At 37.8% G+C, this 144179-nt stretch overlaps 1 protein-coding gene across 6 annotated transcripts; it reads left to right on the top strand.

Annotated features, from left to right (window-relative positions):
• The first annotated feature begins 63076 nt into the window (after positions 1 to 63076).
• Positions 63077 to 140310, top strand: PPP2R5C (protein phosphatase 2 regulatory subunit B'gamma). Of its 6 annotated transcripts, XM_040066165.2 has the most exons (17): positions 63077 to 63284; positions 63625 to 63812; positions 65969 to 66034; positions 81266 to 81425; positions 113142 to 113341; positions 118510 to 118620; positions 119240 to 119332; positions 119431 to 119561; positions 122148 to 122207; positions 124121 to 124229; positions 126389 to 126442; positions 127920 to 128090; positions 128646 to 128773; positions 130311 to 130412; positions 132185 to 132257; positions 134566 to 134682; positions 137616 to 140310. In XM_040066165.2, exons 1-17 carry the CDS (start codon positions 63236 to 63238, stop codon positions 137745 to 137747), a joined length of 1944 nt encoding a protein of 647 aa, XP_039922099.2. In that variant the 5' UTR covers positions 63077 to 63235; the 3' UTR covers positions 137748 to 140310. The 6 variants fall into 6 exon arrangements, with proteins under 6 accessions (XP_039922099.2, XP_039922100.1, XP_039922105.1 ...); XM_040066166.1 differs by lacking the exons at positions 63077 to 63284; positions 63625 to 63812 and adding an exon at positions 64302 to 64403; XM_040066171.1 differs by lacking the exons at positions 63077 to 63284; positions 63625 to 63812 and adding an exon at positions 64502 to 64552.
• The last annotated feature ends 3869 nt before the right edge of the window (positions 140311 to 144179 follow it).

Below are 144179 nucleotides of genomic sequence, written 5' to 3'. Positions count from 1 at the left end.
TCAGAGAGAGATCTGAGTGGCAATTACATGTTCTGTCAATAATTAATTGAATTATGTCCTCATCATAATTGCATACAGTCCTTTAGCCAGGAGGAGAAAGGAAAGAAGGAAGTTGTGGTGTGGTCAGAGGGGGATCTCAGGACACGGTTCCAGTCATTAAAAATGTGATGTAACATTGCAATCTGGTGTATTCTGAGACACAAATGAAACCAACTACTAAAATATTATTTGCTTTACGGCAGGGAGACAGAAAAAGCACTTGCCTTCATTAGTTGTTTTCATTACTACTTTCTGCTGTGGATTTAAATGTACTTTGCCATGCCAAGACCAAAGGTCTTGTTCATTTGAACTGTGACCTATAGGTCGTAGACATTCTATTGTTCACCACATACTATCTGACTACATTGGATGTTTCTGATGTTTGGAATAAAAATTTAAATTGGTCCAGAAATTAAAATTAGACCATCAAAGTATCATATACTCAATACAAATGTAGAAATGACACATTCAAATAATCTTGCAAACAAATTCTTACTCTGACACTTATTTTTCTGTACTTCTTCAAGTCATAAGGGAGATCATCATATCATTATTAATTTATTATTTACTAAGAGCTGTTAGAGCACTCTTTTGGTACACAAATGCTAGAAAACAAAGAGCTCAATTCAGTTCTCACACAAGTTTTGCACTGGTGTAACTTCAATGACACGGGTGTAGTCACTTCAGAACCACCTGGGTGTAATTATGATCAAAATCTGGGCTATTGCACTTCCTTTGCTTTTCTAATGGTTCAAATCCTTTATTTTTCTACAGCATGCTGTGGAAGACAGACAGCTGTTTGCATACAGAGCTCAAAAATCGTTCTCAAGTTCCTCCTCACTGCCAGTGCCAGAGTCCTATATCCTGCCACAATTTAGGCGTGTCAGCACATTTCCTTACCCTTCTGCGTCCTCCCTACAACATGAGAGTTGTAAACGCCATTGATACATGTTTCCTTCCACTTGCTCAGGCACATCCTCCTGGTATCTTGAGTTTTAGATCAGGTAGCTTTTCATTCTAATTGCTTTTAAGATCCAGATGCCAAAAGGGAATTTGACACCTGCTTCCCTCTTTGCAAATTTCTCTTTTCAGACAAATGTTTGATGATGCCTCTTGAAAAGGGGTTCATTTATGACCTCCACTTAATTGACTAACTCGTATTTCTCATCTTCTTGGCCTTCCACCTGCTTCTTCAGAGATTTTGGAAGTGGTTTACAGTGGTAGATGTACTAACACTCAATGGCCAAAAACAACTAGACTTGCAAACAATATTCAGTATTTTCTGGGTGAAAAATGCAATACAGGACAAGGTTAAAATCCTTCAGCCAGTACGTTTTGCATGAGAATCCTTCTCAGGGTTTGTGCCCTTGGAAGTAAGGCTCCCTCAGTCTGGTCCATGAAATTCCTGTGCCAATCAAACTTAGATCAGGTCTGTATGTTGTTTCATCTCTCTTTGGCAAATTAATAGCTCCATCCTGACTTTGCTCATGGAAGCATTTGCTTCCATTTCCTTTCAAGCGATAAATATCCTCCCTCTTAAAAGGACCTTTAGAACATGGCCATATGGGGTAAGGTAGCTCAACCTCCTACACAACCCCCCAGTGCCCAGAATTACCCCAACAAGGAGGTTGTCCCTGAAAGTCTGATAAAAGTATCCAAGAGCTTCATTTCTTACTGGAGTCTTCAAGAATGAACTGACACATCATTCCCAGCAGAATGGTATTCCATTATCCATTATAAAGCAATGGGAACTATGGAAAATTATAAACAGATTTGTATTTTACTGAAACCCCGAGCAATGAGGGTAAGAACCATAACAAAGCTTTCATTCTTTTATGCCCATCTTCTCTTCTCACCGTCTTAGGTTTATAAAGCAACTAGTGCTTCAGTAGTCTGCATTTGACTCGATTTCCACATTCCTTTCCAAGTCACCCCAGGCTGGATTTTTAGGGTCATATTTCTATTTTTCTTGTGTCATGTTTTTCTTGCCCGAAAAGTCAGTCAGGATATGCATTCAGAATCACAGCATATTCTGAGCTGGAAGGGACCCACAAGGATTATCAAGTTCAGCTTTTATATGAATGGCCCATTTGGGGATGAAACCCACAACCCTGACATTATTAGTACCACACTCTCACTCTAACCAACTGAGCTAATCCCTTGCAGTAGACAAAATTTCAGTATAGTTATTTAATCACTATAGGTTGTCAGGCATAATTTCTCAAACTATGTACCACCTTACAGGAATTAAAAGAGGTGTCACTGCATAGAACCTCACTTCAAGTATCATAAATTTTTTAAATTTTGTGTTGAAACATCTTGCAAAACTTTCTCTGAGTTCATATAACTTTGCAAGCATAATTATGCCAAATATATCTTTAATGCTAAAGGCTTGATAGTGAGAATAATTCCTAAGAACAAAAAAATAATTTCATAACATCTGGATAATTTTTTTCATATAAATTTATTAAAAATGCATTTTATTAAGTTATAAATAAATTTTTAATGTATATGTTATGACTTTTAAGTATTGTTTTAATGGAAGAGGCCCTTAAAAAAACCTATGGCACTGAGCTGAAGAAATTCTGGAAGTTGTACAACTCCATGCAAGAAAAAAATATTAATTATTTGAACATTTTCTATTTGTGATGAAGGACAATCAGGAAAGAAAAGGGTGCAAGGCTGCTGTCAAGCAGATTTGCAGCACATGGACATAGAGAACATATTGTGCCACTAACATACAATGCATACAATTGCAGAGATCAAAATTAGCCCAAAGTGTATTTAGAACATTGGAAAGGGAGAGGCAGGGAGTTGTGTATTTTACAGAATAAAATAGTTATTTCAAGAAGTGATAAATATACTTTTTTATTGTTATTACCAAGTTAATTTCTAGGTCTTCTCACTCAGAAGTGGAACACATCCATTGCATGTGTGTTGGTGAATAATGAAGAGTTTAGGGGAAATGGAACAGATTAGATGAAACTCAGTTGTCTTGTTCCCTTTATTTCATTTAATCATGGGAGTTTTTTCCTTTTAATTTTCCTTTTTTACTTTTAACTTCCCTCTAGAATGCATACCACAGGAATGATTATGCTGGGCTCTAGTTTCTTTGGTGTTCATGCAAATCTGTGTGCATTTGTCAGTGTTCAGTTGACCGAAGTATCTTTGATACTAAATATTCTACCATGACATCAATTGTTGTATCTACCTGATTAGAGCAAAAGTATGGTAAGCAAATGCAACAGAAGAATTTGGAACTGTTCCCCAGAACTGACCGTCCAGACCTCTCCTATTCCCATAAGATGTCTTCAGTTGATTCATTCAGCCATAATAAATTCCAGAACTTATCTATTGGGAGGAACAGAATGAAAGTAAAAAGAGCAGGTTGAGGAAGAAATATCATGGATCTTGCATTTCAGGGGGGCTTTTTTACTAATTGAGTAAAAGTCTTTTGCTGCCTTTTCATGATGACAAAGACAGGTTTGGAGGAACTCTATAGGGATTTACCAGCAGAACTGAAACAAATTGGTACCTACCATAGAAGTACGTCTGTTTTCTAAAGCTAGATAGGAAGCTACCCTGAGAGATGTAAATGAGCACTTCCCGCAGACACTGCTGGAAGCTGGAAAGATCTTTTTTCTTTCACCACATATTCTGTATCACTATGAAATCACTTTGGAATCTTCTGGTTTGTTAATAAATCCCAAGCCAAGAAAAGAGACTTGACAAAAAGGAAAATCAGAGTTTATTTTACCTTTCCAGTTAATAACTGTGCCCAGTGACTCACAGTTCATTCCTAGATCTGTTGAGCCCCTCTTGCTCAATGCAGTAAGGATCATGGGCCAGAAGATGGGGAAGAAGCCACTGAGGTCTCTGAGAGGGACCACGGACTGTACTACAAATGCATGAGATAAGGGCCAAACTGCAGGACAATGAGAAGAGGGAAAAGATTATCTATTCCCATGAACAGCACTGACAGCTGACAGACATGCACTTATAAATATTGTCTCTGAAACCTGGTGCTATTTTTGCTACCAGGTGAGCAATCAGGGCAGTCATTGCAATTCCCATGTCATTCGTTTTTAGACCGATGGATGTTTCATCATTGCAAAATGGAATTTGGGTTTTTTTGGAAAAGAAATCAACACTTAAGTCATACTTTTGAGCAAGTCAAAAGACACCCAAGGGCATGATTGCCTTGTATGCTGTTCTTTTTAATAAGGCCAAGGAAAAACATCACTGGATGGGATCATAATCATCTGCTGCTTTAATGCAGACAATCGAAGAAGTCTCCTTACTGATGGCTGTAAATTCATCATTATGGATACCACTCAGAGTCATTTGGCATGATATTTTTTATGCATAGAACAGAAAAGTGCAGTATTAGCTCCTGAGTGATTGGAGGAGTTTTACATCCATTAATGTGCATAACAGAAAATGTTTCCCAGCTCCGACTTATCTCTCCTACACAAACTCAGAAGATGCAGATTGACTTGCTGCTGTTTACTCAAATTTTTGGTGCATTTTTTCATTCTGTCCAAAGTCCTGTTTATTTGAGAACCTACATGCATTGTAGATTTTACTGCTGACTCTGAGATTGTAGCAGTCTGGCTGTGTTCACATTCTGTGAAATTTACTGGATGACAGGCAGTATGAGAGAAAATTAGTTGCACTAACCCCATAATGCATAAACATTTCTCAGTTCACTGCTTTGGGAAATCAAGGAATCAGTAGATCATAAGCCCAAGAAATCTGGAGAAATTTTTCATCAGATTTTTTAGCCACCCAATTGCCAGTTCAACCTGGTTAAAATCCATGAGTCATTCATCCAAAAACTGTAAAATCAGTCCACCAAGAATTCATTATAACATAAAAACATTAAAAGTAAAACAAAAAACCCCTATGCTCATTTTCATAATAGACCATCTTTTTCATTTAAGAGGTTTGATTTATAAATGTAACTAAATTAATTTTTCCAGAAAAAAAAATAAAATTTCATTTTCCATTTTGGCCAACTCAAAAATATACATTTTCCAGTTAATCAAATTAAATAAAATATACATTATTCAAATTCCCTGGTCTGGAGTTTGTGTTCCTGTTCATGAATTGTTCAGGAACTGGTTAAATTAATTTATACAAACACTTCATTAATCAAATTACATGAAGAAATTACAGCCAAGAATGTATCAAATAATTGTTCAGTTAGGATATTTATTTGACTGTGATATAGGACCATCACTTACGTGAATGGTGTCATATTTGCTCCCTTGCTAATTATATGGCTTTTTTTTATTTAAGAGAGGAAATACCAAATATCAAGTAACGACATTTTTAGATGTGAATTATCAGACAAATAATCATTAAATGTTTACAAGATATACAAATTTTCTATCCAGACAGCAGCATTATCTACATTTAAGCCAATGACACATTTTCAAAGCTCTGAACCAACATCTTTTATTTAATAATGTGCACAAACCAGAGTTTATTAGGAGAGACATAGGTTATAAGAATGCTCTTTAAAATAATAAATAAAAAGCCTACTATTTAGCATTTAGGCTTCCAATATAAACAATAGGGAGAACTCAATCCTACCTCAGCTGCCAGATAGTGAGGATACTCAAAGGAGGACATTCTGGTACAAGCCCATCCCACATCCATCGAGCTAAACCTGGAAATTCCATAACCTGGACCATGTCACAGCCTGAGAAATACAGAAACCATTTTCTTGGAACTTTAAGGGAAGAAGTACTGATCAGCACTTGTGGCAAATGGCTGGAGAAAGACTATTCACTTTCCTAGCAAAGCTACTTACTGAGGATATAAAACAGCTGTGTTACAGTATCAAGCAAAATATCAGGTACATGCCATAGCTGTGAGGCTACTATTTAATTCCAGATGACCAACATTCTTCTTTATTTTATTCTGACCAGAAATGCTATTCTGACTTGAGAAAGCTTCCCAACATTTAACCAATTCATTCCCTCATAAAAGTACTTAACTTACCAGAAATTTACACACACTTCAAACAAACCCTTCTCCCCCACCAAGAAGAAAAGAAAAGAAAAGAAAAGAAAAGAAAAGAAAAGAAAAGAAAAGAAAAGAAAAGAAAAGAAAAGAAAAGAAAAGAAAAGAAAAGAAAAGAAAAGAAAAGAAAAGAAAAGAAAAGAAAAGAAAAGAAAAGAAAAGGAAAGGAAAGAAAAGAAAAGTTTTATCTAAAACTTTTAGGTCAGCTCTAGGACAGACTTTTGGACTCACTTGTAATTGCTTTCATTGTCTGTCTGGTCAACATGGTTACTTATCTTCCCCTGCTATGTATATGACCAAGTGTTGTGTAGGCAGGTGTGCTGGCCAACAAAACCTCAAAAAAACATTCCCATCAGTGCAAGCAACAGTTCTCAGTATAAGTAATTGTCTTGTCATGTCTCCCCAGACCCATTCTTTTCCTTTCCTTGTCTCTCACTTGAATTTCCTCAGAAATGTTCTTTCTCCACCAACATAGCCTCATGTTACTTCTCTGCAGCTCTGCTGCCCTCCATTCTAAAATCTGGCATTACAGTGAAACTTCCAAGAATTCCATTCTCTGAAGCATTATGAGTCACACTGTAGTCCTCAGCAATATTTTTAAAGCACCAATGTTTTTTTAATCACTCTTGAGACCCACAGAAGAAAGTAAGGATATTATCTTGCTAACTTACAGTCGTGGTTGTTTTTTCTATTGCCACCCACACTCTCTCATCTTTCTCCAGATACTCTGCTCCAGTCTCTCAATAGTGCAGGCATATGGTATTCAAGCATGCCAGAGTCTGACTTCAAGTTTTAGTCATTTTTTTTTCCTGTAAGAAGGATGGAGGGACATTAAGCCTATGGCCATTTGAGAGCTTTCTTTATGGGAGAGTTTTATTCAGGTTTATACATTAAAATAATTATATGCAATACTGTAAAACTAACAAAGAAACATGAGGTCTAAGCCATAATTCATCTTATCTGTATACCAGCAACCCCATGTGTCTGGTATGTCAGAGGCAGCACAGAAATCACAGGTCAAACAGTGAACATGGGAAGGAGAGAATTTATGCCTGCTTCTGGCAGTGATTTCAAAAAAAAAAACAACATTTTAACAGAGGAGATGTTTATCTTCAGGAGTTGAAATTGTAAATACTATCCCTGATAAGAAAAACATAAATCTTTTTTCTACTGTTAGAAGAACTTTCCATTTTAATTAGAAAAAAGAATCCAAGTTACTAAGGTATAGTAAAGATATCAGTTCATTTTCATTATGTTTCAATGCTTGCTCCTTTTTTTTTTTTTGAGTATGAAGGATGAGGCAGCTTCTATTACGAAAGAGTTATTTGCAGCTGAGGACTGAAGTTCCACAAATGGTTGTTATCTGCTGTGCAGATGCTCATGTGACACACTGAATAAGTATACCTTAAAGCAAGCACATAACACTGGACAATGGGCATTCAGTAAAGAAGATCCCTAAAGACAAGAGTTATCTGAGTTCTGCAGAGATCAGCTTTAGCATGAAGCACTTGAGGATGGCTGGCTGCCCCATGACAGTTTTTAAACAAAGCTGCCAAGAAATAAGAGGGTGAGGAGACCTAGATTCTAAATTACCAGTAGATCATGTGAAGAAAGTACATACTTAGGTCTCAAAAGTTACTGAAAAATGGTCAGTGAGCTTGCCTGTGCAAGAGATGGTTGAGAGAACTGTGAAAATAAACACATCATTGAGAAATGGAGGTAGGATGAGTGAGATTTACTTAAGAAAAGGTGAGAACAGTGTTAAACAAAATAGAAAAGAATCCATATTAAATAGTAGCATTAATGCAGTAAGCCAGGAAGCTACAAGTGATCAAGACTCCTCAAGAATCACAGTTAGATTAAGGATTTTAGATACATTTATTCATGTATTTATTTGTCTACATAAAATAAAACACAATCATACCAAAACTTCTCATTTTATATCCAACTCATACAGGGTTTTCTGTCTCACTGCCTCATACCAAAAGGTATGGAAAAACAATAAACTTTGCTTTTCATTTTGGTAGGATTTTGCTTCTACTCTATGCGTCTTTAAGAAATGTCGACCAATTTTTTTTCTTTAAGAAATGTCGACCAATTTTTTTTATTTGATTGCACCAATGCTAAAATTTGGAGTATGTTTTAATTCCTGGGCTGCTTCCAAAGCAGTGTGGCCAACAGGTCAAGGGAGGTGGTCCTGCTCCTCTACTCTGCCCTCATGACACCCCACCTGGAGTTGTGCATCCAGCTCTGGGGTCCTCAACACAAGAAAGACACGGACCTGTTAGAGTGAGTCCAGAGGAGGACCACAACAATTATTAGAGTGTTGGACCACCTCTCCTACAAAGAAAGGCTGAGAGAGTTGGGGTTGTTCATCCTGGAAAAGAGAAGACTCTAGGAAGAATTCATTGTGGCCTTCCAGTACCAAAAGTGGGCTTATAAAAAAGAGAAAACAACAAAAAGTAACAACTTTTTACACAGACACAGGAATAGTTTTAAACTAAAAGAAGAGAGGTTAGATATAAGGAAGATATGCTTTACCCAGAGGGTAGTGAGACACAGAAACAGGCTGCCCAGAGAAGTTCTGGGTGCCTCGGTCCTGGAAGTGCTCAAGATCTGGTTGCATGACGCTCGGAGCAATGTGGTTTAGTGGAAAGTGGCAGGGGGATTGGAACTTGATGATCTTTAAGGTCCCTTCCAACCCAAACATTTCTATGTTTCTAAGATGCTGTAACTACCAGGCCAAGACATTTAAAAATTGCTTTACTCACTGTGGGTGTTTTTAAGATAAAAAAAGAAAAATTTCTAGGAAATAGGTCAAAATATTAACACATTTATGAATCTAATGTTAAACTTTTAAATCCGTATTTACTGTCCCCCGAGTCAGTATAGTTGCTAATTCTCAGTGACAAATATAACCAAATCTCAGTGAATGAGTATGAGGTACAACTCAGCTAAACATCACACTATCTAAAAAATTCATTATCATTATAGATTCAGGAGCCTATTTAAATACAGGCATCCAGTTTTGGATGTTTGCCGTAAGAGTGTAGCAGCAATGAGCTCAAATATTTGGTAACTGCTGATGTCATTGATGAGCTGCAGAGATTTCAGTTTTCCACAGAAGGTGCTGTTACTAATAGAACACCTCCTAAAGCCACTTCTATTTCTTTATTTTTATTGTTTCTAAGAAAAATAATACCCTCACCATCTCTGAACCCCCATCAGTGTGATTCTGTGCCTTGAGCAGAACAGACACTACGAGCAACCTGTGGTCTGGTCGGCACAGAGCAGGCTTAGCAAGGAGAACGTCATCAGTCAAGGAACAAGAGCTAAAGCTTCCAGGTTACTCCGAATCATTCTCCTGAATGATACTTCATACTACCTCTTACTGGCTTTTCAGGAATAATTAGAAACAGACAGCAGTTACACCATTTCTGTAAGTTTAAAGCAAGCTGAAAATCAGAATTGAGTTGTTTGTTGCTACGTTTTCAACAGCAGATGTCAAGAGCCCAGGAAATTTCCAACTGATTTTACCAACGCTTTATACAGTGCTCCACAGGCAGAAAAGCCAAGTGACACAACAGGGAAATCTAGCACAAAGTATGAAGTATGGAGGCCTGAAAATGAAGATTGTTGTGAAATTTAGAAATGTGATACCGATGTGAATGTGCATGTCTCTAAAACAGCCTCTTCTATTACAGATCTCAGATGTGTATATGCCAGACATAGCTGAATGAGAGCCAAAGCCTAGATTAATTTGCTTTCTATAAAAGTTGCCTACATATGTATCTGAAAATCAAAACACAGAAAATAATATCAGAGAGCTCATAAATACAATAATATTTATTTAGTTGAAGGTTAGTTACTAATTAGTAGAGATGCAGGATCTTCCCTTAAAGGATTATTTGTTTCATTTTGTTTTTCTTGCATAAAATAAACTTCTGCAATTTGGTTTTCATTATAAGCATTCTTTAACGAACTCTCTGGTGCTAATTATTTAGTCAGAAAAAAAAAGTGTTATTTTGTTCACTTTTACCTTCTTTTTCTATGAAAAAAACAAAGAAGCAAATAATACTTGGAGGAATCAAAGGGTAAGCATCCAAACAATTTAGAAGACAAAGACTGCATATTTTAACAAGTCTACCCTAGTATGGCAATATGATGGGAGTTTCAGCTGTGACAGAAATTTTTACTGGAGAAGAATCAATGCAGATCTGCAGATGGAAGTCATGTCTCAAAAATGTATTAGGCTTGTCCAAAGGAGCATGTGGATAAGATGATCTGGTGACTGCAGTGTTGCAATTCTATACTTGGATACTCTGGTGCATGTGTCATGGATTCTCATGGAGCTTTGGGAAAATTTGTGGGCCTTTAAGAGAATGACGCTACCATGGTACAAGAAGAATGGTCCCTTGAGTATTATTAGCTTTTTTCAAGTTAGGAGGGAAAAGAAGGAATGAGCAGCAAGTTGTCAGAAGGGAAGAAGCTGCTCTCAGGGTGTTGCAAGGTCTCAGCTGGAATCTCTGCTGTTCAGCCTGCTCCTGAGTAACCTCCAACACAGTAAATAGAAACTTTATACATTCTGCTGATGATCCAAAATTACCCAGGGCCATCAAAACTAAAGTTGTGTGAGGCAGGGTATAGAAGCACCTCAGAGTCCCAAATGACTTGATGGTAAAGTGACAGATGAAATTAAATGCCGTTTCTAAGTAGGAAAGAAAATGGTGTGTAGACATTTTTACACATAATGCCTGCCTGATATAGCTCTGAACAACAAAGTCTACAGTGATTTTAATGATTTAATTAAACTAACTATTATTTTATATCCATGATTTGGGGTATTCCTGATGGTTCCTTTTAATTTCATTGGTGTCTTTTAGACTACCACAGCATTTTTTATTGTTCCATTTGGAGATTAATTTTCTCTGTCTTTAAGTGCTTCATAAATACAAATGAATTATCTTTATAAACTATTTAACTATCATAGAATGAAAACTGAGGGATTTCGCTTAAAAGAATTACACAAAATGCTAAAATATGTCAGATAATTCTCCACCAGAGAACTCTCATTTCCATTGAACCCTTTCTTAAAAGAAATTAAATTTAATTTATGTATTGGAAAAGTAGAAAAAAACTTTTTAAATGCAGTTATATTTCAATCAGACATTCCTGGAAAAGAAAGGTTCAAATTTTCACATTATAAAAAAATTGTAAGTGTTTAACTAAATATCTTTATTTTAACCAAACAGTACAATTCAAACAACCCAAAGTAGTTTTAAATTTTATCTTTTTTTTTCCCTAGGAGATGTTCAAGATTTTTTCTTTCTTGTTCCCACTTAGGATGACTTTATTTTACAGAGTATAATTTATTTTATTTCTTTTTACAAACAAACAAGTTCATTCACTGACCAAATCAGGATCTGTTTGTCCATTACTTGTCTTGAGTGGGCAACACCACAAAAGCTACCTTTGAGAAATTCTTAATTATCTTCTGTGTAGAAACAATATCTGTCTAAAAGTACCTCTTCATAGATTAACCTTCTTGAGTAGAGTATGTCCTAGTTGATTGTTGTTCTCTGAAACATCTTTCAAGAGGTTTGTGCACTTGTAGTGGATACTGAAAAAAACCCAGAAGTGTCCTGCCCCAGACAAACCTAGGCTGAAACTAAAACTTCTTCTGAAAGATGAGGAAAAATACTGAAACAAAAACCCACTTAATTCTAATAGAGGACTTTGTATTAATCTTAAAATTTTTGGTAGTAAAGTGCTGAACCATGGTCTGAAAAATTGGCTTCACCTGCTCAGTCAATCTGTAATTCTACACACAGCCCAACTAAAGCTCTAGGCATATGAACAGTTTGTATTAACTACCTGCTTTTAGGTTTATTCAGCTGCTGTTCTTTTGCCTTGTAGGCCCTCTGGTATGTATGAAATTAAAATGTCTTAAAATAACTCCATGCACTAAAAAATGCCCAGAGAGGACTGTATAACCTGGAAAAAAGAAGGTTCCAAGTGTAAACAAACACCTGAAGGCATGCACATTTTCAGTTGTGCCCAGTGAACAGGACAAGAGGCAATGGGCATCAAATGAAACCTGGCAGTCTTCATTTGAACATCAGGAAACCCTTTTTCCTGTGAGTGTGACAGAGTGATGGCACAGGTTTCCCAGGGAAGTTGTGGACTCTATCCATGAGCATATTCAAAAGTCACTTGGACATGGACCTGGGCAAGTTTCTCCATTTGGCCCTGCTGGAGAAGGGAGATGGTATCAGATGACCTCCAGAGGTTCCTTTCAACCCCAGCCATTCCGTGATCTATGATTCTGTGAAAAAACTGACAAAAGATTAAAGAGAAAAAATGAAAGAATAAAGGAATAATTAAAACAATCATCTTAAACACGAAAATCAAGGAAAATATGCCAGAGCAACTAGAGCAGCAGAATCTTACTGGTACATTTATTTTAAACAAGTACTTAATAAAACAGCTAGGAAAAAAATATAAACCAGAAGGAGGACATAAGCATCCACAGATCATAGAAGGATTACCTAGATAATTTATGAACCACTGACAATTAAACTGGTATGCCAAGAGGAGCAGGCACTGAGAAATTTAAAAAAAAAAAAAAAAAAAAAAAAAAAAAAAAAAAAAAAAAAAAAGACAAAGATAAATATGGTTAATACCTCTCACAAGGATGTCCAAGGAATTCCAGTACATGCTTTCCAGTATCTCTTCTCCTCCAGAAAAGCAATTGGATACATGCTATTAGGAAAAAAATGTAATGGACCCAATAAGAGACCAAGAACCATAAGCAATAGTAGAAAATTAATAGGATCAAAAGATCACAAGGTAATTCAGGTTGGAAGGTACCCTTGAAATTTATCCAGTCCAGCCTCCAGCTGAAAGAAGGGTCAGCTGTGAGATCTGACCAATTTATTTGTATGCAGTTTGGTCTTGAAAACCTAAAAGGACTGCACAATTTCTCTTAGCAATCTTCTGATTCCTGAGATTCTGATCAGTTCTTGACTGAACAAAGTTTTTTTCCTTAAATCCAACCTGATCTTGTATTTTTTCAACTTCTGCCCATTATTTCTAATCATCCCATCCCACAGCACTGGCTCCATCCTCCAAGACCCCCTGAAAGCCATATCTTCTCCATGTTGAACAAGCCTCAGCTTCTCCTACTGAGGCAAACCCTTCAATCCCTGACTATCTTGGTGGCCCTCTGCTAAACTTGCCCCAGTTTTAAATTTAAACGGCAAATCCTGGGCAAGATGTATGGCACACTCACTTCAGCGATAACCATAATGCATTGATGAATAGTATTTTTGGAACTGTTTGGAATTTTTCATCTAAGACAACTGATAATATATAAAGGACACTATTTGAAAAGATCTCCCTATTCAGGAATGAAGATAAAGTATTCCTTAACTTTTATTGAGGTCAAAGACCCACTTATACAATTACATTTAAGAATCTAGTTGCATTTCTTCACGGGGATAGACCTGAGTACATGTTAAAGTACTTTCCTGAATCTGGGCAAGAGCTGTTATATCTAAAATATAACCTGTAGCTGGACTTTATATCTGATTACAGTGCCTTTCAAAACTTTATCCACAAATGATTCATATTTTTCCAAACCCTTATAGAGCCTTATGAACTGCAAAGTAATTAAAAGACCAAAGCAAAAGGTAATGGAAGAACATATATCAAGTTTGGAAAGAGGTGGTACTAAATGCAACTGAGTTCACTCCCTTAAATATTACTTAAGATTCCCATTAGCTATCCATGGTGACAGATAAACAGCATTTATATTTGTAAATTTTGTTGTGCCATTATAAATGTTAGTGAAAAGAGTGAAGTACATTGCGAAGGAGTCTGAAAATATCAGACTATGAAATCCAATGCTGCTAGCCTTGCTGATACAAAATTCCTATTAAAACAATAAGGTGTGCAGAATTTGGCTTCTGGAAATAGGAAATAAAGGAACAAATCCAAAGCTCACTGAAGTCGAGAGGAGGCATTCTTCTTACCTCAATGAGCTTTGGATATCGCCCAAAATGAGATTCATTCTGGAAAAACGCAAGCTGAAGGAAATAATCATTCAAAAGGTATCTGGGAGAGAGATGTTTGGAAAACCTGGAAATTAAAGAATACCTAGGAGATTTTGTGTAATATATGTTACGTGACAAGAGCTTATGAACACTGTTGCAAGACTGTACCTTTTCTAAAACCTTATTCGTTTGAAAATAAAGAAAGAATAGAAGATAGAAGAAACCCTTCCATCTGGTTAGGCTGCAGAAGTTGCAGGGATATCACATCAGAGTGCAGGCAGGATGTTTTGTATGGAATTTAAAACATGCCAAGCATCAAATAGAAACATCACCAAAGGTAGTTGTCCCATTTAAGAAAACACTGATTTCTCAGCTGTTTTCCCAATCTGCTGGTATCTACAAAGATCAAATGCACACATTGTTTGCATATAGGAATCCATGGTCAGCCTTCAATACGACCTAAGTGTCACATCTGTGATGTGGTTCTCTTCTCATTTTAGTAATGAAGGTCAACAGAGACTTTTAAGATTTCATCTTTGCCATTGTACACAAACATCCTGTGCTAACCCAAGGATGTCCTCCTTTGGTGAAAGGGCATCCACTTTCAATCTCCTATACACCTTGCTGCTGTCACACAAAGAAAGTGTTTCAAGGATGTACATACACCTCAATGAAATGAAGGTCTGACCTGATTGTCAAGATCAAATAGACTCAACATACGTGCTATAAAGTCTCAGGATTCCTACCCTCAACAATTATTTCCTACAATTTCATTGATGAAAAGTGAATTAGGACATGCCATATAACAGAAAATTATAAAGGTAGTTTCCCCCCAGCTGGTCTGCTGAAAGAAGCACCTATTCTATCTCCACTTACTCAGTGAAAGAACTTAAGACTGGTTTGCATAGAGAGTAAAATGGTCATATAGAATGACTAGCAGGCTGACTAATGCACCTACTGAAATTCAGAATGGTTTAATCCATTTTCTCTGTCACTACTGTTGCTATTGAGAAGAGTAAAACTTTATTGAGAAGAGTAAAAAATCACTCAAACCCAAAGTGCAACACAAACCATGTGTGGCTCAACAAATAAAATGCATGTGGCACTGCAATTTACTGCTTCATTGGTCCTCTTGGTTCTGTATAATTTTTCTTGTAAGGCATAGATAAGAAAAGGGTGAAGACAAGCAGAAATTTCTGAATAAATATATTGGAATAAATAATTAAAATATGATTGTGATAATGATGGCAAAGCTCCAGTTTGCTCTAGAATGTTTTTGGGTTCATACACTGTAGATTATGTGCTATTTAGTACCATCGTTTCGGGTTTAATATCCTTCTATTCCTGGATTTTAAAATAAGATTTTTTTTCAATTGTATAGCTGACCCTTCAGAGAAAATGTTGGAAAACGCTTTATTTTGAAATATTCAGCCTTATGCTTCATATATTCTTGGACCACTTCACATTTAAGGCTCATTGGCTTTTGCTAGAAAATTATGCCTCAGCATGACTGCAGTTCTTTCAGTGGGCTCAATCCTGTGAAATCCTAAACACTAATTTTGAACAATTTAAGGTTTTCTCTGAATCTAATCTTTTGTGACATCATAAAGAGTTCGATGAAATGAAATCACAAGGAAAGAATTAATTCTCACAGGCAGGAAGAAAAAGGGGCACATGGATTTTAAAACAGAGATTGTAAAGAAAGTTCTACAATAGAAATGGGAAAAGAGAAATTGTGGATAATGTGATATACAAGAGAACTCTTCTGAGTAAACTGCTTTGGAAAAATCTTTTCATAAATCTTCAGTAGGTTTTTTAGAAAGTAGAGCCCTATGCTCTTACTCTAAACCCTCCCCGATTTTATAACATTGATACTGGAAAAATCAAATCTCTTGCCTGAAAGCTATAGTTTCAATTAACAAGGATGTTAAGCATTTTTTCAGATATATGAAAAGAGTGACAGGATTATAGACCACCAAATTGGTGGTATTTTAAGAATCTGACAGGCTCAGCACCATGTGCCATTCTAGCCTCTCTGTGTATCCTTTGTGGTTAAAACTCTTAAGCACTTTAAATTCTTTTGGTCAGTATTTTTTTTGCTTTTAGGGCAGACAACTAGAAGCATGTTCCAAGTAACTATTCATGGCGTACAGAAAATTATAAGATACTAAAATCACCTCTTTGAAGGTGTTTCCAGGCGTTGTATAGTAAACCAAATATTTTATTTGTACAAAAACAAACAAACAAAAAACAAAAAAACAAACAACAACAACAAAAAAACCCTGTTGTTTTAAATCTAGAATATAATTATCTATGTTCCAAATCAAATGACAGACGGTAACAGCACAAAGATACAACAAAATAATACATGTCAAATCCTAAAGCCTTTACTTGGACAGATCTCCCATCAAGCTTTGGTGACAGCTTTGCCTGATGAAATATGGCTGAGCCAGACCTGAAATAAGCAAAAAATTTAAGAAGCCATATTAGTGGAATAAGTTATGGAACAACAAAAGAAATATTTCTTTTTGTTGTCTGGGAAATAATGAAAATTTAGTGCGTTATTAGTATGAAAGTAGAAGTCCACTAAACCAGCAGTCCTCAGATGTGGTGGTGCAGAACTGTTTTATTAGATTTTTGTAAGAAGTTTATGTTATGGTTCGTTTCACTGTATCCCCAATTCTGTATCCCTTTTGTGTTGTCTGTATATTAAGGTATTTTGTGTCAATCATCCCATACCTCACATGACATGTAACATCCCCTCTGCCCCAACCCCCCTCTCTGGGGCAGCTTGCCTATCACTCCCGGGGTCCCTCCCAGATTGTGAAATCTCCGTGAGAGAGCTTCAGGTGATAGGCAGCCTGGGGGGAATTCCTTTGGCTCTGGATTTTAGTGGTCTGAAGCTTGGGGGTGGGCACACCTTGTTACCCCCTGAAACCCCTGATTTGTGGTCTTTTTTGTATCCTCCCTGGGACCCTCCCCCGCTTATAGGGGGTGGGAGGGAGGAGCAAGCTCTCTCAGCCGCCAGGTTCTCAGGCTGGAAGCTCTCAGCCACTGGGTTCTGCACCTAGAAACTCTCTCAGCCGCGGGGTTCTCAACCTGGAAGCTCCGAGCCGCTCGCCTCGGAGCTTGGAGATCTCTGCTAATAAACATCCTTTAACCTGCTAAGCTGAGAGCCAGCCTTTTCTCTTCTGCTGCTGTTGACTGTCACCTTTGGGTCCAGCTGCCAAGCCGAGAAGCCAAAACGAACTGGAAACTTTGTGTCTGTGTTGACCCGAGCTAGCTGGAGGTCAGCTCCCACCCGGAGCGGGGACGCAACCGGACATAATTGGCGCGCCAACGTGGAGCACACCACGCCGGCAGAAGCAGCTTGGACCACGTGGAGCACGGCTCCACGGTGACAGAGCGTCCAGCGCCCACGCAGGGGCCCTCCCGGAGACGAGGCGGACCCTGCGAACGGACTGGGGCTGATTTAGCCCGAAGAACAGTCTCTGGGCGTCACGCACCCCTGTGAAATTGACTTTTAAACAAGGCAGTTCCAGGGGAAAGAAGGGGAGCTTCGAGCCCCGACCGGAGTCCTTCTTGCAGCAGAATATCCAGACCCACGCATCCCCCAGGCACAGGAACAGGTAAGTATACCCACAAAGGGACATACTTACTGGTTTTAGGGTTCCCCCGAGGGAGGGGGATCTATTGGGGAGGAAAAAATCCTCCAAAAATAGCTGCGCAGCTAAAGGGTTAAACCTCCTGTGACTTAGAGCGAACGGGGTCCGCGGGGGGAGTGCTTTTCATCTGGGTTTGGGTTCAAAAGCAACTTAGTATCGAAAACATGGGCGGAAAGCTCACGATTGCTCAGAAAAGGTTGTATTATAATTATGCGTCAGTAATTAACGACGCCAAATTGAAAATCTCAAAAAGCGAGTTAAGAAGTTTTGTTCGCTGGGTTCATGTGCATTTTCCCCAAGTCTCTCCGGACAGTCTCTGCAGCCCACATTTCTGTGGCACTGTAGAAAAGGAATTAATTAGGTTGATTCAAACTGGGGACAAAAAGGCTACAAAGTATTTTACTGTAGCAATGAAGTTAAATTCGGCAATTCAATTTCAAAAGGGAATGCCGAAAGAGCCCAACGGAGAAACGTGTTCTCCCCCTCCTCCCCCCACCTCTTTTCCCCGGTCCCCATGTCCCCGGGAAAGCGTTCTCGATGGAGCGGCAGGGGTCCCGCCCGCCCGCTCTGCCTTCGGGGCACCCCAGCCTCCACGCCGGTGCTGGCCCGGTGGAGCCAGGAGGGAGATCTCGGGCAGCACTGGCCATGCTGCATGGGAAAACCCTCCCTCCCCGCTTTTAATCGGGTCCAGGTCCGCGTGGTCCTCTCGGGGTTCCCAAGATGGCGGAGACCGCATGGCGGGGGACTCCCCCGCCCCCTCAGCGCCGCCCACCCCTCCCTACCCCGGTGACGTGGTGCCCGCAGCGCGCGGCCCCGCCCCCTTCCCCGCCCCGCCTTACCCCTGTGACGTCGGGTGCCTGCCGCGTGACCCCGCCCACCCCAGCCCCGCGCCGCGCGGCCCCGCCCCCACCCCACGTGGTGCTGGCCCCGACCCGCGGGGCCCCGCCCCCACCCCACGTGGTACCGGCCCCGACCCGCGGGGCCCCGCCCCCACCCCACGTGGTGCTGGCCCCGACCCGCGCGGCCCCGCCCCCACCCCACGTGGTGCCGGTCCCGCGCCGCGCGGCCCCGCCCCCACCCCACGTGGTGCCGGCCCCGCGCCGCGCGGCCCCGCCCCCGCCCCACGTGTACCGGCCCCGACCCGCGCGGCCCCGCCCCCGCCCCACGTGGTGCCGGCCCCGACCCGAGTGGCCCCGCCCCCCGCCCCGCGTGCCGCGGCCGCGCTGCCCCCCCCCCAACCCCCTGTGGCTGCGCGTGCGCACTGCGGCACCCCTTCCCCCCCCGCAGCCGCCGCGCCGCCGCCCGCCCCGGAGCAGCCCGGTCCCGGTCCCGCCCCGCCGGGGCTCGACCCCGCTCCCCCGGGATCCCCCCCGCCCCTCCACACCTCAATGATGTCACCCCCCGGGCAAGCCGCGGCCCTTGCAGGGACTCGGTTGCCAGGCAACCAAGTGCCTCAGGGCACAGGCGTCCCAGCTCCCTCAAACCCGGAAGTGCCCGGGCAGGGAACGGGAGCAGAGACAGCTGCCAGCTCCTGCTCCATTCCCACCCTTGCCCCTGTTACCTTCCGTAATGCCCGCGGTGGTAACAACAGGGCAGAGTATCACCCATTTCCCCGAGCCACCATCAAAGAGATCTGCAAAGCTCACAGGATATATGGCCGTGATGGACCATATTTCAGAGGGCTTCTCAGAGCGGATCTCTCTGCAGAGGAGGTGGTGCCTGCTGATTTAAAGTACCTCTTTTCTTGCTTGCTGAACCCAACAGAGTACATCCTATGGGTCACAGCTTGGAAAAGGCTGCTCCAGGAGGCCTTACCAGGGCTCCTCAACCATGTTAACACCAGGGTTGATGCTCAGGGAAACCCTCTCACTCTCGACCACCTGGCTGGGGAGGGGCAGTGGGCAGAAGCCACTGACCAAGTGGTCATTCCTGTCCAGTGCCTCCACGTAGTGAGAGAGACGGCCCTGACTGCATTCTTCAGCATGCAAACACAAGGTCCTGCGATTTCTTATTCGAAAATCAGGCAGGACCAAAGTGAGTCTTTCACAGATTTTGTGGAAAGGCTGTCCCGAGCTATTGAAGCTCAGGTCAAAAATGAAATGGCTCGGGAACACATTTTATCGGAGATTGCGTTTTCAAATGCAAATAATTTATGTCGTGCTGCAATTTTAAGTTTACCCCTACACCCCAAACCAACCTTACCAGACATGCTTCAAGTATGTCAGATAAAAGTGCCTTTTATAAGCTCCTCTACAGGTCTACGGCCCAAACCTCGTCAAGTTGCAGCCATGGAAACTGAAGATTCCCGAAAAACACTGAACACCGGGAAGAAGCATTCTGCGCAAAGCTCCCAGAAGTGTTTTTTGTGCGGGAATTTGGGGCATTGGGTTTCCAAATGCCCCCTCAAGAAAGAAGTAGAGGACCTCAAAAACAAAAAAGGGGGAGGGGAAGGGGAAAAAGGGAGAGGGTTTAAACCCTCACAAAAAAACTGGTGAAAGAGCGCAGGTCCGCCCTGCGTGAGGAAAAAAATGGGGTGGACCGGGCAGGAGGGGAGGGGAAAGGGAGCCAAGGGAAAAAGAAGGAGAAGCTGCAGTGCCCCATTCAGGGTGGCAGCAAACATAACACACTGGAAATGACTTACACGGACCATGACATGGCACAACCAATTTTGACAACCAATTCTAAATATACCCCCTACAGGTTGCAGCTCACGGAGGGTTTGCACCTGAAAGACGACAACTGGAATTTTGTGTCAGTTGACAACAGTGAGCAGGGTACCTGGCCAAGGGTCAAAGGTAAGCTCATCGTTGTGGGAGACTGCAAACACACCCCAAAAGAGATCGAAATTCTTCCAGGAACACTTGATAACAATCCTGGAAAATTCGTTCTCTGGCTACGCTGCACTCACCCACCAACATTCCTACCTAAGGGGCAGACAGTTGCCCAGATCATACCCACCTGGGAACACCTGGAAGAAGACAACATACCAACAGCTTGTCCTGTGCACAACATCACAGAAGTGAAACCCCAGGTGGGATGTGAGTTACAGGTGGGTGATGAGGCCATTAACATCACAGGCCTGCTCCACACGGACATGGACGTGACTGTAATACCAGCTAAGCACTGGCCGTCACGTTGGGCCTTGGAAAACGTGGCAGGACACGTGAAAGGAATAGGGGGAATGCAATTGGCCAAACAATCAAAGAGTGTGGTGCAAATTAAGGGGCCAAAAGGGCAGTTGGCCAGTTTACGCCCTTTTGTTTTGGATTATAGGGAACCCTTGTTGGGGAGAGACCTGATGGCCCAGTGGGGAGTCACGATTGACATCCCAGACCCCCCACAGGATTTTTGGGCGGCGGTCGCTGAGGAGCGCCCTACCCACAAGCTGAATTGGAAAACAGATGCACCAGTGTGGGTTGAACAGTGGCCGCTTTCAAAACAGAAATTGAAGGCGCTCGAAGAGCTCGTGGAGGAGCAGTTAGCTAAGGGTCACATTGTAGAGACCACCAGCCCTTGGAATTCGCCGGTTTTTGTTATCCGGAAGCCGGGGAAGGACAAGTGGAGACTCCTCCAAGATCTCAGACAAATTAATAACGTGATAAAAGACATGGGCTCTCTTCAACCTGGGATGCCTACCCCGACCATGCTCCCACAAAATTGGAAATTGGCTGTTATAGATATAAAAGATTGTTTCTTCCATATTCCCCTACACCCTGACGATGCACCACGTTTTGCATTCTCGGTTCCCACTGTTAACCGAGAGGCCCCGAGGAAACGCTACCATTGGAGGGTTCTTCCCCAAGGGATGAAGGTGTCACCTATCATCTGCCAGTGGTATGTGGCTTCCTTGCTATCCCCGGTCCGCGTAGCCGCAGAGAAAGCAATCATCCATCATTATATGGATGATGTGCTTGTGTGTGCTCCCACCGATGATGTCTTGTCCCACGCACTTGACCTGACAATTAATGCATTGGTTGTTGCAGGGTTCGAGCTGCAGGAAGACAAGGTTCAAAGGATGCCACCTTGGAAGTACCTGGGGCTGGAAATTGGCAAGCGGACCATTGTGCCGCAAAAATTGGAAATCAAGGCCAAAATTCAGACCCTTGCAGATGTCCATCAGCTGTGTGGGGCATTGAATTGGGTGAGACCCTGGCTGGGCCTCACAACTGAGGACCTAGCCCCTCTTTTCAATTTATTGAAAGGGGGAGAGGAGCTGAGTTCTCCCAGGGAACTAACCCCGGAAGCGAAGGAGGCGCTGGAAAGGGTACAGCATCTCATGTCCACTCGGCAGGCTCACAGGTGTGATCCAGACCTGCCTTTCAAATTTATAATAATGGGGAAATTGCCACACCTCCATGGAGTCATTTTCCAATGGAGAAATAACATCAAAAAGGACCAGGGCAGAGAGGACCCACTTCTAATCATAGAATGGGTCTTTCTCAGCCATCAAAGGTCCAAGAGAATGACACGTCCACAGGAACTGGTGGCTGAACTGATCCGAAAAGCCAGAGTTCGGATCAGGGAATTGGCAGGGTGTGATTTTGAATGCATTCACATTCCAATTGGATTAAGATCGGGCCAGATTACAAAGGCAATGTTAGAACACCTGCTTCAGGAAAATGAAGCACTGCAGTTTGCTCTAGATTCCTTCACTGGGCAAATCTCAATTCATCGGCCAGCCCACAAAATTTTTAATCAGGATGCCAAATTCACACTGAATTTGAAAGATGTTCGGAGCAGGAAGCCTTTAGAGGCCCTGACAGTTTTCACGGACGCGTCCGGAAAGTCCCACAAGTCAGTTATGACTTGGAAGGACCCTCAGACTCAGCAGTGGGAGGCAGATGTTGCCGAGGTGGAGGGATCACCTCAGGTTGCTGAGTTGGCCGCTGTCGTCAGGGCTTTCGAAAGGTTCCCCGAACCCTTCAATTTAGTAACGGACTCCGCTTATGTAGCGGGGGTGGTATCGAGGGCAGATCAGGCAATACTGCAGGAAGTGTCTAACACCGCACTGTTTGAGCTGCTTTCTAAGCTTGTCAAGCTTGTCTCCCACAGGGAGCAGCCATTTTTTGTGATGCATACAAGATCACACACCGATTTGCCAGGGTTTGTAGCTGAGGGGAACAGAAGGGCTGATGCTCTTGCTGCTCCTGCAGCGATGGCCCCATTGCCAAGCATTTTTGAGCAGGCAAAGCTCAGCCATCAGCTTCATCATCAGAACGCGCCTGGCCTTGTTCGCCGGTTTCACATCACCCGGGAACAGGCCAAGGCAATTGTGGCTACGTGTCCCTCATGTAATCAGCATGCACTCCCCACCTTGAGTGCAGGAGTAAACCCCAGAGGTCTGAACAGCTGTGAGCTGTGGCAGACTGACGTGACACATATCCCCCAATTCGGCCGATCTAAATATGTGCACGTGTCTGTGGACACTTTTTCCGGTGCAGTTTTTGCTTCTGCCCACGCAGGGGAGAAGACCTTGGATGCGATTAAACACCTCATCCAGGCTTTCTCCTTTATGGGCATCCCAAAAGAATTAAAAACTGATAATGGCCCAGCGTACCGTTCCAAGGAATTCTGCAGCTTCCTGCAACAATGGGGAGTGGGTCATAAAACTGGCATCCCTCATTCCCCAACAGGCCAAGCTGTAGTGGAGAGGACCCACAGAGAAATCAAAAGGGTCCTTAACCAACAACAACCGGTGTTGAAAACAGAAACACCACAGACCCGATTGGCCAGGGCTCTATTCACTTTGAATTTTTTAAACAGCACATTTGAGTTTTTAAACCCTCCCATTGTTCGTCATTTCGGGGCAAACCCTCAGCTAAACATCAAAGAGAGGCCGCCAGTCATGGTCCGGGACCCTGAGACTGGAAGGACAGAGGGACCTCATGATTTAGTCACGTGGGGCCGTGGGTACGCTTGCGTGTCCACCCCCACGGGGCCGAGATGGTTACCATCAAAATGGGTGAGGCCCTATGTCCCGAAAGTCTCGGGGGAGAAAAAGAAACTGCCACAGGTTACTCAAGCAGCTTTTAGGAGGAAAAGGAGGGAAGATTTTTCCCCAGATGGTTTCGCTTTCCTGAATGACCCCTGCTTGAATGCTGATTGTTTGTTTTAGTTCTTCTAGTCCCGATGGAACCTGTCCAGCACCAATCCCCTGTGCTGAGGAAGTTTCACCTGCTCCTTGGTTGGGGACTGGGGAATTTTGGGCTGGGTGGGTTCAATTTTGAAATCAGTTTTGTTATTTTTGTTTATTATTCTGTTAATTTTAATTGGATTTGGTATCATCAAAAAATATTAAGTAGATTAATTTCTAGCACCACACATGCCCCCTCTGTCAACCATGTTGCTGTATCATCCGTGCCTGGATGGGAGGAAGACGTGGAACTGGAGGAAGACCCAGAAGACAGAAGACACCCAGAGGATGAACCTCAGATGGAGTGGCCCACTCAGCCAGAGTGGCTCACTGAGAGTTACCCGGACTTCGAATATCATCCTCCTCCGTTCCAGCCCTCCTCCTGTCATTAAAACAAAAAAGGGGGAGATGTGGTGGTGCAGAACTGTTTTATTAGATTTTTGTAAGAAGTTTATGTTATGGTTCGTTTCACTGTATCCCCAATTCTGTATCCCTTTTGTGTTGTCTGTATATTAAGGTATTTTGTGTCAATCATCCCATACCTCACATGACATGTAACATCCCCTCTGCCCCAACCCCCCTCTCTGGGGCAGCTTGCCTATCACTCCCGGGGTCCCTCCCAGATTGTGAAATCTCCGTGAGAGAGCTTCAGGTGATAGGCAGCCTGGGGGGAATTCCTTTGGCTCTGGATTTTAGTGGTCTGAAGCTTGGGGGTGGGCACACCTTGTTACCCCCTGAAACCCCTGATTTGTGGTCTTTTTTGTATCCTCCCTGGGACCCTCCCCCGCTTATAGGGGGTGGGAGGGAGGAGCAAGCTCTCTCAGCCGCCAGGTTCTCAGGCTGGAAGCTCTCAGCCACTGGGTTCTGCACCTAGAAACTCTCTCAGCCGCGGGGTTCTCAACCTGGAAGCTCCGAGCCGCTCGCCTCGGAGCTTGGAGATCTCTGCTAATAAACATCCTTTAACCTGCTAAGCTGAGAGCCAGCCTTTTCTCTTCTGCTGCTGTTGACTGTCACCTTTGGGTCCAGCTGCCAAGCCGAGAAGCCAAAACGAACTGGAAACTTTGTGTCTGTGTTGACCCGAGCTAGCTGGAGGTCAGCTCCCACCCGGAGCGGGGACGCAACCGGACACTCAGATACACTTATCCAGATACAACTGAGGACTAAAAAGAAGTTTGAAGAAGCAGATGACTTTCCAGAATATTTGATACCGGCTGGAAGCAATATGCGAACAAATTTTTCAAATCATCAAGCTCTGGCAAAACAAAACTGACTGTAGCTTTGCATAACTTCATTTAAAAACGTCTCTGTCCTTTCATGCTTCTTCTTTTCCAATGAATAAGACAAAACCGTGGACTGGTTCTGTGCAGATGACATAGCTGCGTGTTGGGGTTCATGGTGGGGAAGAGGCCAGAGTTCCTGTGCTGCAGCCAGGGAACACACCTGGAAGCAGGCTCCTTGGAACCCGACCCCCAGGCAAGAGCTGGTGGACATGTAGCCCAGGAGACACTGGGCAGAGCAGCACCCTGGGTGACGGGGAATGAGAGGAGCTGCCAGCCACCTGCAGCTGGTACAGCAGGTCATGCAGCAGGAGACAGATTCTGGCACTGTGCCAGGAAACTCTGTAAGACATACCCTTATCTGTGGGGGTGAGTGGATGCTGGAGCCAAATCTCTGAGTCTCACACTCGGCGCACAAAAACTTAACAGCTCAGATGGATGGGTAAAATCTGTATCAGTGTAGAAACTGCATGGCACGAAAGCTTTACAGTTCTGCAGAGGAATCTGGTTCTGCTCTGTACCATCTGTGCACCGGTTGTGTGGATTGTTTGTTGAGCTTTGTTTGGTGGGGTTTTTGCCTTCAAAAAAGATACATAAGTCAGTAAAAAGAATGCACTTCAGGTCAGTTTAACTCCTGAGCTATTCTTTTTGGACCTCACCACTGCTGATTATAGGTTCAAATTTTGTACAAGAGTTAAAAAGATGGTTCGTGCCTAATTACTGTTTTCTGCAATTTATTTAATTTCAAAGATAACAATTTAATTTCAAACTTTGCTCAAATTAGAGGGGGAAGTGGAAAAAATCTAGAAATACAGAAAAGGTAAGAGTAGAGATCCAATTTTCAATGTTAGATCCTTACAGCTGTCGTTATATTTCTATGTGCATGTAATACACTTATAATCTGTTTGGAACATAATGACCATGTGATAGTAAATATCTGGCAGAGCCAGACCACGAAGTGGATGCTTCCATGAGGTTTGTGCTTATACCAATACTAATCTGATGTTTGTTTTCATGTACTCTTACAATATACACACAAATTAGACTGAATAATTCTTAGCAACAAGGAAATGCAACAAGAAAAAAACAATATAAGCTTATACATACATTAAACATTTATATAACGATGCACATTCTATGTGCATAACAATAAACACATTTCAGTCTATGAGCATGCAGTAAACACATCTCCAATGACAATTTAAAATTATTTTCCACGGGTATTCCAAACATATTGTGGCACTCTTGGGGTGAAATCTGAGGCTATTAAAACAAATAGGAGCCTTGCTTAATCAGATTTTGTAAACTGCAGAAGTCCAGAGGAGGATTCAAGAGAATCCTTGAGGAAATTTAAGATCATACAACATCAAGGTGAAAAAAGACATCACTCCTACCTGCTTCTCCAAAGGCTTCTCTTGACTTACAGAAAACAGCACCTTATTCTCTCAATCAACTGAAAGTAGCAATGGAAGAGATGGACAAAGACTTGCATAAACATTGGTAAATATCTTACAGGAATGTTTTTTAAAATCATTATGTTCTTTTCTGGCTTCTGGGGTTTTGGCAGGAACTCCAGTCTCCCATTTCTGCATGCACAATTTAATGATGGGCTTGATTAAGGGACAGTAATTCCCAAGAGATTTAGCTATTTTACTTATTGACATGAGCATAAGTACAATGCCAAAATCAAGCGGTTACATCCCAAACAAAAAAAAATTCACAGATGCAAAAGCATGATGGATTCTTCATTTTTCAGGTTTCTTGTATTTCTACTCTTTTCCACTGTATGTAATCTATAATGCTTCATAATCAAACAACAACCAATCTGGCCTTGCAAGACCTTTTGCCAAACAAGTAGCAAAAACATCAGGCTACATCTGCCCATGAGGGAATTACATTGAGGTCCAGTTATATTTGTCCCAGTAACTCTGTCTGCCAAGTGAGCCAGTTTCCCTCAAATGAGAATTTAAAGGACGAACACAGAGGTTGGCTCTGGGGTAAACTAAGACAAGACTGCAAAGGCAAATTCTAGACTGTGAACTCTGTTACCGGGTAGTTCAGGAGTCAACCTCAAAGGAAAACAAGGCAGTGGGTTCATAAAAATGAACTTGTTGACCTCCTACACAGGATTGCAAATTTCCAGCGAGGTCAGTAGGATTTTTAGGGATAAATTATATCTCAGGACAGGACTTAATATGCATTCAAAACTGGCTTTTCATAACAGAAAGTCAATATAAAGAAAACATCCTTGACATCCCCTGTGTTTAACTAATGGCACTGAACTTCAGACTAATTGACAATTTTCTTTTTCCTCTCCCTGACAGACTCAAGGAGAAGAACCCTCTCCTATGGCTCTACATTCCAGTTGTAGGAATTTTTCCAGTCAAAAACCCAGTTTCCTGAAGTCTTCTCTCTTGCAGGAGAAAGTGGAGAAGACCCACAGCCTGCAACTCTACCATATATTCCTTTGCTGGAATAAGGAATGTTTTTAGATCAACAATTTAAGAAGACAGTGGAGCATCTGTGTACCAACATTAAAGTCTCTTTTCAGCTGTGAGAATTCCATGCTTTCTAAAAGCCTTGCCTTCTCATAGGAAGACAGCCAAAATCTCCCAGACAGGAGTTTGTGGCAGAAATCTACAAGTTTGGATCACTAATTACTGCTTGTGAATATATATCAGTGTACATGAATACATTATTCTCTATGTCTTGATTTCTCTTTCATTATTTCTTTCAGTTTGACTTCAATTTGAATTCCAGTTTATTATGAAATTTTGGATGTTTTCTTTTTCATCCTTTTTCAGTCTTGTGGTTGTTCTCATTCTGGCATTTAGTGACTTTTCCCTTCACTTGCTCCTTCATATTTCTTTAGGTCAACGAACCATTCCTGTGGTACTGGATGGGGATGGGGAAAGTTGCCAGTAAAATTTTTGGTGCACGTGCAATGAAAGCCCTCTCCCCACAAATTCAGGTTTGTAAAAGGTAACTCTAGGTGGAGTTTCTACAAACAGTGGCAGATTCTTTCCAGAGGTAATTGTAAGATCCTAATTTGTCTCAATTGCTCGCACGTATTATATGCTTATATATTTGTCACCTAATATGACAATGTAACAATGTGTATTAGACATATGAATATAAGTGCAAGCATAACATTTTCCAATATTCCAAGTAGCACAATGAATTCTCAAACAGCCTAGTGCTTGCAAATAGCATTTCATGAACAGAACAAAAAGAATCTGTCAACCAACTAAAAAAATCCACATACAATAAAACACAAATATGTTCCAGGTATCTTAACACATTTTTAGAAAAATTTTAGACAATTATATTTCTCACATAAAAATATTTTCATCTAATCTGTCTATATGAAATTCTATATTCCATTTGCTGTACTAGAAACTCAACAATGTGATAATCTTCACGAAGAAAATAGTGAAATGAACTAGATAGAGAAAATACTTGCTTTCTTCTTCATTATTATGACAAACTGCAAAACTCAAATATTGAATCTGAGAATATAAATTATATTGTTGTTAACATAAGTGTGATGCAAAACCCACTGATATATTTGGAAAACAAATGAGTTTTACAACTCACACAGAGAGTCATCAAATTGAGAATTGAATACAACAGAGAAAAAAGCTGGAAAGCAATATAAACTGTGTAAAGGTTAGTGATGGTGCAATGAAACTTTGACTATTGTGTTCCATGCGACTTCAAGAGATGTTTAGCTGAAAGAGAAAGGTGTCAAAGACAAGTAATGAAAATGTGGTTACAGGCACAATATGACCCTATTATAAGAAGAGACTGAAATGAATAAGTGATAATATGACACAGACATCAGATAATTAAATTTTGGCACTAAATGCCAAGAGTAGTTATGTCCACAATATTTTTTCACAGGAATTCTCAGCAAAGAAAAGCATAAAGGAAACTTCATGGTTTTGATCACTACTGTAAATGTAACAAAGGAAGAAAATGGAGGGGCTCAGTCATAACCTTCAACAGCATGCCAAAGTAAACAAGAAGGCGTTTGTTTTTCAGCCAATAAAGATGAAGTGAAAAATGAAAGTGGGAAAGCTCTACATAGAGCTTTTTCTGGTAGAGAAAGACAGGCAGATGTGCATGATGCTTTATTTATGGTTTTAGTAGAATACAAATGGTTGAGAAAAAAAAAAAATGAAGCCCTTTCTAAAAAAAAATATTAAAAATTAGAAAGTATTAGTCCTTCAGATGTCTGCTGAAGATGTTAAGCAAGGTAGAGAAATTTTGCAAAAATGGAAAAATCAGTTGGGAAAATGCACTTTTCTTTATCAATGTTGTTTCCCATAGAAACTAAACTCAACTATGGGGTTAAGCTTCCAATTGCATTATCAAATTATCTAACATACATTTTTTGAGACAAGATTACCAGAGAGCACTGATCGATGATAGATAAGAAAGAGTCAGCAGGACAGAGACACAAACTATTTCTGGAGTTAACACTTTGTACAACAGGATATAAATCAGTAAAGTAATATATTCTGCAATACACTTTTGAACACATTTCATGAGATGATAATTCATATTTCCACAGATGTTTGACAAAAGTAGTCTCGTTTTCCATTTTGGCCATTACACAACTTCCTCAAATCAGTTTCAAAGTTAGCCCTCACTCTGTTTCTGCATATGGATAAATGATCAGTGTTTCCACCAACTCAGGAAGTGTTGACGCACCATACAACTGCATGCAAATTAATCTTGTTTTGAAATCGAAACCAGCAGTAGTTTGATATTGGGAAGATATTTTTTCTAAAATAATTCACAATTTAAGGGTCATTCAGAGGCAGAGATCAACAATCCCCAACCCAATAAGACTGTACTATATTGTATAGCAGGAGAGAGATATTGACTTTTAGATTCAGCCTGATGCTGTTTGGCCATCTCTTTCTCTATTTCCTACTTGCTTTTTCCCCCTAAGTAGATATTTAATGATTTCTTTGATATCCCTTCCTGGTAGAAAGGTAAGAGATGGTTGTTCATTGTTAAAAGTGATAAGGTGCTCATTTTCCATTGTTATAGAAAAAAAGAATGGTTCATTGGTAATTGTCTTATTAAATACTTGATGTACTCTTTGACACTATGACAGATCATTGACTGCAAATACTCCCAGAAATTTTGTCTTCCAGCCAAGGATGAAACTTAAAACCTTATTTTATGTCAAAATTGAAAGGGAGGAAACAGAAAGATGCAAACTGAATAGAGAATTATTGCAATACTGTCTTACATTCTCCACTGTGTTCAGTATCATGTCAATTAAAGCATGCTTATCAAGATACTTTCTTTATTGTTCCACTAAGTATGCCATTATGTCCTATGACATGACCTAAGAAAATATGAAATCCTTAATTATAAGGAAAGCCAAGCTAAAGGAATTATGGGAAGAAAATACTTCAATAAGCAATATTCACTACTAGAGAATCTAGAGAAAGAACCAGAAATTACCACTATCAGAAGTCCTACCTATACAGGAGGAAGCATTTAAAAATAATTTTAAAACATTTTACAGCTACATGTATTTATCTTCCACATACAGAACACAGTGACAAACAAGTGTAATACAAGAAACAAAGCCAATTTTAAGGGAAAAAAAATGTTTGCTATTCAAACCATAGATCTAGTAACAGATGGAAATTGAACCTTTTAGACTGTTCTTACCATAATGACTACTTGGAGAACTTACTGAGTCCAATTATAGCCACAATTAGCACTTTTTAAGGACATCGATGTGTAAAGAACTGAGACAGATCTAACACCAATAAAAAAGTACCCTGCTTTCTGTTATGTTGGTTCATCAGACTCCGCAACTGGAAAAGGATTCATCTTTTTCACCGCTTCCCCAGATTTTCCATGCTCTGGCTTCCAGGGAAGGAATTCATCTTCATGATTTTTAGTGACACCTTCAGTTCTCTAAGAAAAATGCACTACACATTTTTTCCCCTTGGTGCAACCCCAGCACAGTGCCCTCTATCCCATTTCTCCACCAATAACAAAGCACTGGGCAGAGCCAGAGGGTACAAAATAAAGTTTTCCAGTGGTTCTTGTATAATCCCAGTGGGGCCATTGGCAGTCAGCATACCTGGGATAGACCAATCCAGAACACTCCTCTACTGTCAGAGAACTTAAATAGAACTTTCTTCCCTTTCCCTTAGGCAGCTCCACGGTATATCCCACTCTCAGCTCAAGGTCCAGCAATGTCTCTTACGCTATGACAATACAGACATCAATCCTAGCACTGTTTAACTATCACTTTCCAACATATTGTATCTTCCTATAGCTCCTTCTTGTAGAATTTCATGTTATGTCATTTATAGAAATATTTTAGTTAAACATTATCTGGAGAAGAATTAGTAGCCTACAAAGCAGACTGAATGCCTCTTAAAAAGGAACTTCTGACATCAGGAGGTTGTTGATACACAATTATTGTTTATTTAAAGAGCTTCTGAGAAACTGTGAGAAGGCTCATTGCTATTTATCCCAAAGCATGGATGTTAGCCTGCAGTTGGAATGCAAATAGACTAATGTTTCCAATGAAAAAAAACCCTTCTAGCCAAATTTTAATTGAAGCTAGATAGCAATTGAAACGTTTTTTTGCCTGGGGAATATAAGACTCTGAAAACAAAATTGTATCAATGAATTTGGGATTATTTTAATACCAAAAGTCTAAACAATATAAACTATATACAGAAAACTATTTAGAAATTCTTTTGTGAATAAAGAAAAGCCAAAATGTTTTTACAGAAAATCCTGAGGTGGATACTGGTGTGTTTTTCCAATGTGAAAATACTTATCTGTTGGCAATCTGATATCCCTAGCTCTGTCTGCTCATGATTATAGACTAATTCTCAAAATTAATTCTTATGATTTTCATTCCACAGTTTTCAAAGGAGTATCAATGTGTCCTGAAGGCTTTGCTGTCTCTTAGAATTTCACATTACTCATTAAACAATCACCTTTCACCGTATACAGTTTACATCTTGCAGCAAGGTTTATCTTTAATAAATGGTGGTCCAATGAACATTATGGAACAGATTAATTGTTTATCACTACAACTCACAGACTTGTCTAAAAAAGAAGAAATGATGTTATTCTGTAACTCAGAGAAATAAAAATATAAGGCACCCAAGTATGCAATTGTTGTCTATTTTGTTTACAAGACACATATACTAAAATCTCAGAAAAAGCAGTTTGGAATTCTTAATTCTTCTAGGAAAGCTTTGTACAGAAGCTTCCTCTACAATTCATATTTACCTTCACACATACATCTTACTAGATCCTAGCTAAATACTCTGGATGAAGACCATAGCTGTAGTGTTTTATAGATAAGGAGTGCCTGGAAAAATTACTCTTAAAATGTTTGGATCTCTGGGAATATCAAATTAGTTACTTTAAAGTTTTCATGAAACCTGAGATCACGGTGAAATTAAATTCAGTCAATGGCTATGCAGAAAAGTTGTGGAGGTTTGGATGGGGAACTTAGAGCTGTGTCTTAGCACTACCTAGACTAGAGATTCCATTGTATTTAAAAGACAAGAACATCATGAGCCCTGAAGAACTGTTTTCTAAGGGTTAACAGTAATGCTATCATATAGAATATTACCATTATGCACTACTATCCCATCAGTAATTAATTACCTCTGAAAAAGGCAGTTTATTCACTTTGGAATACTGGTTGACTTCCTCTCTCAAGTCCTTTGACTGCTAGACATGCTGAAGCCAGGATGCCTAGCCTCCCACTTATTTCAATAATCTCTTTCAGTAGCCAGAGTGTCCATCCAAAATCTGAGCACAGAATGTAAAAAATAGGGGCATCCCGTATCTATTGCAAGTTCCCTGTCTGGGAGGAAATATAAATCCAAAACCTAAAATGAGTAATGCATGGTGAAGGCTTGCAATCTTCAAAGCCTTTGAAGGCACAGATCATCTAATATCAGTAATTAGTAAAGCATTGTTCCCTTTGCAAGTGAAGACTCCTAGCCAACAGAACTGGTCTAAGAATTCTAAAGACTGTAGAGTGGAGCTTAATTCTGGAAATGGAAAAGAAGGAATGATTAGACAGCAAATTCTCTATGAGTATTGCATTTCCAAAGACAGCCAGTGTTCTGTAACTATATTAATCACCACTGACGAACAGGTAAGACAATAGAATGTGAACCTATGTCTGCCATATCAAGAGCAGGCATGTCACTGCTGAGAGACCATCTGGCCTTCATTAAAAAGAGAGAAGGAAGTATTAGGACAGAAGAACACAGAGAAGAAGCCATTTGAATCTGTATCTAGAAAACAAAGCCAAATAGCTCAGCAGCCAATACTGCAATGGTGTTGAGAAATAAGCAAGCCCACTTAGACTAAGAGGAGAGGAAGTTGATCCACATAAGCCAATTCAAGAAGCAGACAGCCTTGCAGTAAAACACACACTTACCACTGGGTAGTGATATGGAGAATTTAGACTCTCTGGCATGAGCTCTCCTTTTAGTGATCAGAAAGAAGATGAAAATACAAAAACTTTCGTAACCCCTAAGAAGAAAACCTCAAAGTCTAGCTGACTTTTGCACATCTTGAACAATCTTGAACAATCATTTTGCATCTTTTTTGCAAATTTAACAATCAGCAAAGATTGTTTGCATCTTGAACAATCAGCAAAGAGAAAACCCCTGAGAAATATGGCCCTAATTGAGTAAACAAAGGTAATCCCACATGTAGGCTTGGCCATGTGGCTCAACTTTGCATGTTCTGCACAATTTAAATGAGGCTTTGGACTAAATCTTCAGTTCAGGAGAAGCAAATATATTAATTGCAAAAGATCCGCAAATCATTCTCTTTCAACAAGAGAAGATCCTTATGCGAAGACCAACAGCACACCTCTACTTATATCACAAGGACAAAAGTTTGGATCTTGAGTGCCTGTGATGTTTGAAACCCATTGTAGTAGCTAACCTGGACCCATTTCAAGAGCTTGTGGTTTGAGAACAGATACTGTTTAAGACCAGAGGGCATATCTAGCACTTGATTTTTTTTCCCCCAGCAACAACAACCTTTGAAGAAAGAATATAGTCTCTAAAAAGGTTGATCAGGCAGTAAATGGAAACAGCAGTGCTAAATATGCAAGGCATTTGGGGGGCCTGTTTCTTCAAATAAATAGAGATTTGGGGCAGGTGCCAGACTTAGAGGGAGAACAGAAATTTGGGGACTGTTCCTCATCAAAGAGATTATCCAATAATAGGGAAATACCAGAAGAATCCCCTTCCCACAAGGTAAACTGCATGTCTGTTCTTTCTTTAAGCCACAACTAACATACCATGCCTAAAATATGAAGTTGTTCAAAGGATTAACGACACACATTCTTGGTGCACAAAATATCACCCTTAAAACTACAATAGCAATAGCCCTGAAAATGTAAATAGTGTTAGAGTGTTTATCTCTGTACTTGATCACACAAAAAAACACCCCAGAAAACCTTTTATCCTTCAATGTGACCAACCGCACTTTGGTGTCCAAGGTCCTGCTCCTTAAAACAAGGTTAAAGCTGAAAGCTATTAATTTCAACAATGCAGGATCTAATTCTACATGTAACACTAGACGAGAGACTCTATTTTCAGGCAGATCATTAGTCAAAGACCAATTTCTTAAATACAGTACACAAAAATAGTATGTGAACATAGTAAAGGGTTAAGCAGAAACATTTCAAATCAAAACACTTATCAATTCTTTCCACTTTTATCCCTATTCAATCATAACTCCTCAAAAAATAATGAATTACTTAAACAGTTGCAGCTGGTACAGAATGCATTTGGAATACCCATTAATTTCTACAGCTTAAGCAGCAGCATGCATTGGCATAAACAGTCAAAGGATGCCACAAATCTCTTCCTCAAATAAGTGTTTTCTACCTTGAAAAAGAAAAATTAGTAGCCAAATTAGCCAAAGTAGGAAATTAAACAGTTTCAGAGTTAAGAAAGGACTGGAACAAAACATAAACTATGTTAGATATGAACCCCCCTCCCCCCCCCAAAAAAAAAGTTGAATTAACTGAGGTTCTAAACAAACTTAGAAGTTTGATGAGGACTGATTGGCGTTACTACTTCAATTAGTCTAATAGTATAGGGACAGAATAGGGGGAAGCATTACTGGTGACAAAAATTAGTCATGACAGTCAAATCTAAAACTTACTACTAGCATTTGCAGAATTATGCTGTACTGAGCTCAGGAAGTAAAATTCATTAACTACAAAGCCAGTATCTCTGACTTTGGAATTTCCTGAACTGCAAACTGCTGGAGCTGGGGAGAATATTCTGACAAAGTAACAATACATGATTGCCCTGTTTGAATGCTTTTTTTTCCAACAGCATTTTATTTTAGCCTGTGGTGGAGGTACGAAACTGGCCTAGGCTATCCTCTAGTTCAACCTAGGACAATCATTCTCATGTTCTTAAAAGGTGTTGTGGAGGCATAAAATCAATAAAGGCAGTAATATTAAAAATAATACATGAGATGCAATCATATAAAAATATAATCCCTTTATATTATTATAATGATGGGTGATCTAAAGAAGACTCATTCTGGATAATTCTTTGAAAATAACAGTTAAATATGCACCAGGATTCAAAAAGGCACACAATACAAACTACTAGGAAAGAAACAGAAATATTTCTAAAACAACATAAAACTACTCTGTTCCCAACATCTAGAAAGTATGCAGTTTTAACATTCCATCTCAGAAGAAAAGACCCCATAAAACAATAGTTTTAACTTCTACAATACTATAGTGTCTATAAAACTCTAGAAACAATATCAAAGACAAATAAAAGTATGGAACAGCTTCACTTGGCTGCTCAGGGCCTGGATGGGAGCTTTGTTCACTGGGTAATGGATTTCCATCCAGCTGGCAACCAGCACCTGTGCTGCTCCCCATCTTGGGGCCAGTCCTGTTTAATATCTTTATCAATGATCTGATGAGAGGATCAAAGGCACCCTCAGTCAGTTTGTTGATACACCAAGCATGATCTGCTGGAGGGCAGGAGGACTCCGTAGGGATCTGGACAGGCTGGATTGATGGGCCAAAGCCAATGGCATGAGGTAAAATAATGTCAAGTGCCAGATCTTGCCGTTGGGTCATAACAACCCCTGCAGTGCTACAGGCTGGGGACAGAGTGGCTGGAAAATTCCCCAGGAGAAAAGAACCTGGGGGTGCTGGTCAATAGCAGCTGAATTTGAGCTATTGTGAACCCAGGTGTCCAAGAAAGCCAATGGCATATTAACCTGTGTCAGCAATAGCGTGGCCAGCAGGACCACATCAGTGATCGTCCTGCACTCTGCTCTGGTGAGGGACACCTTGAGTGCTGTGTCCACTTCTGGGTCCTGCAATTTAGGAAGGATGTTGAGGTGCTGGAGTGTGTCCAGAGAAAGGCAATGGAGCTGAGGAAGGGCCTGGAGCACAAGTCCTATGAGAAGTGGCTGAGGGATGTGGGGGTGTTTAGCCTGGAGAAGAGGAGGCTCAGGGGAGACCTTATTGCTCTCTACAGGTACCCAAAAGGAGGTTGTAGTGAGGTGCAGGTCACACTCTTCTCCCAAGCAATATGTAATAGGACAAGAGGAAAGGGCTTCAAGTTGTGCCAGGGGATGTTTACATTGGATATTAGGAAAAGTTTCTTTACAAAAAGGATGGTCAAGCATGGGAACAGACTGTCCAGGGAAGTGGTGAAATCATCATTCCTGGAGGTGTACAAAAGCCGTGTAGATGTGGTGCTTAGGGACACGGCTTAGTGGTGGATCTGGCACTGTTATGCTAATGTTTGGACTTGGTGACCTCAGTAGTGTTTTCCAACCCTAATGAGTCTCTGTTTCTATGAAAAGGAAAACAAAACACAGCAAGACGCTTCACTTAAAAAAAAACCCTGAAGATTGAAAGCAAAAAATGGCTAATATTAATGTTGGGATAACTAAAGTCATTAATGCAATTAAAGAGGCTAACGGAGAAGAATAATCTGGTTTTTATTGTTCTGCAAATAATAAGGCTCACCAACAGAATTATCACAATGCAAGTGTGAAGCAATATTAAGCTATATTGACTTTAGTCTCATTTCATGTGACTGATCTGATTTTCTAAATTACATGAAGTAAATGGGGTCAAGAACTTGTATGTAAATATTCATATAAAAATAATGTAAATAGAGCAGATGCTTACAATTATTATTTTATATATATTTAATTTTTATGGAAAGAGCTACCTTAAGTTGAATCAGATTAGCAATTAGAGTTCAGGAAAATGCCAGCTACAAAGTTTCCTGTACAATTTTACACCTTCTTTTGAAAGCACAAATGCATCAGCAATTTTCAGAGGCAGGATACAGGACCAGATGGAATTTTTATATTCAGATGAACATAAAGTACAAGCCTTTAAAGTTCTGATTTTTCACAATTCCTGAATAATTTTCACCTCACAGAGCCACATATTATTCCAGGCAATATATTTATGAGGTCCTGTTTATTGCTCTTTATTGTTGATGTTTCTCAAACCTGCACCCTGTGACTACTTTTAAAATACACTTCTTGCATTGTCCTGCAGCCTAAGCATACCCATATTTTATTTTTTCTTTTAAATTCCAATATGATTTAGGCACACTGAGTAAACAGATTTAATAAGCTGAACTCAATCGTGACTTCTCCACTTACATTTTTTGGCAGAAAATGCCTTTCTGAGTTTCTATTTCAGTAAGATTCACTTAATACATCCAAAGCTGAGTAGGCTTTGATCCACAGTTACAAAGTTAATATATATGGAGAAAGAATAGTGCTGGGAAAATGCTCTCTTGGCAAATAGAAGCTGGAGCAAATTAATCCCACAAATTTCCCACCTTTAATGAGTTCAAGTCTTGCCATCATTAATAATACTGAAATAGTTATTAACATTTAAATAAATATAATGAGAAAAGGTCTTTGGACCTGCCAGCAGGATCGAAAGCTATTGGAACTTTTATCACATGAGCAAGATCAAAACCAAAGCAGCTATACTCCTTTTTTCCCCTTTGCTTTAAGTAACTCCATAGCCCAGGCATCTGACTATCATCTTGACTTAAAGTCCTTGGCTATAACCCAAAGATAGGTTCAAATAAGGTTCTTTGATTCCACACACATGCACATACACACGTTCTTTCAATCCACTCTCCTTGCACGCAGAAGTCAACAGGAGTTAAGGGCAGCGCTTCAAAGTATGCTCAGCACTTTGCAGGATGCGGCCCTTTATCCTTATTTGACCCCTCATTCTTGCTTAGTTCTGATTTTACCAGTTCTACTGATACTGTTCCTCTGCAACAACAAATGCTGTCCAAACCCCACTGATGCCTACTGCTATCTTTCCTTGAAGTCCTATACGGCATCTATCCCCGAGTTACTAAAGGTAGTTTCTATATTCTATATCATTAATTTCAGAAACTAAGTAATTCTGAAAACCAAGACAATAAAATTCTCACTTAAATTTGCAAGATTGGGAAATTCTCTAGTAAATACATAATTTTTCCTGAGATATTGTTCTATTGTAGTCTGTAAGGAGATGTCTATTTATTTTTTAAATTATCAGGACTGAATTCTCAGTGCTTGTGATCATAACATGTGGATTAGAGTTTATCTTGTCATCCAGTTATTCTAAATTTATTCAGACTGTTAATCTGAATAAACTGCAAACTTTCTACCTGTGTCTTTAGGTTCTTATTCAACACAAATGACAGCATTAGATCAATGGGAAAGAGGAATGATATACATCTAGGGCTCGTTCTGACAGTCACTTAAGATGCATGTCTGTGTCCAGGACCTCAGAGACACCATAGCAGAATTCAGTAGTCTGTGCACAACAGTTTTGCAGAAGTAGTGGTGATGAGGGCAATAAAAAGTCATGAGTCTTCTGGACTTTGTTTATGGATCATCAAATGGACTATTAAAATTTTCTACAAATCATCCACTAGTGCCCAATTTTTACATACATGTTTAGATACCAAAACAAAAGTGACTTGAGCTTTTTGGAAGATGGTCAGCAATTTGACTGTTTGAGAGCCTACAAAGCCGTTAAGGAATCACATTTTAGCACCTAAGCTTCCAGATATAAGTCCAAATGTTCTGGACTTTATTCTTAGAAGTCATACTGCTTTTAACTATGTAGACATTTAGCTAATCTAGTCCTTAAAATTTGCATTATTAAAGTAATCGATATATTTCCTCCCATAAGTTTCAAAAAAGCCAGGATGGAAGTTTATCTGATTGGAATCTGAATTGTGGAAACAGTGCAGAAGGATTTTTCATTATTGGCTTTCTAACAAGAACGTTCCTAATTTCAAGAAGCTAGGTAAAAGGAAGAAAAAGTTGTCCTCCATTTGAGAGACACTGATTGTTTAATTTTTTAAAATTTTTTGCTGTTTACATAAGTATAATCACTTTGTGTTTTATTTCCAAGTAAATTAAATCTGAATTGAGTTTTCATCTTTCCACAAGTCCATTAGTAGCTATGGATCAAAAGCAGCTAGCAAGACAGGGAAGAGCACCCCTACTGTAATATTTGACACTCAGGTTAACACATCCCAGCTTCATTAACAGATCTCCTTTCTAGTGTTTAATCATCATACCTCCTTTCCAGGCCTCTTTCTGTCCATCTGCAAGAGATCTAATATCCTTATCAGAGTAATCAGATATTTACTATATTTTTTAAGTATTTACACATTCTTAGATTATTGTCACTAAATAAATTAAAATTGCTGCATACAACTTGCAGACTCCTTATTTATCAAGTCTCATGAAATAGTTTATTAGCAAATAAATTCTCAGTGAGAAAATGAGAACATTGCCCACATATTAATGTATAAATTCAAAGTTTTAAGAACTCCATTAATAGAATCATCTCTTTTTTGGAAAATTTTGCACTAGAAATTGCTTAGCAGCAGTCCCTACTATTGTTATTTGTACTATAACCCATATCTACTGCATTGTTATTACTAATGCATTAATAAATCAGGTTGTATTTTTATATTAGTAAGATACAGCAGATTATGCCTGTATGCTTGTCAGAAAAAGTTATGGAGGGCACACCAAGTCATACATTACAGATGTTGGATGATGTTACAATATAACATTATATCACATTAAAGGCAGTCCAGAAAATGAACTGAAATAAATAGATGGGTTGAAATACCCTGTAGAAACACTACCTTCCCAAAGTCTGTCATATATATGTCAATGATTTTCCATTTTTAAGTACAATTCAAGAGACAGAATTCTACAATCTGTTTTAAAATACTTAAAAGACAGATATGAACGATGCTCACTGAAGAGTTTTGGAGCCACCAATGCCTCTGGAGGGAAATAGTAAAGCTGAATGGTCTAATGGTTGTTTTCAAACAAAATTTATTGTTCTTATCCCATGTAGGAATTGTATTTTAACACATGCCACAGCTCACTCCTTCCAATGAATCAGTGGAAGGAATCCTAAAGAATGCTGACCACTGTCTTCTCAAATTCGATATTGCTGCACTATTGCTGATCTCAAAACAGGCAAATGATTCACCTCGATACAAACGTACTTTTTAATCTATACTATGTAAAACAATTATTGCTATCTGTCCCTAGTTTTGGAGCATTTAAATGTAATCAGTTTCCAAACTAAAGACTATTTTCACACTCAAACACACACACAAAAATTAGGCCAAAACAGTTACAAGAAAATAAAAATATCTCAATCTGGAACACACTCCATAATGTTACATAAGCCATAGGCACACATATCCAGAGTGCGTAAGGATATTAGGTCTCAAGTTTTAATAGTAAATATTCTTTCATTCATTGTTTGCCTCATTCTTGATATCACTCAGTTTTCAGAATCCTTCTTGTGATATGAAATCAATTTTTTTTTTCACTGAAATCAGTAAGGAATTCAAGGAACAAAGAGGAAATTCAGGAAAGAAACCCAACCCTCTGCATTTACCGTTATAACGAACGGACTGAAAAATTAAGAAAAATTTTAAGCAGTCAAATAAATATTAAGGGAAGTTCAAATATGAACATTCAAGAAAAATGAAGTAGTAACATACTCTAAAAAGCACCTGATTCTTTAATTGCAGGTTGTTTGTATGTACTCAAAATTCACAATGACAAAACAAAAAAAAAAGGAATGAAAGGGTAAAGAGAGCACAGTAAGGATGATATCCAGGTGTTTTCTTTCTGCTGATAAAACTGAAAGGAACACACATTCCACTAAACATTTTCTTGGGTAAGCCCGTTATTCTATGACACCTCTGGGGGCCCATTTTGTGATCCATTCAGTATAATCAACTCCTACAGCCCAAACTAGTGACTAGACGACTTTTAAGATCCCTTCCATACCAAACCATTCTATGATTCTATGAACTGAGAAGCAAGCACAAAACATGAACAAAACAATTCCAGGTGGTGGACTGCCTCATGTGGATCATAACTAAGGTGAAAAATTTGACTGCTCTTCTTTCTGTAATGCTGCAAGGGCTGATCTAAAACTGAATTTAGAATCTGAAAGTTCTAAGGTTCTCCCTGCTGGTCCTTTGCCAAAAAATTCAGCCCATTATCATTAGCATATTTTGAATCAACCTTCAATTGGTTTATCATACAATTCTTACAGAGGCAGTGCTCACATACAAATCTGGTTATTTACTGTAATGAAGCTCAGAAATGTAACATTCTGCCCTTGGTCCCCACTCAGGCATCCCCTACTATAAAATATTGTCTATTCAAAATTCTGAAGTTTTCTGTGCAACTTGTGTACACTAGTAAATAACAATAAAATATGCAGTTCCTTTCAGCAACAGGAGTACTCTTCTAAAAATCTCAATTCTTTATTAGAATAATTTGATAAAACTGTTAATGCCAGTGAGAATTCTGGTTGTGAAAGAACAGCCACATCAGGGACTAGTCAGGAATATGGAAAAAGCAGAGTACTGTGACTAATATTGTTAATGCCTCTTTACACAAGATTACAGAGTCACATTCTCAAATCCTGAGGGGAATTTGGCTTAGTAGTTCACTCTCTCTGATACTTTTAAAGAACAGAATGTAAGATGCTAAAAATATTTTTTGGCAAGAAAATTATCTGAGACACTCTTTGCGTAAAATAATTTCACAGTAGGTGGGTCTAGGCACAGGAAACAATTTGGAAGGTAATGAAGAAACTGCAGTTTATTGTGATTAACAGACAAAATAATATCATGGAGTCATATTCTCCATTCCTCAAAAGAAACATGATCAATAACAAACTTTTCGCATGAAGTCTCTCAAAGTATCTACTTAACGTTTTTCCTTTGAGTAGTAAATTACTTTAAAAAGTGGTATTGTAAACAACAGACATGTAATGAAAGAATGGTTAGAAGGTAGAGTCCCATGGGATTTTTTTAACTGTGTGTCGTACAATATATCAGAAGCCATGAGTTTGTTTTATTAGCTAAACAAGCATATAACCCAGCATATAAGTTTAGTATTTTGTTAAATATCTTTAAAAGTACTATTTGACTTACGTTGCTAATTCCTCTATTCATAAGTTTGTGTTCTCAAACTGTAAAGGAGCATGTGGAATTTTTTAATGATTCATTTTTTAAAGATAATATCAATTAAGAATGGGTATCTTGTCATGAAGAGAACAGGAAGTGGCATAATTATTCAGAAAAAAAAGTAAGAATTAATGTTATTTTAGATTATTATATCAGCACTACAACACTATTTGGTTTAGGAAAAATGCTTCTTATTCTTCAAGCACTTAGTCCTCTCACACTCTGTTACCAGCAATTTTTGTAGCACTGTTTCCCAGGAGAGACCTGCTGAAATACAGAAATGGGCACTCCCTGGAAAAGCTGTGTGACTCCTCTGTCTGGTAGCACTTTTGTTACACAATATTTTGACCAAAACATTTAGAACTCTTGCTTAATTTAGAAATTTGGTTTTATTTCATCTCAGTTTCAATTGTTAACTTATTCAAATATAGAAATATGATCTCTCATCACAAACCAATATATTGATTACTTTAGTACTATATTCTTCATTTACCCCTGCACTCAGCAACTTCTCTTTCAGAGAAGGGCACTAAAAAAATACGCACCTAGAAATGGTGCCATTTTCAAGCTGAAGAAACAACTCTTCTCTCACATGCAAAGGTTCTCAGTTTAAAACAGAAGGCATTAAATTTAATGGTAAATGGCTCCCAAAGACAGATAATGAATGATTTTCACAATGGTGAGTACTTATTCTCTTATTCTTACAGCTCAATAAATAGGATAACTAATTTTTTAAGTGGCCATATTCTGGCCTTCTGCTCTACTTGGTAAAAAAATAGTAGTTTTGGTATTTCATACTACTGCAGCATGTAATATTATTTAAAAATGAGAAGGACATAGCTTCCTTTACAACATCCCCAGTCAACTTCTCTTTTCCTCATATAAGACTTAAAATCTCCATCAGTATGAACCTGCCTGGAGCTCAGGTCTCCACTGAATCCCAGGAGGAGCTGTGCCTTTCACAAGCCACATTCTGATTTATACCATATCTAGAGACATTTGTTTGAAAGCCTGCAAAGTGAAAAAATAATGTAGTATTTTTCCTCACAAATCCCACAAAGCTGTACATTGAAAACAATTTAATTTTCAAAAACTATAGCTCACGAATTGATACAAAAAAATGTGCCATCATATAAAGTAAAGTATTCAGTAGTAAAATAGCTTTTTTTGTAAACAGGTTTTTTTGTTGTTGTTGTTGTTGTTTCGTGGTTTTTTTGGGGGGGTGTTTTTGTTTTTTGTTTTGGGGGGTTGGGGGGTTTTTTTGTTTGTTTGTTTGGGGTTTTTTGGGTGTGGTTTTTTTTTTTTTTTTTTTTTTTTTTTTTTTGAGTTCACATTATGGAAAATCACAAGGCTCTTTTACTCTAGAAAGATTAAGCACTTAGTGCAGAACCTGATTGGAAAATGGATTCTGGTCTCTGTAGTTCTATGGTATAAAAACTACTTCACAGCTACACTTGATTGTACTTTAGGCTCTTATGCAGCCTATTCAAATCAAATAAATTCCCAGCACATGCTTATAGGATCTGTCTATTCAATTTATATTAAAAAGTAATTCGTAATACTTTCCAGATATTTCATTTGGGCAGCAATACACATAAGAGCGACCTGATACTTAATAAGTTTTGCATCAGATCTAAATTACAGCAACTGAAATCAATGAAGACAGATTTTTAGATTTGTTGTCATAACTCTGCCACATACAGTAGGTCTGCTTTATCTACCTTGAGATCTCAGGGCCTTTTGTTTAAGACTGATTGCTTCCAGATGTATGGGATAGTGTCAGTGGAGAGAAAGAGGTGTACTTCACACTGCAATTGAAATTGCACTGAAAAATACACTCTGCAAATAACAGTCGAACCCTTCAATGTTTTTATTTATCCCCTCCTCTGTTACACGCTGAATTATTCTTATGTTTTTAGACAAACTCCAGAAAAACAAAGACATTTTGCCTGCACAATCTCATAGACACAGGGCTCTGTGCTGCCCAGCTCAGGGGAAGATAATAACCTTATTCACTGAAGAACACCTGCCCTACAAAATTGAATTCAGTGAAGCCATGAGTACATTGACACATTCACCATATGAAAGATCTAATATTCTAAGCACTGCATACAGTACATCATTACACAATGACAGGGTCTGTTTCACGTGATTATTAGTGGAAACAAAGTATAGCTATGCCAGACTGCAAGTTCACATTCTCCAGATGGTTGGTGTGCAACTGTTAACTGCACGTGACATTGTAGCTCTTCACTGACCTGTGAGAAATACATCTGATGGTTTTATTTCCTGTAATTCTTCACAGATTTCTAACAGAAGTGAACACTGCCATTATTGGACTCTCTTTTTGTGCAAATCAGCAAGCAGCATGAATTTGAAAGGAGCAGATAAAATGAACCACGTTATAGGTCAACAGAGAAGGGTATTATCCATGGAACCTTCCCTGTTCTTCCTGTGTTGTCTGCCCTGTAAGTCATCTCTCCAGAGCTTGCAGTCAAGCCCCATTTGGAAACAGGATATTGGATAAGAAAGTCTGTGTTTATTACAGCGTCCTTCTAGTGTCTATTCTATGCTTTATTGAAACACTGAGAAAACTTTGCACTGGAATCTGAAACAATAAACCATGAGACTTCATAGCCAAATGTAACATTTCCAAATGTTTCAGAAAATTCTTAAATTCCTACATTTGTATTTGAGGTGAGATTCCTGCAATTATGAACACGTGACAACGCAAATTATAATTAAATTATGGTTTTATTATCCTTCTCGTTACATAAACAGCATTTTTTAAAGAAGAAAACTTTAAAGGGGCAAAAAACATACATAGAAAGCAGTAACATTTTAAAAAGTCATCAAGTGTATACAACTTTCAATAACATAATAGCAAATAATTTTGGTTTAGCCAGCAGGAACACTAAATCACATAATAACCCATATAATACTAAAACTTCATTTTCTTATACCCTTAAGTTATTAGTTCTGGATAGACAGAATCAAGAAATACAGAATTCAAGAGAATCAGGCAAATGGAAATAGAAACAGGGGGCAGATTCAGCTGGTGGTACTGACCTATTGAAGAGAATGTGGAACTTAAGTAATTTTTTTTTCCTTTTTCTACATCACAGGCTTATTTTTACACAGCTCAAGAGATAAAGAGCATTATTTTGGTCCCCTATGATGTGAGACCTGTCTTCATATAAACAGATCACAGCCTGTCACAAACTCACAGTTCCCTTTCACAGATCCTCTAAAGCCTTTCCCCCAGGATATCTGGGTATTATTTCTTCCTGACATAACTTTTCATTTCTTTATTTATCTGCAGAATACACCTAGCAGAGGCAGAAATTCTATGACTTCTCTGTATTACACATGGACAATGCTCAACTTTCAGAGAATAACTAGAGGAAAAAAGAGCAAGTCAATCTTCACGGGCAATTCAAACATTGCTAACAAAATCACTGGCTGGTGCTTTCTGTCATTGGCCAATCGGCAATGTAAACTTCTAACTGAATTTTTGAGGACTGGACACATACAGTTAATTCACGAAACACAGTGTTTTGCTCTTACAATATTTTGTCACTAGCAATGTGAACTGGCATTAAACTCACGAGTCAGAAACAAGAGAATCCATAACTCAGCGTAAGCTCCTGAGTAAGACCTTTCAAGGTCTTGTAACTTCTGAACTATTTGCATGGTGTTTTAAAATAACAGCGTTCATTGCACATTTACATCTGACCCTCAGTGGTGCACTACTTATAGTACTCATAGTTCTTATTGACACATTGAAAATAGTTGTTACCTCATTCAAGAGAATTGTTTCTTGACTAATTATTGTTCTATGGCTACAATTATGTTGTCACAAATCTTATGTTTTCATATTGCAGTTTACCACTGCAGTTTATATGTTTATATGACTATAGCAAACACTGCTCAAGAGGATTGTGGAACAAAGGCAACAAGACTATGACTTCTCTCTGTGCACATGAGCTGTCCAAATCAAGTATTTCCTTTGGTCCAAGTACAGACCTCAGAGGGGAAAAAAAAGGCATTGCAAAAATTTTGCAATATAAATTGAATGCTGGAATGCTGGAGAAAAGAATACTGCATTTTTATGTTCTTATTTTTGCTTTTGCTTTTTAAGGACACTTCACATGAAAATGTAGGAAGTATTTACTTTGAATTCTTTGTACAGAACTGGAAAGCAGCTTGGCACAGTAGAAACACTCATGAATTAAAAAATTAATTTATAAAAAACAAATAAGTTATATGAATGATCTCATATATATCAATGCCAGTAGAAGCCCTTTAGTGTCCAGTGTTTATATTTTATGGACCATTAAATGATCACATTTAAAAGGTATAATACCACATCCTAAAACATGTCTACTAAATCTGGGTATGAAGAAGAAAAATGGAAGCATTGTTAAGCCAGGTATGTGGTCCTCTAACTGGACCTGATACACAAGTTAGCTGGCTGTGTGTCAAAAGGTCTTCGAAAGTAAAATCAAAACAGACGAAACATCAGCATGTTCATTCCCATCTGTTCTGCTTCTCACTTGCAGTAATTGCTACACACCAAAAGCTAAAGCTGTGTCTTTAACAGGTTCTTCTCTCTTTCCTACTTTCACTCAGCCTTGGAGCTATGTGGAGCATGCATCAAAAATATCAAAACCACCTTATTCCCAAAAAAGCACAATGAAGCTTTTAGATAAGATTTCTGCAAAAATGTCAGAATACTAAAAAAAAAAAAAAAAAAAAAAAAAAAAAACACCACACAGATGATATAGGATTTTTAACACAGATAAATTTCCAAACTTCCAGAGCAGGAACATTTTTAGAGGATGAGTGAGAAATAATTTAATCTTTTGTACTATCTATACTCATAGAAAGCAAATACACTTTCAGTCTAGACCACCCTTTTTAGTAAGTTTTAAAAACTGGCACATTGAAATCCCAGAGTTTGTTCTCTTACACCACATTTTTCCTTTCCTTATTTCTCCTTAAGCCATATACTGAATTTTTGAAATTTCAAACCGAAAAAACCCCAAGAAAATTAGAATATCTTATGTGCTTGTGGATAACAATATCTAGAGACACTTTCACCATGAGAGTTAGATTTTAGTAGCAGTGTTGAAGAGGAGACTAAAAACCAACTGGGGGGTCAACCATGTTAAACACCACACTTATAAAAAGTAGCAGAATACAATTACATAAGTTCAAAAGTCTGTAAAATCACAAGAAATCATATAAATAAGCATATATATATATATATATTTCTTCTGATGGTGAAATAAAATATATATAGTGGTGCTGATGCTGGTGGCTGGAGCACATATTGTCATTACATTGTATACAGCATTCAGTTAATTGCTCCTGGTTGTGTTATGTAAATCAAAACTCCAAATTTAATAATAATAACGACCACACCTCATCTTTTCAACACACATAAACCATTCCCCACTGCTGTAGCTGGAGCCATGTGTTAACACATTCTGCCACTAGAGGATAGTGTTGCCATATGACTATGCACACACATTCAGTACAATAAGTACATAAAATTACTGAAAAGTTCAAGTTGCTTATTTTCTAAAGCCAGGGGGAAAAAAAATAGTATATTTCAAAACAGGATTTTTTTTTCTCTGACAAACACTGAAGCCTTTTTGTTTTTTTTTATAAAAATTAGAAAGACAAATCATATGGCAGTATTATTTATTAGTTCATTTTTAGTGAATTAAATATGCAATCTTAGTAATCTTTAATATGTTATTTGTTTTCAAGTAAATGAGATTTGAGTCTGAGGACTAGGATCCAGATGAGGCTAAGCTCGGGAATACTCACTTATGGCAATAGCAGGGAATCAGAAACACTTCTCTAATACATTACTTACATTTGCACTTCAGCAAAGCAGAACTAAATCAGCTGCAGATTTCAATTAAAATGTGCAGATCACAGGAGAAAATCCGTGCAAGTTTCAGGAATATGCTGTATTAAATAAAAAGCCATTATGAGTTGCTGCCATCAGGAATAAGAAAGGAAAGGAAGAGATACTGTCTCAGTCATCCACACAGTTCTACCTGACACACTGTATCTGTAAATTTCTCCAAGTTCAAAATAAGAATTCTAATTTCTGTGAGGAAAAAAAAAAATCAAAATAGAACTTCAGTCTGGTGATGATATGGAGAGTATTCTTCCATGAAGAGGGTTAGGATACATTTTACACACTTGTTTTCAGCAGTGGGAATCTACAGAGGAATTCAGGCAACACATTTAGACATGTGATGACCGTATGACATTATTTCACACACTAAACACCACACTCCTCAGAACCAGAGAGCATTTTTTCTTAATGTTTAATAAGTGCTCCCAATTTACATTACTAACATGACAATAACTAAAGTAAGGTGCCTATTTACTGAGGTATTTTGTGTTGCTTTAATTTTAAAAGTCCATAGGGGTAGCAATTTTTAGTATTTAGAGAAGAAAAACAACAGTACATGTGGCTTAGAAAATGCAATCTGTGAGAGATATGAAGAATCTGAGAGTGCAGAACTTTAAATCTCTTTACACATGATAAAGGTAGTTATAAAAAGATGATCATTTATTGCTTTATATATTCACTAGAAGGAGGACTGGAAGAAGCACAGGAAATATTAATTAAATAGTACATCAAAAATAATTAAAATATATATAGTGATAATTCTGCCAAGACTAAGGCTGTAAAACCTTCTTTACCAAAGGTTTTCATTAAATTTAAAGATGTTATATATTATTCAGGAGAAAAAAAACCTGATAAGTGTAATAGGTTATCATGGATTATCTCTTCAGGCCTGTTCCACCTTTCCTACATATTTGTAAATCTTGGATGACCCTAAACTGTTGCGAGACAAAAATGTTAACCATTTGTAAGCTTAGTAAAATCAATACAAACTGGGAAAATGGTATTGCACCTGACAGGTCCACGCATGTTATTAGCCATAGTAATATGACATTTTTAGGGAAAGGGATCTGAACTAGGTATATACAAAAGCTATCAATAATTAAGGAAAACCCATCCCTATTCTTAATGGGGCTCTTTCAGTTGTAAACACAAACTTAGCACACTTGCTCTATGCCCTTGTACAAAAATGACCACATAAGTAATTCTCTCTTCTTTTCTTAGCTATCAGTTCTTCAATAATATTGAGCAATATCCGATCTTGGAAACTCTACTAATAATTTCTGAAAGTTTTTTCACAGCACTGGAACCCATCACTAGAAAAAGTAAATAATAGTTACTGAAAACAAAAGAACCCAAATTCTTCAGCTTTTTCACACCACAACTGAATCATTATTCTTTCAAACAGTTATTTAAATTCAGTTAGGCATATAATTTTATTAGGTCATCTAATTTAAAACTAAGCGAATTTGAGTAGTTTTGAACCCAGCAAACTCCAAAACATTTAACGGGGATTTTTCCTGTGAACCGCTTCATTATGCATTATATTTCTACAGACATAATCACCTCACTGTAGTTGTTTTCATAAACATATTTTACTCCCATTTTAGCAACTGTTTGAGATAATATTTAAGCAATAAAATTCTATGTGTGATCTCTGCATTTTAAAGAAATCCACCAAATCTATTAGATCTTCTATATTGTGAACTGCTTCATTCAGATAAGAGTTTGGGATTTTTGACTATGGCTGCTGAAACTGATTATAAGTTGCAGTTCTCATTTTCTTAAAAATTAATTTCATTTTCCTTGAAACATTTGCAATAGGTATTTAATTGCATACAATGTCAGAACATGTGTCCTGGGCTGCTCAATTAAATCATTGCTATTACTATTAGACAGTGTTATTATATCTGCACTAACAAGGTATTTGGCTGTAGGTGTAGGTGTTCAGGCACATTTAGTTTTGCTTTTAAATGTACATGATTAAGCAAATGTGAGTAGATAACTGCTGGCAAAAGATCTTTACAGAAATGGCCAAGAGTTTCCATAAAAAAGATATCCAAATACATTGTCAACACAGATACTAAACTCTGATCTATGAAGTATTTTAATCAGCATTAGGTGGGTTTTTTGGGCAAGGAGGCCTGAAACTGAATTTCAAGGTCTGGACAATGACCATTCACACATTGCCCAGGGACATCAGTATAAGTATTCCTGAAATTTAATCAGCAAGTCACAGAGATATTAAGAGAATATTTCCTCTCCTATTTCCCCTTTCAAACTCTTGGCTTTTGGGATATGGCTATGAAACATTCTCCAATTGCCAGTGACTGTGGAGGACATATATTTTTAATGTCAGACTTGCAACTGGCTTTTGTAATTCAGACACATTTTGCATAACCTAAATAATAAAAACAAGAATGTTTCATATCCCACCTTAATACCCATTTAATATAAGAGCTATATCTGAGGCTGAGTTTGACTTCAGGAATTGACTCATACCAATGAGTGAACCAAGGCTGGGAACCATACCCTGCTGAATGAGCTAGTTATAGTGGTCAAAGTGGCACAGTAGATGTAGCAATACTGACACCAGCAAAAGTGAGGTGCAATTTGTCCCACTTGAAGAATAACAATAAATTTGACTGCAAGAAAATCCCCATCTAAACCAGTTTAAGATTCATCTGTACCTGTTTATCTACATAATCTCTTTAGAGTTTCTTACAGAAGGATGAATACCAGGAACAGAAAAAGCCTTGATGCTGGTCCTTGCCCTGAAGGTCAAAACCAAAAAGAGCCATGAGAGCAGCAAGGAGACCAGTCTGCAGCAAATCCTTAGAGATGCTGTAATTCATGCTGTCAGTTACTACCAGAAACTGGTTGCCATAGCTATAGCTGCTCTGTCCCTGTGTACTGCAGTAATACAATCTTGAAGCCACAAAGGCATAAAACCTACAGAGATCTGTAGCAGAGGTAAACAGCCAAGCCTTTGGTGGTTTTGGTCAGTCATAATATCTGATATTAAAATTAATTTTAAAAAATAATAGGTTAAAAAGAACTTTTATTTTGCAAATGTCTTGGAACAAGGATGAAACCTGCACACCATTTTGTCCCAGGTACATAATTATTTTCCAAGTGTATACAAACCACCCTTTGTAAGGAAAAAAAAAAAAAAAAAAAAAAAAAAAAAAAAAAAAAAAAAAAAAAAAAAAAAAAAAGATGAATACTTAGAAAAAAGCAACATTTCCAGAGACATTAAAAACTTAACAGCTAACACAGTCTTGTTTTGGCTGCAAGCTTTAATCTGACAACTTTTCAGGTCATACTGTTCAGCAATTTAAAAACTAAACAACTCTTCCAAAGGACAAGACTGTAAATCATGGGTTTGAATGGCTTAAGTTCTAATGCAATAATTGTATTGTGCCTGGTGAAACTGCTAATTAAAAATGTTAAAATACTGTTCAAAACAAACAAAATTCTCTAGATATTTCTGGCTATTTTTCTAGCACTGACTTTAACAGAGCTGCACTAATAATCTATGTCAGCATTCAGCTTAAATCCAAAGCATTGTATTACTTATTCCATAGCATTACGTGATTTATATTATCAAGTACTAGATTAGGGGGTTTTTAGTTATAATAAACTACTATACATGTTACTCTTCTTTTTCACACTCCCTCTTTTGGAAACTATTTTGAAACAGTGATAAAACTTATTAATGTAGTATAGATTCTTATGAACACAGTAAGCAAACTCATACTCGTGGATCAATTCTAATTTCATGTCATATGCTTTAGTTCCTTTTATCCCCTAAAACAGAAAATACAAAAAATCTTGCCATGGCTACTAAGGAGATGCTGGAGCTCAGAAGCTAAATAGTGCTGATATAGCTCATGCTGGAAGAGCTAATAGCAACATAAGAGCTAGAGCACAATCCACAAATACATTATTAATGATGTTTTCTTCTCCAATCAGCAGATGGCCACTGAACAGCTCAAGTGACTGGTAATAGGATACACAGCTTTTCATCTCCAAGTATCTGCGCCAGGTCTGTCTCAAGTGGGTTGTAACTGAAAGGTACTCTTTGACAGGCATTCAACAGCAAAAATGTAAGAGCCAGTCTCAGTCTAGAGACTCTGCTTCTCCTGTGCAACCTGGTTAACAAAGCTGCCATGTTATTTTCAAACTCAGGGTTGAGTAGGCCAGACTTGATTATCCTTTTAGGTCTAAAGGGTCAGCCCACCAAAACAATTTTGAAACCCAGGTGCAAGTGGGACAAGGGACTCAGTAGTCAGTTTCCATTAGTGTCTATCAGGTGTTTTTTCCAATTACTAGATTAACTCTTAAAAATACAAACAAACATGCAAAAAGACAAGAACAGAAAAACAACAGGAGATGAATGGGGAAAAAATAGTGAAATGAGACAGACTATTTCTTTAACAAAGTTTTGCATGAAGGACATGGCGTGTTCTTGTTCTGCATATGCAAGGCACAAAAAAATTTCACATGGATACAAACATGCAGTATGGATGCAAAACATCTGCACTGCCAAAAAAATAATTAGTAAATTGATAAAATCAAGTGATTGTAACTCCCTTCTGCAGGAAGCTTGGCATCTGCTGTTCTCAACTTATCATGTTCAGCGGTCTCCATGAGCTTTGAATTTATTAGAGGGGTTTTTTATGTTTACTGAAACACTGACATTTTCAGGGAATCCAACCGAAATTCAGGGTATTTCAATACAGACTCAAAGGCTGCCTTCATCATCTCTAATCTGATAGAAAAATTAGTCATAATTTAGAAGCCTTCTTCTTGTAAAAAGAAAATTAACATCACAGTATATTTGGAGTAAGCCTAGCAATAGATGTCTCAAACATAATTAATCAGTCAATTTCAAATATAAGGTCAGTATCATATGAAAGGTTTTTTAAGGAGAATATTTTTGAAAATATATCAGGAATGAAAGGGATTTCTATATGCTAAATTGCTGCAGACATCTAGCAGTAGGTGACAGAGTTGTTGAGTCAGAATTCTTAGAAATACAACTTTGATACCTCCTTGATGGATATTATCTTCATCGTTTATCTTTTTTCACATCAGTACAGAACATGATGACAAATGCTTAAGACTGCTCTCTGACAGGACTAAATCCCTTAGGTTAAAGGTGGCTGAACACATGATTTAAATCTCTATCTCTCTATGCATATAAAAAACTACTACAATCATACCTCAATAGAACAATTGAAATTCAGTTTGTATTTAAAGCTACTTGTTATCACTTTTATTAGAATCACAGTCCAGATTGCCTCCTTCCTTATTCTAGGCATGGTAGAGACCAATTGCCATAAGGATAGACCAGAGAGATAAAAGACATGAAAAAGAAACACAGAGATTAACTTGCCACAATCACACTGGAAATCAATGGTGAAATTAAGAATAGAATCCAGATCATTCAAATCCCAGTCTATTGTGCTCACAAAGTATTCCTTCAGGCTTTTTCTAAGACATTTTTATTAGCCATCAGTGTTTACTGGTGGTGATTAATGTTAGACCATAAAAAGACCTTTTAAACACAAAGCATCTGAATGTGCCATCTATCAAAATCCCACTTCCTTCATAACATTTACAGAATAATCAAGTTGACTAGGAGGCTCCAGAACGTTCATGCTGCACCAAAGATATTCAGGGTTCGCTCAAACCTCACGAGCCTCTCGAGCCAGCTGATGCCTTACCATCTTCTGCAGCCAACAACATGCACAGGAATGCAAGGGGCAGCATCAGGTGATGAACTTTATCCTTCAGGCAAAGCAACACTGATCATACACAGGTGAGAAGCCTGGAAAAACACCATCAGTGCTGGAACACTCACGGCAGTGACCAGCAAGCCTTTGCATCCTTTAACTTACGTATACTTCATAAATTTTACTATTCAGTTGCTCAGCTTTTGGTCACTTTCCCCTCATTCTGGTTTCTAGGCCACAACTTATGCATATAGGTAATTTAGCATTTAATTGAATAATAATATATATGAAGCATACTTTTTGGGAAGTCCATAGCAAAACTAGATATTTCTGTGAAAAGGACATTTCCCTACTAGTATTTCAATTACAGTGCTATAATGTTTCAGCCTTGAATTAAAATCTCTGGTTGGTTCCATAATAAAAGTAAAAAAAAAAAAAAAAAAACAAAAAAAACTTTAAAGATTATATATATATAAAAAATATAAATATTATATTTATATGCATATAAAATGCCTTGATATATTTAGCTGAACTAAAATTCAAATCCAAGATGGTGCAGTCAGAAAATAATCTAATTAATGTGGCATGATGAGTAGGATTTTTATATAAATGTATGTAAAGAAACCTTTATTTATATGTCTTACATACCTTATCTTGTTTCTGTACACATTTTATTTACCTTATTACCATTATCCTCTTTACATATATGAAAGAAGCTTTAAATGTAAACTGCCCTGGGAATTATGAACAGGCACTTACCAGTCTGCTTCTTTTCTCTATTAACAGGGATTTTTTGTTTCAATTTATCTTAAAAAGCAAATAACTTTAGTTCAAATGCCTGCTAATTCTTCCTTTGAAAAAATAAAAATGGAGTACATAAGGAAATCTGGGCATGCAGTCTATAAATTAGATAACACAAGATAGGAAAGGACTGCCCAAAAGACTACCTTGGTAGCCCTGGTGAAAGGAAGAGAAGAACAGCTTTCACAATTGGTTTTTGAATCATCTCATTATATGTATATGAAATACTTCCCCGACCAGCCAAGAAACTTATGAACCAAGAGTCTTCAAATAGAGTTGAAAACATGTATGTAAGAATAGCAACGAAAGCAAAAGCAGAGAACAAACAGCATGCTGGAGACAGGAGCTGGCTTGGGAAATTAAACTCTAGGAGAAGAGTTGTGATTAATCAGCTGTGCTGACATTGATACATGCCATTTTCACAGCAAAAAGAACTGTGGACAGCAAAAAATGATCATAAAGTTAAAAAAAACCAACATGAACCTCTGTGAAGGGAATGCACGGAGTATAAAGATTATGTGTCATGGTTCTGTGGAATGCATGCAGACAAAAACTCTGTGTCAACGGCCTTGTTTTATGACTTCTTAGTAGTTGTCTATCCAATACTTCTAATTGACTTCCCGATGTTCAAAATATGTTCTAACATACCTAAGAACTGGTGATAAAATGTAAATACAACTCATATCTATGTAAAAATTCTGAAATAAATACTAACCTAAGATGCAAACAAATTTAATGTTGGGGCAAAGTCTGTACAGGCATACCAGATAGTCACTGCACTGCATGATACAAATACAGATGGAAGAGAAATCTGCAGTTTAGTTGGTCTAACATTTCCTACTGTAAGATTTTGCTTTGAAATGCTTATAAGCTTTGCCAGTGTTTAATTGTTCTGTCTAAATTCTTTCAGAGTATCTGATTTTTTAAAACCTTCAATAAAATTGGATTTACACCTTCTAAAATGTGACTAAGCACAAACATTCTGGTTTGATGAAGTTGATTAATTCTTAATAAATCTTCTGTTGAAAAACTGGATATAGAATTATGAATACCTCAGTACAGACTGACTGGAGCTCCTGGACTGGGTCCAGCTAGAGGGCTACAAAGGTGATTAAGGAACTGGAGCATCTCCTATGAGGAAGGGGAAGAGGTAGCTGGGTCTGTTTAGCCTTGGGAAAAGACAACTGAGAGGGGACTCCATCAATGTCTACAAGTATCTGAAAGGAGGGTGGCGAGGGGATGGAGCCAGGCTCTTCTTGGTGGTGCTGAGCAACAGGACAAGTGGCAATGAGTGGAAACTGATGACCAGCAAGTTCCACCTGAACATGTGGAAAGAATTCTTCGCTGTGCAGTGCCCATGCATTAGAACAGATTGTCCAGAGAAGCTGTGGAGTTTCTCTCACTGGAGATACCCAAGAACCATCTGGTTGCAGCTCGGTGCAATGTGCTTTAGGATGACCCTGCTCGGGTCCCTTTGAACCCAATCCCTTCTATAATTCTGTGACTCAGCCAGTAGAATTTACAGCTGAAATAGAAGCCAAGGCTTCCATTGCAACACATAAGGAGATTTTGAGTGTACCTGGACAATCAGTTTGAATTACTGCCTGTTTTGATCCAAGACCCTCTTCATTAGCATTCACTCTGTGCACATTTGATTATTCCTGGAATACTCTCTGAATCGAAATAGCAAGACTCGCTCTTCCAAACATTCTAGAAGCCATTCAGTGACTAAATAGCTCTAGGAAATGGTTTGAGAACAAAATCTCTCTACGCTTTGTCCAATCCATCATCATCCTTGCAAGCCTTTGCCTGGCATGACCCAGTAACATCTCTCTGATGACTTGGTATAGTAGGAGATAAGTGATGTGCCGCAAGCATTTCTCCTTTTATCTTGGGCAAACAAAAGAGTTTTTTTATTAAAGAACCTTTCAAAATTGTTCAGTTGTCTCATATGCAAAGATAGACTTTAAAGTGCCAAGAGGGAATCGGTCTGGCAGAGGCCTCTAGACTATCACAGCTTTTGAAAACAGGGAACCTTGACTGCAGGAGTTACCCTGACTACCAAAAGTGACCTGGTGAGGCTGCTTCATGCTGAGGGGTTTCGGTGCAGACCCAGGCAACGATACTTAAACCCAAATTTTGTCCTTCCTAAAGTACACAGTAAGCACACTGTCCAGATCCCAGGATGTGAGCGCAGCAGAGGAGCGATGTCTGTGCGATGCATGCAGAGAGGCTGTGGAAGGCCTGCAGAGCTATGTAAGATCCCTGCAGAGCCGGCTCAGTGCAGCGACAGGCAGCCTGCCCTAGGGGGAGCAAGCCAAAAGCTCTGCCGGTGGAAGTTACTCCTCGTATTCTGACAAGGAAGCACGGATTGCTCCTGAAAATCAAAAATCCAGCGTATGCCTCATCTCAGAATACGGACATTTCTGAGCCTATGCAGACACGGACCCTCATGAGTCCACAACTAATGGTACTTGCAGGGTTAAGTCCTGAGTACGCCTTCTCAGCATGTCTTTCAACTCTTCCCACACTGAGATAAAAATACACTGCTACACTAGCTATGACAAATCCTAGAAACAGCAGAAAAAAAGGTATGAAGTGCTGAAGGAGAAAATCTTGTATGGCATCAACAGGAGGTACAATTAATTGGATCTCTTCATTCATTCTATAAATATCAATGTAAATATGATAAAAATGAAAACGTAGGAGTTTTAGCCGCAGTCACCTTTATGTTACTAGTCTCACTCATCTGATATAAAATTAATCTTTCCTTTAATATCGAGTGGGAAGAAGGAATGTTGGTACATGTATGGGAACATTGTACTTAATGCAGCAAAAACCTGGAATGAACAAAGACTGCTATAAATTGCACCAAAGTGCACCATAAAAATACTTAATTTGGACATGAAAAAGAGATGAACTATCAAAAATAAATATGTCCCTTCTACCTCCTAAATGCTGGGCACAGACAAATTTTAAACAGATTGTTATATCATATTTTCAAGTAACTCTTAACTCATTATAAAGACAAAAAACTAGAAATAGTGTAAATGTGAAAGCAGACAACCTAATTTATAAATGTCACAGACAGAGTTGTGCCTCTTTGAGGTGTTTTTCCTGAAAAGATTCAACTCCATGACATACAGCAAAGTCTTGCTTTTAAGATCTTTTTATTTGCTTCTCTGAGGAAGAGGAACATCAAGCGGTTTGTGCAAAGTGTTTTAATGTTACTATTTTTGTAATTCCCATCTCTCTGGAATTTGGGTATTCAGTCACTTCTCATAGGAATTGGTATTCTGGATAAGACAAATGGTTCATCCGGCTTAATAGCTTGTTTTTTACTTTGATCATCATCCGAATTCCCCCATGTAGGTCATTTTAATACTTAACCACTTGTGGTAACTGTGGCCACAAGCAGATAAAAATGTTTTAACCACCATTAGATATTATTAGATATTTTTGTGATATATTATTTGTCCAGAATATTTCTGAATCTCTGTATAGATGCCTGTCATGGTTTAACCCCAGCAGGCAGCTCAGCATCACACAGCCACTCATTTATCCCCAGTGGAATAGGGGTGAGAATCAAAAGGGTAAAAAACGGGAAAGTTCAAAGGTTGAGATAGAGATAATTTAACAACAATTAAAAGGAAACACACAAAGAAGAAAAGAGAAAAAAACAAACAAACAAACAAAAACCAAACCAAACAAAAACACACACACACACACAAAAAAAAAACACAAACCAACCCACACAATTGCTCACCACCAGCCAACAGATATCTAGCCAGTCCCCAAGTAGTGCCAGCCCCAGCCAACCTCCACACACCTCCATCCAGTTTTATTGCATCATACAGTGTGGAATATCCCTTGGGTCAGCTGGGGTTACTGTCCCACTTGTGTCCCCTCCCAATCTGCTGTGCACTCCCAGTTTCCTCATTGGTGGGGCAGTGTGAGAAGGAGAAAAGGTCTTGAGGTTGTGTAATCACTGCTCAGCAATAACAAAAACATCCTTATGTTCTTAACACTGTTTACATCACAAATTCAAAGCACATCTAGCCCCATAGAAGCTACTATGAAGAAATGTAACTCTGTCCCAGTTAAAACCAGAACAATGCCTTAGTAACATTCTGCATGAGTTGTCCCATTCTCATTGTTTATGTTTTTCATGTCCATTTTAAAATTAAGTTGGCCCAAACAGAAATCCATAATCCAGGTGTAAATTAAGATGGGCAATGGCTATTGACAACATCTAATACCAGGCCTGTTTCCAGCCATATGTGACAACATTTCCGTGTGGTCCAGGACCTCTACTTAAATTCTGGCCTGGGCACCCAAACCTGGCCCACTTTGCCGGAGCTGTATTTGTTTCCAGCCACATCTCCTTAGAACATTATTCATTAACTGAACTTCCTAGGTGGACCTCAGGCTTATATTGCAGGTGCACCATTCTCTCTGGCCCTGGTGGCTTGGATGAACCCTACCTCTGTCTGTCCAGCCTTGTCTCCTTGTCTCCATTCTGGTCTTTGGCTCTTTCTCCTGTCACTTTTGAGTGGATTTTTTTGGTGGATGCCTGAATTCTTGCCTTGCCCTGTCTCAGCCTGGTATTATTACCATCCTGACCCCACTGGGTCAATGCCCTGGTAAGAGAGGCTGGGCATTTATCACAGCCATGCTCTGCTCCCAGCTCTTTCTCTCTCCTGAAGCATCTCCTGCTGTTCCCCAATACAAGATGAGCAAGCTGACTTCTGGTTTTGTCAATAAGCCTCTGGGAGCTTACTGAAAAGAGTGTTAACATGAGCTTCACTACTTACCTGAAGGAAAGAGAGTCCTGAATTTTTTTTAGAAAGGGAAAATCTCCTAGCAAACATTTTCTATAATGCAATATTTCAATTGCCTAAATAACTAATAATATTCACTACATTCAAATGATGCCTTTTATATATATATATATATATATAATATATATAAACTTAGAGGCAAGGAAGAGAGTGAAAAGGATTTAGAACAGGCAAAACTCAGAGAAATCTGCATTTCAATGTAATACTTCCACAGTTCTTAAAGCTAAGGTTCGGATAGAATAATTAATCATACATGATTTTTTTTTTTTTCATTTTTTACTTGTCCAAATTTTACAAAAATACAGAGTAATATTACAGCTAGAAGGCATCCAATACGACACTACTACACATACATATGATTAATTATGGTTCTGAACATGCGTCTCTGGTTCTGTGTTAAGTGATGCCAATAATTGCCGTTTGTAAATATGTGGTCACATATAGGGCTTAAATATTGTGTTGTTTACATGCATGAAGATCCAAGTTTGACCTGTTACTAATTACCTCAAAAGAGTCTGACTTTTACACAGCTGTGAATAAATTGTTTTGCAACCTTTACACTACTGCAGATTGTGACAGCAGGGCATCCAACACTAATAGATTTTAAATTAATTGAGGAGAATCAAAGCCTTACAATTTGGATTGAGAGCAGCACAAGAATTATTTGATGTGATTCAGGGTAAGCAGAATGAATCCATGCTTGTAGGGAAAGTTCCTGAAAGATGTTTAAGCTTTTTTGTGAAGTTGAGTATATCGGTTTTGCAGCTTTTTAGGTTAGATTGCATAGAAGCAGAATCTATTGCACGTGCTGATTAAGTAGGTTGCTCTCTCAGATAGTTCTTTCAGAAGTAATCTGCCAGTTCCACTATTCTTGCCAGGAAAGTCACCTTAAGTAGTATTTCGGCCCATGCAAGCACAAGAAAAAAAATCTGTTTCTATTTCAACTCATCTCTTCCAGCCTCTTTACTGCCATTGGTCCTTCAGGTTTCAGTTCTCTATATCTGACACAGCGTGCCAGACAACAAAATCTGCATCAGTCAGTGAAGAGATGTTTTGAGAAACAGCCTGACAGTGTTTGACGATTATGTGTAATGATGACAGTTCACTGGCTGCTAAAACCTTGTCCACAAGAGCTGTGGCATAGTTTCAGCTGAGCCAAATTAACAGCTTCCTAGCAAAAGGTCTCATTGTCTCCTGTCACCACTGCTCAGTTAGTTTTCTGCCATTTTAACAAGCTGAACTGGCACACCACCCAATTAAACAAGAGACAGTGCATGGGAAGCAATAAAGTCATACAACTGGGGATGGAAGTTGTTATCCCTGTCACAGTGACAGTGATCTGTTCAGTAAACTCAGGCCAGAGCATGACTGCCCAACCACTGTAAAGGGATTAAAAAACAAGCAACATAAACAAATGAAAAGCAATCAGACAAGAATATCCAATACAGCTGGAAAGGACTGATTGTGTAAATCTCCTTTCATTGGCACACAGGACACTTGGCCCAGTTTCAAGCTATTAAATATTATCCAGGTGTTTTACCCAATACTTCACATTATTTGGTGACTTAACTTTTGCAAATTTAGTACACTAAACATGCAGATTGGAAACTACACTACATGCATTCATTTTTGACATTTTAATAATAATGATAACCTAATAAGTGTGACTGCGTTCTGGTTTTTGAAAACACCTAGTGTGCATAAAATGTTCAGAAGTTAATGCAAATATTAATATAGTCATATTCACACTCAAATTACATCACCTTATTTACATAGTTATTTCTACTCCATAGCAGAATAATTAGGCCCATAATGCCATACCATTGTAGTAAAAGTAAGATTTCATCACATAAGTCACTTATCTTAGTCTTATGGTTTATGAAGACACTAGAGCATACAGATGGAACTATTTTTCTTGTAAACCTCCTCCACCCACTGATTATTTCATATAATACAGCAGGCCTTGAAAAACACAATTGTTTTCTGTTACTCGTGAATTAGACTCTGCAGCAAAGCAAGGTGAGGGGGAGTCAAGTTTTCACAAGAGTTTCTACATCTGTGGTCACAAAGAAAACCTCATAAATGTTAACTGAGTCAGTGCCAACTTTTGAACCTGTATTCAGTTCAACATATTAATTCAAGGTTTCCCAACTACCTGCAAAATAAGGACAGAAAAATTTTGCTGCTCCTATTCAGAAATACTTGTGTAAGAACAGTACTGACAGAGTTTTTCCACTATTTAGAAAAACTATGAGCACTAGCAGCACAAAAGAGGCCAAGAGCCAATGAGAAACTCATTAAGCTGCTTAAACTGATCTAAATCTAGGCTGCTGAGGTCACATCCCGCCCCCGCCACACATTTCCACCCCCTTCCTTCAGCCAATGCTAGTGTTTACAGAAGCAGGTGGTGGTGTGCCAGTTCAAGGCAAATAAAAAACAAAACCCTGAACAACAAACTCCAAACCAAAACTAAACCAATACATCACTCTGGGAGGACAGTTTTCAACCTGATCAATTCTACAAACAGGTTTAAACTTCACAGCACCAGCATCTGTGCAGGGGAGGGAGAGAGGAGCACAACAGCTGGGAATTAAGTTTAAGCTTCTACAAAACTGTAACCTAACTAAGAAGTCAAAACTCTTGAGTTTATCCTTAGCTATACAAACCCTTTCACACACTAATCAAACTCTGGACTACAGATGGAGGTAGATTTCTTTCCTTTGCTGTCTCTTAATATTTCAAAAATCCATGTTATTCTGTTAGTGAGAAATGTCATTTATTAGTAGCAGCTACTCATTCATGACTGGCTCTTGGCAGAAGCACAATAGTGACAACTGCACCTAATTTCAAAACTCTCAAACCAGAGAAGATAAGAGAAAGGATAAGAGGCAGGCATAATTTGTTTCCTAGCACTTAAGGAACAGGAAAGGAAGAGGACCAAAGTAAGAGGAAGCAGCACAGTCAGTAAATTTCTTGTCAGTGCCTGAAAAAGGGAAAGTTTCTTTGTGTTTTTCGCCACAGCAAAAGCAGTGTTCAAATATAATGGATACAAGCTGATACAAGTATCTAACATTAGATACTGTCCCATCAGACACAAGTGTTTCTTAGAATTGCATATCCCAAAAATGAGAGCATATCTGCTTCCTCATGATGGATTTGATACTCACAGGCTGGGTAAGGAATGAGATCAATTTCACTTTTGTGCTGTATTTATTAAGTTGCAATTTTTCTATCCTTTAGCAGTACAATACAATTAGAATTTAATAAGTGTGTCCAACCTAAATTTAAAATATTTTATGTCTTGATGCTATTATGAATGCTAATGTCTGCTGCATTTTTTCCTTAGCTAACAGTAATTTGTGGCTTAATCTTACCATGGGAGAAATGCAGTTTGTAAATTTTCCAGATGAAGTATTTGCACATTTCTTCTTTTGTCTAAGACTGTCCTAAGTTTTGCATTCTGGTTTTGGGAGATTAAAAAGCGATTTGTTTGGAAAAAAATTATCTCTGGTAGAGGTGGGCGTCATGAAAACATGCACAACTGGACTCAGGCTATTAAAAGCAATCAAGATAATCGTTTCAAAACCAGGGTGCAACTTCTCAAAGCTCACCTTCCTCATCCACATACTGCAAGCTCATGTCGAAGTCCTCAAAATGATGATGGACACACTGGGTTTGTTCGAGAGGGCCAGCGAACTTCAGGTATGCCCTATATTGTTTTATCTCTTTTTTGTTGTTATTCGTTTTTGGTTTTTTGTCCCCCTCAACGTTTCCGCTCCGCGATGACGGCGGTGCCTGTGCCCCTCGCCCAAGAGCGGCTGAGGGGAGCGGGCGCAGGGACCCCTCGCTTCCCACGGGCTGAGAAAGAGCCTGCCAGAGGCTCGGGGCTCTGAGGACACCTCAACCCGCCCCGCTGCCCCGCGGGAACACCCCGAAGCGCGGCCGGAGCCCGGCCGGAGCGGAGGAGGCGCCCGCCGAGCCCCGGAGCCGTCAGGAGAGGAGGGGAAAGCGCCGGGGCCGTCAGGAGAGGAGAGGAGAGCGCCGGAGCCGCCGGGGGCGGGGACAGCGCCAGCCCCGCCCACTCGGCGATGCGCGGCGAACTGCGGCCCACGTGACGCGCGCAGCCAATGGGCGGGCAGGGCCCGCTCCCCGCGGGCGGGGGAGGAAGGGGGGGCGCCGAGGCCGCCGCGGAGCGGGGGAGCGGCAGCGCGGGGCGGGCGCGGCGCGGAGCGAAGCGGGGCCAGCGGGGGCTGCGCCTCCGCGGCCATGCCGAATAAAAACAAGAAGGAGAAAGTGAGTCGTGGCGATCGGGAGAGGTCGAGCCCCGCGGGGAGGCCGTGGGGTGCAGGCCCGGCGGGGAGGAGGGGCCTGGGGTGGGGGGCGGCAGCGGCGAGCGGCGCCCGTTCCCCGGCGCTGGGAGAGCCGCGCGAGGGGCAGCCCCGGTGAGGGGGAGCTCCCTCCCTCACTGCTCTGTGCCGGCCTCCGCCTCCCCCCGTGTGCCGGGGAGGGGGCGGCTCCCGGCGGGGCCTAGTCCGGGGGTGCCGAGGCGGGGTCCTGGTACCGTCTCGCCGGCGGCCGTCGGAGGGAGGGAGTCGGTGGAAGGCGGCCGTGGGTTTGGCGTGCGGGGGAGTGCTGGAGGGAGGGGATGGGAAACGTGTCCTCAGCCCGGGCTGGCTGAGGCGGAGCGGGGAGGGGGGGGGTCTCGCTCGGGGCTGGCCCGGGGGCGTTGTGGAGGGGGAAGGGATTATTTCCACGGCAAGATGGGGGGGTCTGTCCCCACCGATACTTGCCCGGGCCCCGTCCTGGGAAGTTTCGTTGCTGCGTAGCTCTGGCTGTAGTGGGAGTTGCGCTTGGGGGATCTCCTTAAGTATTCGAGTGGCGCTGATCGCCCCTCGGAGTCTTTCGGCTCCTTCTCCTGACAATCGAATGAACCTAGCTTTGGCCTCGCTTTGCCTCAGGCTCCAGGGAGTGATTTGCTGGCGGCTACGAAAGGGGCTTGCAGAAGTAACGATCGCAGAAAACTTGTAAATCCGGCAGGAAGTTAGCTGGATTTCACTTTATTTTGTGTGATAGGCAATTAGCCATGAGTGGAAGTCAGAAACAGTGAAGTGTTCTGTCTGCCTCAGCCAGCTGCTGGCTCTCTTGACGGCTCCTGTTTGGTTTTTAGTTTGTCAACGTAATTTTAAAATTTGCTGTAGGGAGGTTGAGTCTTGTGGTTTGTGGGGATTGTTTGCTTTAACATTTTCCCAATATCCTTCTGCACTTTCGATGTTAAAAACATTGAAACTTTTCCTCACTTTCCTGAGGGTAACAAATCTAAAAAATGGGTGGAGGATTCAAGGTAAATACAATGCTGTGAGGCAGAAAATTGAGTTGTGGGCCTGCCTCTAACACTAGACTTACTAACCCCTAGAACAGACAAAAGAATAAACTGTAAAATGTGTACTATAACTGATGCTAGTTTCAAAGCTAAACTAAATATAAATATTTCTGAACCAAAAAACCAAAGACAGAAAGGTAGTAGAACTAGGTAATTTCTTAGACATTGTTCAAATCACTTGCATTCTTTGTCCCTGCCTGCTTACTTATGTAAAAGCTTATCTTTATAGGTGAATTTTGAGGCATAAATAAAACTCCAAAGTCTTTCAAAGACTTTCTTTTTATCCAAAGATAAAAAATGTTTAAAGTGGCTTTGTGGAGACTGATAGTTCATCTTCCAGTTAAATAGTATAATTTTTATCCTGTTATTTTTATTACTTTTAGCGAGTGTCTAAAAAAAGCCTGATTCCTTGACTTGAAAATCTGTCTAGATCTCCTTTTTAAACAAAAACTGAAGCTGCAAATATTTTTTTTTTAAGGAACCTGCAAAATCAGTCAAGAGTGGAAAAAGTGGCAAAGATGGACAAGATAACCAAGAACACGAGGTAAATATTACTAAGAAGCATGATATTTTTCACACTTAATTCTGGTAACTTCTAAAAAGTGGTTTAAGTTTTTCTTCATTGTAATTTTGACATGACAGGTAGTTTTGAGGGAAAATTATTGTGGGACTACTGCCCTGGTTGGTATTTGTCAAGATATGGGATGATGCTTTTAAGGAAGTCAGTTTTATTTAGAGTAAACAAATATTTGCTTGCTACAGTCTTAAATACTCATCTGTTCCCTTTTTTTGGTTATGAGATGTACATCTGTCTTATTTTGTAGACTTACTGTGAGTTTTTGGGCTTCTTTTCTTGTTGTTTTTTGAATTCCCTGTAATTCCCAGAAGTCTCTTCTCTCAAACTGTCAATGCTGGCCTGTCAGTTAAGTGTCAGTAGCCTGGTTTATTGTCATGAGACCTTTAGGCTTTAAATCAAAGGCTGCCAGCTGTTGTGTTGTGTGGTTCCTTTTTAAAGGTATATGACAAAGTGTGCCATATTTGACAAATTAGTCTGTTGATATTTTTCCTTCTACATTTCTCTTTATTTTGCCCACCAGCAAGGCACAGCAACTTGAAAAGGGACGATTAAATCATTATTCACTCTCTTGCACACATTCATCTGGAAACTCAGAATTGGTAGTTTTGTTTGTTTTGGAAATCCACTGTTTATGTGAATTTCCTGAAATTTCCTTTAAAATCTTCGTAGTAGTTTGAATGTAAAATGGTATACTGAAAATTATGTATTTCAGCCTCTAAACATGTCTTGATACTGAAAGATAATGTTTGAAAACAAAATACTCATCCAGTTTTACTGTTTTCCGTGCTCTGAAATGACAGTTAGGGGTAGGTGGGTTGGACTACTTACTGTATGCAGTTCTCATTTATCTGTTGTGCAGAGCGGTTCATGCTACTGTCATAAATTAAGAAGATAATTAAAACTTGTAAATTATGTGTAAAAGTGTTTTGGTAAATTCTGGTAAGAGTGATTCAGTTTTGATGGGGGGAAGCTAGCTACTAGAAAGGATCTTAGCTACTAGGGGAGCTTGTAGAATGAAGTAGGAAATGTATCAGTGTAGATGTTTATAATGGTGTAAGTAGATGCATTTCATTGTGATGTGTTCTGTCTTTGCAGTATATTGCTATGCTATTAAAAAGTGTCACTTGGCCATAATTTTAATTCCTGTGCAGTTGTAAGGCTCATCATTATCAGCATCTTTGCAGTACATTTGTTGGCTGCTTATTTTCTCAAGCTTCTGAATGACAAGTTGCTGAGACCAAGACTTATTTTCTTATTCCCTCTTGGTACTTTAGGATCAATTCCCCAAGATAATAAGTGAAGAGCTTTGTGTGCTAGCCAAAAATGTATACGTGGGTTTCTTTGTAATTTCTTTCTGTCTTTGCAGATCTAGATTTTTGGGTTATAAAAATATAGACATGTTTGAAATGTGAGAGAGATGAATCTCAATTGAAGAATATGTTTTAGTGTTCATACACTTTTCTTTTGTCCATCCAGGTGGAATTCCCAATGAAAAGTACAGTTCACTTGTGTATAGTACTTGATCATGTGTGAGCAGGGGCACAATGGGAAAGGAACTGGGAATGTGACTGGCACATATAGTGTGGTTCTCATTCCCAGTGGGCATTATTTAGTTTCTGTACAGTTTTGAACACCTCAGTGCCTGACTCATTATCTTAATTAATAGAGTTATTGCACACAAATAGTAATGTAGACTTTGCATTCTAACGTGGCTGGCTATAATCCTGCTGTATGCTAGCTGGTGTTTATATGAGCAGAAAGAAGGCTATCTATTAACATAGCAAAGATTGGTAAATACAGATATATTCAGGAGCACACTGTTAACACATTTCTAGGTTTCCTTTCTCTTCAGAAAAGGTTGTCACGTGTCATTCTTCATATGTTTTAATAGGGCTTTTAAAGGAATCCTCTTCTAGTTGATGAGTAGGTTTGGAAATATGATGGTTCATTTCAGCTTCTTGTTTCTCAAAATGCATTTAATGCATATGCATTTAATGCAAATGAATTTAATGCAAATGGCAGATTGTAAAGACTAGAAACCGCCTGCTATTCGAAGAACAGGGACTACACAAGCAGCAGCATCCCACAAATACTTTATTTATAGACACTTTTATAGCACTTAACTAAATTCATGATGCCTTGAATTTCTATAAATAAAAAAGTACAACAGATCTTAGTATTTACAAAAATGAGCACGTGTTTTTCCTGTCTTACAGTCAGGGAAATGAGGTTTCAGTTGATGGAAGCTGTACAGCAAGTTTAAAGAGGGATTGAAATGATTCCTGGTGTACCAGGTCCAGAATGCCCATGCTAAAAGAGGGTGAAAATCACTTAAGCTAATGTTTCTTGCATTGGCTGTGCATGGTTACTCAATGTAATACTAAAAAAGCCTTGCTACATGTGAAATAACATGGAGCTCCCTTCTGAATTGCTCCGTGGTCAGCTGCTGATGCTTGAGGAGAGATAATCAGAAACAGAGTAGATACATATGTGTGATCTTCCATCCTGGTATACTTTTCTTTAGGCCAGTATGTGGTTTAGAAAGTTGTTTAACTGGAAGTTGTGTAAAAATTGTTTTAAATTAATTATATAATTGACATTTATGTTTTTAATATATATTTTATATTTGGGGTGGTTTTTCTCAAAAAAATCCTGCTTAATGTCCCCTAGATAGGAGGACTCATTACTTTGATTGTCCTTCTCTTGTTTCCATCTACTGTTCTCCTTTTTGTGACAGAGGAACCAGAAATGCACAGTCTGTATGAGGTGAGGGCACCTTGTCCTTCTGTACTCAGTGCCATTACTCCAGTTTCCAGTTGCATGTTGCTCATTTATTGAACACTTAAGAAAAAAGCTAATATGATTAAGTTCTTTTCTAAGCTTATTTTGTAACCTGTTAGTAAGCATTAATAAATTAGACTAAATAGTTGCCAGAGTAGTTGAATCTGTTCCTTTAACTATAACATCTTATTTCATCAGTTAGTCCAGCATATTAATGTCTTCAGGTTGTGAACAAAGACTTAATCCGTTGTGTATTGTTTTTCCTCTGTGTGGGAGTAGTGTCTCTACTCTTGGGGCCTTTGCTTAACAGTTCCCAAAAACTATGCTTGCACCAAAAACTAATACTGAAAATTAAATTGCCTGGGTGTGGTGATTGGCCAGTCCAACACTTGGTACCTTTGGGCATATACCATGTGATCTAATTGACTTTTGAAGAAGTTATTTGCCTGCTGGATAAGCTTTGTTGTAGGAGTTCTGTTTTGTCACAGGGTGTGGAGGTCTCCTTTTGAGCTGAGGCAGTAGTAATTTATAGACAGTATATATATATATATATATATATTTTTTTTTTTTAAGTGATTTGGTAATAGTTAATGACTAATGAAAAACATGACCTTTTTGTATCTCCAGAAAAGCCTAATCTAACACCAAAAATAATTCAAGTGCAATAGTTTAGCAGTGGTTTTCAAATACTACCACGGGGGAAGGAAGTTAAAATTTTAGCCCTATATACTCTTTATTGACATTTTACTGACTTTATTGACTCTTTACTGACTTTTTATGTCTGTGGGAGCGTAGGTGCTAAAACTTGCTCTTTTCACCAGTCACTGGAACCGTCCAGGACAATTAATTCACTACTGTGGTTCACCAGGGAGACAGAAGAGTCAGAAGCAGCTGGTAGCCTTTCATACAAGGCAGTAATCTGGTGTAAAACTCTGGTGACTGGGAGTGATAGCTTCTTCTGTGTCTAGCTGGACTGCACTAAACTGGCATGAAAATTTTAATTTGTATTCATTTTCAAACCAGACACTGAGTAGTCTGTAGAAGGCAAAGACTATTTTTGTTTGAGAAAGTATTGGCCTGGTGACTATCAGCAAATGAAAACAGAAATTACAACTCATTCTTCTGCCATGCAGAAAAGCAAACGGAAGACTAATGTGGTTTTGAGAAGCATGTGTGTGTGTTATTTTGTTTCCATGCGCTGCCCTTGTTGGTTCTTTCTACTTTAAAGGTATTTTGTTGTGGTTTTTTCTTCTTTTTAATATAGGCAAATCAAAATGTAATAGAATGCAAATTGTATTAGCCATTTTTCTTGCTGTGCAAGAAATGGATTTATTGACAGCATGTGTTGCTGACGTTGGACTATAATGACTGCTGAAACCAATTTAAAAAATAATTTAAAATCTTTTAAGTGGTAATCCATGCTTCTATCCTGCCACTGTCTCACAGCCATCAGTTTTTAGTGAGTTTATTACTGTAATGGCTTCCAGTGCAGAAATTTTGTAAGGCTTTGTTTTCAGAAGTTTTTCTTCCATGCTTTTTGAGGTATTTTTAATTTAAAAGTTAATTTTTTAAGCTACTTAGCATAGTGGTAGTACTTTTCAGTAAATGGATTTGCCAAAAAATTACAGAAATCTCTGTTTAATGGGTTATCTTCAGAAGACTTCAGCACAAGAAAGGATTTTCATCCCTCTGAAAGAACCTCCAGAGGTGGCTGTCCACTTTTCCATGATCACCTTTCCTATATTAGCTGACACATGGTGGGGAAAGACTGTCAGTATTCTCACTACTACTTTGAATGATTTCTGATTATATGAGCACATAGGATTGTCACTTCCATTAAAAGTAAGAAATTACCAAAGGAATGGGTAGTAGAAGCAGTGTTGATGCTTTTTGCATGGCTTTTTTAGCTGAGATCATATGTGGAAGTATCCTAACATTTAAAGGAAAGCAAGGAATAGACAGGAGCAATAAATCCAGCATTAATTTGTAGTAACAGGTTTCTGTGAGCAGCAAAAGATATTTAGAAAGTTGAGTGGATATTCTCTATATGTGCTGCTTATTTTTTCTCATGTTTACTGTTTGTGATCTTCATTGTGGTGCTATTTACCCTGAGAAACAAACACACTTAATTTTGAAGATGGTGCATGGGGACTGTTGCACAGTGTCCAGTTTGAGACTAGAATTTTCTACTTCAGGATTTTTTTTAAGTTATAGTTGAAAGTCTTGGCACAAGTAAGTATGATTTTGGTAGTTCATTTAGGCACCACAGCAGAGGAGGTTAAAGTCTGGGGAGGGGAGAAAGTTCAGGGATTGTTTTCTCTTCCTTGTTAACATGTATTAGGACTACTGCTAAATAATTTCTGGAAATGTCTTCTTGTCATAGGTAAGTATTTATTCACTTATGTAAAGCATCCATCATTTAGGTCTTTTCCATTATTGTTGTTCAGTTGTAGAATCACAGAATGGTTTGGGTTGGAAGGGACCTTAAAGACCATCTAGACCAGGTTGCTCACAGCTCTATCCACCCCGGCCTTGAACACTTCCAGGGGTGGAGCATCCACAACTTTTTAGAGAAAACTGTTCCAGTGCCTTACCACTCTCAGAGTAAATAATTTCTTTCTGATATTTAATCTAAACCTACTCTTAGTTTAAAGCCATTGCCCCTTCTCCCTACGTGCCCTTGTAAAAAGTTTCTGCATCTTTCTTGTGGGTGCCCTTCAGGTACTGGAAGGCTGTGATTAGGTCACCCCAAAGCCTTTTCTTCTCCACGTTGAACAAACACAATCCTCTTGGCCTTTTTTCATAGCAGAGGTGCTCCATCCTTCTAATCATCTTTGTGGCCCTCCTCTGGACTTGCTCCAACAGCTCCGTGTCCTTCCTGTGCTGAGGACCACACAGCTGGATCCATTGTTCCTGGGGGGTCTCACCTGAGCAGAGCAGAGGGGCAGAATCCCCTCACTCCCCTGCTGCCCACAGTGCTTTGGATGCAGCCCCGCACACGGGTGGTTTCTGAGCTGCAACTGCACATCTCTGGGTCATGTCCAGCCTCTCATCCACCAGCACCCCCAAAGCTTTCTCAGCAGGGCTGCTCTCTGTTCATCCTCAGCCTTGATACCAGGGTTGCTCTGACCCAGGTGCAGCATCAGCACTTGGTCTTGTTAAACCACGTGAGATTCCCATGGGCTCATTTCCCGAGTTTGTCCAGGCCCCTCTGGATGGCTTCCCACCCTTCAGGTGTGTCAAGCCTCACACCAGCTGGGCAGTCTCTGTAACTCAGTTGCACTGCATTTTGGATACATTGCATTCATCATCTTTGAGGTGTAAGATTGTTCTTTATAAAAGCTGGTGTTCTTAACAAAGAGATACATTTAGCACTGACAGGCATCTTCATCATGTAACAACCCTAGCTGAGCCCTGGCTCTTCTCTTCAGTGAAGAGTGGTGTGCCCCAGCTGGACAGGCAGAGTAGCCAGTGCTTTCATGAGCCAGTCCCGTGCAGTAGTTGATAATGGTGATCTTAAAACTGGTGGTCTTGCATTTGGAAGAAGAGATGTATTATGAAGTAAAATTGAAATTTCAAACAACTTATCCTCTCACATTTGAATCATGGAAGGACTATAAATAGTGTTGGACCCATTATGTACCTTTCTGGGGCTGTTAGTGTGGGATTTTACTCGTAACATTAGCAAAACAGGATTTTAAACCGAAGCTGTGTATGAAGTTGGGATGGATTTTCTCTTGAATCTGTTATGACTGATACAAAATAAAGTCTATGGGCTTTGGAGTGGGTTTGTTTGGTTTCAAATGGGTGTGTCAACTTCTTTAATAGTTCATTTGAAAAGTAAGTTTTGATCATGTCTTGCAGTTCTGATTTTCTTTCCTAGAGAAATTATTTTAATGGACTGATATAACCATTAAAAAATACATGAGAGTGCACACCCTTAGTACTAAATGAGAGGCTATTTGCTGAGTAGAGAGATACCATATGGGTTATTCTTAGAGCATCTATGAAAGTTTTTGTCTTTGACTTCCGTAATTTTCCTATTTCCAATTTTTATTGACATCTTGGCTTCTTGGTTTTGGGAACTTGGAATTTTCTTCTGTGTTCTAAGCAAAGAAAGGCATCTTAATACTGAGTAGTGGAGGAGTTACCTGAATGCCGTTTGTTATGTGACTTTAACATTATGCTTTTAAAATGAATGGTGTTATTAAACTGTACCAAACACTGCTGTATACAAGTATTTTATTACCTAAAATGAGATGCTTCTGAAAACAGGATCTTACATCCTTCTACTTCTTACACAAGGCTGACAACTACTTGTGTAACATACGAGGTGTGAGAACTGTGTGTGGTTTAGTACTTGCTATCCTCTGCTTCCTAATGCTGTTTTTAAGCTCTCTGACTCCTTCCTGAATGGAAGCAGCACAGCAATGAAAGTAAAGGCTGTTCTTATCAAAAGGAGCAAAGTGACTTTAAGAAATGGATACCAGCATTTTGTGAATTGAAAACATCCTTTTCATCCTTTGTTTCAAATTGCTTCTCTTAATTTTTTTCATAAGACTTAAGAGGATGCTAAGATGTGCATTAACATGTGTAATACAGAATTAGTGTAGTTATTTCTTAGAGAATACAAACAGTGAGAAAAAACAGGTAGCTGTTTAATCTACCCCCTTTTTCACTAAAAACGTACCCTGTGTGCATTTTCCCCCCCTCAATTTCATTTGAAGTCAGAATAAATTAGTAATCCTAGAAGTGGGATGCTAGGCTTTGGGGTTTTTTGTGTGTCCTTCCCTACAACAGGCTTAGAGGGCCATTTACAGAAACCAACCAACCAAAAGCTAGGAAAAAAAATCCTGGCCTATTCCTGAATATGCTTCTTAAAACATGACTGCCAAATATTATAATTTGCTACACACTTACAGTGACTTTTATATACTTCCTCATCACTTCTCAATTTAGCAGTCTGGAATACTGACACGTAAGCTTCTCCAGCAACATGTAGAATAAAAGCATGATGAGAGCCAAAGATGAAATGATTCATGTAACAGTTCTGTAGAAGCAGTTAAGGTTATTATTCACAGAATTGTACAATGGTCTGATTAGAAGCGACCCATAAGATGATCTAGTTCCGACCCACCTGCCCTGGGGAGGGACACCTTCCACTAGACCATGTTACTTGTCATGGACTATAACTCTCAAATAGCATTAATACAAATACCAAATTGGTGGGCAGGAGGCAAAGTAGAAAAATATTTCAGTATGAGTGTGTGAAGTGAGAAGCTTCTATGAATAGATCAGGGAGCACAAAAATACAGACCTCAGTGGTAGAGCCACATGTGCAGTTGCCTTAGCTCATCAGTAGCTGTGTATAACTAAAATTTACAGTAGAGTATGGGAGTTGATGCCTAAAGTGAATGAGTTAGTATGTGATTTCCTTCAAATGTGGGAACCTTACATATCTATGTGTGCATATGTGTATGTACATATATATCTCTCTAAAAAGAACAAAGGTAGTTTTTGTTGTTTTGGAGTTTCTTTAAAGTAAAAGGATGCTTCAGGTTCATCAGAGAGAAATTATAAATGAAAATCAAGAACTAAAGTAATTCAATCCAGGCCATCCTTTATCCAGATTCTTCATCCCTGTGCTTATATAAATGTTTTAATATAATACTTAGGACATTATCTGATTTACATCTTATTTAATCAACTAACTGGTGGTTGCAGGTAACAATTTTTTTCCCTAAGGACGTTTCTCGCTTTGAAGTTTTGTGGTAGAAGATATAGTAGGAAACAAGTGTTGCTTTGCTGCTTTTGTGAAGTACCAGGTGCTCGCTGATGGTGTTTCAGCAAACGCAAAACAGTGTGAAGCCACTTGAAGTCTGAGCCTGGGCACCCTCTCATCTTTGCCAGTACTCTGCAACCTTGGGCTGAAGATCTGAGCTCTGACTGAAGGAATGAAATATCAGCCTCTGGGCTAAGCTAGTTATAGCAAAATTAGTTTACAAGAAACAAAAGGAAAACAAGCCTTATGCTACTGATATTTAATTGTGAATGTAAAATTATAATGTATTAATGTCAAGGATGCAGCACACTAAGCTGAAACATGGGGGGCTGGCTTGGTATGTTGCAAGTCCAGTCTATTACACAAAGCTGTGATGATACAATTCTTTAGAAGATAAAATTTGAGTCCTGTGTGTAAGCAGCTAACAGGAAATACAAGCAATGCTTTGTGTTGTGAAAAAGAAACAGCAGCAAGAAAGGCAGAAGAGCTTCAGCAAGTTGTGGATCAGTCTTCTAAAGTGGTTTGTGACTGTAAAGTTTGTTGTGGGCACCCCTTCCCATTGAAGAGGCCCAGATGGCCTTCACTGCTTGTAGGAAACATCCCAGTCACTGATGCAATCCAGCAGACTCCTTGCTGTCTCTGGCAAAACACTGATGGAACTCCATAGTTAGACACTGAGAATAGCCAGCACGAGCACTGCTGTAAGTGCAAAATCGTGGTTGTTAAACGAGTACTACAACATAAGTCTGTGAGTTCTAAAATATACAAACTTGTCATTACTGTCCTGTTGAAAAGTTAATCTTTTTGCTTATTATTATAACAGCATGCATTCTCAAAGGTTTAGGATGCAGCTCCTGCTGTAATAAAAACATAGTAAGTTATGCTGAGATACACTGGATGGGAATCTCCAGCAGTAATCTCAGCTACTGAGAGTGTTTAACAATAATAAGCGTATTTGCTAGAAAAGGCAGCTGCAAAGATCATTCTAGCAGCCAATCCAGGTATCATTCTGGTAAATGATTTTGTTGAGGAAAAACAATAGACATCTAAATTGCTGTCTGTGTGAATCCACCCAGAGCCTTCAGCACTGTGAGCTGCCTCTCCAGAGACTCCTCCCTAAGTTGTCTGCCCAAACTGGCTTGTGGTGGTAAAACTAGTGAACAATAATGGCATAGTAGCAAGAATCTTCAACAAAGAACTTCAGAAACATCTGCTGTCCAAAATGGTACCCTGCAAACATGTTGTTTCCCTGCTGGTTTTAACTGTGTTGTTTATGGATCAGTCTTTCCTTTTATGTATCCAGTGTGTTCCATATCAAGCTCTGTATAGTTTGTACCAATTCTCTGTAGATTGAAAATATTGATGTTAAAAATCATATCTGCTTGCCCCATAATAAACTCTGCCAGTACTTGCATGTACTAGAATTACTGCACGCTGTCTGAAAGCTCTGTCAGCCCTTACCTTTAATACCATTAGTAAAAAGAGTTTGTTCTGGTGTTACCCTCTTGGAAGTCATGTTGAATTGCTGCTATTAACAACACAGAATTGAAATCAGCTGACAAATACTGCTCTCCTGCTAGTGTTGTCTTGAACAACTTGCCTTGGTCCCAGCTGCTGATGTCACATCACCAGCCCACTTCCTGTAGGTATGGTGCGGATATATTTACCAGGTTGATGGCAGCTGGGTCATGTGCCAGATAGGATCTGTCCTTATTCCCACCACCAAACCGGTAAATGAAGATCAGCAAAGGAGGGAGCTTGGTGCTAGTGTTCAAGATTCCTGGAGTGTTCAGAGATTTTTCACACTACTTTGAAGGTACTGCAGAGGGAGAAAAAGCTACGCAGAAGGCTCTTTAACTGCTCTCCACCCATTTTGACTCCTTGATCTTTGATTTCAGTTCTCATCTCAAGAGATTAAATTAAATTCAGCTTCTCAGCCTAATTACATTGATTATGTATTAAGTCTCAACCTGTTAGCCAAATTATTTTGGTTACATACTGGGCCCTCATACAGTTTTGAAAATCAAGTTGTTAATGTTCCTTTCATGTTTTGTGATGATCTGTGTTTAGTTTCAGTAACCTGTATTTCAATTTCATTGTAAGTACGTTTTAGATGTAATCCAAAATGCTTTCATAGCATTCTGAGGCTGCCTTGGCAAGAAACAAGCTCTTCTGGGTGCTGTAGATCAGACCTCTGTTTATCTAAATGAAAAATAAGTCCATGGAGGCTATTTAATATACCAAAAGGAGGAGAGGGAAGGGATTAAGTCTGCATTAAAATAAGCATTCTCCCTCTGTTTCAGATTCAGACTGATGATTCTTTTAAAGTGTTCTGTGCTTTTTGCTCTGTGTAGTTGTATTTCACAGGGAACCTTAATCATGTGTGAATTGGTCCAGGGTTCACCTATCCAGATTTCATAGTCCAGAGTTTTTTCTCAAGGTTTTGCTGCTGCCGTTGTGGAATGGTGTGACCAATGATACAAACTTGAATTTACTGGTGATACCTTTTAGAAGGCAGAAATTTGCATATTAGTCTTAGACTGATCTGTGTAAAGAAACACTATGCAAGGTGCTGCCAGCACCACGTTTCTTTAGGCAGAGGATCTCCATTGCCTTGTGCTTAGGGGATCTGATTTTTGTCACTAGTAAGCCATCCAGTTTTCTAAATCTTTTAATGACAGATGCATCAAGGTGATTTTCCTGTCATTTTCAAATTCTCGCCCTGCTCTTACCAGTTTATTTTAGAAAGCAGTATGCAAGCTTGCTGCATTGTTATGGAGTTGACCCCACTCTAGGCTTGGCTTTTGATTTTGTGGATCAGAAGGCTTTGTGTCCTTTGGTCTAATTCAGTTACTAGGGAGTGTGCTTTGAAATGTAAGGTCAGACAGAGTTCTTCTGGTTGCCCTTGTTTGTCAAGGTAGCTTGAATAGCATTTTTGGGAGACTGTCAGAAGGGGAAGCATAGATTCTTCTGAAAGACTTCTTGATGTCCATGGCATGCAGGGTGGATCCTCCTTCCTGGTCCCACCATGCTCACTCTTATGTCTTAGTTGTCCAAAAGTAAAAGTTGCATTGTGGGATGCTTGATGATGATCGGTTTAATTTAAAAAGAAAATTTGGTTGTAACTGTAGATGTGCTTGCTCTACTCATATCTTTCTTCCCCTGGTTGCAAACTCAGCGTTGTGTTCTTATCTTTACCTGCTTGTGTAATGTGAGAAGAGTGAAAGAAGCAACTTTGCTCAAATGAGTGATGTTAAGAAAAGGAATGTACCACATCCTGCTTGATGCAGGATTCAAGGGATGAAGGGATGCAAGGGCTATCTACCTTGGACTGTTGTGACTGGCAAGAAAGACCTTTCACTCTCTTGAATTAATTTTAAGCTTAGTCATGGGCACTGAGGAACATAAGCTGTATATTTTCAGTTGTTAAAATCAGAATTTAAAAGCTGAACTCACACTTTAGCTGATTATCTTAATGTTCATTGAAGTATGTAAAATTCTATCTTTTCAGAAATAAATTGATCAGAAAACCTGAGGGTTGTCTTTTAATTGTGATTTGAAGAAACATTCTCAAAGTGACATTTTTCAGAGCAGTTTATGCATGTTTTTAGATGTTTATCAGCACTTTTGAAATTGAATGTGTCTGTCCATATAAACATTTGGGTAGGAGGGAACCGTTTGCCAGAACAAGGGCAAGAATAGGCATTGCTTATTCTGGTCACAGGAAGAAAATTTATAAAATGGTGTGTGTAGCTTGATTGTTCTGGTGTCAAATACATTCATTGGTGTAGCAGAATGTCCATCACTTACTCTTGGGAGTTGTGCTGTCTGTGGTAGTTTGGTTTGTTACTGGGAGGAGAAAGCTGAGCTTGGCTCTTCCATCTGAACTCAAAAGCACCGTACTTTCATAGAAAGTGTGTTACCTTGAAATCTTTAGCAGATGAATACACAATTGTTAGTCTGAATTTGTTTGCCTTTTGTTAAGAGATATGGTTAAAACTGCTGAGCTTTGTGGCTTAAGTTGACTTAACTCACTTTCCAGGTGTCCTTCTATCCAATGTCCTGGAGACCAGCTCTTTCATGGTAGCACCATCATGCCAGTTGCAGAGGTCATTGGGTACAGCTGCATGGCACTGAAATAATGGTTTAGAAATCATTATGGTAGCTTTCTGGTGTGTGCTGGCTGACTGGAGCATGACTGAAAAGCAGGGGTGTGATCATGCTTAATGGTAGGAAGGAGGAGGAAATCTGTTAGATAAATGGTCCACTGATTCAGGACTAGAATTACTCTGGAGTCATCACTTCTAGATGGGAAGTTGCCATAGCAGCAAAAAATGCTTTCTTTCAACATTTCTAATCTGAAATGTTACCCATTCTCTTAAATAACCACTTTTGGCTAATTTTAGAATTTTTACGCAATTTAGAATACTTGCTTCCCCGAGGTGTGTGCTGCCTTAGAGTTCTGTAGTGTGTACATGTGTGCAGATACATGACAGCACCTGTTAATTTGAAATAGAGAATTTGTTTGGGAATAGAGGAAACAGGAAAACGGCTTTTCCTGTTCCACATAATGAAAAAATACAGGTGGCAGTGGAAAGTAGCCAGTTCGGAAAAACACCATTAAGCTCAATAACAATATTGAAAGTACAGAATCCTGTGCAGTAATAATGTTTATGATGCATCTTAATTAGCATTTATTGCTTAATACTCAGTAAGTCATTGCTTCCTAATACTTAGACTGTTTTTCTTTTAGTTTAGTCTATTAATAATTTTGTTTGTAATGTTTTTTAAAATTTCAGTTAATGGATAGAAATTACCTTGCAGATCACTCGTATTTCAGCATAAACATTTTAAAACATTTTGTGTCTGAGATTAAAAAATGAAATAGCCTGAAAAATGCAATGTAACAGGTATTACTTGTACATAAATGCTCTCAATTTGTTGATGTATTCCATTTTTACTGGAATAAGTTCTAGAGTGTTTGTGGTAACTGAGACTTACAATATTCACTGTACCGTCTCCCCTTATTTGTTCTATAAGGCTGTACAAGGGGGTTTGCTTTTATAATATTAAATTTACAAAATGGTCCTCTTAAATGTGTTTAATGAAGCCTAAATGCTGTTTTCAGTCATTTTGATATATTAAGTGCTGTGTGTAAAATATAATACAATTGATAAACTATTCTTGAAGCATATATTCTTTGCCAGTCATGCTACTAGAACAAAATTTGAATGAAATTACTGTCTTGGAGACTCAAAAGGTAGATACTTAGGTATGATAACATTTCCATGCACACTGAATATATACACTACAAGACTATGCAAATTGTTGATGTGTAAGCTTTTCTGGGAATACTTTTCAGAACATGAAGAAAATGGGTTTATCTTGTTTTAGCAATATCTCTATGAAAATGCCACTGATGTTATTTCATGCAGGAATTAAGCTGCTTTCATAACTATAAAACTTAACAAAATTCTAATTAAATCAAGTCAAAATGCCAAAGTACCAGTGTTACAACTTGATTTTCATCATAAATCCCATTCCCATCTGATTTTTTCCCCACTGCTGATCTTGTGGGCGCTTTCAGAGAAGAATATGGTCTTTCCTGTAAGGCAGAAGGCATATTTTAAAATGTGTGTGCTTCTAGTTTGCAAATTTGAAAGACTTCTACAGCAAATTAAGGGCCTGCAAAATGAATTACAATCTTGCAGCAAGAGGCCTTTGTCAGCTGTTTCTATATTTTTAGTGTAGATCACTCCTAGATATTTTATCATTCTTGTAATGAATGTCATGAAATTATTCGTATTTTAGAAGTTAACTGTTGCCTCCTTTAGACCTGCTTTTCCTCCTTAAAAAAAAAAGGTGATGAGAAAGGCAGCACCACAAGTTCTGACAGGCTTTTGTTAATGATGCATTTTATTCAGCTTAAGAGAGAGCACTGTCAAGTGTAGTCAGGGAAATAACAGCAAACTGGAAACCTGTAGTGGGAACCATTTCTCTTGATTTATGTTATAAACTTCATACAGAGGTACAGTGACAGTCTAATAAGGATTATTACAGTAAAAGCAACTTGCTTTGAGTAGGCAGTAAACCACTACAAATCTTAATGTATGTTTTAGAAGCTGTTAAAGCTACTACAATAGGAAGACTCACTTCTTTAACTTTATATCAAAGCCTGACTGCCCTGGCCAAGCTTAGGACTCTGGCAGCAAGGCACAGGATGAATAGGCAGTGAAAGGTTCACCTGCTGTAAATAGACAAGTTTCTCTGCTCCCTTTGAAGAGAAACTTGAATACCTAGGAGACCTGAACTTCTCAGGGGGGAAGAGGTGAGAGTAGCTGAGGAAATACATGATTTGAAAATTTCTTTTCAGTTCTCTGAAATAAACTTGAAATAAATGGGCTACTGCACGTACCAAGGTGATCTATTCCCATCTGTGTGAGGGCTTTGGTACAGAAATGAATCCTGAAAAGGTGCGCAGAACAGTAAGTGGCAATGCATTCAGAGGATAACAGATACAATAATTTCATTAAAAACATTAATTTTCAGTTATTTCTGTGACTAAAATGGCTTTTAAGAAGATTTTTATTTCTAAGTTCAGCTGTAATTAACTGCTCTAATTTCTTTTTAAACAGGTGTCAAACAAAAAATCAAATAGCACTCCTCCCCCAGCACAACTATCTAAAATCAAAGTACCAGCACCACAGACTGTAGTGAAGAAGGAAAAGCGTCAGAGTTCTTCAAGGTTTAATGTTAGCAATAACAGGGAGCTTCAAAAACTGCCAGCTTTAAAAGGTATGTCTTTCCAAAGTAAAATTAGTTTTGTGGGGAAATTTGGGACTGAGACTGAGAAGCATGCACAAATGCAAACTGCACATACTTGCACAGGGTGGTTTTTAATTTTGTTTTATCTGCATTTGAGGACTTCCAGTATGTTGCCTTCTTGGTAATCAGGATAGGCAATGTCTGTGTGACAGCATATTCACTCGTCCCGTATAAAAGCGCAATATTTGAGCTCTCTTGACAAAATATTAGGCAGCTGTCCTCAGTGCAGTGTGCTCAAACCTTGCTTTGTTTGTGCTAAAATTTCTCTTGACATTGTTAGAAGACCTGGTCTGTCACTATGTATGGTCTGTTTTCTCTGGGCATGGGTCAGGCAGAGTGGTGCCTTTTTAGTGCACGTGAATTTTTCCTTTGCTGATTTTAAGGCTTTGTTATCTCTTAGATTTATATTTACTTTCATCTCTGACAAAAAGATGATGATAATTGATGCGTTTTCTCTTACTAACCCAGCTTTTATCATCTTTATTTACTCTGAAGGTTTATTTAGAGGGAACAAAAAAACGGCAGTTTTGAAGTGCAATGTGTTGTGCACATCCCCTGCACTGCTTTACAGTGATCATGCTTGGCAGTGAAAGCCTAATAGATCACTGAAATGCTGAGTACTGGTGTAGGCATTGGGAAATTGTTGGGGAAATTATTGGATTCTTTCCTCTACTCATCATTTTCTTAATGTAATATATTAGTGTTTCTTGAAAATAAACTCTGCTTCTCAGCCTATCTGAATTACACTGCATTTCATTCAGATTAAATTCATTTGCAAGATTTTTCACTTCACACAGATACTGTTTTTATGAAGAGTCTGAAATACTGTCCATCGTGTTAGTATAGCAGCCTATATACAAGATGCTGTTTAATATATTTCAAGACTAAACTACAGTTTATTTGTTTAGTTAATTTCGATCTATTTATTAAATTATTTAATAAAGATATTCAGCACCACAGATTATTAATATGTTGTGTCTTTTAAACTGACATAGAAGGTTCATGCACAAGCTGTGACAACCAGGGCATGAGTGACATAAGCAAAAGACACTGAATTAAGGTAATGATTTTTATAAGTTTTATAAGAAGTTATGCCTACAGCCACATTGACTGGCATTGAACCTTTTGTTCAAAGACTGAGCCACAAAGAAAATAATTTGTTTCTTGGTCCTATTTTAAATACAGTAGTTCTGGTAGTGCTTGGGACTGCATCTCAGGGATACCAGAACCGACCATGCAATTAGAAGCAGTGTGGACAAAGAGCTGGACATGGGGAAAATGAGTGCAGGTGGGACAGGGGAGAACTAATCCATCCTACAGTGGTGAAGGTGAAGTTTAAGATCTGTTTCTACCTTGGCTGTGTTGCAGTTTAAACCAGTAGTTCTGTGAAGTGCAGAAGAATGCTTGCTTTTAGTTGGAGTAGAGAGGAGTAAAAAACCAAGAAAATTCTTAAAAACTGTCTGAGGTATTTTCTCCGAGCATTCTAGCACTTTTTGACACAGTGTACCTATTTGTGAAGAAATGATAGAGTATTGTGCATTGTAATTGCCTTCAGTCTGCAATCACTCCCCCCACCCTCAGGTGAAAGGAATGAAAAGATCTTGAGCTTCTCCCTGGTGGGTGGCTGATGCTGTGTGTACATCCCCAGGATGTCAAGGGCCAAAGTTGGTTATGGAGCACTGGTGCAATTGTTGATCTAGCGAGGGGTAGTAATTGCCACCTTTTACTAGTAAAGGTAGTAATAACTTTATTATCGAGCTGTACCCAATCTCATGGATCGTACCAGATGTCTGTGTAATGGCTGTGCTCACTGCATGTGCTTACTCCTGGTGTAACTCCATCCTGCAAGGGTGGCTGAGAATGCTGTTGGCCAGTCATGCTGTTCCTCTAAAAGATACAGAGATTCCTGACTTGATGTTCTTTTAGTGGGTCAAGCAAATCTGAGAAGCTTTCTTTTTGGAGATCTTTAAGTGTGTTGTTTAATGTTCATGTCTGAACAGGAGTTAACTTGGACTGGCAGGCTGTAATTTAAAGGACTGAAATGATTAAGACAGGTTTGACTTCTATGAAGTGCTGGGAAGAACATAGTGTTCCTTCAGGTTAGCTGCACTTAACCAGATTTCAAACTCCTGTTACTCATAACAGGTGGCTATATTTTTATGGCTACAGTACCTGGGGAACCTTTCTTTTGTCTGGAGTAGAGCAAAAGATGTGTAATTTCTTACAAATGTTCTGTGATTACTGTGTGGTGTGAGGCACTTTTTGTGACACTGTATTTTAAACACAAAATATAGAATGGGGTTGTCTCGGCATACTTTAAGGTCCCTAGTAGATATGTGACAGCTTGTAACTGGTGAGGTCTAAATGAGCTGTGGTATTGGTGAGATAACCACCATTATTCTGTGCCAAGGGTCTGGAGATGAGGTCAGCAGATCACTTGAAAATAGTGGGAGGGAAAGGAGGAGCTGTCAAGGTGGCTTTTCATCAAGATTTCTTATTTAAGAAATACTTTTTTGATCTTCAGGCATGCTGCAAACTTTCTCTTGGGTGTTACACAAAGTGCTGATGATAAGCTTCTGGAAATACCAGCATATTTGCCCTGGTGACTGGTATTAGTGTGGTATGATTTATGTTCATTGGAGCAACTTATGATTAATGTTACCCACCCTCAGATTATCCAGGAAATGGAGGAGCAGGATAGCTCAGATAATGCACAAAGAAAATAAAATAGATTATGAATTAAGAGGCTCTAAGAAGAGAGCTGAATGTAGAAAACAGAAGTCTCTCATGTAACTGGTTTGTGGAGCACCAAGATCCCTATATTAGCAAAGCTGCAAGCTAATGAAGCTCCCTGCAGAACAGCTCAGTGCAACCTGATTGAGTTGGGTAGAACAGGTAGCTTGTCTGCCCACAGGTAACCTAGGAGTACCTCTGGAGAAGTGCCTTCAGAACAGTGTCAAACGTCTTGAAAAGATCTTAGCTATTTTCACCAAAAAAAGAAAAATTCCATGCCAACAAACTTGTGCCTTGTTGATTTCTGCTTATCCAGTTCTCTTTGTTAGCTAATGTTGGTAGTACAGATACTTAACTTAGAGAAAATTGATTTTTGCTTTAAGTTGTTTATTGGGAAAAAAATTACTTACTGGACTTAAAGATGTGTTTTATTTTATTGTGGTTTGAAAGCTTGCAGATTAATGCTTTGTTTATATCAAATATAAATGGCAAAGGGTGCTTCAGCCTTCAGAAACTTACCAGTTTCTTCATTTTTGGTTTCCTAAGAAAGCAGTTTGTAATTTAGGATGTGTTAAAATTAGTGTATTAGATATAAAATACTACAATTACATAAACTTTTAATATTGTTAAGAACTTTAAAAATATGTTCTCTAGGAAATAAACAGCATAAGTGTTCAGTATTATTATGTAAATATATTTTAAAAGTAGCATATCCTAGATTGTGCACGTCTGAGCACTGACAGTGAAGGAGTTTGTGTTCTTTGGAGATGCTCACTTCAGCTTTATGCAAGAGGCTTGAATTCATTGTTACATTTTTGGTAATTTTTTCATGGTAAATGAGATTTTTAACAGTGCAAACAGGTGAATGTACTTGTATTTGTACATTATTTTGCATGAATGTGCTGATTTTAGTAAACAGTAAATGTAGTAAACTGTAAAATAGAAATGACTGTACAAAGTGGTGAGATTTTTAAAGATGTGAGCTGAATCTTTACAATATGTAAGAAAATGTCAGGATGAGAGTTTTTAGATGTAATATTAAAACACCTTAACTAGGATAAAATGTTTTATGCAGTGTCAAATACAGTTGTGTCACAAATCTAACTTTAACCTTCAAGTAATACTCATTAAAAGGAATGTTCTCTGTCAGTTCTAGAATAACAAATTTAAAAAAAAAAAGGCAGTACTATTTAATATTCTGAAGTGTTGCAAATTTTCCCAATGAACATATGTTAGTCATACATATGTAAATTTGGTCACGATTCAAAAAATGCACTTTTTTCTAGCATTTTCGTATATACTTTTTTAAAGCTGGGTAAAATCCTTTTACAGCCATATAAAGGCCTCTTGGGATGCAGTGTCGTGATTTTGTTTGTGCGTTTGGGATTGTCTTCTTTTGTTGGTTTTATTTGGGGTTTGGGGATTTCTTTCAGATAAAAATGAACATTGTTAGGTACGATAGAGATTTGACATCAGCTTTTATTTTCAAATACAGTTCTGAATTTATTTTTAAAGTTACTATTTACCTCTTGGAGTTAGGCTTTTGATCTTAAAGATGGGGATACAATATTCTCTACAAAGGTTTTTATGAAAGTAGGAAGAAATGAGCTACATTGACAGCTGAGGACATGTCCTCACTTTTAGTGCTGAGAAGTATAGATTTGGTTATTTAATGTAGAATATCTGCATGTCATAGGATTAAACAGATTCTGGTATTTTGTTGTTGAAAATCTTGCCACACATTTTGATCAGTCCTGGTTTTGATCTTCTGGTGATGTCAGTTTCTGCTTTAGCATGGTTTCAACATTAGAAGTACTATTAGTCATATCTATTTGAAAAACCCAAAAACAACCAAAAAAACCTACCCAATAAAAGTGGGGGGGTGGAAGAGAAATGAACATGACAGGTCATTTTTCTGAGCACATGTCATGCAGAGAGCATGGTTCTTGTTTTTTTTCAAGCAGAGACTTCAGAGCTCTGCCAAATTCTGGCTCTGTTCTGTGTAAAAGAACATCAGGGTGGTGTCTCAACTTGTCTGCCTGTGATACAGGACTCTGATAGGGAGGCAAGCATTAGTAAAGCTTTCCTAATGTTTTTAAGTTGTAAATGGCTGTCTAGGAGATAGCTCTGTTTTCATCATTTGTAAAATATTAAAGTCTAATGAATCAAAATTGCAGAAGAGGTGATTCTAGTTTTGAGTCTGATACCTAAAAAACCAATTGTACCAAATTTTGATTGATAAAACTGTTGAAACCCTGAGAAAGAAGGAAAAAGTGAGAATTGCTCAAGAGGTCAGAAATGTAAAATTATTGTGTTTTTCTTAACTGCAGAGCGCAGATAAGTGAGCAAAACTGATACCAAGTAAATGAGAAAGCAAGTCAAATTTTGTTCTCAGTACTGTAGAAAAAATTCAACCACGTATGTTGATAATTTCTACAAACTCATATTGGAATGCGTTTAAACTTAAGCAGAGTGTGTTACCTGTTCATTTAAAACTAGCATCTGTTTTCATGATACAAAAGAGACTGACTGGATATGTGCAATATAATTGAATTTATGAGAATCATGGCGCTAATGGACTGCTTTGGGGTTTTGAGGAGTATTTTTCATATGAGCGGCTGAAATTGGAGCTCTCAATGTTTAGGATCACTTTCATTTCAGAAATCTCCTCCTGCCACTTGTAATTTATGCAGAGAACAAATATGCCGTACTTTGGCCTTTCCAGTTTAATTGTGCTTCTTATGTGCATGCATGGCAATTAAGGAATTGTGTCCAGCTGCAAGGTGGTAGCATTCCTGTTTAGCTAAAAGTATTTTATGCAAAGTTAGATGGTAGATGAAACAAGATAATGCTGCTATAAAATATAATTTGCTTTAATACATGATTCATTCAAAAGGCAGGACACTGAGGCAAAACAAATTAATTCTCATGTAAAATATGAATGAATGCAGTTTTGTGAAACAGATCATTCTCCTGTTCCTTGTATGTGACCTATAGTGGAGGAACCCAGTATGCTAAATGCTGTTCTTTTGGTCCTGACTGTGTTCGTGCTTTTATAGGGTTTTTTTTGGCAGCCTGCTGTTGTATTTCATTTATTGAAACAAAAAGTCCATAATGGAAAATACTGCAGAAGCTTGTTCTTTCCTATATCAGTATGGTTATGTCGGTGAATATATGTATTGTATTATGTGAAGGAACTGTGGTGGCTCTTTGTCCTGTTACTTTAGCAACTTTGTCCTTGAACTTGGATCTTAAAAGCATTGCCAGTATTGCGTAAACAGACTTTCCTGTACTGATTTTTCTTTTAAATGCTTAAAATAATTATTAAAATATGTGTGGTAAGCACATACATTCCTTAAACCAAAAGATGACAATTGTTTAGTGTTCATACAGGAATATACAATTTATCAGTGGTTATAAAGTAATTAACATTAAAATATTTAGAAATTGTCCAGTCTGAGTTGCGATGCAGCATTTTAAAGATTAAGAAACTTGATAGCTAGTGAATGAAGAACTACAGAAAAAAAGAAAGGGTTGTAGAGGAAAAATACTTTGCTTGAGTGTGTGAATTCTTCTCCTTCAGCTAGTTTTACATGAAATCATAGGCTTGGATTAATGGGTCATTTTTCATTTCAACTGCCCTATCAAACACCTACTCATTAGTCAGCAGCTGAAAGTGTTAGAAGAATGCACTACATCTGTCACTGGCAGCATTTCCTACCAAACTTGTTTCCACTGAAGTTTGGATAGAATCCATAAAAATAGGAATTAAATGTAGTATTGTTTTATTTTCTAGATTCTAACCTGTCTCTTAATTCAATTTTGATCTCTCTTAAAATGCCTTTTATTATGCCCTCATTCACAAAAGGAACATTTTGTTTCATTGCACAGATCCTCATTATAATTAGACCTACACATTTTTGCTGCTGCACTGAACTTCTTTCTTCTTAAGACCTCTACAGATCAAGCACTGAATTTATACACGTAAATATCAATCAGTGGTTGTTGGATAACTAGCCTGGTCTCAAATTTTTACTCTTAAATGTAATTTTTATGCTTTGTTTCTTTAAAGTGTGGTATGTGTGACCTATGTAATAAGACCACAGACAGCAGTGAGTTTGGTGTTATTTTGGTGGATTTTGCACAAGGCTGGATTAAAATAGTGTGCCAGTATTTGGAATGAGCTTCTGCAATCTGCCTTAGGAATTATGTTTTTGTACCAATGCTGTTTCGAAAAGAGATTTCTTTTAAGGTAATGATTTTGTTTTGTACTGCTTTCTGAACTCAACCAGTATCTACTGGTTTTTCTCCCTACCCCCACTCACAAAACTTCTTGAGTATACAAGATGAAGGAAAACTTGGCACTGTTGAACCTGTGTGCTACAGTGACCATGCAAATATTAGGGAATCCAGATAGAGACAGGAAATCCAGTCACAGACAGATGTTTTACCAATTCCTCTTTTAACCAAATTTTGCTGTACTAGAAGGAGTGAATTTTGTAAATTTTTCAATGATGAATTGTCTTTTTCCATGCTTCAGTCTTGGTAATTTTTTAAGGAAGCTGGATGATAGTTCATATCCCTTTATTTATCCAGGTAAGTATATGTTTCTTATCTCTGTATTTCTTCTGATAGCTAGGTATTAACGTGGTGTTTACTGCCTCTTTTTCCTTGAAGAATTTCCTCTTGGCTGTCCTTTGGAATTGAGTCTGAACCTAGTATGAGAAGCCCATATCCTTCCTATTGGTACTGGTTCTCCTCCAGAATGTGTAGTATCTAGTACCTTTCCTTCTCTAAAACAAAGTTATTGTCTTTGAGTAACTCATTGTTCAGGATTGTGATGAGACCCGTGTTTTCTTATAGCCTCACATCATTTATGAGAACAGTAAGTTTTATGTAGGCTATAATTGGAGGCGGGGGGGCGAGTAAACTACATTGCTCCTACCAGAAAAAGCAAGTCATGTTTATTCCTGTCCCTTTTTTGGGTGTCTGTCTGGTGGGCCAGATAATGGAATCAACATGGTTCAAACTCACCCTTTTTCTCATTTAACTGTGCTCAGTTTCCTAATCTGGTTCAGCCATGCAGCTGCACAAACCCTTGTACAGCAATTTCAGACAGCTGGGCACCTGTGCCTCAGAAGAGAGGGGATTGCAGCAGTAGCTCCTATAGGTTTAGCTCAGCTTTGGCTGCCATGGAACACCGTCTAAAGTTAGCAGAAAACTATCCTGACAATAAAGTGTCCTCCTGTTGACTTAGGGGACTACACCAACCCAGCTGTGGGTCTGATGACCACTGAAGCAGATGAGAGTAAAATATTTTGAAATGTAAAGCAGAGAGGAGTGCAGGAAGGGGCCTGAAGCAGCCTGCAACACGGCTGGCTTAGATTGATGAGGAATAGCAATTTCAGCAATTGTGGAATTCTGCCTTTAGTAACCTTAGAGCTCAGACTAAATATCCTCCCTTCCTCTCTCAATGAAAAAAAGGAAATCTCATATAGTCTGAGAGGTAACCAACCCAAGTGTCGTCATGTAAATAGAAGTTTGTGCAATTTTAATTATCTTAGGTTGTTGATTCTGCCACTATCAGTTGGAATAGTAGGTGGTGTAAAATGGGAATTTGCTATATGTGTTTTGGGGGGGTTTAGAAGTGGGGTGAGTGGTTGTTTTTATAATCAATAACCCAAATGGACTGTTTGTTTTTGAAAAAGTGGTACATAGCCTCCAAGTGTAGAGTATCCATCAGCTGTAATGCTGGATCCTAGCTAAATGATCTTTAAGGTCCCTTCCAACCAAAACCATTCTATAATTCTAAAAAGCTACACAGTTATATCCTGAGAACTTTATTGGATTTTTCCTTCATTCCCATCATTGGAAAGTTAGAAGTCCTGAGCAGGGTTCAGAGGAAACCTGTAATAGCTACAGATTCACTAAGTTGTCAATATGGGGTTTTTGTTCACTTAATTCTCAAAATGAATAGCTGAAGTTTATACTGTTTTTCATTTTCTTGCAACAGAAATGTCTTCATAAATTTGTTAAAGTAAGCTTTTCTTCCTCCCATTGATATTCATTAGCTCTGCTCCACTAGTACTAACATTCTTTGCCTTCCATTAGAAAGTCAATTCTTAACTCAATTTTCTTTGCAATTTTTTTCCCAAATAAAGTTGCTCAAAATAATTCAACTTGAGTAAATATTTTCCTTTGGTGGCAAATCAAATATTTTAAGACTGAAACAAAGGGAGGGTATACATACCTCCTGAGCAGAATGTACTCTTAATCTGTACAGTGGTGAGAAGACTGCAGATGTTAACCAGCAAAAGGTCTTATGAACACCAAGGTATTCACCTCCACTAGTGCCCTGTCAGAACTATACCAGAAATACACTGAATTATGGGTGTTTTAACCAGTTTCTCGGTGTTTTTTTAAGTACTGGACTCAGACCTAACTGAGTCCAGCAAAAAAAGAAATTAGAACATTTCTGCAAGAGAAAAATTAATGAATGTGACTGAGTGTTCTGCCAATTGGACATCTAGCTCTGTGAATATCTAATTTACTGTCTCTAATGAAGAATTTTCTAGGGGGCTTGACTCTTAAACCATTACCTAAAATTTGCTAATGAACCTCCAACTATGAAAGTCATGCTTATGTATAAATTAGGAAATGGCACTGTAACTAATGTTCCCTTTTTGCTCTGTTAAATTGTGTCTGTGGCCACAGGGACAGCCTTCCTGGCCATTTAATCTTTGTAAAAAGTTTCAGAGAGACAGTAGCAGCAGCTGACCATTAAAGCAAAGACATGATTAGAGAGGAGTGATAGAGCAGCTGACCTTAAATATATGGTTACCAGATAAACTGGAATTTTAGACCTAATTTTTGCTGCTTCGTGCTGCGGTTCATGACTATAAAATAAACTAATTCTGCTTTGAGATCAAGAAAAAACCCCAGAATTTGCTGTAAGATCCTGCATGTGAAAATACTTTAAAAAATTACCCAAGTTGTTAAGTTTTTTTCTCATCCATCAAAATCTTGTAGAAAACCTTGTTAGAGGTCAGTCTTGGTTTTATTTTTCAATATAGTTTTTTAAAGGCATATCTCTGATAGCTTTAGTTTTACAAGGCTAAAGCTCACACTGAACTTGGTGATTTTAAAGGCCTGTTCCAACCTTGATGATTTTGTGATTCTAAGGGATATCTAGATAAAAAACGTGAAGTTTTTGAGGATGCACCTTCCCTGGTTTTGCCTACATTGTAAGGACAAAGGATTTGAATCTCTTGAGTCTTAGAGAAAAGGTCTAAAAAGTTCATGTGTTTTGTTTTGATGTTGTCAAAAGCAGGATCAACTACATTTATGTCACACATTATGTTTGGTCATTTTTTAAATTACTAGAAACTTTGCAGTCTCTTTTTTTTTTTTTCTTTTTTTTTTTTTTTTTTTTTTCTTCCTCCAGTGTGCTTATTGTGGAGGGATTTAATTTAATTTCTAACCTAATCTTCTTTAAGGTAGGATGCATTTACTGTTTGTAATGAATGTAGAAAAATTAATCCCTTCCACCTCCATAATTATTCTTTAAAGTACTTGGTACTTAATTCTCAGTCAAGTCCCTTCTATTTGAAAACAAACAGACAAACCAACAAACAAACAACCCACACACCACATCAAACAGAGGAGCTTTATTTTTTTTTTTTTTTAACTAAGTAATATTTTGAAGATTTGTTATCTTCGGGCTTTCTCATCAGGTTTACATCCAGGATGTACCACTTCAAATTGGGCCCTGTCAGCAATCATTAAATCCAGTTGATTTCTTTGTGTGTCTTATGGATGATATTCTTCTTTTCTATATCACAGTTAGTCATTTCCCTTCACCAATTGAATAATATTCGGTACAGCTCTATGTTCCCTTTGAAAGTGTGATTGTAGTGTAATGTAATTTTTCTAACTGGGTACACATATGCCCCATAATTTGTTTTTAAATTTTCATCAGCAAATTTCCTAATGGAAAAGTGTCTTCTGATTTCCTCTCCCCCCCCCCCCCCTTTTTTTTTTTTTTTTTTGAGCAGATATAAGTTAGGACAGTGTCATGGGTTAAGTAATCTACATACTATTTTGTACTAGTATGTGACACACAGTATTTGAGGAGGACAGATTTGGAGACAGCACAAGTAACAGTGCCAGTTTCTCAGAACATCACTCCCAGCAGACAAAATGGTCCTGCAAATAATTTGCTCATTGTAAAAATAAATGTGCAAGTCTCATAGGACGAAAAAAAGGCTGCTCACAGTTTTGTTGTAAATACCTTAAATAATCAAACTAACAAGTTCAGAAATCGTTATGCTGTGCTTTTTTTAATTGTACTTCTGAGATTATGCAGCAAAACTGCTTCCATGTGCCTGTATATTGCTTCTTAGTCCTTTTCTTTGCTTTGCAGTAATAGTTTAAAAACTTATTTATAATTTTCTGGTCTTTTTAGAAAGGAAATCCAGTATTTTGCAATATCCAAATTTAGGAACATTAACGTAAACTGAAGGCAGATTAATTTCTAGATTGATAGAAGTATCCAGGTCCATTTCTAGATTAAAAGAAATATGGCATGAAACACGAGGCTTTCATCTGCTGCTTGTCATATATATGTATTTTTATTCATGATGTACATACTAGTAACCAGTGGTGAAAACAGTTCATGGTGTGCTTATGAGGCTTTATATTTCTAAATCACCAATAATAATCCAAGGACCTGTATCTTACTGTGAACTAATTAACCTTTTGTGATGGCCCTTGAAAGCTACAGTTGTAGATGTCGCCTTCAATGCTGTTTTTCCACGGTTAAATGGAGCATTGGTTTGATAATCATGGGAAACCGTACCGAAGGAAAAGCTAAGGAAAGAGGAAAAATAAAAATGCGTGCGCTCTTTCTAGCAGGTGCTACTGAATATTTTCGAGGGGGCGGGGGTACAACAGCAGCAATGAGATCATCCTGGTAATAATAAAAAACCCGAAGCCAAGGCAGCAGAGCCGTCATCTCCGCAGCCGCTCCGCCCCTGCCGCGGGCGGCGCGGGGCCGGGGCCGGGGCGGGCGCGGGGGGAGCCCCGCGCCGGCCGCGCTCATTCGCGGCCTCCTCGGTGTCATTTGAAGTTGCTGCCGTCGGCCAATGGGGCTCCTCCCGCCCGCTGACATCACTCCCCAGCCAGTTCCCTCCAGCTGCAGAGCGCTTCAGTTTCTGTCTTTTTTTAAACTAAAATGGAGGCTGGTTTCTTGCCTTAAGGAATACAGTGCCGTGCCTGCTGGAGCCTAGATGTTGACATGTAACAGAGCTGGCAGCAGGATGGTGGTTGACGCAGCCAATTCCAATGGGCCGTTCCAGCCCGTGGCCCTTTTGCATATTAGAGGTGAGTTATTGTGCGTGCGAGAGTGAATCGCGACCCTCTGACGAGCGAATAAATGGCTATTGTGGAGCTCGGAGAAGGGGAGCAGGAAGTCCTTTGTAGCTCAGTCCCTCTCGGTTTGTTACAGCCGCAGTAAAACCGGCGGAGAGCAAAACCCATCTTCTATTAAATGTGTGTGAGGAAGATTTAAGAATTCGTGGAGGCATTGCATACATAGTTAAAAGCAGGTTTTACAGCTTTCTGCCGTAACTCTCCCATCCCCCTTCCAAGCTGTGCTGATGTCAAAGGATGTGAAGTCACTACCCCAGAAAGGTACTGAGGGGGGGAGGGAAAAGCCAAGTTATCCCTATATCGTTTCTAAAGAATAAGGGCAAGCCTTTGGTGTGCTTCAAAGCCTTTTTTTGTTTGATTGTTCACATAGAGCTCCTATAAAGTGTGCTGCAGCTTGTAAAAGAATTGGAAGTGTCGGAGGGGAAGAGGGGGAGGAGATGTGACACTTACTATGAAAATATCCTTTATGTATTTAGAAGGCATTTCCTAGAAGGGATGCGGTTTGGCTCTAACAAGCAAGCTCTTATGTGCCTACCGTTTTGTGCAGTTCTGAATGTTCAGTTCTTTACCGAATATGTTCTTTGGGGTTTATAGAATTAATGCATTGCAAATTACATTTTGTACGATTTGAGAATACATGTTGATATGACACTTCTGTACAATATTGAGTGTGTATCTCTTGTTCTGTATTTTTTTACTTAGTAAAATTTTGCCTTGTGTTGCGGGGTTTTGGTGTATTTTTTTAGCTGGCTCTTAAGCAACCAGTGCTTTTTTTAAATGCCTTAGGGTGGTTCTGGTTTAAAACTTTATGAAGGCAGAACATGTATTAGCTGGGATGCACACACCTTGAACAATAGTATTTATATGCAAGAAACATAGCTGATACCTTCCTTAATTACCTTTGCTTCTCAGCTTTCACTGGTATAGGCTAGGTGTTAGTACTGGAAAGATTTTTTTTTTTCCCATTAACGCTCCATATACAAAAAAAATTTTGCTTTGGAAGTTTAAACCCCAACTGTTCAGAAGTCTGTTCTTTTAAGTAGGACCATGGGTGTTCAGGTATTTAAGAATCATGGTTTCTCTGTACCTTTGGAAAGAGAATAACCTTCTCTGTCTGAAGTGGCAGTGGATGAATTCTAAAAAATTAATTTTGATCTGTGATTGGGGAGGAAATGCAGTAAAATTCCCTTAATTTCAAATAGGCTCTATGCGTGTTGTCAAGGGAATATAAATGGAACTGCCTGACCTGTGGAGAAGCCTTTGCTTTTCACTCTGTACAAATCATCTTAATTTTCAGTTAGATGCTGCCTTTCGGAAGGGGAAAAGCACCATCTTTTAGAGGTGCAGGTTAGGGAAACAAACCAAGGTTAGAATCAGAATGATTAAATACTGCAATCATTGTCCTTAATCCTTTGTCTCCATATGATAACAAGGTTCTTGTTATTTAACTTCTTATCCTGATGTTACTCCAGTGTAATACATAATTGTGGAAACAATGGATTTTGAGAAACTGTTCCAAAATTTACTTTCCCAAGACTTACATTTTTGGTGCACTGAATAATACAGCAGTAAAGAAGAGGTTAAAGGGTTTTGTGGTTTAAGGCTTTTTTGGGTGGTGAGGTTTTTTCTGTTTGGTTGGTTACAGTTTTTCAGTGGATTATGAGAGTAGACTTTCTTGTAAGCAATTAAAGAATAACTGGGAGGTTGGTTGTTTTTCGTTTTTCAGGTGATAGGAAATAAAATGGTTCTCTGGTACTGTAGCCCAGAAGAGTTTCTTGTCAGTGGGAGAGCAAAGCATCTCTTCCATACATCCATGTGTGCAGAAGTTCCTTTGGTTTTTCACGTGTACCTCATGTCACCAGCTGTGCTGATGCTGCCAGTACTGATGCTTCCAGAATGAAGCCTGTCAAAGCAATACATACGAAATTAATGGCAGTAAAAATTAGCTGGTAATTCTGAAGGCTAATGACACGTTATTACTGTTTGTCCCAATGCATTCTGCTTTTACAGTTGTCCTTTTGTATCATCTGTTGTAATATAGGATTAAATTTCTAGTAGAAGTGTTCGTCTTGGCAACTGTTGGAGCTAAAACTTCAGGGTCAAGGACAGGGGGGTAGGGGCATAAGCTCCTTGGGTGTTTCTCGTAGATATAGTTTGTTGAAATAGAAAAAATATTTCTTAAGCACCACTTCCATAATTTTGTTTTACATTTTTAGATGGTGTAGCTATCATACTTGAACTCAATCTTGCTTCTAAAAAATATGTGAAGCCATGTGGACTACACTGTTAGTACTTTGAAAATAAAAATTGCAATCTTACTTTTAAAATTAATTCCAAACCACTTTGTGTACCTGGATCGTATAAAATATGTAATGTTTGCAGAATAAAAAGGAAATTTTTAGCAAGCAATGATGTCATGCCAGATCAGAACCTTTCTCCTGTGCATCCTGAACTGTAGGGAGCTTTGTTTTCTGGGTTGCTTACAACTTTACCTGTACAACACAATAGGAAAAACAGATGCAAGTGGTTTTTAAAAATTACGTTAATGTCTTGTAAATAGGAAATAAGAATGTCAGAATTGTATTGACTGCCATTGCTGACGCTGGTATCTCCAACATCATCAAAAGAAGGAACAGCAGGTACTCATAGGATAGGAGGTGTCACAGCCGCAAATGTCCCATCCTCCAGCTGTTCATTTGGCTGCTGGCACTCAACTTCATCTTGGCTGTGGTGCAGTCATGTAATCCTGACTCAGACTGCTGTGGAAAGAGCTGTGAGTCTTCTTGGGCTTCCCCTTTGTCTCAGGAGCTGTCTTTAGGCTCAGACCTGTGGCTTTGGTTGTTGCCTCAGCTGGGTTGCAGCTGCATGGTTGTCCTGTCATGTGCCTTGCTGATCTGGGTCCCAGTGTGTTGACTCTCCAGCTTGGTGTCCCTCTTCACTGAGCACTTGTTCAGCAACCACAGGATTGTCAGCTGACCCTGTTCAGTGTCAGTATGGCTGCTCTCCTTTCTTCATTCAGGTACTGTGAGACTATGCCCTTTGTCACAACTGTAGATTGTTGGCAGTTGTTCAAGAGCAGTGTGTAGAAATCAGAAATGCAGGTGACTTTTGACCCATTGTTGGAGAATAACAAGCACCAAAAGAGCTAAATGCAAGTGGTGTGGCCCCAGTGCTGTATGTTATCTGCTTGTGCTAAAAACATTGGCTCAGTGAGAGTGATTGGCCGGCTAGGTTGGTGAGTCTTTGGTCAGCAACGGGCTCTCCTGGGGATCTGAGTTATGCTACTGCTGCATTGATCTTTCTAGATCAGCTAGAAGGTAGCTGCATGTTACACTCTTGAGTTGATTGTCATCATGAACTGAAAACTTAGATGTGTTGGAATGATACAAGGCTTCCAGGAAAATTACAGTTTCAGTTTAAGCAGCTGTTACAGCCAATGGAATAACTGCTGTGGTTTGTGATCTTGGATGGAGACTTGACCTTGTGAAACAAATGTAGCTAAAGGAACTCATCGTGGGATATCTGCAGGGAGAGCTCCTTTAGAATCTTTGTGCATTGACAGGCCACTTGCAATCAAGATGATGTTGAGAGGGTTATTAGGTATTAGGAATTTAGCAAAGAGGAAAGCACATCTGGATGGTGTTTTCAGGATTCATCCCTCCCCATGGAGCGCTTCTGGCAGACAAATGCCCAGGTGATGGAAGTGTGTTCAAGGCCCTGACAGGGTAAGTCGCATAAACAAGGTGAGGCTTGGGAAAAGGAAACATTTTGATTTCCATGTCAGCACTTCAAGCAGAAAAAGTAGCTGTAAAAGCTGCGTGGATTAGGACAAACAGTAAATGTTTGTCACTAGACTTGAGTTACCAGTTCATATTTACTGTTGAGTGGTCAAAACTATAACGATAGTATAGAGTGTAGTAACAGGTAATGGTAATTTATTCTGTGAGCAGAATATGAATACTCAGGGGGGAGCAGACATTTTTCATTAGGAATACAGTTCAGTGTTGATAAGAAAAATCTCTTAATATTGTTTTGTCAGAGGATAGAAGTAGGCCAGATGCCAATGTTTTTATGAACTCAGGACATCTTTTGAACAAAATAAATATAAAACTCTGTTCTGATCTGCAATGGCAGAATTAGTCGAATGTAAAGATTACTTTAATGGCTTAGTTGCTGACTGGCTGGAACTGGTAATGTCTGTTGATGCTTTTCAAAAATTATTTTCAAGATGTTTTGCAAGACATACTGAAAGTTGTGTGGGAAGAAGGGTGAGAACACCCTGATTACTATGTTAACTCAAACTGATGCTTCCTGTAGGCCATGTTTCAAATCTCTCATTGTCCATCCTTCTCCTTTGCCTTACAGAGCAGCAAATGTTTTTTGACATATTTGACTTATCATTGTTTAAGTTACTTTAGATTTTGTGGAAGATGTTTTGGCTTTTTTTCAAAGATGATATGATGTTAACTTTGTCCATTTTTTAGTATGTGTTGCTTGTCCATCTTGAGTGAGGGATCCTCGAAGACAGATCAGATTCCACCTTTACATGATGTTCTTCAGGGCAAAGCATGTCAGTGGTAGTGTTGTTGTGATGTTTAATATCTGAGTATTTAGATAGAAATTTGCATGTTCCTTAAAAATGGTGAAAGATCATTGTTTAGTTGGGCAATTTATATCTTAAAGGACTAAAACCTTGGTACTTTCATTTTAGAAAAAATTCATCATTTGTTTGTCTTGAAAAATAATTGACCTGAAAATACTTCTGTCTAACCAGTTGCTGAAAACTGTTGTTAGGCTGTTGCTTTGCAGGAATTGTGTCTGAGCTAAAAGAAGAATAAAAGATTATCCATTTTGTAATTAAATGGGAAGCAGAGCCCATAGCTCTCAGAAGTAGTACAGACCAAACTCAGTGTGCAGAACAGTAGCTGTTTACCTCATGATCTACAAAGGAGGCTGAAAGAACTGGATTTGTTTGGCCTGAAGGAAGGAAGGTTAAGGGGAGATTTGATCCTCAACTAACTGATGGGAGAGTGTAGAGCACAGAGCCATGCTCTTCTCAGAGATCCACAGTGAGTAAATGAGAAGTAACCAATATGACTTGGCAAACACTGGAGATTGCAATTATATGCAAGGCAAAAATATTTTCACCATAAAAGTGGTTAAAAGCTGGAACAAGGTTCCAGAAGGGGCTGTGAAATCTCTGTAATTGGAGATACTTTGACTGCAGAGCAGCTGGATTTATGTAGTGGGCGATCAGACCAACAGAAATGACTGTCCCTTCTGGTGAAAATTATTCTATGATTCTGTCATTCTTTGGTGCTTGTGGGACCAAAAAATGACTGGCCCTGCTGTAATGTCAAAATAGTACAATATTCATTTAAATGTACAAAGTTTTTTCGAGTTCAAGGATCAATATTCTTACTGTAAACTCTCGTTATGCTTATTAGTAGTACTTCTGTTAACTCACAATTTTTGGTGTTAATGGTGTTTTAAATTATTCTTACCATGTTCTAGCAAACTGTTAAAGATGGGTGACTGGAACTGCATGCAGAATTAAAAACAATGCCATGCTGAAAGGATGTTTTATTCATTTCTAAATCTTCAGGTAGGAGCTCAGCAGCAGTCCATACCTTCTGAATAAGATAGAATTAATGAATGTACACAAGCAGCTATTTCACCCACATTTCTTTACATTTATCAGCTTTTGGAAAGATCTAATAGGTTGAATTAATTTGCTCAATACTGTGAGATTTTTCTCTAGCCTTTTTTGACAAGTTTGAATTGACAATGAGTACAGCTTTTAACAAACTGTGACCTTGCTATTCATCTTCTGTGGGGTTTATGAAAATGTTGAACAGTGTCATTTCTAACACGTCCTTACAACACGTTTGTAGTAATCTTCTTGCATTATAACAATATTATGTTAAAAATATAAAAATCTGAGGATACTTGCCACATACCAACTTTCTGATACTTTTCAAGAACTTGATACTTTTCAGTGTAATTTCCTTTACATGTGCTGAGTTTGCCTTTTTGGGGGGGTATTAATATTTTATTATACTCTGAAACTAGCCTATTCTGATTATAAAAGCATACCTAAAAATTTCAGTCACCTTTCATGATACTGTTTTTTTTGTCTTAGTATATTCTGCAGCAGAAAATGAATCTGGTTTATTCATTCTGTATTTTATGTGTAACTATAATCTTCACCTTTGTATGCATCTTGTACCTTCCATGTAAGTAGGTATTTAAGGTATAAGGATGGTGAGCTTATTCAGTCTGAGCATGTATGTTTATTTAAATCTTAATTTTCTTTAATTCTTTAGCACAGGTAAATTCAGTAAACATTTAAGGTACAGTCTCTCCTTGTTGTGATAAGTGAGCAAAGTCTTCCTGGGAGGAAAGGTACATAGAGGAGGCATCTTAATTTTCATCTAATGGCTAAACCTCAGTTGAGATTTAAAGGAGATGAAAATGCTTGTTCTTCCCTTTTCTCCCCCATTAGCCAATTATAATTTGGTAACCCCAAGGGATGAGAACAGGTATCAACCTTGTGTTCGAGCTCTTATGTTCCTACCAAGCCTCCTAGTTTCCTCCATTGGTACATTGCCTGACTCCTGGAGCTCACAGTCATCCATCTTGACAAGAGTTTCCAATTGCTCCTAGAAAATTCTGAGCCACTGCTGCTCTTTAACATTGCTTGATGACTTGTACGCTTAATTGTTAGCTTTGAAACCCATCCGCAAGTGTTGCCTCAAAAAGAGGAAGCAATGACATCTTCCTCAAGCACAAAAGCAGCAGTTCTATTCATATTGAACCTAGGCCTCTTGTATATATCAAATTATGAAAATTTTCATCTGTTAGTATTAGATAATCACCTGAATTATCAAAGGACTAATATTGGTACAAATGGCTCTGTTGTTTTACTTCTTGTACTGTTTTGCTAGATCTTTTGGAAGGCCATTTAGACATTGCCAGACATAGACTGATGGTTTTATAATGTATCTACCAAAGAAACTCATGGGGAGTGTTTTTAATATTTGACCAAAAGCAGATTTAAAGGAGGTTGCTTAGTTATTATTCCTGCTGCCTTTAACATGGTGATATGCTTATTAACTCTCCACTTTCTATTAACTCATCACTTTCTATCACAGAGTGTATTTTACCTTACTACTGTTTTTACTCTTTGTTCTCTGTCACTTCTCCTTTCTTGACTTTGTTGGGTTGTTTTTACCTTCATATAGACCCCTTGCCAATATGAAGAATGTATGTATAGGTTCTTCTGCTGGAAACAATGAGGATGTTAAGTGTTCGCACTGCATGTAAAATATCTGAGGGCATGACTGTAAAATGTCTCTAAAGGGGACTTTTTGTTGAGCTAAAAATACCATGAAATTATAGGAAGGTAGTCAGCTGGAATTTTTACATTATTTTTACTGACTCATGGCATAATGTGCATGCCCTTTCAAGGAAGCAAAAATGGATGCCCTCAAATTTTTATTCGTACTGTTTTGTGATGGTTGCTGTGAAATACATTTTAAGGTAAAAATTAAGTATCATCTGTTTCTGTGGGAAATTTTTATTTCCACTTCTGTTTGAAGCTTCTAATAATTAATTGAGACTTCTGTGAAGCCATCTAATTAATTCCATGTGCTATCAGATAGCTAGTTACTGAAACTGCACTGTGAACCACACAGATTAAGTGAGCACCAGCAACATTTAATAGATAGAGGGTTATTTGCATCATATGCAGACAAGATGTTCATCTGGGGGAGGTGGCTTTTATGCCAGAGCTGTTCACCTTTTACAGGTGAAAGCAGAGTCTCAGCAGCCTCACAGAGGCTGCCTGCCCTCTGTGCATCATCCTGACTCAAGTGATAAAACTGAGATAAGTGGCACGTGGTGTGTGATGTTTTAAAGCCACATCCGCACATCCTTTAATCAATTCCACCTAATGCACAGGAAAATCATGTGGTACCATTTCTGCTATAACTTGACAATTAAGTTTTCTTTTATAAAAGTATGGTTAAACATAGGGGTGGGATCTGACTGCATGTTTTTTCAGTAGTGGAAGTGACAGTTTTGTGTCAATTTTCATAATTGCTTTTGTTACTGATAGTGATCTGAATTTTATGACGTAAACCTTTTCTTTGTAAGTTACACAAAGAAAAATATACATGAAATTAAAAATTTAAAAATTTAAAAAACAGTTTAAAAAATTTCATTTGGGACTTTTCTATTTGTTTGTAGAAGCCTATCAATTGGAAGCACTTTCTCATTTTAAAGATTTTTATGGAAGGTTTTTAATTTGCATTTTGGATTAAAGCTACCAGGTGTGTGTGGCTTCACATAGCCTCCAGAACCAAATTCTATTATTTTGTATTGAAAGTGAATGCATAACAATGTCAGTGATGTTTCAAAGGTGTCCTGTGTTCATTCAAAGTCATGTTGGAAAGAAAACTTGAACAAAGTTATCAAAGCCCACAAAAAACAAATGTGGTGTCTGTTCTTTGGGTGTAATAAGTTCTTCTTCAAAAAAAATTTCCAAGCAAACTAGTTGTGACACTAGAGTCTTATTTCTAACTTATTCCCAGAATTTTTTTTTATACTTTTTGCTTCTGTTAATCTAATCTTTTATGTTAAGTGTCTTAAGATCCAAAAATTGATGCATGGGGTTTTTTTGAGGACTGTCCTAAAGTTGTTTCCATGCTATAAGAACTGAGCTGTCCTTATCCTAGTACGAAATTAAGATTTTTATGACTTTTGAATCAGAATATTTCACATCCTCTCAAAAGCAAAATTTTGAACCTATATTTCACTGCATAACTTTTCTCACTTCATATTGTTGGAAACTCAGTAATCACTAATGTATCTTAAGAAATAAAGCATTCTAAAGCTTGTAGTTAAATAGAAGAAATTAGAACAAGTTGCTTTCATTGCGCATTAAATCTTCTGTTTAAAAGGGAAGACGTAAATAGAATAATAAATGTTTTGAAAAATGTGCTGGGAGTGAGATGTCTTAACATGTCTGGACACGTAGTTGGGGGTCAGACTTGGATTCATATCTAATACAGCCAATCAGCTTGTTTGTGCCCTGTAAATTTACAGATTTCTTGGAGGCTCCAATTTAAATGTATTCCATACTGTAGTTCACTCTTTCTCCTGTGTGAGAGGTGTGGAAATTTGTTGGAAATTATCAGCAAAATGTCAGCTTTTCTGGCACATAAGCAATAGAGGCACTATTGCTAATAGGTGTCTTTACAGTTCCTACTAAAATTCCTTTGTGAGACAGGAGATTAGTTTGACCAGAGACTGAAGACATCTGTTGAAGCAAATGTGTATGTTTTCAGACAAATGTGATATGAGGAAAATAATGTTGGATTGTGCAGGAATTATTTTTGGGTTAAATGGGAAATCATTTTGCACTTAATTACTGACAAATGTGCAGGTATATTGGTATCTTTAATCTTCTTAGATGTTGAAAGTATGTATTTTTAAGTGGCCATAGTTGGCTTTCTACTTTATTTGAGTCAAAAATTTCATTGCTGGAAAGTATTTTTTATTTGCACTTAGCATTTGACATGGCCAGTGTTGACTGCTAAGCAATTTACTGACCTAATTCTAAATATATTTCTTTATTTTCTTACCAAATTATTGCTTCTGTGCATTTCTTTTACCTGTATCACCTCATACAAGGTAGCTAATTTTCACAGGATGTGAGACTAAGAAGGGGTTGTTCGTGTCAAAAAATGAGGAAAAATATGCACTGGAGCTTTTTTCCAGTCGATACAAAAAAACACACCCAAACCAAAAAACCAAACCAAGCAACCCAAAACCCTGTACCCCAACCCCTCCCCCTCCCAAAAAAACCCCACCCAAACACATACCAAAAAAACCTGCACTAGAGATAGGCTTGCCATCTACTGAAGTCTATTAAGAAATTGCTCTCAAGAAAACCACAAAAGCCCTATTGATTTCTGGTGAAAACACTTTTGCATATCTTGTAATGATGTGTGACAATTTGAGATGATTTAAATGTAGATCAGCCATTCAGGAACCTTAGTTTGCATCTCAAGCTCAGTGTGACCTGTGCTGTTTAAGCTCTTCCTATGAAAAAAGACCTACCCTTCCCATTTCTAATTTTAAACAGAATGCAGAATTCAGAAAACTAAATCAGGGTTGTCCTCAGGGAAGGTTTATGGAAGTTTTTGTTAATTTCAAAATAAATGTTTGCTTCAGACAAGCAAGGATGTGCTTTTATCTTAACCAGAGTTCCTGCATGGGGACTGGGTATTTGCTTTAGGTTGCATTGGAGTGTGAAACACACCAATTTCATAATGGAAAAGCTGGGGGGGCTTTTCTTCTTGCTTTGTAATTTATTGTGTCATCTATTTCTAAGCCTACACAAGACCCAGCTTGTGATATCTCTTAATGATTATTCTAAGTGTCATCATTAAATTCACCAATTTTGGCATTCAGAAACATCTAACAGAAAGCAAGCAGCAGCCCCCAGGTTTAGGAAATGTACAGAAGAGGGGGAGGCAGTCTGACAGGCACTGGAAAAGGAACCAAGTTATTTTATGTTTTGGTGGTTGAGTGTTCTTTGAATTGTATTTCTCATGGATGTGTGACAGGTACTGTTGATTGATGAGTTACTCAGAGCAGTGTCTGACTAGAATTAGGGTTGGTGTGTGGAGTTTGGGTGTGTTTAAGGAAACAGCACGTTTGCTTATAGCAGGTGGTTAGGCCTGACTACCTGATACTTATTTCATCCAAGTGTCCAGAGTGGCAGAGTTTATTCAGGTTTATGTGTTTCTTCAGTTTACTTATTACAATTCTTCTGAGTTACACCATACGCTTCAGTTATCTTACAGAACATAATTGAGGTCTGGTCTCACAACAGTAGTGCTTCATTTTCTCAGAGAGACTGTTACATATATTTAAAAACAATTTTAAAGTTTTCAAACACATTTGAAGATGTTGGATAACTTGAGAGTGGATTCAAGCACGCTCTAGTAGCTATGAAATTGAGGGGTTTTCTCTTAGTGTTTTGTATTTAAAAATGAGATTTGCTGTCGTATTAACTGTGCGTGTGCCAAAAAGCTTTACTGAGAGTTCTTTGTCTGTTTGGTTTCTCTCTTTCCCTGTTAAGACTTTTTTTTTCTTCCATTGTCTATTTGATTATCCTCCTTGCCATTTTTCTCCCTAAGTTTCAGGTAGAATTTCCATTTCGTTAGCTCAAGCCCATTTCGGCTTGTTTCACATGTCATTTCCTGTATAAGCATTCCTGTTTTCCTCTTAATGCTACATTGCCTTTAAAATATTTATGCAGCTATCGCTTTTACTTTTCACTTTCTGATTTAAAATGTTTTAATATAGTGGAAAAACCCTTATTTCTCTTAACTATGACTAGAGATATCTTCTTAAGGTTTTTAAAAATCTCACACAGCTTCTAATAAAATAGTTGATTTCTGATTAAACTCTTTGTAAAGCAAGAGCTTGGTTCAGAGTGGTGTTGGTCCGCTTTTGAAAGATCATTAGATAATTTGGTGTGCATATTATTCACTGTTGATCTACTCTTATCATCATTAGACTTATGATTTACACCTGGAATAAAGTTACTGGCAGTAATTTCAGTGCCTCAGGTTGTTTAGTATGTAAAAATTGTGCCAAATAGTTTAAAATGACAGCAGACCTTTTTTCCTATTTCGTTACTAATCAGTCCTTAAAATCTCCCATCTTAAATCTTTGACAGTTAAATGTCATTACTTAGTTCCTCTATCCCCAAAACCACGGTGTAATCTCTGTTAGGAGATAGCTGCCACCAGTGCTGGATTCCCCAGTGACTGGAGATTTCAGAGGGGATTAGTGTTGTAATGCACCTGCTTTGAGCTTCACTCTGGGACTGATGAAACATGTGCTTCCCATTCCTTTCAGACACTTTTAAGTTGTAGAATTCTTGAGGGGTTGTCTTTTTTTTCTTTCTTTTTTTCAGTTGCTGTTTAATTAGTCTGGTAATAGCTCATTTGATTCTAACAGCCTTTTTTTTTTTTTCATTACATGGAAAATGTATTACTTTAAAAGCCTCATAATCAAATGAAAAGCCCCTCTTTTGAATGAAAATTTAGCTAAGAGGTTTCTTCATGTAGAATCCAAAATCTTAGATGCTGTGTACCTTAATGATTCCAACGTGGTGCTTTTGCCTTCCCCTCCCCACTTCTGTATCATAGAATCATATCATAAAATGGTTTAGATTGGAAGGAAGCTTAAAGAACATCCAGTTCCAACCCCTCTGCCATGGGCTGGGACACCTTCCACCAGACTGGGTTGCTCAGAACCCTATCCAACCTGGCCTTGAACACTTCCAGGGATGGACATTGTGACTCACCACTCTCACAGTAAAGAATTTCTTCCTAATGTCTACACTAGACCTGCCCTCTGTCTGTTTAAAACCATTACCCCTTATCCTATCCCTCCATTCCCTTGTAAAAAGTCCCTCTCCACCTCCCTTGTAGCCCCTTTAAATACTGGAAGGTGCCATAAGGTCTCCCCAGACTACTCTTATGTGTAGAAGAACCCCAACTCCCACAGCCTGTCTTCAGAGATGAGGAGCTCCAGCCCTCTGAGCATCTTCATCACCCTTCTCACTCCAGCAGGTCGCAGGTCCCTGTCCTTCCTGTGTCAGGAATCCCAGAGCTGGACACATGATTAAGATTATTTTCATACACAAGCTGTCATAGGTGAAATAACTTTTTTATTATAAGCGGAGTTACAGCTTGACGCAAACTGCAGATTGGCATAGAAACAATATCAGTGCTGTTGTTTTATTAAAATATAAAGTTTGAATGCTTATTACTAAACAGAACTTGTTTGATGGAAAGAAGACATCCTTAAATAAGATGGAGTACCTCAGTGTCCAGAAACTGAACTACTTGAAAATGAAATAAAAGGCACTTGCTTTTGAATTTTAGGTAGAGAATGTGCCGCATATTTATAATTCTAAGTATTGCTTTTAAACCTTATTTTCCATCAGTATTTAGGGAAGTAATTACATTTTGTGTGTACCACATTTTGGGTGTCATCTTTTCAGGTGAAAATGTGAAACAGTGGCCGTGTAGGAACAGTGTAATTTCTTAAAATGCAGGGAAATTAAAGACAGGGTTTGTTCCCGTTACAAATTTCTGTTACTTGAAGAACAGCCAGAAGGTATTTCTGGCAGCAGCTCAGTTCCTTGAATGCAGAGGAATGGACATCAGCCTGTAATTGCAGCTGGTTCTCATTCCCGTGTCTCTGGAGTACCTGCACAGGTGCTGAACATCACAGGGCTGCTTGAGGGCAGCTGATGCGGATGAAGGACACACTGTGGAAATTTCAGTTCATTGTCCAAGTACTGCCTGAGACTGGAAACTTCCCTTGTGCATACACCTACTCTTCTCAGCTCACCTTCTAGCTGGCCTTAAACTAAACAGTTTTATTTTGATGATGGCTCGTTGGAGTAGTTAAGTGTTTTCTTGTAGTCCTTATGGAAGCTCTAAGTACCTGTAAAATATTTTTAATAACTGATCAAGAGTTGTTGGGGAGTCATGAGCTTGTTGTAGATGAGACAAAGTCTATCTACTCTTCAGTGTCCTGTTTCTGGTGGGAAATGTTTAAAGTGTTTAAAAAAACCCCAAAGACCAGGAATGTTTACAGGTCTCATACAGGGTCGTTGGAGAAGGACCTTAAACTTACAACTCAATTCTTTTCGAGTAAGCCTGTATTCTTTATGACACTTTACAACACTGACATCTACATCCCTTATCTTCAATAGTGAGATAAAGAACGAAAGTTTGTTCCTCTTCTGTGCTACTTAAAATGTTTATATGTGGTACTCTCCTGAGCTTAGCACTAGCACTCTGTTTTTCTCTGAGTGTTTCCGTGGCTTTTTGGTCTCTGTGGTCATTTTTCTTGTTTTAAGCATTTCTTTTAGTAAAGAAATGTTTCTGCAGGATCAGTAAATGAAACAATATAACGAGCAGTTTTTTCTATGTATTTTTTAGTCCAGGACAGTCCAAGACAACATCTTGCCTGCTTTATCTGCAGCCAAACTCCCACTACTAGAGTTGCGAGTTCTAGTATAAAACGTATTGTGTATAATTTTAGTACTTTCCTGTATTACTTGGGTTTATTTTTATATGTTGCTAGAAGGAATAGCTTTAATTAAATTTGTGCATGCACGAATTTGAAGTTTTCTTCATGTGCCACCCACTTCTTTCCAATATCATGTGTTAGGATAGAATTCTGTTAATGGGAGACTGTCATCTTTAATTAGTGCTAATTATTGTCATCATGATTTCAGTAAAATCACTGAAAACTATTAAGAGTTGGTCACATAATAGAAATGCAATAAAAATCATTCCAGAATAGTGTTTCTCTCTTTGAATTAGGATGGTAATTATATAGTTTCAAAATAAGGTAAATATTTTAAATAGATTTATCAAATGTTAGTTCAGGTTTTTTAATATTCTATTTCTAATTCTTCTCATTTTTAAGGACTTGATCACTAGTTTTGGAAAAAGTATTAATTTTGGTAAACCCATGTCTTGACAGCTTATGTTCTCCTTTCCATACTCTGTAGTTCCTCTGCCTTTGTGTCTGGCAATTTCCATTTCTCTTACTCAAGGCACTGAACTCTCTATTCTTTGAAAAAATGCTGCCATGGTATTGTCAGCTGAAGTGTTTTAAGAGAACATTGCAAGATACTGGACTCCCCTTGTTGTAGTACAACTATATAAGGCATCTTACAGAGCTTTAATAAATCTTTAATGCTGCTTTTTTTGATAATGAACATCAAATTAAAAATGCACTAGTAGTTTTGACCAGCAGAATGGACCATGTAAATTTTGACCAATAAATTTAGGGATATCCTCTGGGCACCCTACTTGACAAGCTTGACAATAATTTGTTGTTTTTCCAAATCATTAACAATTCTAGTCCTTCATTCGGGTTGCTGACACATTTCATGAGATATTTTGTCTACTTGCAGGCAAGAGTCATCTTACATGCTTGGACTTTTGCTCTACACCAGTGTATTACAGAAGCAGTTACTTTCAGCATATGATTTTTAGTTTTTCCTTTTTCCTATGACTTTGTTTTTGCGCATGCTCCTTCCACTTTGTGTGATGATATTCTCTGGCTTAAACTTCTGTGTATCTTTCTGTATGAAAAAAATCTAGCTGCCCATTTAAAATGAGAGTAGCTTTATTTACTGTGTGTGCATAATCCTGATTGGTAGCTGTGGGTATCTGATAGTTTTAAAGAAAAAAGAGCTACTTTTCTTTCAATGAAATAGGGACCTGTCAGCCAGCCAAATCTGGTACCTCTGCTAAGCTTTTATATATGAGTAAAAAAGCATTCACACAACTTAGATGAATTTTGTCTGCTGAATGTATTTTTTGCAATTTGTCAACCATATCAATTGTTTTCTGCTTTTAAAATGGTGTAACATTTTGAGTTTTACTGTCCCTAAATTGTGTTCTGTGGTAGGAATTGCTCTTCTCTTTGTGGTAGGAATCAGCTCTTCTGTGTCAATATATGACCTAAAACTTGAAATTCAACCTTATTTTGGTTCCAATGTGTCCTAAAAATCAGCTGGTTTATGTGACATCTCTGGGTCACCCACTTATCCTGCCTTGCCTTTTGTCCTCAATTCAGCAACTATTACATTACACTGTTGTGAGAAAAATGGGCTTCAATGAAAAAGGAGGGGATGGATCTAACATAAGTGCCCAGTGATGTCACAATTGCAACACAAAACTAAAAATATAACTTTCAGATTTGAAGGAACATACAAAATATAATTGAGAAAACAGTAAGATCTCTGCAGTTCTATAAGGCAAAAATATTTGTGTGTCATAGAATACTGAACATAAGTGCCGGCACTGAAAACATGAACTTCAGTGTTATCTGGTTTATTTATACTTAAAAACAAGGGGGGGAAATTGTTTTAATATGAAGACATCTTGATTTGTTGGAATTTTCACATTTTAGTTCTTTAGCTGGTCTGTACATTACAAAAGAAAAGGTGGGGGTGGTAGCTCCTGGGTGCAAACCAGTGCCACATCCTGGCTGAGAAGCATGTGGGGTTGAGGACAGCTGCCAGTGTGAAGTCTGTTTGCAGTAAACTCACACAGGAAGAATTGTTGAAGATATGCCTGGAGCCTCCAAAGAATCTGTTCCCATACAGAGTTCAGTGTTTGAATGTAAGCTTTTCCAGCCAATTATTTGTGTTCTGCTAAGGCACTTGGTAGCTGAGTACCTCTGATATTTACCTGGCTGTTTCAAAGGGAAATACGGACTGGAAGTGCTGCCTTTCAGAGATACTGGTCGAGTTAATCTGATAATAACAGCCCAGCTAGTATCAGTTATAAAGTGGGAGATAACTTCTTTTATACTCATCAGTGTATCAGAGTCTGGCAAGGCCACAGGCTAAGATGATGTTGGAAATGTTATATTGAATAGCTATTTCTGTGTTGATACTGTTACAACAGAAGGAGCAGAGCTTGCATGTCTGTAGGTTGTATAATTTGATCCAACCATTATCCTGTGATTGTAAGGAAAAAACCTCTGAACAACCCAAACAAGACAAAAAGCTGATCCCTCTGTCCCAGAGACGTACCTTGCTTTCATAATATCTGCCATCTTTTGATACTTTTTCCAGTGCATATTTCTCTTACAAAAAGGACAGTAGGATAAATGATGCAGGCTTAGGCATAAAATATGCCATAACAAATTTCTGTAAAGCTGTGTCAAGAACTGATGAATATATATATAGTATATATATATATATAAAGTATATATATATAAAGTATAAGACTGACCTTCTTTGAGATTATAACAAACTATACTCCTATTCCAGTAGAGGAACAAAAATAGTACTCATTTAAGGTATGAGTAGTGACAGGGATAAGTGTTTGGAATGAATTAAAAAAAAAGGTTATTCTACTGCTACTGTTTAGAAGCAAGTCCTGTGAAGATTATGTAGATCGTTGGCTACCAGTTGGGGAAGGGGAGCAGAGCATATGGGATTTTGGTTTGGTTTGATTGGGAGTGATGGTGCTTGGGGTTTTTTTTAAAAAAAAAACATTGCTCAGTGACTATGTTTTTAAGTTCTGGTGTAATTTTAAGGAGTAGCTTCTGAATAATTATGACCTTCCCACAGTCTTTGGGGAATGGAGCACCAGAGTTGCACAAGTAGGGAATTTTTTTTCCCTAATGGCATTTTCTTCAAATATGCAGTTAATTAAGCAAATGAAAGGGAGGAGTTATCACTTAATTGAACTGGAAGGTGATTTAGAAATCGGCATGCAGTTAGCTGAAGGAACATAACCAGATAGTCCCTGGCAACTGTCTGAGGATAAATGACTTGTTGGGGCGTCCTAGAGTTGCTCTGCAGGTGTGCACACATGCTCTGCACAAAAATTATGGGCTACTCAAGTCATCTTCTTAACCACCTTCTGCTTGGTATCATGCTGAAATCATCCTTTGAAACAGTAAAAGTAGGGATGATCCTGGTTTCAAGGCAACTGCTCAAGATAAAGTACTACAAAAATGTGAGGTCCAGACACCTGAAAGCTGTGAATGAACACTCCTAAAGGACGGGGTTATGTCTCGCCCAAATAAACAAAACACAGTTCATTAGAAATGTGTGTGGTTCTCAGGCTGTTTAAAGAAGATCTCTCAAATAACAGGGATGACTCAGGTACTTAAAATAGTTAAGCCACCTCAGAACAAATGGCAAGGGAGGTGACTTGCCTGGCTGAGGGTGTTTCTTGACCTTCTTCATTGTCAGTCTTTAACTTCCACTATTAGTGGTAATTGCATCTTTAATGCTTCCTCTCTTTAAGGTTAGTGTAATCACTGTAATTGTATGTCCATTACTTGTGTAATTATAGTCTGTATTGTAGGGTTTGGATTTTGTGGACTGTGCATTCATAGCGCAGTATCCCTAAGTGTAACTGTTACACTTCAGGTTCAACCGCTTTCCATTGTACAGTTAATTGGGGAAAGGTAACTGCTCCAACCACTGTGTCTGGGACTTTTTACATTCAGGTCATAAATTTGCCTGGCTTTCAGTATACAATTAATTACTGGCTTTCAGTATACAATAAATTACTCAATTAATTTCTTTTTTTAATATTTTCTCAGGAGAAATTATTCATTACTTTAGTTTTTAATTCAAATAAACAAAAGCATGGGTATTCTGATACAAAATTTGTATGGCTTTGTTCACAACACGGGACAGGAATTTTGGTTTGTCAGAAAGTTGTTGTTCTGTATAGGGACACCTGTTACCTAGCATTTCTTTTTACTTCTAGAATTCTGCACTGTCTCAGGTGTCTTGGTGATACCATAGTCTAACTGGTTGTGATTTCTTTCATGAAGGCTGCATTTTTATTCTGTATGTTCTTGAGGGCTGTTACTGTACATTGTTTTCTTACTGGAATTATTCTTCAGAGAACTTAGGCACATGTAACTTTAAAAAAAAAAAATGCCAGCTGTTTTAAACCAAATAAGTCTTCCAGGCTTATTATATCAAAAATACTTTTGGAAGCAACTTCTCTTTACGAGAGAGGAGCTTTGTTGTTATAGGAAGTTTTTCAGGCACTTATAAGGAGAGCAACTGGTATTTAAACAACTGGGCTGTAGATCTGTTGCACATTCAGTTAATTAGATTGTACATACACATGTGCTTGTATTCAGCAATGCCACTTGAAATACTTGGATGGTAGCTCTTGCTGCTTGTGTAAGAAAATTCTAGCATTTTATGATCCTCTAAGGAAAAAGAAAAAGTCATCAACTGGAAGAAGTGGGAGTAAATTGCAGAACTATTTACGAAGTCAATCTAGTCCTATTTTTAACGTGCTATTACTGCCTTAGTAGTTCCTATCTAACAATAAAAAAGTCATTATGCAGAAACATAAAATATATTATGGTATAAACTTAGGCAGACTCTCTGTGTGGTGTGTTCACATTTCATGTCTTAAGCTTTGTGCTGTAATCATGTGGCCATTTTAATTGGACATGAGTTTTTGCTGCAGTCACAACATGGTACTGTTTTGCATGGTAGTTTACCTGTGGCCAGTTATCTAGTATTTCCTGTACATTTAAGTCCTGACCTTGGAAGTTTTTGCTGTGTATAATTTGTAATCTCACATATATCCATCATTTTAACAGCCCATGGGATTACTTAGGCAAAACACAAAGCACATGCAGGCATTTTTTCAAGTGTGTATTTTTTCATGCAGTGTCTGTTTCTGGCAAGGGCAAGTTATGCATCACTGTTGCAAATTTTTAAATCATCCTGACATGTACAGAGTATTTCAGTGGGGTTCATACTCTGGAACATGATATTCCTGAAGATATAGAAAGTTTGCTTGTAATCTTAAATTCTTCTCTACCTGTGTTTCACAAAGTAAAAGTGGGGAGGGCAATGAATGCACTGCAGTATAATTTAAACACTGCATAACTATTTTCACTTTTCAGATGTTCCTCCAGCGGATCAAGAAAAGCTTTTTATCCAGAAGTTACGACAATGTTGTGTACTTTTTGACTTTGTTTCTGATCCACTAAGTGACCTAAAGTGGAAGGAAGTAAAACGAGCAGCTTTAAGTGAAATGGTAGAATATATCACACACAATCGCAATGTGATTACGGAACCTATTTACCCTGAAGTAGTACATATGGTAAGTGATTTAACAATGACAACTTTATGTTTTATAATTCAATGTTGCTTCTTCAGTTGTATCAGTTTATCTTAAGAAATTTTGCTGAAATCTTCAAAAAAGGGTCAACTATGTTTGCACATCTGCAAAAAAATTATAGGGCTTTGAAATTTTAGTGCCAGTGTTGATTTTTCATTTTTGTAAGACAGAAACTAGACACATATATGATGCAGAATTAGATGATGGTTTAAGTTGGTAAAAACAAGATCTTGTATTTATAAAAATAGGGAGGGAACTTAAATACATACATATATATATATATAAACTGTTTAAAAAAACATGCAAATTGTAAAACTGAAATTTTAAAAAATTGGAATATTAGAATTAAGATCACCTGTGCAAGCTTGACACTTGTAATCCTGTTCAGTACCAGAGACTGACTTTATGATGTGCTCAGAGGTGAGAATGAGAGTCGGACTTTATTAAAGTTCACTGGATGGCAGATGAGGTTTCTGCTGTAACAAGTTATGTGAACCATTCAGACCTGCATTGTCCCTCCCTTCTCACTATCCAAATCCTGGCTAGATAGACTTAGCTTATTTTTCTGTTGTGTGCAAGTCCTCTCCAGAGGAGGAGGCCACAAAATTTCAGCAGGGTCTTTCCCCTCTCATCATGGTGGTGAGCAGACATCAGTGGCTTGGAGTAGCAGTTGGGTTGAGGTCTGTAGCTGTTGTCTGCAAAACCCTAGAACAGAAGGCATCTTTTGAAATTCCTGACTAATAAGCCTACAAGAAGCTCTTGGCTGTGTGTAACAGGATGGTTTTTCCCAAGGCTTTATAACTTAGAGTGAATTTTCAGTGGGTTGAGAAAACAGTGCTTATTTAAAATAAATGTGAACTTAGTCAGATTTAGTGGTCTTCCTGCAAATCAGAGACCTTGAAACTTCTTCGAAGATTCTAAGGATTTACAGTATGTAGGATGTTGCTTATGATGAAGATTGTTATCTAAATCGGCCATAAGTGTTTACAGAGACAGAAGTTATTTCCATGAGAAATTCTGAGTATACGAGGATTACACATAACTCTGAATGTCAAACGTACCCAAAGCATTGAGGATGGTTAATGAGGAGATGTGGGATCATGGCTTTTCCCATGTTTTAATAACTTATTTATATCTCTGGGGGTTTTTTCCTAATTGATTACTTGTTTTGGAGTACTTGACACTGTTAAAAGGAGAGTTATGAAAGAGAATAAGCTTGCTGAGACTTTCTTTGGGTAAAGTGGAGTTCATGATGGGTTCTTGAACACTGATGTCAGACATTGGTGTTTGCTCTGTGCAAGAATTCTTAACTGCCCATAGTTCGTTGCTTGTGCTTTCTATGCCTGCATTATCTTTCTCCATCAAGCAGCTGTGGCCAGAGTACGCTTGGCTAAGAATGTATACTTCCTTTGCTTGCAGATGCACCCAATGGTAACCGAGTCTGCCCTTCTGTCAGTTGAGCAGATCTTGCAGCAGAATTTGGCTGCTATCTTGGTTACCTGTGTTTTGCTGGTAGCCTGCAGTGTTCAAAAATTCTTTTGGTGAATTTAAAATGCTTTTTGTGTGCAAGAATTTAAAGGCTGTGGGGTTTCCTTGCATGGGTTTTACACAGCGCTGTGAGAGACAGTCAGTTAAGGCGCCTGGACTGGTGTTTTGAGGTTAAATTCAGATAGGTTTTTTTCCCTTTGGTCATTTGTTGGAACAACTGTATTCTTTGTCCAGTAGTTATGATCTTTCCTTCAGGCATGTATGTGTAGATTGTCATGCATGTTTGTTAAGTTCTAGACATATATCTGAATTGATTGTGAGGATTTTCAGGAAAATAAATGTAATGTCTTCGTGTATTTTAAATCTCTTCCAAGAAGCATTGATAAGTTATGTGCTGCTACTGCCACTGAATTATATTAGTAAGGAATAGCATTTTCAGTAAAATTATGAGGATCAAGAAATCTTCAGATTTGAGAATAGTTCTCAGTTTGGGAAGTTTGTGGAGTTGGCAGGGAAATTGGGATTTTGCTATGCCGTTCTGCCAGACTTCACAGCTTGGAGGTTACTTGTTTGTGTATGTACATGTGTAAATGCTATATATGTGTGTGTGTGTCCAAGTTCTGTTTGGTGTTATTAAATTATTATTTAGGCCAATCACTTAGGGCAGTGAATTTCATGGGTTATCTAGTTACAAAAAATAAAAGAATGTTTCCCTTTCCATAGCTTCAAACATTCTTTCTCTCTGACAAAAGAAACATTTATTTTATAATCTCATTCTTCTTTATAGTTTTAATGCTCATGTCATGTCTATCCATCTTATCCTTTGTTCCCCCCCCCCTTTTTTTTTTTCTGTAAGTATCCTGGACTAAATTACAGGAAGATCTTTTCTTTAAGCTATATATCCATCTAGTGGTTTAGCTAATAATTTAATGTTAAGCCTAAGTCTTTTTTTCAAAAGATATGAGAAATTAATTTCTAAAATGGATTTAATGATCTTCTTTCAGAGTGGATTCAAGAGTATTTTCCCTTTCTTCCTCAAAGAGCCAGCTGATATGTCCTTCAAATTCATTTTATATTTCTAAGCAAAGATATGATGAAAAAGGAAATGTTTTATTAACTGCTTGTTACACAAGTTCCATTTCCTTGGTGTACTATAATTAAGTACCTCTTCTCAAAACTATAAAATGTGTAGGCAAATATCTGAGTAAACTTTGTAAATGCACATTATGTATTTAGGGTTTTGTGATGAAAGCATCCATTGCACATTCTTACTTGGAAAATAATATATGCTTTCTTTTAGCTTGGCTTTAGCAGAAAGCAGGGCTTTATGAGAATATTCAGTTGTGCCCTAGCACATCATGGGGTAGTACTTTTTTTTAAAATTGATAATATGTATAGGAGCAGATCTAATTTTATTCAGCAACTGAAGTGGTTTTCAGTGCAACTTTTCATGCATTATTAAAGCTATATGCTCATGTATACCCATGTGAGCTTGAGGTTTAGTTGTTTTTTTTTGTTTCATTGGGGGTTTTTTGGTTTTGTTTTCGAAGGGGTGTTGCAGGTGTGGTGCTTTCTTTGCTCTAGAATAGGAGGAATTGCTGTGAATAGAAGTGTGCTGCTTGTTGCTCTAATTTAGCTATAAGGTTGGGCTTCTTCATATGAGTACAGAAGGCACAGACTTTCACCTTATGTGCCTCTTGATTTAGGGCTGTTCACATCAAGCTTCACTCAGGCTGCTCAGCAGAAGGGAGGAGAAAATGTGTAGTATCTCTGTTGCCTACTTGTTTGAAAATATTCTCTTATTTATTCGATGAAGACGGCCATAAGAAAAGCAGGGTTTCTGACTGCCATTACAACAAAATTTTTTACCCTGAACCAGTAAAAATGCAGTTTGTTTTCTTTTCCTTTTTGTTCTTCCTTCCTCCTGTTATGTCATTTGAAGTCAAGTGGTGTTAGTGCTGGCAGCACTGACAGAATTTTGGCACACTAGGCCAGTGTTCATAAAGACTCTAGTTCCATAAGTTTGGGGGGTTTGTGAAATTTTGTTGGTGGGAGGAGGAGCTGAGGAGGGAAATGTTTTTCAGTTATGTTGTGTTTACTTACACTTCTGTGGGAAATTTGCCTTAGAGGAGATCAGGCTTCACAGATTGTGTCTTGTCTGTTTGTTCGAAAGGCTGGGAAATTAGAAAAAAGATCAGCCATTTGATGGGTAAAGGACTCACTGATATTAATTCATTGTAAGTTTTCCTAAACCTCAGTGGCTTAATAGACAGGAGAGTTTCAGGTTTGTGCTTTCAATGCAAGATCCTGCAGCTTGATTTGAGCAGTTTTGTTTTCTGTTGGTCAAGGATATAAAATGCAAAACAGATCAGATATGGCTTGACCGATTCCATTTCTCATGGAAAAAAATACTCTCTAGGTTTTTAATCTTTCTATTTTCTGTTTTCAAAAATACAAAGTACAAAACTTTGTTGCTAATACCTGACATGACCCAGTTCTTTTTTACAGTGAGAGCCTGAGACTTCAAGAATTCTTTAGATAAGCTTATTCTTCCATTTGTTTAACAACCTTAGCAAGTTGTCAAGTCTAGTCTTCCTGGATTTGTTTTCTTGGAAGACCACTGGTTAGTGCAAATTTTCACCATAATTTTTGAACAAAGGTTAGAGATGGTTAATCATTTGATGTCCATGCTTTTAAAAAGGGGAATGTAAAGATATATCAGCTTTACTTTAATTCTCTGCAGTAGTGATTACTCTGACATGTCAATCTTTGTATGTATCAGACCTATGTCGCAGTTGCTTGGCTGAAGGGATATTATGCAAAAAAACAAAGCGTCAGGATGACTTTTCCCTCATGAGAATGTAATATAAGCCTTGCAGATTTAGCTGATGCAGTTTGATACTGCCTCCCACTGTCTGCTCAGCCATCTGTCAGATGTGAGATGGTAGGACAGCACCTACATATGCTCCTTGGCCCTTGGATCTAGACAAGCACTTGGAGACTGGTCCACTTCCATGAGGATGCTAAGTGTTTTTCAGGAGGTTTAGAATTCAAATATTGAAAGGCTTAGGGTATTTAGTTCTCCCCCCTTCAGAGCTCTGTAATGTCAGGTATATGGCCATAGTTTAAAATAAATACCATTGGGGATGGTGTTGTGGAATTTGGTTTTGAAGTGTTCCTGTATGTGTGCAGCCACTATGTGAAATGAAACTAATATTTTACAGAGAAGAACAGATGTGAGTTATCTTTTGTTTGTATCTCTACTTCTGACTTATATTTTTGCAGGCTGCTGCAAGGCCTTATAAAGTGTGTATATATAAAAATGTTTGTGTAAACATTTTAAATACATTTTCTTACATACATGTCTGTGTGTAGAGAGATCAGAGCAGTGTCCTCATAAAACACATCCCCACAGTAGTTTTGTGCTTCAAAGAGTCCTTACTGTGTGGAAAGATGTTCTCCAAGTTAGAACTATTTAAAGAATGTTCCTCACTGTTTAAAATACTGCATTATATAGCTTGTATTTTTGCAAATGTTAATTAAAATAGTTAATGTAAAGAATTCTTAGTCAAAACCATCTTGGAGTTTGGTTTTTTTGGTTTTTTGGGTTTTTTTTAGTCATTCAGTTGTTTCAGAGTTCTTAAAGGCACATGTAATTTCAGTTTGCAGTTAATATGTTTCGAACATTACCACCATCTTCCAATCCAACGGGAGCAGAATTTGATCCAGAGGAAGATGAACCAACCTTAGAAGCTGCATGGCCTCATCTACAGGTACTTCCTGGAGGCTGAGACATCACAGTCTATAACAGAAATTTGACATTAAATTAATTGTTTATCTTTTCTAAATTGTTTAGTCTGTGTGTTTATCTCAAATCAGTTAATTTTCTATGTAATTTTTAAAATGTGTTTCTTGAATTACAACTGAAAATATTTTTTTTTTTTAATCAGTTGTTATAGGTTAAAGGCTCATTGTTTCTTTTGGTAGAGATGTAACTGCTGGGATTTTAAATGAGCTTCTGTTTGTCACTGTGAATGCTTTGATCTGGCTCTGGCACAGCTTTAACTTTCAGAGGTACCATGACAAATAGAGGAGAGCAGAGACTTCTTAGAGTGTGTACTTCTGGGCATGATAAATATTAGATTACTGTGTGTCATTTGAGTAAAGTGTAGTGATGGAGCTCAGCAGAATTTGTGCAGTTTAAAGACCCTCAAGTTCTTGTAATTTGTCAGGAGAGCAAGAGCAAAGCTTTTACTGTGTGTTATATAGATAAATATAACTAAAAACATTTTGCAATTCTGAGCAACTTATAGGCCGTTTTAGTAATGTGATGCTTATAAAATGGTTCTTGTTTAAAAGACTAATACTGGGGTTTTTGTTTGTTTTTTCCAGCTTGTTTATGAATTTTTCTTAAGGTTTTTAGAATCTCCAGATTTTCAACCTAATATAGCTAAGAAATATATTGATCAGAAGTTTGTATTACAGGTGAGGTAAAAAAAGATTTCTTTTTAACTTCAAGCTCTAAATTATTTCTACTATGCATTAGATTCATTTAAAGTGCATGTTTTTTCCCCTCTTTTCAGCTGTTAGAGCTCTTTGACAGTGAAGATCCTCGTGAAAGAGATTTTCTTAAAACAACTCTTCACAGAATATATGGGAAATTCTTAGGCTTAAGAGCTTACATCCGGAAACAAATTAATAATATATTTTATAGGTATGTCAACATCTTTGTATTATGGTACATGTGTTCAGGTATGCAATTAAAACACTCCAAGACACTGCTAACAATTTTTAAAAGTCTTAATATATTTATACTCAATATTGCTACATATAATAATAGTTAATACCACTGTGGGAGATTTAAATTACGGTAGTCTTGCCCATGACATAAATCTGGCAGCTGAAATTTGAGTTAGTATATTATTTAGTGGGTGGTTTGGTATCTTCGTGGGAGGCTTTGGAGGCTGCTTGCTTGTTTTTGTGGGGTTTTTTGGGGTTTTTTTGGGGGTTTTTTGGTTAGTAGTGTTCCTATTACACTGATGCCTTAATAAGGTGTAGCTCTTTGTAATACAGAAAATGGGCTGAAATTGAATGACTGAGAGATCTGTAGTCTGCTTTAAGGAACATTTCTGCTGCCTCTTCTTTACTCAGAATTTACGTGTGCAGTTGAGCTCTTGTGAAATATTTGGGTTTTGCCATAAAAGTAAATGTAGTATTATCACTGATACAAAACCAAAAACCAACCAAACAACAACAACAACAACAAATTAATCCCCTGTATTACCAAAGGTCTTTGGAAGTGTGTTTTTATTGCTGTTATGTCCAGAGTGGATGCAAGTTTGTGGTGCCTGTTTTAATGTTTTAATTTTGATATTCTTTGCTTTTCTAGAAATAACAATGCTGTATATCAGTTTTACACTCCTTCCATCATGCTCCTTCTCTGCCACTGTTTTCATCCCAAAATGAATGTGTGGTGCTGCCTCTTTAAGAAGGTAGCAAGAAGCTGCCAGGCCCTGGGTGCCATATCAGCAGTACCTGCTGTAGAGGGAGCTGATCTTCCCTGCCTGTGGCAACAACTGAGCCTTTGGGAGGAATACAGAGGAGCTACTTTAAAATAATTAGTGAGCCTGTGCTGTCTCTCAGTCAACTGGAAGTTGACTTCACAGGACACTCTTCACAGGACAAGTGAGGAGCCAGTATATCCCAAGGAAAAAGTACAGATGGATCTTAAAGATGCAGACATTTTTCCCCCATACATTAATAAATTGGCCATGGATTTTACTAAATTTAATCCAAAATTTATAGTTTGATCAAATATCTGAACCAGATGGTAAAACAGCATCATAGCAGATTATATGCACTTCTGAAAAGTGGTTTTATTTGCCACTTCTTGCACTTCGCTGTCAGAGATAATGGAAGTAGTCTTCAAATACAGATAGTTCTGGTGCTAAGCTTTTGAAAGACTTAAGAAATGGTCTGGTCATTAGATCAACTTTACACAGTTTGTATAAGAGAGTTTTCAATCTGACATACAATTGGGTGATTATATAATTTGCACGGCTACGAAGTTGTGGTAGAAAAAGAAAAGCCGACCACAAACTTAGAGGAAAGCTCACTTAGCTGCATAATATTTAGGAGCTTGAAGTTTAAAAATTTTGCATCCAAATGTAAACTGGTGCACTTGGGTATGATCACCAAGGCGGGAAGTTGTTCCAGCTTCTGTCTTGAATTAGTGAATTGGACTATGTGAAATGATAAACTCTTAAAGTTTATCATTTCATAACTTGAAAAATACTTCATTTTCGTATAGTTTTGCCTTCAAGTTGTCAGTTTATTACTGTGCTTACCTACGAAATGTGTGGCCTTCATTTGTCTTTTAGTCATTGACTAGAATTACATTATTTCCCCATAGTGCATTAATCTATTTTTTCCCTGAAGTAAAATATTTTTTTAAATTTTTAAACCTTTATGTGCCTATTAATTCAATCCCAGCCTTTTTACATCAGTGTGTTTAATTTTGCTTGGAATTGTTGTCCTGAATTATATGGAAAGGGTCTTTAAGGATTAAAAACTGTTGCTTCGAATATTCTGGATTAAAAATAGCTGTTAATATGCCATCCTATGACAAATTTTCAAATTAAAAAATGCTTTCAAATTAGTGGATTTATTTTCTCTTCAGTGTCAATTTTTATAACTCTGCAAATTACCTGAAGCCATGCATAGAACTTTGTCAATAAATTTACACTCATGTGAAGGAGGCTGGAAAGGTGACTGCCTAGTAAATTATAGTGCTCTGTCAAAAGAAGACTCAGGAAAATGTGATTTCCTTTGTTCATTACAAGCCTTTTGTATGCACAGAGATTTGTAATGCCAAAAAGCTTTTCACGGCCAGAATCAGTAACTGTTTGAACACCTTGTGCTTGCGTTTGCTATAGAAGGTTGAGTCATGGCATTTAGTTATGCCAGATATTCTTGTGTTGTTTTAATAATTAGAGCATTATTTGCACTGTTTTGCATTATTAAAATGGCATAAAATATGAGTATTGGGAAAGCTTGAGTGTAGGCTGCTTTGTTAAATGTGGGAGGAAAGAGCAAGCAGGTGTGAAGGTTAAAAGCAGCTGGGTGTGCTACTGATTTTTGTTTCCACAAAGTTCCTTTTCCACTATTTCTCTCTGCTTTCCTTTTTCTGAGTGACTGAAATATTTGGGGTCAAGGCTACCTGTAATGTTAGATGGGTATCTTGGTATTAGATTTGTGTCTCTCTTCAGCAGTAACCCCATAAAATGTTTGATTTATTTAGGTTTATTTATGAAACAGAACATCACAATGGCATAGCAGAATTACTGGAAATACTGGGAAGGTAAGATGTAGGTTTTGTTTAATTAAACTCACTTGGTTTTGAGAGTAGACTTCAAAAATCAAGGGGTTTTTATTTAACATTGTAGAAGCAAAGAAAACTTGAACCTTGTGGCAATGCTTTGGGATATGACAATTTTTGTAATCCTGTTTTTTAGGTCTTATTTTCTGCTTAGGATCCTTGTAATTAACATTAGTTGTAAAGCAACAAGTAAAATGTAGTGAGTTGAAATTTATTAAAAATTCTTCACTGAACACACAGTGGGTAAACAAAGGAAGCACAGGTTGTAAAAATTCAGAAACCTCATTTTGCTAACCCCATAATTTCTCAGATTTCAGTGATGTATCTGTAAGCCTTTGGCACTAAAATTTTACAATTTAAAGCTGATAGCGTCATTGAAACTATAGAGTTTTTTATTAACTGATTTCTGTAATCCATGTGCAAGCATTTGGTATTTGTCATGCATTGATACACTGCCAAAGCTCAGTTAGGATGACTTTGTCTTTGCACATGAAAGTTATAGATCAGCAGGAGCAGGTTGCTCAGGGTTGTTTGGTCAGGCTTTGTATATCTCCAAGGATGAAGACCCCCACAACCTTCCTGTGCAACAGGTTCCCATGTTTGTCCACACTTAAAATAAAAAGGGTTTTTTTCTTGTCTTTGAATTAAATATCCCATCTTTCAGTTTGTCTCTTGCCCTTTCAATGCACAATCTGACTCTTCACACCTTCCCTTCTTGTATTTGTACACATGGGTGAGATCCCCCTGAGCCTTCTCTGCTTCAAACTGAACAGTTTTTTCAGCCTCTCTGTGTATGTCAGATACTCCAGCCTCTTCACTGCACTTTACTGGACTCCCTCCAGTATGTCTGCGTCCTTCGTTTCCTGGACACAAACACCAGATGTCTCACCAGGGCTGAGCAGAGGTGAAGGATCACTTACTCACCTCAAATTAATGGCAGTGCTGTTTGCAATGCAGCCCAGAAGGCTGCTGAAATTGGAAAGATGTTTTGAAATTTCCGAGGTCTACATGCCTGCCCAGAATAGTTCTTTAATTTTCAATAAAATATTCAGTGATTAAAGAAGTTACATGTCCATCATTACATAAACACACTATACTCAAGTAACACTTATACAAAGTCATCATGAAAGCTATAAAGTTTAATACTAGAATATGAAGCTATATCTTCCAAATTGTTATTGAGTCGCCAGCTTTTTCTCATTCTTGGTTTTGTTAGGTTAGCTTTAAGTATTGCAAATTTAAAATTGATGTCAATTTGGTTTGGGGATTTTTTTACCCCCTAAGGCTTCCAAATCAAAATTTCTGGTAGCTCAGTGAGGTTTCTGTGCTGTAGCTGTTCTGTAATGGTTATTCATCCAGTCCATTAAGAAGTTTCATTGAGCATGTTGTTGACACAGAGCTTCTTGTTCCAGTACTGTGGGTTGAGGTGAAGGTGCCATTGACCCAGTACCGAGCCACATCTGCACTCAGCTCTAACTGGGATGTCTTGTGTTGGAATGCTGTTAGGTTGTGCTCTAGGGCCTTACAGAAACACTAACAGTTAAGTAGAAGTCATGTTTTGACTTGTTTGCTGTCCTGGATTGCCTCTTCTCCATCCAGTCTCTGTTTCAATTGTTAATACCATGAAGAAGCTGGGAGAGATGTGTAATCAAAGCTTTGAAACAGTGAGTAGTTCATAGTGAAGGGTGAAATCTGAACTGTAGTTGTGTGCAGCTTGGAAGAGGAATTTGAGACTTGTGAAAAACTTGGTTAAGGTATGGACAGAGATTGATCTGACTATTCTATTCATTTGTAAATATTAGAAAGCAAGCCCAAGAATTTTTGTATCTCCTGTACATTAGTGCAGACTTCTATATAATTACTGATCTTTATTTTTAAATTTATTTCCCTGGCAGCATAATTAATGGATTTGCCTTACCATTAAAAGAAGAGCACAAAATATTCCTATTGAAGGTTTTGTTACCGTTGCACAAAGTGAAATCACTCAGTGTCTACCATCCACAGGTAAGTTTTGCTTGGTTTTTTCATTCTAGTGTTTAGGTAAGGTTGTTTGAAGAGGCTGGGAGACTTAAGTAAGTCTGCTGTGAATTGGGTTCTAAGCTCCAAAAATTCACTGATAGCCTATGTGGGGAAAATTGCTTAACACATTTGCCTATAATGCTTCACTTGTTGATAGAAAAATTAAAAAGAAAATGTGTACACAATAATACCTTTTCAAAAAGCACTGTAGTGTTTATAGATGAAACATATAGTAATTGGTTCATGTGAGAGTTCTTAGTATTTATCTGCACGGGGGTTTTTTGTTATCTTCTTGTCTGTAATGTTTAGACATAAAAAAATTGCAGAAAAGTATGGTTTTAATGAATGTCATCTATAAACACTTCATTCTAAATTACATGGAGCGATTCAGCTGAATTCAGTTTCTTGAATTCAGTTTATTGCTTTTAAAGGAATTGGGAATTTACTAGGACATCATTATTTAATTCAATTGATCCTTTTAGAAGTACACAGAAAAAAGGGGGCTTCTGAGTTGCATCGTGCTTTTAAACCATCTGTATCTTTTCTGTGCTAAACTTAGTTCCATTCAGAATTTCTAGAGGAGTGAGAAGTCATACAGTGTGAGAGAAAATATAGTATTGTTGTGATATGCTGAAATTTTATGAGATATTGTTATGTAACGGTTGAGTATTTAATTTGAAAGTTCAATATTTACTATGTAGTTTGAGTACTCTCAAGTTCTAAGTACCATGTATTCAAATAAAATTACGAACGACCTGTATTTTTAGGAATACCTTATCTATAATTACAATTCCCTAGTAATGAGAGATGCTTATAAGCATTTGCTTTGGATCTTGTCTTCAGTGGCTTCCATCAGTTGCTGTTGAAGTAATAGAATAAAATGCCTCCCATTTCAAAATTTATTTTTTATTTTTTAATGCCACAATCAAAACCTGTTGGGGTGTGAACAGCAAGACCTTTTGTATCTCAGCTAGAACAGATATCAACAGTGATCTCCAGCTTTTCTACTGACCTGAGGCATATTGTTCTTTATCAGCTCCCCTTAAATCACAAATTAATTCTCCAAAACCTTCAGCTGACTTGCATTGCTGTTCAGCATCAGTAAAAACAGGGTAGTGACATAGGGATGCCTCTCTTACATGGCCTGCTGAATGAAATGGAAAAGTATTTCAAGTGAGTTTAGTGTGTGAAACACTGGAGTAGATGCATGAAAATTCAAATTGATACAGTTGCAGGTAGAAGGATTTGCTGCTGAAGACATACATGGAGAAAGTTAATTTTTGTGTTAAGTCAAATTTACTTCAGAACAGGGAAGAACAGCAGTTGTAGTAATCTCAGCACATTCCTCAAATTACCATGGAGTATTCCTGGTAGGATTCATCAAAAAAAGGAAAGGTCATCAGCTGAACTTCAATAAATGGAGAGATTTTAGGAAGATGTTTAAAGTCTGTGAGATGAGCAGTGATCTCCCCTCTTACTTTGGGATTATTGGCCTATGGAATGAAAGGGATGTGATACTTCACTATTTAGGCACAGGTGGACAGTCTCATTTTCAGCATTGCAATTGATAAATACTATAATTCAGCCTCAGGTTGCATCAGCTTGCATTGATAGGCATAGTTATCAATAGTTGTTGATAAAAAATCCCATATACAGTTGTTCAATGCACTTTTATCTAACTTAGTTTGTGAAATTAAGTTGTGAAATTAGGTAGTTGTCTACTTAGGCTGTGAAATAGAAAATACTTAATAAATCAGCATGGGACACCAAAATGTTAGTGAGTGGAAGGAAAGCATTCTAGAGGACAAGATCATGATTTTTAAATCCTGTATTTGAAAAGATGAAGTGTGATGAAATGCCATGTGCTAGGTGTAAAAAGAAAACATCAAGTCATATGTGTCTATATTATAACACAGAAAAAGGTGGGGACAAACTTGCAAAGGTTGAAAAGAATTTTTAAAGTCTGTTTACCCTTCTGTTTAAGTTGCCTGCCAAATAGGTTTTTAAATTTAAAATTTTTCAAGTTAAGGAAGAAGCTTGTATTTAATTTGAAATGTTCAGTTATTCTTGGCTTATGCTAGTGACTTCAAAATGTGTTCAGTTGCATAGTGAGTATTAATAAAACTCTTTTTCTTTTACTGTAGCTGGCGTACTGTGTAGTTCAGTTTTTAGAAAAGGACAGCACACTTACAGAACCAGTAAGTTTATCTTGCTTTTATTACATATTTTGAACTATCAATGTTACTATACCGTACATCTGTAGATTGTTAAGGCGGTTTGGAGAACAAAGTATTTATTTGTAATGGTTTATATTTGAATTGAATATTTAACCATTTTAATCTATCAAATGCGTTTTTTTCCAACAGTCATTCAGAATATCCAAAACTAATTAAAACAACATTGATAGTATAGGTCTTACAAAGAGACCAGGTTTTATTGTGCTTATTTTGTTCTGGCTGAGCAGATAGAAGATGGTGGATCCAGATGCAGTTTAGTCAGAAATTAGCTTGCCTGAGCTGTGCTCAGTTGACAGATGGATGTTATGATGGAACATAGATTTCTGACACACAGCTACCAATCGGTGCAAGGGTTTTGAATCAGATCCTCTTCATGTCTACCAACCTTGGACTGTGGTCTGGCTGCACATAATGAATAGGTGAATAATTTTGACTGTTCTGTAGAGTATCTAGTGGTTTGCTTCATTACACCCAATATCAAGTAGGTAAGAACTAATCTGTTTAATCAGTAGAACAATGAAACAATTGCTGCTAATAAAAGTGCACGTTATTCAATTATGACCATTTCCATTGTAAAATGGAAACTGGTTTTCTTGAAACAAATAGAAGTATGCACCTGAGCAAGAGTTCTCTTCTAGCTGGAGCTTTTAATAGTTAAGAAGATAGCAAATGTCAGGCATTCTCATTTGTACTGTATGGGATCTTGTTTTCTTAGCTTTCTTCCAAACATCAGATGCATATTTCCTAGTAGAAATCTGAACTAATATGCAACCAAGTTTGTTTCCTTTTTTGATCCCAAATTGGTATGTGATTACAACTTTAAAAACTTAGCAAACACATTAGCGAAGTACCGAGTTCCTCTTCAAAAGATCCTGGTCCTTTCAAGTGTAAATGCTTTGCTTCGCTTACAATTGTCACATGAGACTTTTTGACATCTTATTTTTTAAAATCTGTATGTTTTGACCAAGGCTTCATTGAGGACATAATATCTGTTTTCATGATTAAATAATACATACATTTATAGTAGATTCTTTGTTAAAATATATTAATAGAACTTAATTGCTTGAGTTTTGGGTTACATCCCCAAGAAGGTAGAGATATAAAGCATCTGTCACTTAAGTGGCAGGTAATTTTCCCGATGACATAGTAGCAAATTTGCGCTGATCATATTAAGTTAGATGTTAGGTTTTCTCTCTAGTATTTTGATTTTTATTTTCGAACATGTCTTTAAGACATATAACTTTGTTTTCTGAAGAAGTGAGTTTAGACCTATTAAGAGTTATTTCTGTGACATTGAACCAAGTCTGATCACTACTGTTACATGGGCCAAGAAATCACGAGTTTTTCTGCTTGAAGTACCAGGCTTATTAAATGCATTATAATTCAGTGCAAGGTAAAGTGAAATTAACATGAAATTATTTTATTTTTGTCTCTACAGGTGGTAATGGCACTGCTGAAATACTGGCCAAAGACTCACAGTCCAAAAGAAGTCATGTTTTTAAATGAACTAGAAGAAATTTTAGATGTTATTGAACCATCTGAATTTGTTAAAGTTATGGAACCTCTCTTCAGACAGCTAGCCAAATGTGTGTCCAGTCCACACTTTCAGGTCTGTATTTACTGCATGTACAATGATATCAGCATTTTTGTAAAGCAGACTTTAATGTATTATTCACCATAATGAATTTTATTTGTTGCGAAGAAGTCTTCAATTCTATGCTAAGTTGCAGAGATCCAGACATTAGTTTTACTGTTCCTTTTTAAGAGTGCAATATGTGCATTCATGTTGGGTGATTCACTTCAGTGTTATGCTTAACATAAAAAACCCTGAAAAACTCAGTGTTTTCAGAAGTACCTAAACCCATTCAGTACAGTGTTTGCATTTCGTTACTTGTAATATGAGTTCTACAAATACTTGTTCTTTTGGAAAGTATTTCTTTGCTTGAATTTCAGAGTTCGTGGGTTATAGATTGAACCATGTTCCTAGCAAGAAAAGAAGCACGTTTTTTGTCTCTCTTTCCATCAGCTCCATGACTCTCATTAGCACTAAAAAAATCCAAGTCTGAGTTGCAACTTCTTTTACCTTTCACTATATTTGCCAAATGTTATAATTATTTGCTCTGTAAGAGATTGAAGAAGTGTTCCTTTTTTCATGTCGTCTTAGGTTGCAGAGCGAGCATTATACTACTGGAATAATGAATATATTATGAGTTTAATTAGTGATAATGCAGCAAAGATTTTACCCATCATGTTTCCATCCTTGTACCGGAATTCAAAGACGCATTGGAATAAGTAAGAAACACTTGTACAAATTCCTGCTACTTCACTTATTTGTAGTTCTAGGTTTAAGGGCTTGGATCTGTGAGTTGCTAGTTTAACAGTGTGTTGAGCTGTTTATTCTAGGACACTGAATTTACTGGATAAACTATTGTTGTCAATTTTTAGGAAGTATTAAGAACTGTGGAAGATAGTTTTTCCTTTTTTAATTAAACAAGAAAGAGTGTTTTAGTGCATCTAATCCATGACATTCTTCTATAAATATGGAGAAAATTTGGCATTCATCTGTAGTTCAGATACTTCTAAAGACTAACTTTGATTTCTGACCACTAACCTATTTGCTGATTTGCATTTCTTTTGCATTCTAGTGAAATATCTTGTAGATCAGATCTTTTTTTTGCCTTCTTTTTATTTCCTTTTTGTTTATTGCCTTTTTTCTTCTTTCTCCATTGATTATTTTCACTTTTTTTTCCCCACAATAACGTAGTACTTACGCATGAAAACAGTCCTGGTCAGCTCCCTTCTGCAGCTGTTCCATTGTAAAGTGCCTCTTTGTTTGAGCTATTGTGCAACTGCTGGGATGGTGACAGTATCCCAGTCTGCCTCTAGCTGTGAATTCAGAACTGCTGATGGGCTGGCCAAGAATGAGTAATCAGTCTGCAATTAAATACTGGGAAAGAAATGGAAAATAAAGAGATGTTAAAGTGATTGCTTACTGTCGCTGAGTGCAAGCAGTAACAAATAATGTCCTCATTAATAAAATTCCAATTGAGTGATGCAGTTGTACATAGTAAATGTGGGTTGCTGTTGGCTGTTTCTTTCTGACTTTCAAGGTCATGCATTCGTTTTATTCTGAGCAAAAGTCATGCTACCCAGTGCAGCTGCACTCTTACTTGTAACTCCATATACAATACAAAGTAATCATTTAATGGAATGCTTTTTGAGCAGCAGTACATTATAGCCTGGAACTGTAAATTAATCTGTAAAAGTGCCTCATAAAGCAGATTGGTTTTGTGTAATTTTTGTGATGTTTTCAACTTCACTTTTCTAGCACATTTCTAAAGAGTTCTGGCATAATTGTGTTGTTGCTGGGTGGCAGTTTTCAAAAGGAGTGGGGTCTTTTTTACACACCTTTTAATCACTAACTCTTTCTTTCTTGAATTTATCAGTTGCCAGTAACTTACTTACTTCAAGATCTTTAATGTCATACTTCATTTTCTCTAATAACCCTCATGGGATTATTGTGAGCCACTAAATTTCACAACTAGCCCAGTATTGATACATATAGTATTAAGAGGGAAGTTCAAATGTCAGAAGTGTAAGTGATGAGTAGTACTGCAGAGTAAGAGAACTGCATTTAAAGTTGGTAATTCTAGTACTTATGTTAGGCCTCTTGTGGGTAAATTGAAACTTCCACTAATTAATTTTGTTTCCACTTATTCTGAAATGATGTAATTTTCCAGTTATGTAGGCTATTGGCTACTGTTGACCAGAAAAAGTAGATTTCAAAGTTTAAAGTACTCTGAGTTTCAACCAGAAGTTTTACTTATAGGACAATACATGGCTTGATATACAATGCTCTGAAACTCTTCATGGAGATGAACCAAAAACTGTTCGATGACTGCACACAGCAATTTAAAGCAGAAAAACTGAAGTAAGTTTTCATGTCAGTGTGTCTGTCTGTTCTTGAATAATTTGTTCAGAGTGCTTTAGCTCTGAAAAACCACTGTGTCGTTAGTGGGAAGGTGCCCATTTTATTCCAGTACTGCAGTCTCAAAGTTGACTTCCTGAAACTTGTTATATGTTGACTGTAAATCTTCTTAACAGTAAGGTGTCTCATGTAGGTTTAATCCTAATACTTCTGGGGTCACCATCTTCCAAAAACAATTAAGTTTTTGAGAGGGACACTGCTAATGGTGGAGCCCAGTATAGAGGATCTGTTAAACAGTTTAGTTTACATCCTGTGTTTATTTTTGCATGCTTTATTTACCCAGTGTTACTTCCTTTCATGTTGTCACTCAGTTTGTCCCAAAATACTTCCCCAGCATTTTTCAGCACTGCATTGTGCATTAGCATATCTTCATATTATTATAAAAGTTACCTGAAGTCAAGTTGTTATTCTACTGTAGTGCAGGTGTCTAGTACAGATTTTATTTGATGGAAAAATCCTGCTAAAATGAGATAGATAAGTCAGAAGTATTGATGGTTTGGGTCTAATTGTAGGGGTTGGAAGCAGTTAGTGGGTACTGAAAATACCTGGATTTGAATTTTATTTTAAATTTCAAAGTAAACAGGGATTCTTTCAAGTGGTGGTTCAGATTAGACACCTATTTTAAACTGGCATACTGGAAGTAGTACAAATTCTCAATGTAGATTGATTTGTCCGAGTTTTGAAGTTCCTTATTAGAATTCAAGAAGAAATGAGCTTGTACTGTAACAAATTCTTGAGATGTGTGTGTTAATGGATTACAAAATATGACCATTGGCTCTGCAGAAAAAAGACACTAATTCTCTTTTCCCTGACTGCAAGTAAGTGGAACCCCTTTTAAGTGAGAAATCAATCTCTCATTTTTACAAGTTTTTTGGGTGATATTCTGAGTGTGAACTAAAGCAGACTGCTGAGCGAAGAGCTAGCAACATAAAACCAAAATAAAAATCTCCCACCACATAAAAACTGCAAAGGGGATCGTTAAGGTGTTCCTACCTCCCATCTTGAATTAACTTGAGAGCTGGAGGCAAATTGTGTATGTGCTTGGATATAACTGTCCCTCCTTTTTTTTTTCTTGACATTTGGATCATCTGCTCTGTGCACTGAGAGCATTTTTAGCGCTCTTAGTTCAAAATTCTTATAAATTCTACCAACCTTAAAAGACAGATGTTCATTCTAGTCTCTGCAAGAAGATGTTTATTTGTAAGAAAGAAAGGAAAACAAGCCCTAGATTTTACATTTTCAAATTGACATTATTAGGCATAAAAAACCTTTTTCTACTCTATTTAAAAAAAAAGAAAAAAGGCATTTATGTCATCCCTCTGGGCTTGCTACTCCCTAGAATGAGCATGGTTTTGTTGGGTACTTCTTTGTTAGAGTTCAGTTCCAAATGTCCCTGGTGCCTTTTCCTTTAACCTATAATCTGAAGCCATTGGGCTAACAAGTAAAAATCTCTGCCCTTTTCATGGTCAGTTATTGACTACTTATTTACCAATGTAGAATTCTAATATTATCGATAAAACACAAATATGCTTTCAGCCTAGATCAAAACCGCTTTCTGTTTTAATTTTTAATTTTAATGTTGATTTGAGATCATGGGGTGATGCAAATTATCCTGTCAACAGTGGTGTTTTGGGCAGTAGACTCCAACAGGTATAGCTAAATAATTTATTTTGTTGAATTCTTTTACTTCTATATGATTTTGTTTTTTTCTTCAGAGAGAAGCTAAAATTGAAGGAACGGGAAGAAGCATGGGTTAAAATAGAAAATCTAGCCAAATCAAATCCCCAGGTATTTAGAAAAGATTAACATGGTCATGCTTAAATACTCTAATTTTGTTAAATATCAGTGGGGAAAACAGGTCTGACTGATCATGGAAATAAAGGAATTTCACCAACTGTATTATGAAAGATACACAATAAAAGTACTTTTCAAATTTGTAACCTTTCTCTTGTGCAAGTAATTATTTTTTTAAAAAAGGTTTCTGAAAAATATGATATGAAGTACTTTTTCCTTTCCTTATAATAAGACTTATACCGTAGTGTGGTTTGAAAAGTTATTGTGCAAAATTATGGAAAAATACAGAGAGGCCATAATTGGTTTCTCTTGAAAAGCTGTTTTGCAAACTATATTACAAAAGAGATTTTTCTGCAAACTGTGAGTTTTGACTGGTCAGTTTTTCTTTGTGTCAAATGGATTAAAGTAATATTGTATGTTCTTGTCTGATGCATTTATTCTTATACTTGCACTGGGCCAGTCTGCTGGTGAACCTGCTCCTCCTTTCCTAAAGGGAAATGTCCTGTCCATTACTTGATAAGGAATTATCAAGTACAAGTATCAATGCTACAAGTCATATCATTATTGAAATGACTTGTAGCATTACTTGATATGACTCAAATTATGATAAAGAAACAAAGGTCCTTTAGAGTATTCATTGTATTTTGAAATTATGGGAGAAGGAAATGGTTTGGCTTGGGTTCCCCACCCCCTGCGTTTGCTTGGAGATTGCTGCCAGTTTTATCTCAATCATACGGTTTTCTGCTATGAACAAAAATTTAAATTACTTTGCAGACAGAATTCTATTATACTGTTGCAAGAAACTTAATGTACTGTGTATTTCCAACACCGTCTAGCTGAGTTTAAAGTGGTGGAAGAGGGAGAAATGGTACTCTGTAAACAGAAGTGGGACACTTTCTCATCTCAGTGCTATTTTGAAACAGAAAGTATGAGGTTATCTCTTTTTCTATGAAGAGGAAATTCGTAAATTTTTTTTCCTCTTGGGTCATTTGTCAGGGAACAATTACTAAACTTCTTAAATAAAATCTATTAAAATTAATAAAATGTCTTTTTTTTTTCTGGCAACAGATCAATTAAATGAATCAAAAAAGCCTATTCATTGACTTTGAGTGACAAAACATTTCTCCAATGACAAAAGTCATACAAAAGCTTTGCTTGAAGAGTACTTGATATACATGGTCATTTGCTATCACAAATTATAAGCTCTTATATGTTTGGCTAAATAAGTGGATTGAGTTGTAGAAAAATTCAGAGTTGTGCAGTATAAATTTCCTTTTCTTTCCAAAGAACTTTCTGTAAATACATTTTCTGATACCAGTTAACACCACCTGTATACAGTATGTTCCACATAGTCTGCTTCAAAAAAACTAATATTTGGAAGAAATGCAAAATAAAAATTACTGAATGCTCCACTGAATTGATAGAAGGATATAAATGCTTTTAGTACTCTAGATAATGGATTTTTAGCAGGTTCTTTTTTCCTGGAATGTCTGTTAACTTTTTTGTTTGTCTGATGACTGGTGATTCTTATTGTTCAGAGCTGTTCCTGATTCTGCATGACACAAAAACACAATTTAAGATTTTAAAATCATTGAATCCTTGCTGTTGGTGTTTTTAATTTTTTTTTCATCTGCATTAAGTTATTGGTGCATTCAGATACCAAAATATCTATGAGGAAAAACTTGTGAAGAAGTCTGTGAGTGCATGTATATAAGTTCTGAATTCAAAACTATATACCTTATCTGAATTAAAATAAGATCTGATGTATTGAGATTACTGAGCAACAAAGGTTTTGGGGTTTTTTAATTCCTAAAAGACTTTCATAATTGTTTTACTTTCCAAAGACAGAAAAGTATAATATTTTTGTTTGAAATTATATTAAATGTATATTAGGTATATTTAGTCTTTTAACGGTGTATTTTTTCTTCCAACACAAAATCACATCAGCAAATGAAATGGTTGTGTTTGGATTACTACATTGTTCGCAGGGCACTTGACAATGTATTAATAAGGTTTCAGATAACTCATTGCCAAAGTAGGCATGCAATACTGACAAAATCTGAGTATTTTAAAACTGAGATTGATAATCAAACTATTTTTTAATGCTGACTGTATTTTTCAGCAGGATATTTTTGCCAGGTGTGAAAGTATTGGTGTTCCATTCCAAAATTTATTACTTAGTCCCTGGAAGCATTAAATATTGAAGTTAATCTCAAATAACTTGTCATATCATTCAAATGCACTCCTAATATTTAGTTATTACAACTAAGAATGATTATTTTAACATTTTGCATTTTATTAGTACCCAACATACAGCGACACGAGTTTGCTGAACAGTCCTGTTGCAATGGAAACAGACGGGCCTTTAATTGAGGATTTGCAGACGCTGAAAAAGACAGTGAAAGAAGAGGCTTGTCAGGTAAAACCTTGTGAAAATAGCGAAGTGCTCCAACTATGAACTAATTTCTCTCCTTGGCTTGTGTTTTCAGCCCAGCAACCATTTGTTCTATAGTAAAACACTTCATCAGGGCTGCTACTTTCAAGTGATAGTGTAGCAGCCAGAACATAACATGTTTCTAATGCTTGTGAATTTCCTATGTAGTCTCTTTTAAGGTTTCTTCTTCTCAGAAACTTTGTTTTTATTTTCACTTAGGAATAGCTTATTGTGTCATTATGAGAACAATAATAATGCTCTAATGATAGTGAGGGCTATAGCTAAAATCTGTGACATCATGTTCTAGTCTCCTTTCTATATAATGGTTTTGACTTTTCATAAGAAAAGCTTGTCAGTACTAGAATCTGACTCTATACATTTTTGGGTTTTATTCAGAGCCTTCATAGTGGTTAAAGCTCTTGTGTTGTAATAAAGTATGTGAAGTATGTCTTGCCCACTCATGGGTCTTCTTCCTCAGTCCACCATCTGTCAGGTTCCATTGCCCACTGCAGGGCGAGGACTCTCCAGGTCATTTCCATCCTTTTGTCTTTAGTTAATGCTCAGTAATATTCCTGTCTTTTGAATTTAACATTGGTTAAGTGGAATTATAAATACCAATGTTGAAACTAGAAATTTCAACTTGGAGCTGGTTGAAAATGGAGAGATGCTAGGTAACGTTGCAGCATCAGTGAAATTTCTGGAAGGAATATGTACAGTATAGTACTGTAAGTCTGTCTAAATCTAGCAATGTCTAAAACTGGAGAAATGGACCCAGAAAAAACAGTTGAGTTTGGACATAAAGTCTGTTAATTTGAACCAATGTATCCAATAAGACATTTAATAACAATAAGCATGTGGTCAACCTAACCTCCTAAATTTCTGTGTTAAAATTCCAGTGTCATTATCCTGTATAAAAGATTATATTTTACTTATTATTTATTACCTGGCATTTTGAGTGAAGGTTGGAATTAAAAGAAATGCTGGAATACCTTTAAGGCACAATCCAGGGATTGCTGAGTATTTAAACACTTATGTATGTTGTGGATCTCTGTGCATTACATGTAAATCTTGGTGGCTGAATTGCATCCCTCTCCAGGGCAATGAACAAGAGTAGCATTTCCCTCAGTGGGAATGATGGATAAAGCTACTCAGTGGGGAGCACTGGGCTGAATAAAGTTTCTAAACCTCTGCCTTTCTTTGTACCTTGGATAGCTTAGCCAGGCCCACATGGGAAAGAAGGGGCCTCCTTTCACTTGCTCCAGAGCCTAGAACCAGTTCTAGTGGAGAAAGGTGCATGCAAAATTATTTACAAAAATGGGTACTGCTTAATTTTAGAGTTGTGTTGCTCATAGTGTCCATCTTTGACTGTGCTGTTTCCTAACAATTAACTATGTTCTCAGGGTTTATGGGACCATGGTTCACTTTCTGTCTTGGCCAGGGAGCATTAAAATTCCTATTATCTAAGTCTGATTGCTCTAACATCAATTTTAGAAGGAAAACAGCCAGAGTAGAATTCTGTGCTAGTAGCTGGGACAAGAAGTTAAGAACAAAATTCCCAGTCCCAACTGCTGGAAGAGTTTGAGGATTTGGGCCAGTATTATACAACATAAAATGCAGAAACAGTAATGTCAGCCCAGACTAAAACCATGGTCTCTCATCTAGGTGTTACCTTCTTTTCTACAAAGAATTCAACTTTATGAGCTATAAAATTTGGGTGTTATACAGCTTCTTTGGTAGCATTCCAGTTGGAAAACTATTGTGTCATATCCCTGTGAATGAGCTTGATTTGCCACCACCCACGATTGTAAGGAAGGGTGGGGACTTTAAAAAATGAAACTAATGGAAAATGAACAAACTGTAAACAAAATTCTGAAACTTGAGTTGGAACTGCTCAAGCATTCCTCAGCCATCTCTCCAAGTGCATTTCTTCCATTCCCTTGCTCACAAAGTGTGCAAGAAGTGAAATGGCTAAAAGATTATAAGCCAGGTTTTCAAAGAGAAAGGTCCTGTCCTAGCAGAGCTAATAGAATGTTTTAAATCAGGAATTCTTATTATTAGTTAAACTAAGCCTGCAAGAGGATGGATAAGTTTGGATCACCAGGCAGGAAAATATTTGATTAAGGATCAGAGTATTGCAGAAAGCAGGCTAAGTAGCATTCCTGCATCAGTCTTTGGGAGGACACTGGACAGACAATTATATATCACTTGCTAAGTACCATCAGCAGCTGATGTTAAGAGCTTCTACAGTTAAGAGATGAAAAAAAAAAAAATGCAGTCAAAAGGACAGCTTTGATTCTTAAATTAAACTTCAGAAATGAGCAACTATGTAAAGATCTGTATAGTTTCAGTGAAAGTAATGTTTATGCCAGAGGCTGGCAATATAGCAAATGTCCCTACTGAAGAGGTGATTGACTGACTAAGGAAAGTAGATCAGGAATTTTTTTCTGTATGAGACTTATGTGAGCACTTTTTGTGAATGCTCTGCCACAATAAAATCAGACCACTGTGACTTACTAACCTTGAACAAGGCAATAAATAAATAGCTAAATAAAAGCCAGGCAGTTTTTAATAAAGACTTGTTTATAGGAAAAAAAAATAAAAAAGCAAATTAGGGTATAAAGCTTAAAGGTACTTTGTTAGGAATATTGTCTGGTTTTGAGAGAACGTTCATAAAATGGTAGTGATAGTTAATAGATTAGAATTTTGTAGTTGTTTCTGGTTTTCCTCTTAGCAAAAAAATTGGTTTTAATACGTGGAACTGCATAGCTGGTAGGGTAAAGAGGAGAAAGTATAAACTTCTTTCCAGATACTTTTTTATTTCTTTTCCTGTAAGTGAGCATACCGATGTGTAAGAAGTACTCTGAAGTAATGTTTAGTAATTAATATGTTTGGCTAACTTTGTTCTATTTTTATTTCAGGCACAAAAAGATCAGAAAAAAGATCGTCCTCTTGTGCGACGCAAGTCAGAACTGCCTCAGGATATCTATACCATGAAAGCCTTGGAATCACATTGCAGAGCTGATGAATTAATATCACATGATGGGCATTAAACTATTACAGTGAAATATTATTTTGGAGGAAAAGTTTTTTTTTCTGGACTCAGTTCTACAGTAGAACTTAATTTTTTGTGCCATACCAATCAGTTACACACAAAGTCAAAGCTTTCTTCAACCCATTTCTGTAGGCAATAACTTAATAGAGTATGCAGCTCAAGATTAGTAGTTCAAACAATGGTAAATTACCCAGTTCCATTTGCAGAATATTGGGTTGAATATAATCAAGTGGACACAATTTCCTGGAGGTGTTGTCATAGTACCAACCAGCTGATAACGTGCAGTTTTTATAGTTGTGTTTGAGAAAAGCGTTCTATAAAATCTTTCCATCTAAATAAGTGAATGACCAATAGCTGGTACTAATGATAAATGTGTGTTTTCAAAAGTAAAATTATTTCAAATATAAGTATTAAACTTTTTCTAGGATTTCTCAGCTTTACAGTTGTTTCAACATTATTGCTGTCTTGTTATATACCAGCAGTTTTGAAAATACAATTATTCTTTCGTATTATTAAACATTACTTAAAAACTGGTGACATTTGTGACAATCCTCAGTCGTCATTCCTTTCTAAGAATTCTGTAAATTCATTTCTCTTTTACTTAGGGTAAAGATATATATATCTATATATACCACATCCTAATACTTTCTGTAGAGTTAAAGCCATATCTTCCAGTCTTTAGTGTATAATATGGCGCCAGTATTCCAGATTTGAACTGGTAGAAGAATTTTTCCTAAAATGAAAATTTGCTTACTATGACTGGGAAAAGACTGAATATAAAATTTCATTTTAAGTTTTTTCAAGTCAGTAAAATAACTCTTTCACTGTTTTCTCCCTTATCTGAGCTTTTAATACTCAGCATTTTTCTTGGGCTCTAGGAGTTCAATATTCTGTGGCAGATACTATGTGTGATTTCAGTTGCATCAGTTTTTATCTGAAAGATGAACACAACATCATAAGCTTATTAAAATATTTAAAAAAAAAAAAAAAAAAAAAAGAGAACAGACTCTTGAATTCCATTCTGCTACTTTTTAAATGAGTCTGAAAGCTGAGGAGATAGTGACCATAATTTTACCGTGAAAATATTTTTGTTGTTGTTGTAAAGAGCACATGTGCTGCAAATACACCTCACAAGTGAACTGAAAATGCATCTGAGTTGCTGATGATCTTCAAATGCTGCTATATATTCCACAAGATTTACTTGCATGTAATGAGCTTTTTGTTGTAGATGGAAAAGCACGGGAGGAAAAATCTCTTTAAAAATATAGTGCTTTGTCTTCAATATTTGATTTCTCTCAGGGTGGCCAGTATTTTGACTTACTTATCCTGCTTACAAGCTGTTTGAAATGTGTTCTGCTATTCTAAATGGGTGATTAGTTTCTTTTGTCTCTGGCAGTAACATGATATAACTTAATGTTTAATGTCTTGATGCATAAAGAGATAAAAAGTGGCTTCTTTAAAAATAGTTTTGTTTTACTTTTTAAGGAAGTATTAACATCTCCTGCATCCATTAAAAAAAATTGCTCCAAGCAGACATTCATAGTAACCTTGTGCAGATGTAGTGCCTGCTGTTTGTTGGTTGCATTTAACATTCAATTTCCAATATTTGTTACATTGTCTATTGGAAGAAAATTGTGAGTGGTAAATATTGGCTTAAAACAACTAAATTTAAAGACCAACCCAATCTTTAAGTGGAATGTCCACTGTGTCTGAAAACATTTCCTGTAAAACTTGAAAAAGAAAATGCTTTACCATTAGGATAAACTATATGAAAACAGTTTAAAGATGCCTTCTACTTTTGAGGGAAAAAGGGTGCTTTTTTAATTGTGTAAAGCAATGTCTATGTATTTTGATATACCATTGTTTGAACTTCCATCTTTAGCTGGTAGATTATCAGTTACCTTTGATTTTGGGTGTTCAGTATGTCTGTGCAAGAGATTGCTGAAAGGAATTATTCTTACGTTATTCAAGGAGGGGAAAAAACCCAACTGTATATCAGTGTTTGATTGACTGTGTGATACTCAACGTATAAGAACATCTTTCACTGTCTAGATTTTATTTTTATTCTTTATTGAAGATAAACACTCACCAAAAAGGGAAGCATTGTGGTAATTTAGACACTTCAAGTTCTCTATAAAGGCATATTTGAAATTTTGGGCCACTGAACATTTGCTTAGGCAATATTCCAAAATCTTATCACCACTAATGGTTTAGCATGTTTGTTATCAATATTTATATATTTCGTATAATCTTGTACTAAACAATTCTAAAACTAATATATCCAAAATAAAAAGAAAAATTGAAGTAGAATTTTGGTGACTGTTGTTCTTCATAAAGTTCTGTCTGATAACTTCCCCCATTTTCCAAAATTATACCTGTACATCAGGAATGTCAAAAGTAATATTACAAGTGTCTTTTTAGTGTGGCTTTAGTATGGCTTCATTTTAATATTGTACATACATTGTACCTTGTTTTATGGTAATAAGTAATAAAAATGTAGACTTCATATTTTGTACAGAATCGTCCTATGTACAGAATAAAAAGTTCCTAGAAACAGCAAAAATAGGTAAGTGGCACAATTATTTTTCATTAGACAATATCTGTAACATTTTATGTTAGTGGAATGTTAAGTTCAAATGTACCTACATATTTTTTAACATTTTGTAATTCAATTTTTTGTTCTGGCATTGTTTCTGAAGAACTTCATACACCTGCCATTTAATATGCTTTTATCTAATTTTAAAACTTAAAAAAAAAAAAAACAAACGGTGTATTATATGGACAAATAAAGAACATGTGAATTTTACTTGCTCATCATGAAACTAAGTTTAACACAAGGTGTTTGGGGGTGTATTCAGATTCTGTGTTCTGCTAGCAGGATCATCAGTACAAATGAACTTCATAAATTTCACAGGAGTTAAAAAAAAAAAAAAAAGGCCATTAGGTAAAAAAAAATAAAGCAGGAATAATTGATATTCAGTAGAAAAAGCAGACTTTACCTGTAGAACAGCAATCAGAACTAAAATTTGGTAATATTCCAATCTACAAATATGAAAAATGCATCTTCCATAGTATTTTCCCCTGTAACATTTCTGTATTGACACAAAGTAGCAAAAAGCAAAGTGGCCATAAAATCTAGGATTTTATTGTGGTACTTTATACATAATCAGGTGGAAATATAGGGAAAAACTGAAGTCTGCAGCAAGAGTCGTCTACACTCTGCAATCCATAAAAATCTTCAAAAGAACTAAGGAAATTACTCACATAAAGCTGACATTCAGTAACTGGGGGAGTTGGAAGGGGAGTTGGAGGGGTTGAGCCTGGGATGGAGCTGACTACTGGCTTGAGTTACAAATGTAAGATTTACAGGTTAGGTCATTTGGTAGTGAAAGAAACAGTTTTTGGCAGGAGCTCAGTAGGAAATGCATCAAATCGTGGATGGAAAACAAGATACTGAAACAATGGAGGATCCAGTTATTCATTCTTTGAAATCAGGTTAAATACATCTCAAAATACAATGTTTTAAAATACTGACAGCAATGACATTTTTAGTGGTTGCCAGCTTGTTCAGGAAATGACTTTTATCCTTTCCCTCTAAGGGAATTAGTCTCAGGGGCTTTGACCAGCAGCCTTTTTTGGCATTGCTTTCATGGTTTGTCTTTGTAGAATTGGAGGGGAAGGTGCTAGTGTAGCACGTACTGCTTGTGTTTGGAGATGTGTTCATTTGCTTTATGCACCTCACAAATGTACTTACAGGAGATAGCTGTGATTTCAGGTTATCCCAGTTCTGGATCCCTTTATAGTTCACCCACCTAAAAGTGGAGCACTTCTGGTCCTCGGATCTTGTCCTTACTGTGTGCAGTGATTGTGGAGACAATGACTGTGTATAGCTAATTAAGAAATGCCATTTTAATTACCATATCACTCTCCCGGGATTATAGCTTCTTTTCTATGAGGAGACAGCTTGAGCTGTCTACTTTATGAAATAAAACTTGGATGTAGTTAAACATTTTGTATGAACAAATTGCCAAGGGATCATTTACTGTGGAGCTAAAAGGAGGCAGTGCATTATGCCTTTCTCACCCCACTGAAGAGCAGCACAGCTGCAGCTGGGGCCGGGCACGTGGGGACTGCATTCATTCCTGCCCCAGGAGGTCTGCACACACACGGGAACTTCATAAGCAGTGATCCTGTGGTGAGGAGGGGAGAGGGAAGTCACAAACTTGCCTTGAGCTATTTTAGGCATTTTGGTCATCCAAAAAACTACACTGAGCAAGTTCGTGTTTTCATGAAGACCTTGCCGTAGTAGTTTTCCTAGGACACTCACGGTAGAATTTAAGATGCAAGAGGATTAGAGATGGGAAAGGAGGTGGTCTGCTCAAATGGTTACTTGTTTGCATTTTTTTCCTTTGTTTTTGGTCTCAAATGCTACCAAATTAATATTAAATATAAGAAAAATCTCTTTTTTCCCCCACTGAAGTTGTTGTTTCTTTTATAACTTCGGAAAATTTTCTTTCTACATACATTGCATTGCATTTGCTAGGAGTAAGTCTTGTATCGTGACCAGTCCTATTCTCATTATGATTCTCTGAAATATGTCTTTAGTTAAATTATATGGAAAATGTGTCATATTGGCAATCTTGCCCTTTGGATGGTTGATTTCAGTGGCTTCTCACGCCTGTAAGAAGGGCCAGGTCTTCTGTGTGCCCAGGAAAAGGATGTCCATAATTAACTAGAACCAGATCAAGGCAGATTATTTTTCACTCTGATTAAACAAGTAAAGCCTTTTCTCTCTCTAGGTTTTGACTGCAGAAGAGAACTTAGGTAAAAATTAGTTTATCCCGTGTCTGCTTCAGTTTCCTTTAACTTAATTTGCATCTTCCTCCTGCTTCCGTTAGCCTAGTAAAGGCTGAAGCGATGAAAGGGATACAAAGTCTCTACCTACACTGGCTTTTAGTTGCAAGTAGCCTAACAGTTAGAGATATCAGAATTCAAGATTTGCTGCACATGGAGCATTTCCAATCTTAAAACCTACAGTAAGATGATACTTGTTGAGGGATTTTTCACCCTACTTTCTCTGCAGGTCAGCAGCAATATATATAAATATTTGCTTGAATTTTTATTTCCTATCCCTCCCCTGCTTTCTTCTGCATCCTTATTTTCCTTATTGGTGTGTTTTGTTTTTTTTTCCCTGGCAACAGTTTTGCCGCAGTGGGATGTTGTATCTTGCTTTGTAAGCTACAGAAATTCTGTGACAGTTTGGCACTGCAGATGATGACTGCTCCAGAAGAAGGAGCATGCCAGTACTTTGAACCATTGCTTGAGCTCACCTCCGAAGAGAGGCCGAGTTACACTTGAGATCTAGTATCTAGATTGCTTAGGAATACTATCAACACCCCTTTAATGAACATCTCCACATCCAGAATGTTAATTTAACCTGTGGGTTTGAGGTGCTTGGCCTGTACTGGTGCTTACTATGTGGATATAAGTAGTTAATTCTTCCCACGTTGGAAAGCTGTCAGCCAAGACCAGATACGGGATAGCCTTGGTGGAATTCAGACAGCCATGCAAAGTTAGTGCTTTTTTTCATATGAAACAATCCTGAAACCACCTGCATGTAGAAGAATTATAAGGTGTGAACAAAGTAGATTTTGGAAAATTGAAATAGGGGAGTGTTGTATCAAACGCTGTCTCAGTAACCATTCTATGAACAAAGTATTCAGAGAAGTATTTACAACTATTTTTCTTTATCAAAAAAATTACCTTTCTGGGGGAGAGGGGTTTAGATAGGTTTGACTCATCAAAAACCAATCACCTCTGTTAGTTTTGGTGCTTGCAGTTGAAACTTAGTTGCTGAACAAAACATTTCTCTTCCAGACAATAGTTTGAGATTTTTATTGCTTAAATCTGTTTTTTCAAAGTTAAACTGGACTCGTAAATGCTTTAGGAGCCTGACTGAGCATGGCATGTTTTTTCCCTTGGTAGAAATGGAGGAGCTGGGATATGTGGGTGGGCTTTCCAGATTTCCAGTGTCCTAGCTGGACATACACACTTTAATGCTGAGTTACACGTATGTAGAGGCTTACAGATCAGGTCTTCCTTTGCCAGGCAGGATCTCCCACCCCAGCTTCCTTATTGAGCAGTAGATCTGAACAGATCCTGGGCCAGGGGGGCTCTGTGCATTCTCCTGTGTATCTCTTGAGAAAATGCATGGAAGGTTCAGACACAGTTTTGTATGGTTGTTTTGCTTTTCTTTTGGGGGCAATATTCTCTTTTCTACTTCCATATGAGCAAAAACTGGAGTGTCAGTCTGCGGGCCACCCACAATCCCTAGTGTACTTTTGGGGGATCAGTGGAGTTTCTTTGGAACTTCACTGCCCCCTCCCCTCCCCCAGACACCTCCAAATGTTAACCAGGACCTGGGGCCTAG

Source organism: Hirundo rustica, chromosome 6 (genome assembly GCF_015227805.2).
Source record: "Hirundo rustica isolate bHirRus1 chromosome 6, bHirRus1.pri.v3, whole genome shotgun sequence".
NCBI lineage: Eukaryota > Metazoa > Chordata > Aves > Passeriformes > Hirundinidae > Hirundo > Hirundo rustica.
The sequence above is the reverse complement of the archived record's forward strand: the minus strand, read 5'-3'. Positions and strand labels throughout refer to the sequence as shown.

What these genes read in the sequence shown, in the direction of transcription:
- PPP2R5C (XM_040066165.2), top strand. Translation starts at nt 63,236, where the DNA reads ATGAGAGCATATCTGCTTCCTCATGATGGATTTGATACTCACAGGCTG. An exon ending in TTACTGGAAATACTGGGAAG is followed by an intron (nt 122,208 to 124,120) that starts GTAAGATGTAGG and finishes TTTCCCTGGCAG; the next exon opens with CATAATTAATGGATTTGCCT. An exon ending in TTTAAAGCAGAAAAACTGAA is followed by an intron (nt 130,413 to 132,184) that starts GTAAGTTTTCAT and finishes TTTTTTCTTCAG; the next exon opens with AGAGAAGCTAAAATTGAAGG.